This window comes from Scyliorhinus canicula, unplaced genomic scaffold (assembly GCF_902713615.1).
Source record: "Scyliorhinus canicula unplaced genomic scaffold, sScyCan1.1, whole genome shotgun sequence".
In the NCBI taxonomy this organism is placed as follows: domain Eukaryota; kingdom Metazoa; phylum Chordata; class Chondrichthyes; order Carcharhiniformes; family Scyliorhinidae; genus Scyliorhinus; species Scyliorhinus canicula.
The window spans coordinates 2,424,827-2,569,005 of NW_024055499.1; the positions used below are offsets into that span (position 1 = coordinate 2,424,827).

Here is a 144,179-nt window from a genome sequence, read left to right on the forward strand (position 1 = left end):
CGGTTAATTATCAACGGCTGGGGTGTTTTTTAAATAAATATTTTTATTCTCCTTTTTCACATTTTCTCCCAAATTTACACTCACCAACAATAAACAACAATCAGTAATGAATGCAATGTCAATCCCCATATCAATAGCAACAATCCCATCCTCCCACGAAGCCCCCAAACATTAGCCTGCATGTTAACATAAACAAATGACAAAAAGGAATCAGGAATCACCGAAAGTCACCATTATAACATAAAGGCCCCTCCTCCAACCCTCCCAGCAGCCCCCCCCCCCCCCCCAATGTTCGATGTAATCCAATTCTCAAAAGTGCTTAATAAATAATATGAATAACGCCCATGAATTACAGAACCCCTCCATCCTTCCCCTCAGTTCAAATTTGACCTTCTCAAGAGTCAAGAATTCCAGCAGGTCCCCCCCCCCCCCCCCCCCCCCCCCGCCAGGGCACAGTGTGGAGAGGTTGGTCTCCACCCTAACAGTATCTGCCTTCGGGCTCTCAACGAGGCGAAGACTACAACATCTGCCTCCGTACCCGTTTCCAACGCTGGCTGGTCCGATACCCCGAACATGGTCTCTCGAGGGCCTGGGTCCAGTTTCACGTGCACCACTTTAGAGATTACCCTAAAAACCTCCTTCCAGTAATGCTCCATTTTTGGACAGAATCAAAACATATGAACGTGATTTGCGCGCCCCCCCCCCCCCCCCCCCGCAACGTTCACACACATCTTCTACCCCCTCAAAAAGCCGGCTCCTCCTCGCCCATATGAGGTGTGCTCCACCTTCAGCTGCATCAGCCCCAACCTCGCGCACGAGGTGGAGCCGTTCACCCTCCGGAGCACCTCACACCAGAACACCTCCTCCATACCCTCTCCCAACTCTTCATCCCACTTTGCCTTGATCCCATCCAGCGGTGCCTTCTCTTCCAAAATAGCCATGTAAATTGCCGACACTACCTCCTTCTCCAGTCCCCCTGTTGTCAGCACCTCCTCCAGCAATGTGGAAGTCAGCTCTATCGGAAAGCTCTGTATCTCCTTTCTGGCAAGGTCTCAAACCTGCATATCTTTCAGTGCCTTAATTCCTTTCTCCTCCCATCTCTGAAAATTTCCATCCCTCTTCCCTGGCCCAAATCTATGGTTCCCCCGAATCGGCCTTTCCCTTGCCCCTGCCCCCAACCCGAAATGCTGGTGAAACTTCCTCCAAATTCGCAATGAAGCTATTACTACCGGACTCCCTGAGTATTTCCCTGGGGCCGTCAGGAGCGGCGCTGTTGCTAACGCCTTCAATCCCGACCCCCTACACAAACTCTCCTCCATTCTGACCCACTGGGAGTCAACCAATGGCTGGGGAGCTAACGGTTCCAGACCGTAGCTCACCCAACCTTTATGGGATTCGCAGCAGTTGCCCTGTAATTAAACCATTAAAGTGTAACTTTGTCCTGGCCTCGGGCTATGTGATGTATTTCTCTTGTTCATTTTGGAATAGAAAAAACAATATTCTTGTGACCTTGGTTGACAAAGTCCCATCTTCACACTGAGGATACCCTCCATTGTCCTGTGTGACACTATCACTGTGCTAAATGGGGTAGATTCAGAACACATCTCGATAAAACAAGGTATCCAAGAGGAGCTGGGGGCATCAGCAGCTTAATATTCAATTACAATCAAACCTCATCGGCCGGCATATCCCTCACTCTGCCATTACCATCAAGCCAAGGGACCAACTCTGGTTCAACATGGAGCGGAGGAGAACATGTCAGGAGCAGCACCAGGTATTCCTAAAGCAGATTCCAATCTGGTGACCCTATAGCATGGGACCATTAGCATGCTAAGCAGCGGAAACAGCTTGATCGAGGCAGGAGTAAACAATCCCAAAAACGGATCAGATCAAAGCTGCAGTCATTGAATCCCTACAGTATAGGAGGCTATTCAACCCATCAAGTCTGCACTGACCCTCTGAAAGAGCACCCCATCTAAGCCCAAACCCCACCCTATCCCCTAACCCCACCTAAGTGCAATTTACCTAACCTGCACATCTTTGGACTGTGGGAGGGAACCGGAGCACCCGGAGGAAACCCACACAGACATGGGGAGAATGTGCAAACTCCACACAGACAGCCACCCAAGGTCAGAATTAGATCCTGGTGCCTGGCGCTGTGAGGCAGCAGTGCTAACCACTGTGCCATTGTGCAGCCTGGCGACATCCAGTCGTAAATGGTGGCGAACAATTAAATAAATCAGAGCAGGACGTTCCACAAACAACAACATCATCAATAATTGGGGAGACAATGTGTTGGCACTCTCCCTAGCGGGCAGGGTCCAGTCGGTCAAAATGACGGTGCTCCCAAGGTTTCTGTTCCTCTTCCAGTGTCTACCTATCATGATCCCGAAGGCTTTTTTCAGGAGGGTCAGGAGGAGCATTATGGGGTTTGTGTGGGCGCAGAAGACCCCGAGGGTGAGGAGGGTATTCCTGGAGCGGGGTAGGGAAGTGGGGGGGGGGGGGGGGGGGGGGGGTTGGCGCTGCCCAACCTGTGTGGGTACTGCTGGGCTGCGAACGTGGGGATGATACGTAGGTGGGTGATGGAGGGGGAGGGGGCGGCATGGAAGAGGTTGGAGGCGGCGTCTGTGTGGGCACGAGCCTAGAGGCGCTGGTGATGGTGCCGCTGCCGCTCCCCCCGGCAAGGTATACTACGAGTCCGGTGGTGGTGGCTACCCTCAAAAGATGGGGGCAGTGGAGGCGGCATAGGGGGGAGGTGAAGGCTTCACTTTGGTCCCCGCTATGGGGGAACCACCGGTTTGTACCAGGGAGGATGGATGGAGGGTTTTCGAGCTGGCACAGGGCAGGTATCAGGCGGATGGGGGACCTCCTTCTCGGTGGGAGGTTTGCAACCTTAGAGGAGTTGGAGGGGAGGTGGGGTCTACCCCCAGGGAATATCTTCAGGTATATGCAGATTAGGGTGTTTGTTAGGCGGCAGGTGGCGGAGTTTCCACTGTTGCCGCCAAGGGGGGTTCAGGACAGGGTGCTCTCGGAGACGTGGGTTGGAGAGGGGAGGATCTCGGCAATCTACCAAGTGATGCAGGAAGGGGAGGAGGCCTCGGTGGAAGAGCTGAAAGATGTGGGAGGAGGAGCTGGGAGAGGAGATTGACGAGGGGACGTGGGCGGATGCTTTGGGGAGGTTAGATTCCTCCTCTTGCGCACGGCTTGGTCTAATCCAACTAAAGGTGCTGCATAGGGCGCATATGACTGGGACCAGGCTGAGCCGGTTCTTTGGGGGAGAGGACAGGTGTGGCAGGTGTTTGGGGAGCCCAGCAAACCACACCCACATGTTCTCGGCATGTTCTGCATTGGAGGGCTTTTGGAGGGGTGTTGCGGGGACGTTGTCAAGGGTGGTTGGCTCCAGGGTGGAGCCGGGCTGCGGGCTTGCAATTTTCGGGGTAGCATTGGAGCCGGGAACGCAGGAGGTGAAAGAGGCCGGTATTCTGGCCTTTGCGCCCCTGGTAGCCCGGCGCAGGATTCTTTTACAGTGGAAGGATGTGAAGCCCCCAAGCGCGGAATCCTGGATCAACGACATGGCCGGGTTCATCAAAATGGTTACTGTTTTTCTTTGTTTTGTTGGTTAAAATTTGAATAAAAATTACTTTTTTTTTTTTTTTTGAAGTTTTTTATTTAACACAAATTTGTAACAGTTACAAAGCGAAAAATGGCCCTGTGCAAAGAGCCTTAACATAGTGAAAACGAACAGTGGGAAAGAATAAACATGTTAATAAATGTTGAAACCAAAAATCCTTCCATACGGCACTTTCCCTGCCAGCTCTGTTTACCCATGCCACACGTGTTCCACTACACTAAGCTAACGTGGCCCTAACCCTCTTCTCCCCCCCCGCCCCCCCCCCCCCCCCCCCCCCCCCCGGCCTGGTCTCCCCTACTCCCCCAGGCCTGGCCTGCCAGGTCAGCCCTGCGCTTGGCCCTAGCTCGCCCCGCCCCCCCTCCGATCTCCCTGGTGCCCCCTGACCTACGCTAGTCACACTGACCCGTAAAAATTACTTTTAAAAACAAAAAATAATTGGGGAGACAAGCACATCAGTGCAAATTACTCTGTTTTATGTTTAGTGATCCCTCCGCCTACTCACTGTCACATCACAATAACGTCCCTGGATCCCAAGACTAAGAGAGACACTCTGGGAGGAATGCAGAGCTGGGAATAGTCCATGGAGTAACTCAAGGTGTCAGAACTGAAATAACCCGGAGTTAGAAAGGAGAAAAGTTCCCAAAATGCAGCAGTCTGTATCAGAACATCAATTAATCTCCTCTTATCCTGAAGAAATGAAGGTCTCGACTGTGTGCATGAAACAATATTAGTTCACTTGACATTTATCCAGAGGATTTTCAACCCCAACCCAGTAATAGGGATTATTATCAGAAAAGTTCCCAAAATGCAGCAGTCTGTATCAGAACATCAGTTAATCTCCTCTTATCCTGAAGAAATGAAGGTCCCGACTGTGTGTCTGAAACAATATTAGTTCACTTGACATTTATCCAGAGGATTTTTCAACCCAACCCAGTAATAGGGATTATTATCAGAAATAAACTCCCAACAATCAGAATGCTGAAGGTTCAGTCCGGGATGTGATTAACAGCAGCAATAACTGCAGAATCCAACCCCTGCGGTCTCCCCTTGCTGTGGCTGCGTTGGTGTACAAGCAGGTGGAATGAGCGAGTATATCTCTTCCCACACTCGGAGCAAGTGAACGGCCTCTCCCCAGTGTGAATCCGCTGGTGACTCAGTAAGTAGGCTGCGCAAACGAATCCCTTCCCACATTCGGAGCAAATGAAGGGTTTATCCACAGTGTGAGTGCGTTCGTGTGTCAGCAGGTGGAATGAGCGAGTGAATCTCTTCCCACACTCCGAGCAGGTGAACGGCCTCTCCCCAGTGTGAACCCGCTGGTGTGTCAGTAAATTAGATCTACAAGTGAATCCATTTCCACAGTCAGAGCAGATAAATGGTTTATCCCCAGTGTGAACTTGCTGGTGTGTCAGCAGATGGGATGACTGAGTGAATCCCTTCCCACACTTGGAGCAGGTAAATGGTTTATCCCCGGTGTGAACCCGCTGGTGTGCCAGCAGGTGGAATGAGCGAGTGAATCCCTTCCCACAGTCAGAGCAGGAGAATGGCCTCTCCCCAGTGTGAATCCGCTGGTGACTCAGTAAGTAGGCTGTACAAACGAATCCCTTCCCACATTCGGAGCAAATGAAGGGTTTATCCACAGTGTGAGTGCGCTGGTGTGTCAGCAGGTTGGATGAGACACTGAATCCCTTCCCACACTTTAAGCAGGTGAACGGTTTCTCCCCAGTGTGAACCCGCTGGTGCATCACCAGGTGGGATGAGCAAGTGAATCCCTTCCCACAGTCAGTGCAGGTGAACGGCCTCTCCCCAGTGTGAATCTGCTGGTGTCTCAGCAGAACATTTGTGAATTTAAAACTCTTCCCACATTCAGAGCATTGGAAAGGTTTCTTATCCGAGTGAACAAGTTGGTGTGATCTGAGGCTGGTTAAAGAAATGAATCCTTTTCCACATAAGGAGCAGGTGAATGGCCTCTCCCCAGTGTGAACTCGCTGGTGTTTCTGGAGGCTGGAAGACTGAGTGAACCCCTTCCCACACACAGAGCAGGTGAATGGTCTCTCCCCGGTGTGAGTGTGTTCATGTTCAATGAGTGTCTGTGATCGTTTAAACAGCTTCCCACAGTGAGAGCAGCTGAACTGCCCCTCAGTGCGAACAACCTGGTGCTTGACCAGGTCCTCTGAGCTTTTAGAGTTGTTATCACAGTCTGACTGGTTAAACAGCCCCTCATCAATGTGAACTTGCTGGTGGGTCCGCAGGTGGGATGACTGAATGAATCCCTTCCCACACGTGGAGCAGGTGAACGGCTTCTCTCCAGTGTGACTGCGTCGATGCATTTCCAGCAGGGATGGGTAATTGAATCCCTTCCCACAGTCCCCACATTTCCACGGTTTTTCCATGGTGTTCATGTCCTTGTCTCTCCAGGTTGGATGATCAGTTGAAGCTTCGTCCACACACAGAACACGTGTACGGTTTCTTTCCGCTGTGAATGGGGTGATGTTTTTTCAGGCTGTGTAACTGGTTAAAGCTCTTTCCACAGTCAGTTCACTGGATGACTCTCACTCGGGTGTGTGTGGGTCTCGGGGCTTTTCCAGTCACACTGATGTTTGAAATCTTTTCCCACGGACAGAACAGACAAACATTTCTCCTTCCACATTCAAAGACCGATGATATTCAGGTCCTGATGAATTGAGTGACTCTGTCAGATCTCAATGTGATGTTTGGTTTGAGTTTCCCATCTGCAAATCAACGTCCTCTTGTACCTTGTAAAAGACATTGACAGTGTCAGGATTACCATTAGTACAGGATAGGAATTCCAAACAGACAATTTCAGTTTCTATGGATTTTTTCTCTCTCGTTTCCTAAACTTGTGCTTCTCAACTAAACCAGAAAGTTGGGCAGCACAGTGGCGCAGTGGGTGAGCCCTGCTGCCTCACGGCACCAAGGTCCCAGGTTCGATCCCAGCTCTGGGTCACTGTCCATGTGGAGTTTGCACATTCTCTCCTTGTTTGCGTGGGTTTTGTGCCCACAACCCAAAGATGTGCAGGGTAGCTGGATTGGCCACGCTAAATTGCCCCTTAATTGGAAAAAATGAATTGGGTACACTAAATTTATTTAAAAATCTAAACCAGAATGTTGTTTCCAGTGTTTATGAGACATTCTGCACCCTAAGGTATCCACCAGTGTGGAAGGTCTCAAGTGTTCTGGCAGACACCACACGCTCCCTTTCCAGGACCATCCGGGCACAGAAAAGGGGCCGACAGCCAGAGTTACCCCTGCCACTCTGTAAATTGCTGTTTTAACCAGGCCCAAGAGCAGGTCCAGGAGCAGATCCTCTGACTTACCCAGTCCCCTCCACACTAGGCAGACAGGGATTAGGAGTGTGGGGTCGAAGTGCAAACAAAGTGGAGAAGTAGTTCCTTCAGGTGACTATACGGAGATTCTAACCTCTCACTGAATATAAATATATGGCCCAAAGACTCCTGGAGGCCCCGTACATCAGAGTTGTTTAAAAACTTGTTGCCCATTGTTAAACATGCCGGACAATAGGACCCGGTGATAACTGAAACCCTGAAGCTCCGCCTACTCACTGTGACGTCATGCGGCGCATGCGCTCTATGCTGACCTAAAATGATGACCTTTAACCGGAATCTGGTTGTGGGGAAAAAAGACTCGGAGCTGGAAACGCGGGACCTGCAGAGTCTCATTCGGGGTTTGAGGCTCTCACCAGTTCTTTAGAAACCCTCCCTATCCAGATCCGGCTCCATCGCTCCTTCAAAGTTTCCGAATCCTTCCCTGATGCAGAGACGACAAAACAACACCACCCCCCCTTGACCATTACTCACAGTGCGCGTGCTCCCATACTGGGCGCTACTGCGCATGCTCCCATACTGATGGTCCTCTGGTGTCAATAGGGGACATTCACTACTGGGGGGAGTGCTGGGTAAATACACCAACATCGAATACCCTAATTAGAGACTCGTGATTTTTTCCTGCGATGTGGATATTGGGGGAGAATCGAGAAATTAATAAAACTAGGAACCAGGTTATACAGAAATCCATGTCCACAGACCCTTCATGGGCATCACAAGTGTTCACAGTGCAGGTTCGATTCCCCGCTGGGTCACTGTCTGTGCGGAGTTTGCGCGTTCTCCCTGTATCTGCGTGGGTTTCCTCCGGGTGCTCCGTTTCCTCCCACAGTCCAAAGTCGTGCAGGTTAGGTGGATTGGCCATGATAAACTGCCCTTAGTGACCAAAAAGGTTGGGAGAGGTTATTGGGTTACAGTAATAGGGGGGAAGTGAGGGCTTAAGTGAGTCAGTGCAGACTCGATGGGCTGAATGGCCTCCTATGGTTATCCATCAGAAAGATGAAGTAGGAATTGAGGGAGAATTTCAAATTCCCAAACGTTTTCCAAGACAGCAGCTCCAGTCAAATGTAAACTCAGAGGGTGGGGTGACTGAGTTAAGTATTTGAGTTAAATATTTCAGTGAAGCATTTTGGTGCCACAGTGGTTAGCATTGTTGCCTCACAGTGGTTAGCATTGTTGCCTCAGAGTGGTTAGCATTGTTGCCTCACAGTGGTTAGCATTGTTGCCTCACAGTGGTGAGCATTGTTGTCTCACACAGGTTGGCATTGTTGCCTCACAGTGGTTAGCATTCTTGCCTCACAGTGGTTGGCATTCTTGCCTCACAGTGGTTAGTATTCTTGTCTCACAGTGATTAGCACTGTTGCCTCACAGTGCCAGAGACTCAAATTCAATTCCGGCCTTGGTTGACTGTGTGGAGATCACACTTTCTCCCCATGTCTGTGTGTTTTTCCTCTGGGTGCTCCGGTTTGCTCCCACAGTCCAAAGATGTGCAGGTTAGGTGGATTGGCAATGCTAAATTGCCCCTTAATATCCACAGATGTTGGGTGGTACAGTGCTTAGCACTGTTGCCTCACAGCAGTAGAGACTCGAGTTCAATTCTGGCCTTAGGTGACTGTGTGGAGATCGCACTTTCTCTCTGTGTCTGCGTGGGTTTCCTCTGGGTTCTCCGGTTTTCTCCCACCAATGCAGGTTCGGTGGATTCGCTATGCTAAATTGCCCCTTAGTGTCCTGCCTTCTCCCCATTATCCCTGAACCCTTATTAATCAAGAAATCCACTTTTCGGGTGATATGGTGGCCCAGTGGCTTCACGGTGCCAAGGACTCAGGTTTGATCCTGGCCCCAGGTTACTGTCCATGTGGAGTTTGCACATTCTCCCAGTGTCTGCGCGGGTTTCACCCCCACAACCCATCTTTGTGCAGGGGTGGTGGATTGGTCATGCTAAATTTCCCCTTAATTGGAGAACATTAGGAAAAAGAGATATCCTCTTATTAATCAAGAACACCAGTTTTGTGCTTGAGGTGCTGTTACCTACAGGGCTACAGTTCTTTCCGAGAACACGAGAACCAGGAGTAGGCAATTTAGCCTCTCGAGAGGGCTCTCCCATTCAATACGATCATGGCTGATCTTATCATGGCCTCATCTCCGCTGTCCTCCCTTTCACCATAACCCGTCAATCCATCTCCACTGTCCTCCCTTCCACCATAACCCGTCAATCCATCTCCACTGTCCTCCCTTCCACCATAACCCGTCAATCCATCTCCACTGTCCCTCCCTTTCACCATAGCCCGTCAATCCATCTCCACTGTCCTGCCCTTTCACCATAACCCGTCAATCCATCTCCACTGTCCTCCCTTCCACCATAACCCGTCAATCCATCTCCACTGTCCCTCCCTTTCACCATAACCCGTCAATCCATCTCCACTGTCCTGCCCTTTCTCCATAACCCGTCAATCCATCGCCACTGTCCTCCCTTTCACCATAGCCCGTCAATCCATCTCCACTGTCCTGCCCTTTCACCATAACCCGTCAATCCATCCCCACTGTCCTCCCTTTCACCATAACCCGTCAATCCATCTCCACCGTCCTGCCTGTTCACCATAACCTGTCAATCCATCTCCACTGTCCTCCCTTTCACCATAACCCTTCAATCCATCTCCACTGTCCTCCCTTTCACCATAACCTGTCCATCCATCTCCACTGTCCTGCCCTTTCACCATAACCCGTCAATCCATCTCCACTGTCTTCCCTTTCACCATAACCCGTCAATCCATCTCCACTGTCCTCCCTTTCACCATAGCCCTTCAATCCATCTCCACTGTCCTCCCTTTCACCATAACCCGTCAATCCATCTCCACTGTCCTGCCCTTTCACCATAACCCGTCCATCCATCTCCACTGTCCTCCCTTTCACCATAACCTGTCAATCCATCTCCACTGTCCTCCCTTTCACCATAACCCGTCAATCCATCTCCACTGTCCTGCCCTTTCACCATAACATGTAAATCCATCTCCACTGTCCTGCACTTTCACCATAACCCGTCTATCCATTACTAATTAAAAATTTGGAGGGCCACACGATGGCGCAGTGGTTAGCACTGCTGCTTCACTGCGCCGAGGACCTGGGTTTAGTCCCAGCCCAGGGTCACTGTCCATGTGGAGTTTGCACATTCTCCCCATCTCTGTGTGGGTCTCACCCTCACAACCCAAAACTGTGCAGGGTAGGTGGACTGGTCATGGTAAATTGCCCCTTAATTGGGAATTTAAAAAAAAATCTGTCCACCTCCTCCTTAAATTTATTGACTGTCCCAGCACCCACCACACTCTTCAGTAGCGAAGTCCACAGATTTATGACGACCCTTTGAGAAGTAGTTTCTCCTCATTTGGGCAGCACGGTAGCATTGTGGATAGCACAATTGCTTCACAGCTCCAGGGTCCCAGGTTCGATTCTGGCTTGGGTCACTGTCTGTGCGGAGTCTGAACATCCTCCCCGTGTGTACGTGGGTTTCCTCCAGGTGCTCCGGTTTCCCCCTACAGTCCAAAGACGTGCAGGTTAGGTGGATTGGACATGATAAGTTTCCCTTACAGTCCAAAATTGTCCTTAGTGTTGGGTGGGTTACTGGGTTATGGGGATAGGGTGGAGGTCCTTAGGTAGGGTGCTCTCTCCAGGAGCCGGTGCAGACTCGATGGGCCGAATGGCCTCCTTCTGCAATGTAAATTCCATCTCTATTCTATCTCTATTTGAAATTTGCTATCCCTATCTTGAGACAATGACCTCTCGTTCTACAATGCCCCACAAGAGGAAGCATCCGCTCCACGTCTAATTTATCCATACCTTTTATCAGGTACCTGCTGCTATTGTCTCTTTTGATGGTGGAGGTCATGGGTTTGGAAGGTGCTAAGGAGCCTTGGTGAATTACTATAGGGCAACTTGTAGACAGTACACATGGCTGTCATTGTTCGTCAATTGTGGAGGGATTGAATATTTGTGGATGGGGTGCCAATCAAATGGGCTTGTTTGTCCTGGATGGTGTGGCCTTGCGGAGCCAGGAGGTGAATTACTCACCGCAGGATTCCTCGCCTCTGAGCTGCTCTGGTAGCCACAGTATTTATATATTTGTATTGTTTTATTCATTTACAGGATATGGATGTCGCTAGTTGGGCCAGCATTTATTGCCCATCCCGAGTTGGCCTTCAGAAGATGGTGGTGAGTTGCCTTCTTCAACCTCTAGTCCAGTTCAGTTTCTGTTCAATGGTAACCCCAAGGATGTTGATAGTATGGGACTCAATGACGGTAATGCCTTTAAATGTTTAGGGGTGATCATAAGTTCCTCTCTTGTTGGAGATGGTCATTGCCTGGCAATTGCGTAGCATGAATGTTCCTTGCCACTTGTCAGCTCAAGCCCGGATATTGCCCAGGTTGCTGCATTTGGACATGAACTGCTTCAGTGTCTGAGGAGTCGTGAGTGGTGCCGTAACATCCCCACTTCTGACCTTATGATGGAAGGAGGTCATTCATGAAGCAGCTGAAGATGGTTAGACCTTGGACAGGACCCCGAGGAGCCCCTGCAGTGATGTCCTGAAGCTGAGATGATTGATCTCCAACAACCATCTTTCTTTGTGCCAGGTGTGACTCCAACCAGCGGACAGTTTACCCGATTCCCATTGACAGCAATTTTGCTGGGACTCCCTGATGCCACACTTGGTCAAATACTGCCGTGGTATCAATAAGTCACTCTCAGATCACATCTGGAGTTGAGCTCTTTTGTCTATGTTTGAACCAAGGACATAATGAGATCAGGAGCTGAGTGACCCTGCCAGAACGCAACCTGGCATCAATGAGCAGGTTATTGCTGAGCACGTGCCACTTGATAGCACTGTTGATGATCCCTCCATCACTTTACTGATGATTGAGAGAAGACTGATGAGGCAGTAATGGGCTGGGTTTGACCTGCTCTTTTATACAGGACATACCTGGGTAATTTCCCACACTGCTGGGTAATCAGTAATTTACTAAGATTCACGATTACTTCCTTTCATTTGTACACCATGTCTACATTAATTAACCAAGGACCCTATTAAACAGCTTCATCAACTCCCCTTGTCATAATAAATCAATTTTGTACATTTACCCCCTGGTATTATTGATGCTACACTCTGTTTAAAATTGCACCATTTATATACAGCCTCTCCTCAATCTTCCTTCCAAAATCTACCATTGACTGTGCCTTGGGGTCAATAACAGTCACTCTCAGATCTTTCTCTTTTTACAACTGATTTCAAGCTGTAGATTTTGCTCCAAAGATGACATTGGGATTGATATTCAAAGTTAACTATTTTACTGCAGAAACAGCTTCAGCTGGGAGTCTGAATGAAGAGGAAAGATCCCTGACAGCAGATTTCCCAGGTTCACTGCAGACCCGACAGCTCAATCAGCTCCACTCTCAGCTCAGGAGAGCTCAGCAGCTCCACACACTGTCCACAGGGGAAAGCTCCTGGTCCAGTGGGACCAACATTCATGTTTTAACTGACACCATCAATAATACTGTTGATTGTGATCATTCTGGTGGCTTTAGTTTGTTATCTACAGTTTATAATCAAGAAATTAGGAAAACAAGCTCACAGCTTAGAAATAACTGGGTTAGTCAGAAATCAGTTGTGAGCAGTCAATAAGGATATTCCCTTCTCCAGGTAAGACATCATTGTCCAATAGTGTTATAAAATCTTAAAAATGTATTGTGAAGAAAGATTCCTGACTTGACAAACACAGGACAGTGATGGTCTGTTATCTCTGCCAAGGACATGTCTCCAGCACAGAACCTGAATCAAGATAAACTTGACCATTTGGGGAGGATCTCAGGACCCATATGTAAAGCAGACACCTGGGTAAAGGTTAAACAGGATGTCCGAGCAAGAAATGAGCCAGAATGAAAAGCCACACCGAGCTCCTCAGAAAACGATCACAGGACACAACCGACAGAATACCCTTCGTCGTCCAGTACTTCCCTGGAGTGGAGAAACTACGACATCTCCTTCGGAGCATTCAACATGTCAACGATGACGAAGAACATCACGGCAAGGCCATCCCCACGCCCCCACTACTTGCCTTCAAACAACTGCCTAACCTCAAACAGACCATTGTTCGCAGCAAAAAGCCTTCAGGAGAACAGTGACACCACACAACCTGCCACGGCAATGTCTGCAAGACACGCCGGATCATCAACATGGATACCACCATTATGCGCGAGAACACCACCCACCAGGTACACAGTACATGCTCATGCAACTCGGCCAACGCCATCTACCTCATACGCTGCAGGAAAAGATGTCCTGAAGCGTGTTACATTGGCGAGACATGCAGACGCTGCAACAACGGATGAACAGACATCATGTGACAATCGCCAGGCAGGAATGTTCCCTTCCAGTCGGGGAATACTTCAGCAGTTAAGGACATTCAGCCTCTGATCTTTGGGTAAACGCTCTCCCAGGCGGCCTTCAAGACACACAACGCAGAATCAGGTAACCAAGTTCCGCACGCACGAGGAAGGGCTCAACCAGGACTTCGGGTTCACGTCACATTACGTGTGACCCCCCACAATACTGCCCGGATTTGCAGAATCTTATTAACTGTCCAGGCTTGAGACAATTGACACCTTGAATCATCAAATTTACAGTGCAGAAGGAGGCCATTCGGCCCAACAAGTCTGCACCGGCTCTTGGAAAGAGCATCCTACCCAAGCCCCCACCTCCACTCCAGCCCCATAACCCAGCAACCCCACCAAACCTTTTTTGGGTACTAATGGCAATTTAGCATGGCCAATCCACCTAATCTTTGGACTGTGGGAGGAAATCTGAGTGTACGGAGGAAACCCACACACACATGGGGAGAATGTGGAGACTCCACACAGTGACCCAAGCCAGGAATCGAACCCAGGACCTTGGAGCAGTGAAGCCACTATGCTAACCACTGTGCTACTGTGCTGCCCCAATTACCTGTGATTATCCCTCTTTACCCTCAATTACCTGTGATTATCCCTCTTTACCCTCGATTACCTGTGATTATCCCTCATTCCAGTCACATTGTTTGTACCTGTAAAGACTCGCAGTCCAACCATTCTTCACATTCCAATCTGTAATTACCTCGCAATTGTGACTCTGCCGATATATACTGTGGAGTTGCCGGTGTTGGACTGGGGTGAGCACAGTAAGAAGTCTGACAACACCAGGTTAAAGTCCAACAGGTTTGTTTCGAATCACTAGCTTTCGGAGCCCAACTCCTTCCTATATATCCTGTGTTTGTGAACCTGCCTCCACTGATGAAGGAGCAGTGCTCTGAAAGCTTGTGATTTCAAATAAACCTGATGTTGTGAGACTTCTTAAAGTGCCCGGAGAACCACTCTCCCGGCTATTCGTCTCGAAGAAGCTTCAGAGCCTCATGAGAATTCATGGATCATATAATCTACAGTGCAGGAAGAAATCATTCGGCCCATCGAGTCTGCACCGTCCCTTGGGAAGAGCACCCTTGGAAAGCCCACACCTCCACCCCATCCGCGTAACTCGGTAACCACACCTAACCTTTTTGGACACCAAGGACAATTTAGCATGGCCAATCCACCTAACGTACGCATCTTTGGATACGGCAGGAAACCAAAGCACCCGGAGTAAACCCACGCAGACACGGGAGGATGTGCGGACTCCGCATATACAGTCCCCCAAGCGGGAATCAAACCTGGGACTCTGGCGCTGAGAAGCAACTGTATTAACAACGGTGCTACCGTGGAACCCAGTAATGATTTGTTTCTAAAAATGCTTCACTCCAAATAAAGGAACAGCTCAACATAAAACAGGCCTGCAGTATATTAGGGCTGGTTTAGCACACTGGGCTAAATCGCTCGCTTTTAAAGCAGACCAAGGCAGGCCAGAAGCATGGTTCAATTCCCCGTACCAGCCTCCCCGAACAGGCGCCGGAATGTGGCGACTAGGGCCTTTTCACAGTAACTTCATTAAAGCCTACTCGTGATAATAAGCGATTTTCATTTCATTTTCATATTCAGATTGTAGTACACATTCCATTTTCATAATTACAGCTTCAACTTGATCTGTACCTAATTTCTGTGTACGTGTCATTGAGTGTGACAGAGACGAGAGACTTGAGATGTTCAAACGTCCGGGGAAACAGTGTGATAGTAAATAACTTTCTTTCCTTATAAAAATCACCAGAAAGCCTGCTTCTGAAATAGAACATAGAACAGTACAGCACAGTACAGGCCCTTCAGCCCACAATGTTGTGCTGACCATTTATCCTAATCAAAGATCACCCTAACCTACACCCTTTCAATTTACTGCTGTCCATGTGCCTGTCTAAGAGTTGCTTAAATGTCCCTAATGACTCTGACTCCACCACCTCTGCTGGCAGTGCATTCCACGCACCCACCACTCTTTCTGTAAATAACCTACCTCTGACATCTCCCCTATACCTTCCTCCAATCACCTTAAAATTATGTCCCCTTGTGACAGCCATTTCCTGGGGAAAGGTCACTCTATCCATGCCTCTCATCACCTTATACACCTCGATCAAGTCACCTCTCTTCCTTCTTCGCTCCAGTGAGAAAAGCCCAAGCTCCCTCAACCTTTCTTCATAATACATGTCCTCCATTCCATGCAGCATCCTGGTAAATCTCCTCTGTACCCTCTCCAAAGCATCCACATCCTTCTTATAATGAGGCGACCAGAACTGGAGACAATATTCCAAGTGTGGTCTAACTAGGGTTTTATAAAGCTGCAGCTCTAAAACTCAATCCCCCTGTTAACGAAAGCCAACATGCCATACGCCTTCTTAACAACCCTATCAAACTGTGTGGCAACTTTGAGGGATCTGATCTGTGTACGTGGACCCCAAGATCCCTCTGTTCCTCCATACTTCCAAGAATCCTGCCTTGAACCCTGTATTCAGCATTCATATTCGACCTTCCAAAATGTATCACTTCACATTAATCAAGGTTGAACTCGAGCTGCCACTTCTCAGCCCAGCTCTGCATCCTGTCAATGTCCTGTTGTAACCTACAACTACCTTCAACACTATCTTCAACACTATCTACAACTCCCCCAACCTTTGTGTCATCGGCAAACTTACTAACCCACCCTTCCACTTCCTCATCCAAGTCATTTATAAAAACCACAAGCAGCAGAGGTCCGAAAACAGATCCCTGCGGGACACCGCTGCTCACCGACCTCCAGGCGGAATACTTTCCATCCACTACCACTCACCGTCTTCTTTCGGCCAGCCAATTCTGTATCCACACATCCAAATTTCCCTGTATCCCATGCCCCCTAACTTTCTGAATGAGCCTACCATGGGGAGCCTACCATCCCGTAACAGCCTCCCCGGACAGGCGTCGGAATGTGGCGACTAGGGGCTTTTCACAGTAACTTCACTGAAGCCTACTCGTGACAATAAGTGATTTTCATTTCATTTTTCATTTCAAATGCCTTAGTGAAATCCATCCACTGCCCAACCTTCATCAATGTGTCGCGTCACATTTTCAAAGAATTCACTGAGGCTTGGGAGGCATGACCTGCCCCTCACAAAGCCATAATAACTATCTTTAATCAAACTATGTTTTTCTAAATAATCATAAATCCTATCTCTCAGAATCCTTTCCAATATTTTGCTCACCACAGATGTACGACTGATGGGCCTGTAATTCCCAGGGATATCCCTATTCCCTTTCCTGAACAGGGGAACAACATTCGCCTCCCTCCAATCATCCAATACTACTCCAGTGGAGAGTGAGGATGCAAAGATCATTGCCAACGACGCAGCAATCTCCTCCGTCACTTCCCATTGTAATCTTGGGTTGGTTTAGCTCACTCAGCTAAATCGCTGGCTTTTAAAGCAGACCAAGCAGGCCAGCAGCACGGTTCGATTCCCGTACCAGCCTCCCGGGACAGGCGCCGGAATGTGGCGACTAGGGGCTTTTCACAGTAACTTAATTGAAGCCTACTCGTGACAATAAGCGATTTTCATTTCATTTCCCATCAGGCCCAGGGAACTTATCTATCCTGATGCTTTTCAAAATTTTCAGATATCCTCCTTCTTAATATCATCCTGTTCGAGTCTATTAACCTGGTTCACACCGTTCGCATGAGCAATAAGGTCCCTCTCTCTAGTGAATACCAAAGCAAAATATTCATTTAGGGCCTCCCCCATATCCTCAGACTCTAGGCACAAGTTCCCTCCACTATCGCTGATCGGCCCTACTCTCACTCTGATCATCCTCTTATTTCTCCCATAAGTGTAGAACGCCTTAGGGTTTTCCCTAATCCTTCCCGCCAGGGCTTTTTCATGCCCCCTCTAGCTCCCCTCAGTCCATTTTTGAGTTCCTTCCTGGCTACCTTGTAACCCTCTCGAGCCGAGTCAGATCCTTGCTTCCTCAACCTTACATAAGCTTCCTTCTTTCTCTTGACTAGAAGTTCCACTTCTCTTGTCATCCAAGGCTCCTTCACCTTGCCATTCCTTCCTCGTCTTAGTGGGACAAAACTATCCAGCACTTGCAGCAAGTGCTCCTTAAACAACCCCCATATTACTGTTGTGCATTTCCCCAAGAACAATTGTTCCCACTTTATGCTCCTCAGCTCCTGTCTAATAGCAGTATAATTTCCCCTCCCCCAATTAAATACCTTCCCATACTGTCTGTTCCTATCCCTCTCCATGACTATGGTAAAGGTCAAGGAATTGTGGTCACTGTCACCAAAATGCTCTCCCACCGAGACATCTGGCTGGTTCGTTACCAAGTCCAATATGGCCACCCCCCTAGTCGGCCGATCTACATATTGAGTCAGGAATCCTTCATGGACACACCTGACAAAATCTGCTCCATCCAAACAATTTGCACTGAGGAGGTTCCAGTCAATATTAGGGAAGTTGAAGTCACCCATGACAACAACTCTGTTACTTCTGCTCTTTTCCAAGATCTGCCACCCAATCTGTTCCTCTATCTCTTTGCTGCTATTGGGGGGTCGATAGAAAACTACCAACAAAGTGACTGTTCCTTTCTTGCTTCTGACTTCCACCCAAACTGACTCAGTGGACAAACCCTCCTCAACTACCTCGTTTTCTGCAGCTGTGATGCACTCCCTAATGAACAGTGCCATTTCCACTCCTCTTTTACCTCCCTCCCTATTCTTCTGAAAACATCTAAATCCCGGAACATCTAACAACCATTCCTGCCCCTGTGAAATCCATGTCTCCGTAATGGCCACAACATCGTAGATCCATCTAAGTTCATTTCCCTTATTCCTGACACTCCTTGCATCGAAACAGACACACTTTATCCCATTCCGCTGAGTGCAACTTTGCCTTATCAACTGTTCATCCTTCCTCACAGACTGGCTACATACTATTTCTGCCTGTTCAACAGCTACCCTATCCTCTGATTCAAAGTTCTTGTTCCCACTCCCCTGCCAAACTAGTTTAAACCCTCCGAAGAGCTCTAGCAAACCTCCCACCCAGGATATTAGTGCCCCTCCAGCTTAGGTGCAATCCATCTTTCCGCAGGAAGGTTCCACCTTCCGCAGAAGATATCCCAATGATCAACATATCTGAAGCCTTCCCTCCTGCACCAGCCCTGTAGCCACGTGTTCAGCTGCACTCGCTCTCTGCTCCTTGCCTCACTTGCACGTGGCACCGGTAGCAATCCTGAGATCACTACTGTGCTTGTCCTGCTCTTTAGCTTCCAATCTAACTCCCTAAAATCACTTTTCAGATCCTCATCCCTTTTCTTAGATATGTCGTTGGTGCCTATGTGCACCACGACTTCTGGTTGCTCCCCCTCCCACTTAAGAATCCTGCTGACTCAATCCGAGACATCCCTGGCCCTGGCACCCAGAAGGCAACATACCTTCTGGGAGTCTCGTTCACGGCCACAGAATCGCCTACCCATTCCCCTAATCATTGAGTCCCTATCACTATTGCTTTTCTATTCTTCCGTCTTCCCTTCTGAGCCACAGAGGCAGGCTCAGCGCCAGAGAGCTGGCCGCTAAGGCCTCTCCCCAGTAGGTCACCCCCCCAAACAGCATCCAAAATGGTATATTTGATTTGAAGGCGAACGGCCACGAGGGATCCCTGCACTGTCTGCCCGTTCCTTTTCCTTCCCCTGACTGCTACCCAGCTACTCCTGTCCTGCACCTTGGGTGTGGCTACCTCCCTGTAACTCCTCTCTATCACCCCCTCTGCCTCCTGGACGATCCGAAGTTCATCCAGCTCCAGTTCCCTAAGGCGGTCTCTGAGGAGCTGGATTTGGGTGCACTTTCTGCAGGTGTAGTCAGCAGGAACACCGGTGGTATCCCTCACCAGCCACATTCTACAGGCGGGGCATGCAACTGCCCTAGCCTCCATCCCCTCTGATCTGAATTCCACAAGACATTTAAAGGGGCAAAAAGATTAAACACCCTTTAGGCCCTTTAAAAAGAATATATATAGAACATAGAACATAGAACAGTACAGCACAGAACAGGCCCTTCGGCCCTCAATGTTGTGCCGAGCCATGATCACCCTATCAAACCCACGCATCCACCCCATACCCGCAACCCAACAACCCCCCCCTTAACCTTACTTTTATTAGGACACTACGGGCAATTTAGCATGGCCAATCCACCTAACCCGCACATCTTTGGACTGTGGGAGGAAACCGGAGCACCTGGAGGAAACTGACGCACACAGGGGGAGGACGTGCAGACTCCACACAGACAGTGACCCAGCCGGGAATCGAACCTGGGACCCTGGAGCTGTGAAGCATTTATGCTAACCACCATGCTACCCTGCTGCCCCTATATAGTGTTGCTACTCTCCCAAGTGAAACTTCTCAGATTGGTGATTCTGCTAAATGATACAATGATAGCTTGCTGCCTCCCAAAAAACAAAACAAACACAAAAAAATAAAACATTTTTAAAATTAAAAATCCCAAAACAAACAACTCTTACCTTGCATAATGTAGCTGCCCTGTGAACCAACTGGAACTCCGTCCTCTGACTCTGCTCCCAGTCAGCTGCGCTCTCTTTAAACTCCCTGCCCCCTTCACACTCTGAGGAAATGTAGGAAATGAAATGAAAGGAGCACCTTACTCCCTCCTCACCCAACCCCCTCAGTCACCAAACTCTCACTATAGCACTCAAAACACACCCAAATTCAGCACTCCCTCAATCACCAAACTCTCACTATAGCACTCAAAACACACCCAAATTCAGCACTCCCTCAATCACCAAACTCTCACTATAGCACTCAAAACACACCCAAATTCAGCACTCCTTCAATCACCAAACTCTCACTATAGCACTCAAAACACACCCAAATTCAGCACTCCCTCAATCACCAAACTCTCACTATAGCACTCAAAACACACCCAAATTCAGCACTCCCTCAATCACCAAACTCTCACTATAGCACTCAAAACACACCCAAATTAAGCACTCCCTCAATCACCAAACTCTCACTATAGCACTCAAAACACACCCAAATTCAGCACTCCCTCAATCACCAAACTCTCACTATAGCACTCAAAACACACCCAAATTCAGCACTCCCTCAATCACCAAACTCTCACTATAGCACTCAAAACACACCCAAATTAGGCACTCCCTCAATCACCAAACTCTCACTATAGCACTCAAAACACACCCAAATTAAGCACTCTGAGATGGCTCACCTTTATATCCCGGCCCTGGGACACTGTCCGTATGGAGTTTGCACATTCTCCCCATGTCTGCGTGGGTTTCACCCCCACAACCCAAAGATGTGCAAGAAAGGCGGATTGTCAATGCTAAATTGCCACTTAATTGGAAAAAATAATTGGGTACACTAAATTTTAAAAAAAAGAGTAAATCTGACTCATTCACCCATTCATGAGGAGCCTGGGGCTGAAGTGTAACCAAAAGTTGTATAACCAGTTCAGGTAGTGAGACAGGACTGCAGCCTCTCACACTGAATGTATCAATGACTCATCAAGTCCTCCAGGCGACAAACATCAGCGCAGCCTGGGAGTGGGAGGTTTAAAAAAATTGCCGTTCTGTTATTCTTACTGTAAGAAGTCTTACAACACCAGGTTAAAGTCCAACAGGTTTGCTGCGCTCCGAAAGCTCGTGTTGGAAACAAACCTGTTGGACTTTAACCTGGTGTTGTAAGACTTCTTACTGTGCTCACCCCAGTCCAATGCCGGCATCTCCACATTATTGTTATTCTAACTGGCACTAGGACCCGGCTGGGAACAGAAACTTCGATGTTGCGCCCACGCTGTTGCGTCACCAAGATGCCAGCGCATGTGCTGTGCTCTACGCTGAACCAAGATGGCCGCAGTTAACCAGAGTCTTGTCCCCGGAGAAAAACTGGGAGCAGCAAACACGGGATCTGCAGTTTCGTATTCGAAGTTTGAAGCCTTTACCAGATATTTAGAAACTTTATGGGCGAAATTCTCCGACCCCCACGACGGGTCGGAGAATAGCGGGAGGGCCTTCCCGACATTTTTCCCGCCCTCCCGCTATTCTCTCCCACCCCCCGCCCAACTCCCGACCCGAATCGCTGCCGCCGTTTTTTACGGCCGGCAGCGATTCACAGCTGTTCGATGGGCCGAAGTCCCAGCCCTTTACGCCGTTTTTACGAACGGCAAAAACACCTGGTCTGGCCGTTCGTAAAAACGGCGTCACAAACTCGCTTTTCATAACCATGGCACCGATTGGCACGGCAGTACCACGGCCGTGCCAAGGGTGCCATGGGCCCGATGCCCGCGCACTCTTTCTCCTTCCGCCGCCCCGCAGTATCCATTCGCGGGGCGGCTGAGGGGCAACCCGGCCCGCGCATGCGCGGGTTTCGAGCAAATACGCGATGACGTCATCCGCGCATGCGCGGGTTGGAGTCTTCCAATCCGCGCATGCGCGGCTGACGTCATATGACGCGTCAGCCGGCGCTAACTCCGGCAAGCGGGCTTAACGATATTCGTTAAGCCCGTCATGCCGGAGCCTACGGCGTCGGGCTGCTAGCCCCGACCGGGGACCAGAATCGGTTGCCGGTCGGGAAGGGGCGCGCTGGCGTCAAACCCGGGCGGGTTTGACGCCAGCTTTACGATTTCTCCCGTTTTGGGAGAATCGCGCCCTATACGTCTATCCGATTCCACGTTTCCACATCCTTGCCGGCTGCTGATGAATCAAAGGACTGTAACCTGGTGTTCTCAGACTTCTTCCTGTGCCCACCCCTGTCCAACGCCGGTCCCTCCTCATTGCCATCATCCCATTGCGCATGCTTGAAAGGTCGGTTCCTCACTACGTGTGTGCGCCCCTCTCTGTGGTGTGGATAGGGGGCATTCATGACCGCGGGGAACTGTAGGTACCGTCCCCGCCATTGAAAGTCTTAGTTAGTGAAGTGATTTGTTTTTTTGCTTATGATGTGAAAATTAGGGATAGAGGGTTATTTATCCCTCCGTTAAGGGGAATGGTTCTTTCCTATCTATCTGTGCCCCTCATAGTTTTAGAGACAGCAATCAGGTCTCCCCTCAGCCTTCTCTGCTCCAAGGAAGATAACCCCAGCCTACCCCATCTCTCTTGATAGCTGGAACTTTCCAGCCCAGACAACATCCTGGTGAACCTGCTCTGCACCATCTCTAATGCGCTCATTTTCTTCGTATAGTCTGGAGACCAGAAAAGCACACACTACTCCAGCTGTGTCCTAATCAACGGTTTATACAGCTCCATTACAGCCACCATGCTCTTATATTCTATACCTCAGTTAATAAAAGCAAGTATCCCATGTGCCTTCCTAACTACCATATTTACCTGGCCTGCTGCCTTCAGAGCTTGATGGACATGCACACCAAGGTCCCTCTGATTGTCTGTACTTCCAAGGGTCCGACCATTGATTGTATATTCCCTTGCTATGTTAGTCCTCCCAAAATGCATCACCTCAGACTTTTCAAATTCTCTAACCAGCCCATCAATATCGTTTCCTCGTATTGAGGTTACATTGTTGTGCAGGTCTAGACCGGGTGGCAGGTTGCCTTCCCTGAAGGACATTACTGAATCAGTTGGGTTTTTATGGCAATCCCGCAGTTTTCATGGTCACCTTTCCTCATGCCGTTTTGATTCCATGTACAGAAGCTGATGGTGGTTCAGGCCATGATGAATCAAACGACTGTTAGGTCCTGATGTGATGTTTACAAATCACCCCTTCTAATATTCTGAAAAATGAATTCAAAGAGGAGAAAAAGAGAGTGATAAACACAAAGGCAGCTTGTGAAATGGAGTTGGATGAATCTGGTCAGCAGCAACAAACTCCAGCTGTCATTAAACTTGTCAAAACACAAGTGTTGTCCCATGGGGGAGAAACCGTGGCAATGTGGAGACTGTGGGAAGGGATTCAATTACCCGTCTGAGCTTCATATTCAGCACTGGGGAGAGACTATTCACTTGCTCTGTGTGTGGGAAAGAATTTACTAAGTCATCCCACCTTGTGAGACACCAGTGAGTTCACACTGGGGAGAGACCGTTCACCTCCTCTATGTGTCGGAAAGGCTTCACAACCTCATCCCACCTCCTGTCACACCATTGTATTCACAATGAGGAGAGAGTTCTGACTGTGAGAAAAACTATAAAAGGCAAAATGATCTGTTAAACCATAAACACACTCACACCGGGGAGAAGCCATTCACCTGCTCAGTGTGTGGGAAAGGATTCACCCGTTCATTCGATCTGCTGACACACCAACTTGTTCATACTGATCAGAGGCCGTTTAAATGTCCTGACTGTGGGAAGAGCTTTAAAAGCCGGAAGGATCTGCTGACATATGAATACACTCACACCAGGGAGAGACCTTTCATCTGCTCTTTCTGTGGGAAAGGTTTCACTTGGAAGTCCAACCTACTTAAGCACCAGCGGATTCACACTGGGGAGAGGCCGTTCATCTGCTCAGTGTGTGGAAAGGGATTCACTCAGTCATCCACTCTGCTGGCACACTAGCGTGTTCACACTAGGGAGAGGCCATTCTCCTGCTCAGTGTTTTGGAAGAGATTCACTCGGTCATCTACACTGTTGAGGCACCAGCGAGTTCACAAGTGACTGCAGGGATTGGATTTGGATTCTGCTGTTAATCACATCCGGACTGAACCATCTTCACTCTGACAGCTGGAGTTTGTTGCTGCTGATATTAATAAGCCTGAAAGCTGGGGTGTGCATTGATGTTCTGTATAAATATTGACAGAATCAGCTTTTATTCAGACAGTGTTTTGAATATTTTATTTCCTCAATGATAAGAGGAGACTGATTGATCTCCTGTTACTGATTGAGACATTATTTTGATCGTTCCTTACTCTGAATTATTTCTGTTCTCTGGTTCACCTTCTCCCAGATTAAACACTGAGCTTTCATCAATCCTATCAATCTGCTGGAGACATTGGACGGTTGGTGAGTTTCACCTGATGTTGGTGTCAGTTGCCCTCGGACGATTTCCCAGTTTTCTGAAATTCCAGTGTGGTTCTGTGTTGATGTAATGATCGGAGTTTCAGTTCCAATGCTGATGATGGAGGGCCTGTGCTGACAGAACCACAGAATCATTACAGTTCAGGAGGAGGCCATTCAGCCCATCGAGCCTGCACTGCTCACTGAAAGAACATTCTACCTAATCCCACTCCCCTGCCTTATCCCTATAACCTTGTACATTCTTTCTTTGCAGATAATAATCCAATTCCCTTTTAAATACATTGATTGAAGCTCCATCTCCATCTTAATATGTTCATTCCAGACTCCATCCACCCTCTGGGTGGAAACATTTGGCCTCGCATCACCTCTGCTCCTTTTGCTAATTATTTTGAATCTGTGCTCTCTCGTTCTTGATGTACTCCTGAGGGGAAATAGCTTTTCATTATTCACCTTGTCCACACCCCTCAGGATCTTGATTACCTCTACAAGTCTACCATCAGCCTTCTTTTCTCCAAGGAAAACAGACCCAACCTCTCCTCATAGCTCCAGTTATTTATCCCTGGAATCATTCTTGGGAATCTTCTCTGGACTGTACGCCAATGTCTTCACATCCTTCCTCAAGTTTAATAAAATTATCTCCTGGGATGTGGTGTCGCTGGCTGGGCATTTACTGCCCATCATTAATTGCCCTTGAACTGAGTGGTTTGCTCAGCCATTTCAGAGGGCATTTTCAGAGTCAACCACTTTGCTATAGGCTGGAGTCAGATGTCGGCCACACCAGGTAAGGGCAGGAGATTTCCTTCCCTAAAGGGAACAGCCTCCCCGAACAGGCGCCGGAATGTGGCGACTAGGGGCTTTTCACAGTAACTTCATTTGAAGCCTACTCGTGACAATAAGCGATTTTCATTTTCATTTTTCATTTCACATGAGGGAACCAGATGGGGTTTTAATGACAAACAACGATGGTTTCATGGTCATCATTAGACTTTTAAATCCAGATTTTAAAAAATTGAATTCACATTCCAACCATTCCAGATACTAACTAAGAAGTAAATTTCTGGACTAAAGAATTGTGAGTTCTTCGAAGATGTAACAAGCAAAGTGGATAATGGGGATCCTGGAGATGTAGTATATCTGGACTTCCGGAAGGCGTTTGATAAGTTGCCGCACAGAAGGTTAATTGACAAGGTGAGATCACATGGGATTAGGGGTAATTTATTAGGTTAGATAGAAGACTGCTGACGGACAGGAGACAGAGTGTCAGGTTAAATGGTTCTTTTTCTGGATGGCAACTAGTGGGCTGCCACAGGGTTCAGTCCTTGGGCCCCAGCTATTTACAATCTATATTAACAACTTGGATACAGGGATAGAAGGTTCTGTAGCCAAATTCGTAGATTACACAAAAATAGGTGGGATAGTAAACTGCAATGAGAAAATAAGAACCATACAAATGGATATAGATAGGTTAGGAGAGTGGTCCAAAATGTGGATAAGTGTGAGGTCATGCATTTTGGTCAGAAAAAATGGAAAGGCAGCTTCTCTGAATAAGGAGAGACATTGGGGTGCTCTTATATAGAGGGATCTGGGTGTCCTTGTGCATGATTCACAGAAAACGAGCATGCAGGTGCCACAGATAATAAGGAAAGCAAATGGAATGTTAGCAAAAGGAATTGAGGAACAAAGTGTTGTTGCAACTATACACGGCATTGGTAAGTCTGCACCTGGATTATTGTGCACAGTTTTGGTCCCCTTATTTGAGGAAAGATGTAGTGGCATTAGAGGTAGTTCAAAGGAGGTTCACGAGGTTGATTCCAGAGATGAGGGGAGATTGAATAGTTTAGGCCTATACTCTCTCTTAGAAGAATGAAGGGAGATTGAATTGAGGTAAAGAAGATGCTAAAAGGTATGGATAATGGGCGGCATGATAGCACAGTGGTTAGCATTGTTGCTTCACAGTGATCCTGGGTTTGATTCCTGGAGTCTGCACATTCTCCCTGTGTCTGCGTGGGTTTCCTCCGGGCGCTCCAGTTTCCTCCCACAAATCCTAAAAGACGTGCTGTTAGGTAATTTGGACATTCTGAATTCTCCGACTGTGTGCCTGAACAGTCGCCGGAATGTGCAACTGGAGGATTTCCAGTGTTACTTCATTGCAGTGTTAATGTAAGCTAACTTGTGACAATAATAAAGATTGTGAAGTAGACGTGGAGCTCTTGTGCCATTTAAAACAAGAGGTCATAATCTTAGAATAAGAGGTAGCAAATTTAAAACAGATTTCATAGAATTTACAGTGCAGAAGGAGGCCATTCGGCCCATCGAATCTGCACCGGCTCTTGGAAAGAGCACCCTATCCAAGCCCACACCCCCACCTTATCCCCATAACCCAGTAACCCCACACAACACTAAAGGCAATTTGGACTAAGGCAATTTAGCACAGCCAATCCACCTAACCTGCACATCTTTGGACTGTGGGAGGAAACCCACGCCCACGGGGAGAACGTGCAGACTCCGCACAGAAAGTGACCCAAGCCGCGAATCGAACCTGGGAGGTGAAGCAATTGTGCTAACTACTATGCTATCGTGCTGCCTATTTGAAGGGAAACTACTTCCCCAAAGGGCTGTGCATCTGTGGAATTCGCTACCCCAGAGTGCGATGTATGTAGGGACAGTGAGTAAATTGAAGGAGGAGTTAGACGGATTTTTAATTGGTAATGGGTTGAAGGCTTATGGAGGACGGTGGAGTTGAGCCCAGGATGGCATCAGCCATGATCACATTTAAGGTGTTTAGACTCGGTAAGCTACATTGCCTACTCGTGCTACTCGGTCAAGTGTTCTCGGGAGGAGATGCTCTGACTGATTTTGCAGTCCCGCTCTTGGTCTTTAGCATTGTGGGTAGCAGATGAGGAACATATCAGCTATGATAGAATGGCGGAGTAGACACATTGGGCCAAATGGCCTAATTCTGCTCATGTATCTTATGAACTTCTGACTGTACACAGAACAATACTTTTCACTGTACCGCAGTACATGTGACAATAAAACAAATACAATACAAACAAGTCTTGTTCACCCATCCTCTGGGCTCACTTTCCTTTTAAGAAGTACCAAAAGTTGAAATTTCCCATTCTTCTTTTCCTGTAGTTGTGATCCTCCTGATCTCTGTAATCTCCTCCACACACACCTTTCAAGATCTCTGCACTCATTTAATTTCGGCCACTATAGCATTCCTGATTTATTCGGTCCACCATTACTGACCTCTTATCATTTGACTGGGCCACAAGCTCTGGAATTTCCTTCTTAAAAATCTCCGACTCTCTAACTCACTTTCCTCCATTAAGATTATCTTTAAAATCTAATATCTCCTCTTGTGGATCAGTGTCAATTGTTATTTTGTAACATTTCTCTGAAATGTCTCAAAAAGCTTTATTCTGTCAAAATAAATTTGAATTATTGTCACAGCCCTGGAGATGTATCATTGTTCTGACTCATAAATAGGAATTTGTAACTCAGAGTGAAAGTCTGTCATGATGAAACATTTCAAAACTGTTGCCCTCAACAATGATGGCGACTGAGACTGAACTCCGCTGCTGCTGCCCCCAATAAAAATGGTGGGTGCGCATGCGCACTGCTACTAATGACAAAATAACGTTGATCAGTGCGCATGCGCAACCGCGATAGCGCGCGATCGAGATGGCAGGCCCATTATCCCGTCTGTGAGAAAGTTGCAGGCCCCGGTACCGGTAGGTTATTTTTACGGGTTTTCGGTTTATATAACATATTTACGAAGTGTATCCAACACACTTCAAGTGTGCCTGATTCATCTCTCCCTCAGTCCCGCCATTTACGGATTGTGGATCCGAGAAAGAATTTTCTCTGCGCCGCCATTAATTACACTGCGCATGCTTCACTAGCTCCAGTCCCGCCCCCTCATTCACTCCGATTGGCTGGAGGACTAGCCGCTCCTGAACGGTCCTCCGAAGCCACCCCCTGAACCCTATTGGCCAGGAGCCGCCGTCAATCATTGCCCTGGCTTTATGAGGTGTCAGGTGAGAGGCGGTGTTTACAAATCCCGAGTGGGCCCCAGAGCCGAACAATGAACGTCCTCCACTCTCACTGTCCGTCACTTCCGGCTTCTCTCCACAAACAACCTCATAGAGACCGGGGGAGAGGAGACACTGACCCAGTGACAATGTCATTGCATTAGTGGGAGAGTCTAATGTAACCTCTCCAGTTCAAAAAGGCAGAAAGTAGGAAACTAGTTAGTTTAAAAGCTGTTATTGGGAGACCTGGAATCCATTATTGAGGAAGTAGTAACTGGACATTTGGAAAGTCAAACCGCAATCCATCAGAGTCAGCGTGGTTTTGTGAAGGGTAGATCGTGTTTGACTCAATTGTTTGGAGCTCTTTGAAGTAATAAGCCAGATGGATAATGGGGGTCCTGTAGACGTATTTGGACTTCCAGAATAAATTTCATAAGATGGAATTTGACAAGCATAAGTGTGAGGCTATCCATTTTGGTCAGAGGAATAAAAAGGCAACTTATTATTAAAATGGACAGAAACTTTAGAGGACGTTGGTTTGGGTGTTGAACAAATATTTCACATCTGTCTCCAGCCAAGAGAATGAGGAGGTAGATATGGAACTCAGGGAGAGAGACTGAGAGGTTGTTGAGCGAGTTGACAGAGGGAGTGACAAGGCAGTGGAAGTGTTGTAAGGCTTAAAAGTGGACAAATCTCCAGGTCTGGATGAATTGTGTCGCAGGATGCTGTGGGAGGCAAGAGAGATTGTAGGGGCTCTGACCCAAATTTTTAATTCCTCTTTGGTGATGAGATGGTGCTAGAGGACTGGAGAACAGCTAATATGATCCCACTATTTAAGAAAGTTTGCAGAGATAAGCCAGGGAACAACAGACCAGTGAGTCTCGCGTCAGAGGTAGGGAAACTATTGGAGAAAGTTCAGAAGGAAATAATCCATCCACACTTGGAGAGGCAAGGTTTGATCAGGAATAGTCAGCATGGCTTTGTCAGAGGGATGCCTTCTCAGTAAAGTGAAGCAGAGCGACACCGCCTCAGGCCGGCCTTGGCCCGGGAGTCGGAGCGCCCGGCCAGCCCCAGCTCCTACAGCGACCGCATCTGTAGCAAGGCCGAGGCCGTGTCGTTGCCGCTGGCGTTGTGGGCCACACAGCGGTAGGTGCTGGAGTCCATGCGGCGGACCGAGGTGATCTGCAGGCTGCCGTCCGACAGAGTTGGGGCCGGAAAGGAGCGAGGGGCAGGCAGGGGTCCGGGCGCCCGGGGAGGAGGCCGTGGTCCTCGGGGTTCAGGCCCAGGTCCTCGCCTACTGGGCTCAGGCCCCCGGGGAGGCCCATCCCAGCCTCGGGGTGGCCCAGCCGCTGGCGCCGTGGGTTGAGCACCAGGATGAGGGGCGGTGGCTGGCCGTCGGCCGAGCAGAGCAGGGTGACGGTCTGGCCCTCTCGGGCCTGCAGCCGCTGAGGCCTTTGTCTCGGATGCGGGGCCGGCGGCAGCTGAAGCTGCTGGCTTCCCCCAGATACACACCCACACACTGGACACCTCCCCCCAGACACACACCCACACACTGGATGCCTCCCCCAGACGCACACCCACACACAGGATACCTACCCGCACACACCCACCCACACACCACACCTCCCCCAGACACTCACCGACACACAGCACACCTCCCCCCAGACACACTGGACACCACCTCCACTGACACACTCACCCACACACAGCACACCTCCCTCCAGACACACACTCACACACAGCACACCTACCCCCAGACACACCTACCCCCAGACACACACACACACAGGACACCACCCCCAGACACACACAAAGCCATAGGACAACTCCCTGAAAATGTCACGGACAAGTCCAGAAAATAATCAAAAAAGCTAAAGGCATTCATATCTAGAGGATTGGAGTATAACGTCACAGACGTTATGCTGCTGTTATACAAAACCCTGTGAGACCCCACTTGGAGAACTGTGAGCCATTCTCGGCACCACACCTTCGGGAGGATATTTTGGTCTTGGAGGGACTGCAATATAGATTTACTAAAACAATACACCACGATACTTGGACTACGGGCCTTACAACGGGAGATTAAACAAATTAGGCCTGTTTTTGCGAGAATTTTACGGTTAAGGTATGATCTGATTGCAGTATTTATGATATTAACAGGGAAAGACAGGGAAGACAAAGATAAACAATTTCCACTGGTTGGAGATTCTAAAACTGGGATCATTGTCTAAAAATCAGGGCTGGACCGTTCAGGAGAGATGTTAGGAAGAACTTCTTCACACACGGGGTGGGAGAGGTTTGGAACTCTCTCCCACAAACAGCAGGTGAAGCTGGAACAGTTGTTAATTTTATATCTGAAATAGATAGACTTTTGTTGAGCAAAGCTACGAAGGAATATGGAGCTAGGTCACAGATCAGCCATGATCTCACTAAATGGCAGGACAGACTCGAGGGGCTGAATGGCCTACTCCTGTCCCTATGTGTATTTCTGTGATTCTAAAATTCAGACAATACCATGACAGGGAAAGAGTCCGGATTAGAACCTGAGTTAGTCCAAGCTGCAAACCATCCCTCCGGATCCTGGCCCTTCATGGATTTAATGAAGGCCAAGGCAATAGTTGGATTATTGAAAGACTTGATGGAGTTGTTGGATACCATTTATCGGGAGCAGGATAAAGCCTGACGTAATTCACTCCCCACAGCCTTGAGCTGCTTTTGAACTTCATCGAAGCCGCGACACTTTGTTTGTGTTGCTGCCGAAAAGTTCTGAATCCTCCCTCTCTCCTGGAGCCAGGTGCCACCTCACCGTTCCCTCTCCAGGACATTCTCTCAAGTTGTGGAAGTGAATGATAACAGGCCTGGGATGAAAACTATCCCTCAGCCTCAGAGACAGGATATGAGGCACACTTTCTAATTTGAAACACTCAGGCTTCACATCCAGCTTGAGAAAACGTGGCAGTCGGTCCTTAAAGAACCTCACGGGAGGCTTACTCTCCACACTAAATGGGCAGAAAATAACATCATTTATGGACAGCGCGGCAGCACAGTGGCTAGCTCAGTTGCTTCATAGCACCAGGGTCCCAGGTTCGATTCCCAGCTTGGGTCACTGTCTGTGCGGAGTCTGCACGTTCTCCCCGTGTCTGCGTGGGTTTCTCCGGGTGCTCCGGTTTCTTCCCACAGTCCAAAGATGTGCAGGTTGGGTGGATTGGCCATGCTAAATTGCCCTTCATGTCCAAATAAAAGGTTAGGCTGGGTTACGGGGATGGGGTGGGGGTATGGGCTTGGGTGGGGTGCTGTTTCCAAGGCGCAGACTCGATGGGCTGAGTGGCCTCCTTCTGAACTCTAAATTCTATGATGACCATCGGACAGGCCGACGACTCGGATGTTCTCTCTCCGGTCCTCCGGGACCTCCGCCAGCCACTCGGCTGGTTTTCAAAGGATTGAATTCTTGCCTCCATCGAGGAGGCTTCTTGCTGAATGTTCAGGATTCTCTCCTCCGGATCATCGAGCCTCTTCATGGTGTTTTGCAGCTGGGCCTCATGAACTCACAGATATTGAGTCAGCACACTCAGCCTCTGGTCGGTAACACGGATAATGTCGGCAGTTATCATTTTCGCCGCCTCCCAGAGAGCCCCACAGAGCGCGGGGTCTAGAGACCTCCTGAGGGTCAGGCCGCCATGTTGAAAAGGCGGCTCCATTCCCGCTGAATCCACCTGCGCTATTTTGTCAGCGGATTTCTTCACTTTTTACAGCATAATCCTTCCAGAATGAACCCTGAAGTCTTCCAGGGACATGATAACAAATATTAATGCAAGGATTAAGTAGATGAGTGCCGGGCTATCAGGATAAGTGACAGGTTACAGGTGAGTGGCATCAGAACCTGCAGAAAAACAGCTACTCCCGCTCCCGTATCACAAACCCGACCCCCAACCCCACAGACAGATTTCTGAGTGAGGGTGACGAGCGTTATGGGGAACTGGTAGGAAAATAGAGAGAAAGCTGAGATGAGGAGGGATTTCTTTACTGGAGGATGTGGTGAAGCTTTGGAATTCTCTATCCCAGAGGATTTACAGTGCAGAAGGAGTCCATTAAGAACATAAGAACTAGGAGCAGGAGTAGGCCATCTGGCCCCTCGAGCCTGCTCCGCCATTCAATGAGATCATTGCTGATCTTTTGTGGACTCAGCTCCACTTTCCGGCCCGAACACCATAACCCTTAATCCCTCTATTCTTCAAAAAACTATCTATCTTTACCTTAAAAACATGTAATGAAGGAGCCTCAACTGCTTCACTGGGCAAGGAATTCCATAGATTCACAACCCTTTGGGTGAAGAAGTTCCTCCTAAACTCAGTCCTAAATCTACTTCCCCTTATTTTGAGGCTATGCCCCCTAGTTCTGCTGTCACCCGCCAGTGGAAACAACCTGCCCGCATCTATCCTATCTATTCCCTTCATAATTTTAAATGTTTCTATAAGATCCCCCCTCATCCTTCTAAATTCCAATGAGTACAGTCCCAGTCTACTCAACCTCTCCTCATAATCCAACCCCTTCAGCTCTGGGATTAACCTAGTGAATCTCCTCTGCACACCCTCCAATGCCAGTACGTCCTTTCTCAAGTAAGGAGACCAAAACTGAACACAATACTCCAGGTGTGGCCTCACTAACACCGTATACAATTGCAACATAACCTCCCTAGTCTTAAACTCCATCCCTCTAGCAATGGAGGACAAAATTCCATTTGCCTTCTTAATCACCTGTTGCACCTGTAAACCAACTTTTTGCGACTCATGCACTAGCACACCCAGGTGTCTCTGCACAGCAACATGTTTTAATATTTTATCATTTAAATAATAATCCCGTTTGCTGTTATTCCTACCAAAATGGATAACCTCACATTTGTCAACATTGTGTTCCATCTGCCAGACCCTAGCCCATTCACATAACCTATCCAAATCCCTCTGCAGATTTCCAGTATCCTCTGCACTTTTCGCTTTACCACTCATCTTAGTGTCATCTGCAAACTTGGACACATTGCCCTTGGTCCCCAACTCCAAATTATCTATGTAAATTGTGAACAATTGTGGGCCCAACACGGATCCCTGAGGGACACCACTAGCTACTGATTGCCAACCAGAGAAACACCCATTAATCCCCACTCTTTGCTTTCTATTAATTAACCAATCCTCCATCCATGCTACTACTTTACCCTTAATGCCATGCATCTTTATTCTGCCCATTGACTCTGCACCGGCTCTTGGAAAGAGCACCCGACTTAAGCCCACACCCCACCTAACCTTTTTGGACACTTAAAGGCAATTTAGCATGGCCAATCCACCTAACCTGCACATCTTTGGAGTGTGGGAGGAAACCGGAGCACCTGGAGGAAACCCACGCAAACGCAGAGAGAACGTGCGGACTCTGCACAGACAGTGACCCAAGCCGGGAATCGAACCTGGGACCCCGGAGCTGGAAAGCTACAGTGCTAACCACTATGCTGACCACTGTGATATGGGGGATAGTGTGGGAAAACAGTGATGAGGTTGGTCAGCCAATGATCCCATTGAATGGTTCAGGCTCAATGGGACGAATGGCCGACTGCAGCTCGTATTTGTTTTGATCTGCTGGACAGGAAGCTGTGCGCTGAGCTTGGATCTGTCAATCAGCCTCAATCAGCACCTTCAGGAGAATTGGGAGGGTGAATATTAGATACAGCAGAGTGAGAATGGAGGGAGAGTGTGTGGGATGGAGATTTACAGCTTTCGGGGAATGAGAGGAAAAAACGTTCCATAGAAATGAGAATTGTTGTTCCACGTTTCTGTCCTGTACTGACAGTGATGAATTTTGTAAATTGTTTTGACAGGATATTCCATGAGGAGGAATTACAGACAGAAATCTCAAACATTACGTCTCGATCTGACAGTCACTCAATTCCCTGGAACCTGAATATCATCGGCCTTTGAATCTAGAAGAAGAAATGTTTGCCCGAACTGTCAGCTAAAGATTTCAAACATCATGTGACTGAAAAAGCACCGAGACCCACACAACACACACCCGAGTGAGAGTTCCAGTGAACTGACTGTGGAAACATCAGTGTGACTGGAAAAGCACTGAGACCCACACAACGCACATCCGAGTGAGAGAGTTCATGGACTCCCAGAATTTACAGTGCAGAAGGAGGCCGTTTGGCCCATCAAGTCTGCACCATCCCTTGGAAAGATCACCCTGCAGAAGCCCACACCTCCACCCTATCACCGTAACCCAATAACCCCACCCAACCTTTTTCAACACTCAGGGCAATTTAGCCTGGCCAATCCACCTAACCCGCACATCTTTTGGACTGTGGGAGGAAACCGGAGCACCCGGAGGAAACCTACGCAGACACGGGGAGAACGTGCAGACTCCGCACAGACAGTTCCAGTGAAATGTCCGAGGAAACCAGTTACACAGCCTGAATAAACATTACATTCACAGCAGGGAGACACCATACCCGTGTTGTGTCTGTGGAAGAGGCTTCAACTGATCATCCAACCTGGAGAGACACAAGGTGACCCAAATCATGGGGAAACCGTGGAAATGTGGGGACTGTGGGAAGGGATTCCAAGCCCCATCTCAGCTGGAAATTCATCGGCGCAGTCACACTGGGGAGAGGCCATTCACCTGCGCTCAGTGTGGGAAGGGATTCATTGATTCATCCACCCTGCGGAAACACCAGCGAGTTCACACTGGGGAGAGGCCATTCACCTGCTTTCAGTGTGGGCAGGGATTCACTCACTTATCCCACCTGCACACCCATCAGCGAGTTCACACTGGGGAGAGGCCATTCATCTGCTCTCAGTGTGGGCAGAGGTTCCGTGCTTTATCCACCCTGCGGAAACACCAGCGAGTTCACACTGGGGAGAGGCCATTCACCTGCTCTCAGTGTGGGAAGGGATTCATTGATTCATCCACCCTGCGGATCCATCAGCGAATTCACACTGGGGAGAGGCCGTTCACCTGCTCTCAGTGTGGGAAAGGATTCCGTGATTCATCCAGCCTGCAGAAACATCAGCAGTTTCACACTGGCGAGAGGCCATTCACCTGCTCTCAGTGTGGGAAGGGATTCACTCAGTCATCCGGCCTGCAGTCACACCAGCGAGTTCACACTGGGGAGAGGCCATTCACCTGCTCTCAGTGTGGGAAGGGATTCACTCAGTTATCCAGTCTGCAGACACACCAGCGAGTTCACACTGAGGAGGGGCCATTCACCTACTCTCAGTGTGGGAAGGGATTCAATCAGTTATCCACGCTGCAGAAACACCAGCGAGTTCACACTGGGGAGACGCCGTCCACCTCTCCATGTGAGACGGGATTGCATGTTTCACCACACCTGCAGTGACACCAACAATTTCACAATTGATTACAGGAGTTGGATTCTGCTGTTATTGTTTCTGCTCTACAGCCAGGACTGCATTTTGTTCATTCTGACAGGTGGTCAGTGGGGATTGTCGGAGGTTTTCTTTCTGCTGGACTGGCCGGTCTCACCACTTTGCCTCCAGTGGGCTGATTCTCTCTGGCTTCAAATTGCACAAGAATCACAGAGTGAAAGGATGTTGGGAAGTGTGAAGATATTTAGTTCCTATTTCTGTTTGGAACCCCCAAAGAATGCCACGTTACCATGGAGATGGGCCCTGGTGGTTACATGGTTCTTTTGTTTAATTCATCTGTGTGTTCCTCACAGAAGAAAACAAATTATTTTGTTTAATTTATCTGGGTGTTCCTCACATAAGAATAGTTACATATTTATCAGGGGGTCGGTTAGCTCAGTTGGCCGGACGGCTGGTTGGTGATGCAGAGCAAGGCCAACAGTGAGGATTCAACTCCTGTACTGGCTGAGTTTATCCATGAAGGCCCGGCCTTCTCAACCAGGCCCCTCGCCTGAGGTGTGCTGACCCTCAGGTTAAATTACCTCCAGTCAGCTCTCTCTCTGTCAAAGGTGAGAGGAGCCTATAGTCCTCACGGATTTTTGTGACTTTTATTTTGCATATATACAACAAATATAGATTCCTTTAAAGAATAAAAATCCAACAGGAAAAGTGATGGAACCGTGGCTAACAAGAAACGTGAAAGATTCCATGAGATCCATTAGAATTCAGCAAAGGAGGACCAAGAAACTGATGAGAGCAAACTGGTGAGAAACATAAAAACCGACTGGAAAAGCTTCTACAGGAATGTGAAAAGAAAAAGATTAGCAAAGACCAATGTGGGTCTATTCCAGGCAGAGACAGGAGAGTAATGGGGAGTAAGGAAATGGCAGAGAAACTAAACAATGTGAGTCTGTCTGCACAGAGGAAGATACAGAAACTGTCCCCAAAACACCGAGAACCAAGGGACTGACAGATTAGTATTGGTGAAAAAGTAGCACTGGAGAAATTATTGGGACTGAAAGTGAATAAAACTACAAAAGCTGATGATCTACATCCCAGAGTGTTGAACGAGGTGGCTATGGAGATCTCTATTCCTCATTCTAAATTCTCCTGACTCTATCTGGAATGGACAAACCTTTGTCTGAGCCAAATGTTTCCTTTTTACGTAGCCACAGAAGCTTTAACAGTCCATTTTTATGTATTATGCAAGTTCACATTCTATTCTGTTCTCCCCTTTTTTTCCCTCAGTGTCTTGGTCGAAGAACTGAAGTAAATCCTCAGGATCATCAATTTGGACAGGTTCTCAGACAATTAAGTTTCGATTTCCAGGACAGAGTAACTATAATCGTGGAGTGTGATTTTAGGTTGTGTAAAAGGGCAAAGTTCTATTTTCCAGTTTAATGTGTCAGGTTCTGAGTTAAAGTAGCTCCTAGTTTGTTTGTTGCATTAAAAGTCATAAAACTTGAAGTCCCATCATGTGATCCTTTAATTTGTTGACTGGGAATTTGATTTGTTTCAAGAAGTTGCTGACCTTTATGGAGATCCTAATCTACAAGTTTTGTCTTCCTATTTGAGTCTGGCACCTTTCTGTCTCTATTGCTCGTGTCAGTGACAGCCAGGTGATGGAGCTGAGGGCTGAATTTAGCTGAGAATAACGGGGCCTGTGCCCAAGTTGGGGAACTGCCATGGGCGTCGCTAATAGAGACAGGAAGGTACTGGGGGACTGACTGGGAACTGCACCTCCAACCAATCAGGATTTGGGAGCTGGGAGGGTGACTGGGGCTGATGGTGATGCGACCCCCAGGGTTCAGTGCCCCCATGTCCAAAGCGGGGAGTCGTGGGAACAGGGTACAGAGGAGCCGGGGGGAAACCATTTGGACCAGAAAATTGTGAACATCCTGTCACTCTGGTTGTCTTTGATCCTCAAGTAATTTTCTGTTAGATTTTTTTAACCATGTTCTGTTTCATCAATAAACTTTTAACAGGAAAATATTTGAATTTGAGGAAGTAACAAGGGATGTTAATAAAGGGGAATAAAGGTAGATGTGCTTTATCTGGATTTCCAGAAGGATTTTCCCAAGGTGCCACATCAAAGGTTATTACACAAAATAAGAGCAGCAAATGAGCTGGGGTGAGATGGACACTGGTAACATTGTGGAGATTGAAATATCTGGTATACAGTTCCCAGGGAGAGGGATGGACTCAGTAGTTGGGGAATGGAATTTGTAGTGGTGACTGAAGACAATGGCTTTGACCTTCCCAATATTTAATTGGAGGAAAACCTTTCATACAGTACAGGATGTGGGATAAGCAGTTTGATAATTTAGTAACAGTGGAGGAATGGAGAGGGATGGGGGTGAGGTAGAGCTGGGTGTTGTCAGTGTGCATGTGAAAACTAACACGGTGCTTTTAGATGATGTCACCCAGTGGCAGCGTAGATAGGATGTAGGAGGGGCTGAGGCTAGATCCTTGGGGAACACCGAGTACATGGACTGTGGAGAGGAAAGGGAGTTTGGAGATGGAATGGTAGTTTGCAAAGCTGGGAGGGACAAGTGTTTTTTTAGGATGGATGATGACAGTGGATTTAATGCTGAGACAGTACCAGCAGAGAGAGAGAGCTGTTCACAATATCGGCTCACGTGGAGAAGTTGGGATGTCAGCAGTTTATGGGAATTATCAATGGAGCAGAAGGGGGGGGTCTCATGGACAAGGTGTGTTCTGACAGGAAGTAGGAGAAAGATGTAAGTTCAGAACTTGGACAAAAATGTACTTTGAAGACAGTTTGGTCCGGTAGCTTAGTGGAGGGAAGCAGCAGAGGCAGCTGATCGGATTGTCTCAATCTTTGTCACAAAGAAGCTGTGTGAGCTACTCACAGTTGTTGTTGAAGATGAGGATGGAGGAGACGGGGAGAAGGAGACCTTCAAAAGGAACTAACTTGTGTTAGCGATATTAAAAAGACACCACACGCTTTAACACAAACTGATTTGACTTGATTTTTATTCAGAATTTAATTCCTTGTGACTGGATTAGAGTTTATGAACATCAGCAGCAATTGACCCCAATGAACATGTTCCAGTCCAGGATGTGATGAACAGCAACCAATCACTGAAGTTACTTGTGAACTTGCTGGTGCATCAGCAGGTTGGATAACTGAGCGAATCCCCTCCCACACTCGGAGCAGGTGAACGGCTTCTCTCCAGTGTGAACTCGCTGGTGTACAGTGAGGTCAGATGATCGCCTGAATCCACTTCCACAGTGAGAGCACCTGAAAGGTCTCTCATCAGTATGAACACGTTGATGAGATATCAGTTCCCCAGAACTTTTATAACACTTCTCACATTCTGGACATTTAAATGGTCTCTCCCCAGTGTGAACTCGCTGATGTACAGAGAGGTCAGATGATCGTCTGAACCCAGTCCCACAGTGAAAGCACCTGAACGGCCTCTCCTCGGTGTGAACACGTTGATGGGACATCAGTTCCCCAGAACTTTTATAACACTTCCCACAGTCTGGACATTTAAATGGTCTCTCCCCAGTGTGAACTCGCTGGTGTCTCAGCAGATTGGAGGAATGAGCAAATCCTTTCCCACACTGCGAACAGGTGAATGGCCTCTCCCCAGCATGAATGTGTTGGTGTGTCAGCAAGTGGTATGAGTGTGTGAATCCCTTCCCGCACTCGAAGCAGGTGAACGGTCTCTCCCCAGTGTGAGTGCGCTGATGGATTTTCAACTTGGATGGATAATCGAATCCCTTCCCACAATCCTCACATTCCCATGGTTTTTCCCCGGTGTGACTGCATTTATGTTTCGAAAGGCCAGATGATCGACTGAAGCTTTGTCCACACACAGAACACATGTACGGTTTCTCCCCAGTTTGAGCGGTGCATCTTCCTTCCATCTTCAAACTCCCATGATATTTATGCTACGAACATTTTGGTGAGTGTAGATCTTGATGTGATGGTCAGTTTGAATTTCCTGACTGAAATTCCTTCACTTCTAATACTCTGCGAAATTGATTCAAAACAGAAAATAGGGAGTGAGAGAGAACCCACAAAAACACAAAGGCAGGTTGTGAAATTGAGCTGAATGAATCTGGACATTTGTGGGGCCGGCAGTGGGAAAAAGTGACCATGAAAACTGCTGGGTTGTCATAAAAAACAACTGGTTCACCTCTATGGGAGGAGAGAGGGAGTGTGCGCGAGAGGGGGAGTAGGTGAGGGTGCGGGAGAGAGAGAGGGGGTGTGTGGGACAGAGAGCATTTGGGAGAGAGGGAGTTTGTGTGTGTGTGAGTGAGTGAGAATGTGTAAACACCGCGAATGGTAATGACCTGAAATGCAAACACTTAATGTTCGAAGGACGATAATGTTCACTTCCTGATGAATCGAGTGAAGCTGTCACATTGTGATGTAAGAGTTTGCTCGAGGTTCCTGTCTGTAAATCCTCTTCTAATACCCTGAAAATGAAATTTACAAAAGGTATCAATGTCAGTCCAAAAATGGAATTCAGAAAATAAATTTGTGGTTTGTGTTTGTTATGCGTAAATTCTCCCTTTCTAACTTCCTGTAAAAGGAGTTTGCCAAATCCATCATTGTGTGGGGCGGCACATTGGCACAACGATTAACACCGCTGCCTCAGAGCACCAGGGACCTGGATTCAATTCCGGCCGTTTGGGTCACTGTCTGCGTGGGTCATTGTCTGCCTGTGTTTGTGTAAATTTCTTCGGGGTGCTCCAGTTTCCCACAGTCCAAAGGTGGATTAGCCGTGTTAAATTGCCTCTTATGTCCAAAGATATGTGTGTTCAGTGGGGTTATGGGAACAGGGTGCGGGCTTGGGTCGGGTGTTCTTTCAGAGGATCTGTGCAGACTTGATGGGCTGAATGGCCTCCTTATGCTCTGTCAGGATTCTATGATTGTCAGTCTAGGACAGAAATTCCCAACATTCCCTTCTGCTCCCTAATCCAGTGTGACCTTTCATGCTCCCCGCTGCACTGTGAAAAAAGAATCTAAGTACCCAATTATTTATTTATGTATTTATTTATTTCCAATTAAGGGGCAATTATTGATACTGCGCATGCTTTAATCACAATCTGGCCCCGCCCTTCATTCATTCCGACTGGTTGGAGGACCAGCTCTGCTTGGTCGGTCCTCCAGTCCCGCCCCTCCTCTTCCTATTGGTCCGGAGCCGATGTCAATCGCTTATTGTCACAAGTAGGCTTTAAATGAAGTTACTGTGAAAAGCCCCTAGTCGCCACATTCCGGCGCCTGTTCGGGGAGCTGGTACGAGAATTGAACCGTGCTGCTGGCCTGCTTTCAAAGCCAGCGATTTAGCCCTGTGCTAAACCAGCCCTAACCATTGTGACAGTTCCAGATGGTGAGAGCCGCAGGGTCAGGCTGATTGTCCAATATTTTTTTAAAAAATAACTAGACTACCCAATTTATTTTTTCCAATTAAGGGACAATTTAGCGTTGTCAATCCACCTACCTTGCACATGGGGGTGAAACCCACGCAGACACGGGGATAATTTGCAAACTCCACACGGACAGTCACCCAGGGCCAAGATTCGAACCCAGGTCCTCCACGCCGTAGTCCCAGTGCCAACCACTGCACTGCCCTCTCCAGTCTGCACTTTGCCCCTCGTCATCAGCAATCCCTCAATTTGAGGATGACCTCTACCCAGGGTCTTGAGTTTCTGCCATTGGTGGACAGAACCACAGATCTTTAGACCATGAGGTATTGGGATCCGGAGAGCAGGATGTTTTTCACATTCTTTCCATCAATCCACAGCCCCATCATTCAGACATTGGGACTCGAAGGGTGGTATAGTTTGATGGACAAGTTGTCTCCATTCTGAACAATGGGGAACAAGCTCCTCCCACTCATTGAATCATCGGCCCCGACAAAGATGGCGACCACGCATGCGCCCTGATGCACACTCATGCCAATAAAGATGGCGGCCGTTAATCCAGGCCTAGAGAGGCTGCAGCCCCGCTCGTTACAATCTAGGTCCCGTAAACTCTTTTCAGAGTTTAATGACTCACACAATGTGCTAACGCAGCGTTTCCAACATTCCCCGCGATCTCACGCACGCTACATATTGTTAACCGCCTCTTACTAATTATGGATGCAAAGAAGAAACAGCCACTCTCCATCGCTATTACTGATACTGCGCATGCTTCAATCACAGCCCGGCCCCGCCCTTCATTCACTCCGATTGGTTGGATGACCAGCTGCTCTCCGTCGGTCCTCCAGTCCCGCCCCTTCTCTTCCTATTGGTCCGGAGCCGCTGTCAATCATCCGGGCATTGTGAAAGTTCCAGATGGTGAGAGCTGCCACAGGCTCAGGCTGATTGCCCAATATTTAAAAAAAATAACTACCCAATTCATTTTTTCCAATGAAGGGAAGCGTTGTCAATCCACCTACCTTGCACATCTTTGGGTTGTCGGGGCAAAACCCACGCAAACGCGGAGAGAATTTCATAGAATGTACAATGCAGAAGGAGGCCATTCGGCCCATCAAGTCCACACCAGCTCCCTGAAAGAGCACCATACCCAAGCCCACACCTCCACCCAATCCCCATAACCCAGTATCCCAACCAACACTAAGGGCAATTTAGCATGGCCAATCCACTTAACCTGCACATCTTTGGACTGTGGGAGGAAACCGGAGCACCCGGAGGAAACCCATGCAGACACACGGGGAGAATCTGCAAATTCCGCACGGCAGTGTCCCAGAGCCAGGATCGAACCTGGGACCTCAGCGCTGTGAGGCTGCAGTGCTACCGTGCTGCCCTTGATTGTCCAATAATAACAGTGAGAGTCTCAGTGGGACAATCAGACAATAATAGTGGAGATGGGGCCCAGAGGATAAACAGCAAAGGATTCGCTCACTTTGAGAGTAACAAACACCATGTCTGTTCCAATAAGTCAGACTGCAGTGAGTGAGCGAACACATCATTGGATCCATTGTAATGATAATGCAGCCAGTATTGAGAGAACCACAACTAAATTTGGTTTTCAAATAGTAGTGAAGTAGTCATGGTTTGTTGAAAACATAATATAATCCACTTCTGGTGTGTGTTGATCTGTCCCATTAGACAATAACCTTAAAAATAACCTGGGGCTGAAACCTCAGTCATGGCTTTGTCACCTCCCGATTCGACAATTCCATTGCACACCTGGCTGCTCTCCCACATTCTACCTCTGTAAACTTAAAGCCATCCAAAAGTCTGCTACCCATGTCTTAATTCACAGCAAGTTCCTTTCCACCATGATCCCTGTGCTCTGAAACTTGCATTCACTCCCAGTCAATTCTCACCCTCGTTTTCAAATCCCTCCATGGCCTAATCTCTCCCCGTGTCTGTCATCTCCTCCAACTCCACAACCCCCTGAGATATCTACACAGCTCTGATCCTGGACTCTTTTACACCCCTGATTCTAATTACTCCGCCATGGTTTTAAGTTCCCTGGGCCCCAAGCACTGAATTCCATCCATAAACCTTTCCGTCTCCACCTCACTTACCTCCTTTAAGACTCTTTAAAACTCACCTCTTTGTCCAAGTTTTTGGTCACCTGTCCTCATATCTCCTTTTGTGTCTGGGTGTCCAGCATCGGCACTGCGCATGCTCCAGCTCACCATGCCCAGGAAGTGATTGACGGCATCTCTGGGCCAACAGAAAGAGAGGGGCGGGTCTGGAGGACCGAGTGGTTGCAGCGAGTCCTCCAACCAATCGTAGTGAACAAGGGGCGGGGCTGAGTCCGGTCTCCCACGTGAGCTGGAGCATGCGCAGTACCGTTAAGGTCTCACGATTCGGGTGGTCGGGCGGAAATTTTGATCCGGTCAAATTCGGTTTGGTGAGTCCTGAGGGTGGGATGGAGCCGTAGGATGCAGCGGGAGGCTTCATAAACACTCCGCAGAGGCCCCAAACCCCGAATATGAAGCTCGGATATGGCAGCTGAACCGGCGAAAGCTGCTCGGGCTTTTCCCCGAGATAGGCCCGGGTGGCCTGGCGCATGCGGAGGGAGCGAGAGCCCCGCCTCCCATTTACTCTGATTGGCTGGAGGACCAGCCGCCCTTGTTCGGGCTTCCAGCCCCGCCCCCTCTTCCTATTGGTCCGAACCCGCCGTCAATCAGTCCCGAGCAAACCCTTCACAATCATTGTCAGCTCCATGGTTTGCAGGACACTGGGAGTGGAGGAAAGAAATGGTGCAGATGGTGAGATGGGTTTGGATTTCAGCCCAGGGAGAGTCTGTGGGACGGGGATTTACAGCTTTGGGGGAACAAGAGAGGAAAAAATGTTCCAGAGAAACTAGAATTGCCTGTTCAGAATTTCGATCCTGGACTGACAGTGATGGCTTTTGTAAACTCCTTTTACGGGGGGGTTAGAATTGGAGAATTTGCACACAACAAACTGAACCCAACAGAAAGGTTTGTCTCTTTGTGAATTCTAGCCTGCATCAACAGTGATGACTTGTGTAAAATGAGAGATTAGAGCTCTCAGGAAAGATTAAATGGAGTGGGGCCTTTTTCTATCGATAACAACAAATTAAGCATTGGCCTGCTATAAATCTTTTAAATTATCAGTAGTTTGGAGAGGGGCGATGTGAGAGAGTGACCATCAATAAACAAGTCATAGGGCGGCACGGTGGCACAGTGGTTAGCATTGCTGCCTACGGCGCTGAGGACCCGGGTTCGAATCCCAGCCCTGGGTCACTGTGAGGAGTTTGCACATTCTCCCCGTGTCTGCGTGGGTTTCACCCCCACAACCCAAAGATGTGCAGGGTAGGTGGATTGGCAACGCTAAATTGCCCCTTAATTGGAAAAAATGAATTGGATATTCTAAATTTAAAAAAAAATAATAAACAAGTCATAAATGCAAGAAAGTTACGAATCAATTCAAGTGAATAATACAGACAAAATTATTTATCACAGGTTCAGAATGTGCAACTCATTACCATGGAAAGGTGTTGAGGAAAGCGCTGAGATGTTTTCAAAAAGAAACGGGACAAGCACATGAGAGAAAATGGAATCGAAAATCAGCTGAAAGGCTGAGATTTGATAGGTGTGACAGTCGGAGATATGTGCCGAGTATTGACAGCAGCAGAATCTGTGACAGAATGGGCTGGTTGGATTATATATTCACAGTAATTCAATGTAATTTCCTTTTACAGAATATTTGCAGTTGCAAACATCTTGTTGAGATCTGATAGAGTCACTTGATTCATCAGGACCGGCCTTTCAACGTGGAAGGAGAAATGTTTGTCTGTTTTGTCTTTCGGAAAAAATTTCAAAAATCCCTGTGATTGGAAAAGCACCGAGACACAGACATCTAAGTAATTTTCCACAGTTAGCTGGAACTGTGCTTTAACCAATCACACAGCATGAAATTGAATTACAGCATTTACATCAGGGAGACATCTTACTCAGGCTTCAACTGATGATCCAAGTTGGAGAGACATAAGGACATTCGCACCAAAGGAATCAAGAAGCAGCAATAGGACATTCAGCCCCGTGAGCCTGTTCTACCATTTAATAACATCACGGCTGATCTGATAGTGACCTCAAATCTGGATCCCACCTACACCTGATAACCTGTCAATAACCATGGAGAAACTGTGGAAATGTGGGGACTGTGGGATGGGATGCCAATCCCCGTCTGAATTGGAAACTCATCAACGTATTCACACTGGGGAAACACCGTTCACCTGCTCTGTGTGTGGGAAGGGATTCACTCGGTCATCATCCCTCCTCACACACCAAGTTGTTCATACTGATCAGAGACCGTTTAAGTGTGCTGACTGTGGAAAGAGCTTTAAATGCAGAAAGGATTTATTGACACATCAACGTATTCACACTGGGGAGAGGCCATTCATCTGCTACGTGTGTGGGAAGGGATTCACTCAATTATCAATCCTCCTGGGCCACCAACTTGTTCATACTGATCAGAGACCGTTTCAATGTGCTGACTGTGGAAAGAGCTTTAAAAGCAGAAATAGTTTACTGTTACATCAACGCACTCACACTGGGGAGAGGCCATTCACCTGTTTGGAATGTGGGAAGGGATTTAATGCTTCGTCAAACCTCCGGGCCCACCGCCATGTTCACTCTGACCAGAGACCGTTTAAATGTGCTGACTGTGAAAAGAGCTTTAAAAGCAGAACAGGTTTACGGATGCATCAACGCACTCACACTGGAGAAAAGCCATTGACCTGCTCCGTGTGTGGGAAGGGATTCACTCAGTCATCACACCTCCTGACACACCAACTTGTTCATTCTGATCAGAGATCTTTTAAATGTGCTGACTGTGAGAAGAGTTTTAAAACTAAAAAGGATTTACTGAGACACCAACGTACTCACACTGGGGAGAGGCCATTCACCTGCTCCGTGTGTGGGATGGGATTCACATGTTCATCCCAGCTCCTGCAACACCAGCGAATTCACACTGGGCAGAGACCGTACTCTTGCCCCGTGTGTGACAAGAAATTTATTCAGTCATCCCACCTGATGGCGCACCAACTTGTTCACATTGATCAGAAACCTTTTAAATGTTCTGACTGTGAAAAAAGATTTAAAAGTGAACAGCATCTGCGGAAACACCAGCGAGTTCACACTGAAACAGAATCATAGAATTTACAGTGCAGAAGGAGGGCATTCGGCCCATCACGTGCGGCCCTTGGAAAGAGCACCTTACTTAAGCCCATACCTCCAACCTAACCCATAACCCCACCTCAACTTTTTGGACACTCAGGGCAATTTAGCAGGGCCAATCCATCTAACCTGCACATTTTTGGACTTGTGGGCGGAAACTGGAGCACCCGGAGGAAACCCACGCAGACATGGGGAGAACGTGCAAACTCCGCACAGACTGTAAGCCAAGCCAGGCATTCTGGGACCCTGGAGCTTTGAATCAACAGTGCTAACCACTGTGCTACCGTGTAGCCCACACGTGGGAGCGGTACTGGGGAGAGGCTGTTTAACTGCTCCGTGCGTGGGAGGAGATTCACTCAGTCAAACAACCTGCACAGACATCAGCAAGTTCACAGGCAACAGCAGGGTTTGGATTCAGCTGTTGCTGCTGCTGTTAGTCACATCCAGGACTGAATGATGCCTGGACGTCTGTTTCCAGTGGGGCTCCACAGTTTCCGGTATATATCAATGATTTAGACTTAAATGTATGCACCAGGATTATACAAAAGTTGCTGATGTGTTTTAGACAATGAGGGAGAAAGCCATGGACTGGGTCAGGTGGATAGAAAAGTGGTAAATGGAAATTTAGATAATGAGAGGGTAGGAACACATTTCAGTTAACTCCCGATAAAAATAGGGTCACTTCAGGATAATGGAAAAATCTGGTGGGGAAGCTACAAATAATCCTTTAAAAAAAATAAAAAATTCAGAGTACCTAATGGTTTTTTTTCCAAATCAGGGGCAATTTAGCCTGGTCAATCCACCTAACCTGCACATCTTTGGGTTGTGGGGGTGAAACCCATGCAGACACGGGGAGAATATGCAAACTCCACACGGATAGTGACCCAGGGCCGGGATTGAAACCCGCGTCCTCAGCGCTGCAGTCCCACTGCTAACCACTGCTCCAATGCTGCCCGAGCTATAAATAATCCTAATAACTTTATTGAACAGTTCTCAAATGGAAAGGCACTTGAAAATGAAAAAATGAAAATGAAAACCACTCTAAATGAAAACCACATTGACCACATTAAAACTAAGGATCGGCAATAGACGTTTGATCTAGCAAGTCATATTTAGGGCAAAGTTATAAACAGAGGGCATTCATTTAAAGTGATTAGAAAAAGAAGCAATGCTGAGCAAGCCTAGGAGAGTGGGCGAAGAAGTGGCAGCTGGAATACAATGTGGAAAAGTGTGAGGTTATGCACTTTGGAAGGAGAAATGGAGGCATAGACTATTTTCTAAATGGGGAAATTCTGAGGAAATCACAAGCACAAAGGGACTTGGGAGACCTGGTTCAAGATTCTCTTCAGGTTAACGTGCAAGTGCACTGCAGCCTCACGGAGCCAAGGTCCCGGGTTCGATCCCGGTTCTGGGTCACTGTCCGTGTGGAGTTTGCACATTCTCCCCGTGTTTGCGTGGGTTTCGCCCCCACAACCCAAAGATGTGCAGTGTAGGTGGATTGGCCATGCTAAATTGCCCCTTAATTGGAACAAATTCATTGGGTACTCTAAAAAATGTTTTTTTAAATGTAAAAACAAAAGGTTAATGTGCAGGTTCAGTCGGCAGTTAGGAAGGCAAATGCAATGTATTCATGTTGAGAGGGCTGGAATACAAGACCAGGGATGTACATTCGAGGCTATATAGGGCTCTGATCAGTATTAAGAGCAGTTTTGGGCCCCGTATCTAAGGAAGGCTGTGTTGGCCTTGAAAAGGGTCCAGAGGAGGTTTACAAGAATGATCCCTGGAATGAAGAGCTTGTCGTATGAGGAACGGTTGAGGACTCTGGGTCTGTACTCGTTGGAGTTTAGAAGTATATGGGGAGATATGGGGGCAAACACTGCAATGAAGTTACTGTGCAAAGCGCCGAGTCGCCACATTCCAGCGCCTGTTCGGGTAAACAGGGAGATTCTGCTGTTATTGCTGCTTTTACCACGTCTTGGACTAAACCATGTTAATTTTGATTTTTGGTGTTTTCCTTCTGATGATCATAATTAAAAGTGCTGTTATTATATCTCAAATAAATCAGCTTTGTGTTAAACCCATTGTTGTAGATTTTTGTCTATCCTACCTGAGTGTTTAACTTTACCCGGCAGGAACACAGAAAGGACAAACTGGGGGAGGATCGTATGGCAGGAAGAGAATTTCTGGGCACAATCCAAGAGCATGATGGTCATCTACAACTTGTTCCTAATGGAGAATCCTGACACAGTATTTATATGGACAGCACGGTAGCACAGTTGTTAGCACTGTTGCTTCACAGCTCCAGGGTCCCAGGTTTGATTCCGGCTTGAGTCACTACCTGTGTGGAGTCTGCTCGTTCTCCCTGTGTCTGTGTAGGTTTCCTCTGGGTGCTCCGGTTTCTTCCCATATGCCCAGAAAAGACGTGCTGTTAGGTAATTTGGACATTCTGAATTCTCCCTCTTAAACCCGAACCGGTGCCAGAATGTGGCGACTAGGGGCTTTTCACAGTAACGTCTTGCAGTGTTATTGTAAGCCTACTTGTGACAATAATAAAGATTATTATTATATTCAATCTAGTTACTGGATTTTCATTTTGTACAGTTTACACAGTCTCCATGATAACACAGATATTTCCTTTCCCTCTTGGGTCACTGTCTGTGCAGAGTCTGCATGTTCTCCCTTTGTCTACGTGGGTTTCCTCCGAGTGCTCCGGTTTTCTCCCACAAAAGTCTTGTTCGATGAATTGGACATTCTGAATTCTTCCTCTGTGTATGCGAACAGATGCCGGAACGTGGCGACTGGGGGATTTTCACAGTAATTTCATTGCAGTGTTAATGTAAGCCTACTTGTGACAATAAAGACTGTTATTATAACATTACTTAATGTTCTATTGAAGAGTTAGCAATGGGTGGGGTGTTTTCCCCTGAAAATGCTGAGATGGGCAGCACCCATCTACTCCACTGTCTGCAGCAGGGAGGATACAATGGGAAGTTTTTTAACATTCCTTGGTTCCAGGCTGTGGCTTCACTGCTCAGCCAGCATTTGTTGTCTAATTGCCCTTGAGAAAGTGGTGGTGAGCTGCCTTCTTGAACTGTTGCAGTCCTAATAGTACAACTACTGTACTGTTAGGGAGGGAGTTCCAGGATTTTGACCCAGTGACAGTGAAGGAATGACAATATATTTCCAAGTCAGGATTGTGAGTGACTGGGACGGGAACCTCAATGTGATGGTGTTCCCAGGCATCAGTCATGGGCGATATGGTACCACAGTGGTTAGCACTGTTTCTTCACAGCGCCAGGGTCCCAGGTTCGATTCCTGCTTTGGTCACTGTGTGGAGTTTGCATGTTCTCCCTGTGTCAGCGTGGGTTTCCTCCAGGTGGTCCGGTTTCCTTCCAGTCCAAAGATGTGCAGGCTAGGTGGATTGACCATGCTAAATTGCCCTTAGTGTCCCAAAAAGGTTAGGTGGGATACTGGGTTATGGGGATAGGGTGGAAGTGTGGGCTTATGTAGGGTGCCCATCGCAAGGGTCGAATTGCCTCCTTCTGCACTGCAAATTTTATGAAATCTATGAAAGTGCTGTCTAGGAGCCTTGGTGAGATCCTGCAGTGTATCTTGTATCCACAGCTGCCACTCTGCATTAGTGGTGGAGGAAGTGAATGCTTGTGGAAGGGGTGCAAATCAAACGGCTGCTCTGCCCTGGATGGTGTTGAGCTTCTTGAGTGTTGTTGATGCTGCATTCATCCAGGGAACTGGTGAGTATCCCATCACGTTCATGCCTTGTGGATGGTGGACAGGCTTTGCGGGGGGTGGGGGGGGTGTCAGGAGGTGAGTTATTCATCGTAGGATTCCTTGCCTCGGGCCCGCTTTTGTAGCCACAGTGTTTATATGGCCAATCCAGTTCAGTTTGTGATCAATGGTAACCCCCAGGATGTTGATTGTGGGGATTCAGTGATAGTAATGCCATTGAATGTCATGGGGCAATTGTTTGATTCTCACTTATGGGAAATCATTGCCCAGCATTTATGTGCTGCGAATGTTACTTGCCACTTGTCAACCCAACGCTGTATATTGTCCAGGTCTTGCTTCATTTGGACATGGCCTACTTCAATGTCTGAGGAGTCACAAATGGTGCTGAACATTGTGCAGTCATCTGCAAACATCCCCACGTCTGACCTTATGAGAATGCAGGTCATTGATCAAGCAACTGAAGATGGTTGGGCCTAGGATACTACCCCGAGGAGCTCCTGCAGTGATGTCCCGAAACTGAGATGATTGACCTCCAACCATCGCAACCGTCTTCCTTTGTGCCAGGTATGACTCCAACCAGGAGAGAGTTTTCCCCTGATTCCCATTGACTCCAGTTTTGCTAAGGCTCCTTGATGCCATACTCGGTCAAATGCTGCCTTGATGTCAAGGGCAGTCACTCTCACCTCACCTCTGGAGTTCAGCTCTTTTATCCATGTTTGAACCAAGGCTGTAATGAGGTCAGGAGCTGAGTGACCCTGGCGGAATCCAAATTGATCATCAACGAGCAGGTTATTGCTAAGTAAGTCCCGCTTGAAGCGTTGTTGATGACCCCTTCCATCACTTTACTGATAAGATGAATACTAGACTGATTGGGTGGCAATTGGTCAGGTTGGATTTGTCCTGCTTTTTGTGTATAGGACACACTGGGGCAATTTGGATTGGATTGGATTGGATTTGTTTATTGTCACGTGTACCGAGGTACAGTGAAAAGTATTTTTCTGCAAGCAGCTCAACAGATCATTCAGTACATGGGGAGAAAAGGGAATTAAACAGAATTCAAGAAAATACATGAGAATACATAATAGGGCAACACAATATATACAATGTAACTACATAAGCATTGGCATCGGATGAAGCATACATGGGTGTAGTGTTAATGAGGTCAGTCCATAAGAGGGTCATTTAGGAGTCTGGTGACAGTGGGGAAGAAGCTGTTTTTGAGTCTGTTCATGCGTGTTCTCAGCCTTCTGAATCTCCTGCCCGATGGAAGAAGTTGGAAAAGTGAGTAAGCCGGGTGGGAGGGATCCTTGATTATGCTGCCTGCTTTCCCCCGGCAGCGGGAGGTGTAGATGGAATCAATGGATGGGAGCCAGGTTCGTATGATGGACTGGGCGGTATTTACGACTCTCTGAAGTTCCTTGCGGTCCTGGGCCGAGCAGTTGCCATACCAGGCTGTGATGCAGCCCGATAGGATGCTCTCTATAGTGCATCTGTAAAAGTTGGTAAGGGTTAATGTGGACATGCCGAATTTCCTTAGTTTCCTGAGGAAGTATAGGTGCTGTTGTGCTTTCTTGGTGATAGCGTCGACGTGAGTGGACCAGGATAGATTTTTGGTGATGTGCACCCCTAGGAATTTGAAACTGCTCACCATGGGGCAGCACGGTAGCATTGTGGATAGCACAATTGCTTCACAGCTCCAGGGTCCCAGGTTCGATTCCGGCTTGGGTCACTGTCTGTGCGGAGTCTGCACATCCTCCCCGTGTGTGCGTGGGTTTCCTCCGGGTGCTCCGGTTTCCTCCCACAGTCCAAAGATGTGCAGGTTAGGTGGATTGGCCATGCTAAATTGCCCTTAGTGTCCAAAATTGCCCTTAGTGTTGGGTGGGGTTACTGGGTTATGGGGATAGGGTGGAGGTGTTGACCTTGGGTAGGGTGCTCTTTCCAAGGGCCGGTGCAGACTCGATGGGCCGAATGCACTGTAAATTCTATGATAATCTCTACCTCGGCTCCGTTGATGCTGACAGGGGTGTGTACAGTACTTTGCTTCCTGAAGTCGATGACCAGCTCTTTAGTTTTGCTGGCATTGAGGGAGAGATTGTTGTCGTTACACCACTCCGCTAGGTTCTCTATCTCCACATTTTCCACATATAATAAAAATAAGTAGGTTTACATTAACACTGCAATTAAGTTACTTGAAAAGCCCCTAGTCGCCACACTCCAGTGCCTGTTCAGGTACACAGAGGGAAAATTCAGAATGTTCAAATTACCTAACATCACGTTTTTGGGACTTATGGAAGGAAACCGGAGCACCCGGAGGAAACCCACGCAGACACGGGGAGAACATGCAGACTCCGCACAGACAGTGACCTAAGCCAGGAACCGAACCTGGGACCCTGGTTCTGCAAAGCAACAGTGCTAGCCACTGTGCTTCCATCCAGTTGCTGGGTAGATGCCAGTGTTCTAGCTTTATTAGAACAGCTTTGCTAGGGGTATGGCACAATTCTTCAGGAGTAATGACAGAATAATATTTTTGCCGTATTCGCTGCCTTCAGCCATTTCTTGATATCACATGTTGTGAATCAAATTGGCTGAAGAGTGGCATCTATGATGTTGGAGATCTCCGAGGAAACCAAGCCGGATCACCCACTCAGCACTTTTGGCTGAAGATTACTGCGAATGCTTCAGCTTTGCCTTTTGCACAAATGTGCTAGTTTCCTCCATCATTGAGGATGGGGATATTTGTGGATCCTCCTCCTCCAGTGAGCTGTTTAATTGCACCACAATTCATGATGTGGCAGGACTGTAGATCTTCGATCTGATATGTTGGAAGACCTTCTCCATTCACCTTTTGCCCTGATGAAGGAGCTGCGCTCCAAAAGCTAGTGACTCCAAACAAAACTGTTGGACTTGTACCTGGTGTTGTAAGACGTCTTATTGTGTCCACTCCAGTCCAACGCCGGCAACTCCACATCTGATATGTCAAATAGATATTGTTCTGACAGTGCCACCTGGCGTGTGTAAGTAATTGGATTGAATGTCCAAAGAGCCAGCACAGGGATGAAGAGCCGCATGATTTCCTCCTATAATGGAATGAACAGTCAATGTCAGGGAATAGAGAGAAAAGAGAGGGAAAGCAATTATTCCGGGACATAACCAGAAATGAAATATAAGAGAGCACTGGGATGGAACGGTGGTGCAGCAGTTAGCACTGTTTTCGAGAACCTGTGTTCAATCCTGGCCCCGGGTCACATCCGTGTCTGCATGGGTTTTACCCCCACATCTCAAGAAAATGTGTAGGGTCGTTAAATTATACATGTTAAATTGCCCCTTAATTAGAAATATTCAAATATATATATATATAAGCGAGCACCTATTCACAAAAATGAGTCTGAATTTTTTGAAAAGCAATTAATTTCAATTGGGTAACACATTTATTTTCTCTGCATTCACTTCTGTGGCGCCGTAATTACCCAGCATTCCTTGCGGGTGTGGAAGTGCCCCATTCACTCCACAGGAGCCAAATGCGCAGGTGCAATGCTGGGCTGTATGTGGAGCATGCGCAGTGTCACTTTGCTCGGGGCCCTGTGCGTGCGGGAGATGCTTTACTGAACGGGTGAGAGTTGGTGGGCCAGGGGGAGGAATGGAGCCGGGAGTGGGGGTGGGGAGGGAGCCGAGGCTTCATAAACACCCAGTGCAGGTCTCACAACCTCAATAAGAACCTGGAGGCCCCGGGTTTGTAACACCCAGGCTTTTCCCCAGGAACAGGCCCAGGTAAACGGCCGCCACCTTGGATCAGTGGGGAGTGACGCGCATGCGCCGTTATGTGACGCAATAGTGTGGGTGGGGCCTCAGGGTCCCGGTGACCAGGGGAGAGTTTCCTTTGGGACCTTTCTGTTCTAAGAGCTGGATTCAGGTGGACGCAGAGGCGACACTGGTTCAGGGGGTGATGGACATCCTGGTGCATCCTCAGGCACCGAGAGTAATTATGCAACCTGTCGAGGATTTGAAAGAGGGAAACATGCCCCAATTCGATGCATTGTTTTATGAGGCATCGAGATGTCGCCCAATCCAAAGCAACATTTGACACTGAGCCACACAGAGAGATACCAGGGCAGGTGGACAAAAGCTTGTATACAAGGTAGGTTTTAAGGAGGGTCTTAAAATAGGAAAGTGAAAGAGTAACCAGGAGAGATTTCAGGAAGAATTTCCAGAGCTTGGCTATCAGGCAACTGAAAGAACCGCCACCTGTCATAGAGGGATTAATATTGAAATGCTCATGACCATAAGATGTAAGATGCAAAGCAGAAGTAGGCCATTTGGCCCATCGAGTATGCCCTGCTATTCCATGAAATTGTGGCTGATCTAATATCCTCAACTCCACTTTCCTGTCTTATCCCCATAACCTTGATCCCCTTCCTGATTAACAATTGTCTATCTCTGAGTCGTGAATTAGATTAAAGTAAATAACTCCATGGCTGGATGAGATGACAGAGATAGGGAGATACAACTCTGGAGGAAAAGGTGCTTCTTAAACGAGAGATTTTATAAGTCAGTGGGCACAGGGAAGGTGGGTGACCACGTCTTGGTGTGAGTAAGCAGAGTTTTGGATGAACTCAATATTACAGGGAGGTTGAATGTGGGAGGTCATCCCAGGGTGTGTTAGGATAGTCAGGTCGGGGCAGCATGGTGGCCTAGTGGTTAGCACAACCGCCTCACGGCGCTGAGGTCCCAGGTTCGATCCCGGCTCTGGGTCACTGTCAGTGTGGAGTTTGCACATTCTCCCCGTGTCTGCGTGGGTTTCGCCCCCACAACCCAAAAATGTGCAGAGTAGGTGGATTGGCCATGCTAAATTGCCCTCTTAATTGGAAAAAATAATTGGGTAATCTAAATTTTAAAAAAATAGGATAGTCGGGTCTAGAGGAAATAAAAAGAATAGATGAGAGTTTCAGAAGCAAATGAGCTGAGAAAAGGCTGGAGGCTGGCAATGTTACTGAGCTGAAAATATGCAGTCTTGATTTTTAAAAAATGAATACAAGAGATTTGGGCATTGCTGGCTGGGACATTCATTGCCCATCCCTAATTGCCTTTGAGAAGGTGGTGGTGAGCTACTTTCCTGAATCGCTACAGTCCATGTTGGGTAGGTACACCCAGAGTGCTGTTAAAGAGGGAATTTGATGCTTTTTACCTAAAGCCCTTGAAGGAACAGTGATATATTTCCAAGTTAGAATCTGTCAAAGTTCTGGTTGAGAAATACCCAATCTCTCTCCTTCACTGCCTGCCTCTCTCCCTCCCTCCCTTCTCTCTCTCTCATTCCCTCTCTCTTTTCTCTTACCGCCCCTCTCTCCTCTTCACATCGAGGCCACAGCCTTCTGTCGGCCCAGGAATGCTGATGGTAGGTTCCTTTTCCTGAAGGACATTAATGAACCAGTTGGGTATTTATGACAATCCAGCAGTTTTCAATGTAACATTTTCCCAGTGCCGGCCCCTCAAATGCCCAGATTCATTCAGCTCAATTTCACAGCCTGCCTTTGCGTTTTTGTGGGTTCTCTCTCACTCTCTTTTGTCTGTTTTAAATCAATTTCACAGAGTATTCGAGCGAATTTGCAGTTGGGAAACTCAAACTGAACATTACATCAAGATCTGATTACATCAAGATTAGTCCCCATTTAACCTGAACATCATTGGATTTTGAACATGGAAGGAAAAAGCACCGTTCACAGTGGGGAGAAACCGTCCACGTGTTGTGTGTGTGGACAAGACTTCAACCAATCATCTGACCTCTCACAACATAAATGCAGTCACAACGGGGAGACACCGTGGAAATGTGGGGACTGTGGGAAGGGATTCAATTACCAGTCGAAGCTTGAAACTCATCAACGCATTCACACTGGGGAGAGGCCATTCACCTGCTCAGTGTGTGGGAAGGGATTCACTCAGTCATCCACTCTACTGACACACCAGCGAGTTCACACTGGGGAGAGGCCATTCACCTGCTCACAGTGTGGGAAGGGTTTCATTAATTCAACCAATCTGCTGACACACCAGCGAATTCACACTAGGGAGAGGCCATTCACCTGCTCCAAATGTGGGAAGAGATTCACTCGGTCATCTGACCTACTGACACACCAGAGAGTTCACACTGGGGAGAGGCCATTCACCTGCTCCGAGTGTGGGAAGGGATTCACTCTGTCGTCTGATCTGCTGACACACCAGCGAATTCACACAGGGGAGAGACCATTCACCTGCTCCATCTGTGGAAAGGGATTCACTCGGTCATCCCATCTGCAGAGACACAAGCAAGTTCACACTGATGAGAGACCTTTTAAATGCCCGGATTGTGGGCAGTGCTTTAAATGTTCCTGGGACTTGGTGTCCCATCAACGTGCTCACACTGACGAGAGGCCGTTCACGTGCGCTGACTGTGGGACTGGGTTCAGGCGATCATCTGACCTCATTACACACCAGCGAGTTCACACTGGGGAGAGGCCGTTCACCTGCTCCAAGTGTGGGAAGACATTCACTCAGTCATCCAACCTGCTGAGACACCAGCGAGCTCACAGTGTAAAGAGACCATTCACCTTAGTGTTCGGGAAGGGATTAATTCAGACAGCCACCCTTCTAACACAAGAGCGAGGTCTCCATGAGGAGATACCGTTCACCTGCCCCGAATGAAGGGATGGATTCACTTAGTCATCGTATCTGCTGAAAGAACAGCGCGTTCCCAGTGTGAAGAGACCTTTTAAATGATGTATAATCAACGTGTTCCTAGTGATGAGAGACTGTTCAAGTCTCCCTTTAAGACTGGGTTCAGGAAATTGAAGTTAAATGGAAAATAACTCAGCTTTGTATTAACTACCAAAATATCTCTAACACAAGTCTGTTTTTTTTTAAGCACTCTCCCTGTCTCCTCCATCCTCACCTTGAACAACAAGTGTGAGTAGCTCATGGAGCTTCTTTATCACAAGATTGAGACAATCTGATCAGCTATCTCTGCCATTTGCCTCCTTCCACTGGACCAAGTTGTCTCTGAAGTTTCCCCTTTCCCGAGCCCTGAACCCACATCTTTCTCTCGTTTCACTCCCATCTCCCCTCATGCGCTATCAGGATTCACCTTATCCATTAGACCCACTCGTGTTCCATTGGCCCTATTCCCATTAAACTACTGACAATCCAAACTCCCCATGTTCACTGACTTTCTTCATAGTTCTCTCTCTTCAGATACTGAACCTCTTTCCTTCAAATCTGCCATCATCACCTCTCCTCAATGAAAACAACTTTTCACCCACTGTCCTTGCAAACAACCGCTCCATCTCTATGCACCATTTCCCCTCCAAATTCTCTTACCGCCCAAACACATCTTTCCCGAACTCCAGGTTTGAATCCCTCCAATAAGATTTCTGTTCCCATAGAGGCCAGAGTCTTGTTTAGATCCAGACCGGGTGCCAGGTTCCCTTTCCTGAAGGACATCAGTGACCAATTGGGATTTTATAAAAATCCAGCAGTTTTCATGGTCACTTTTCCCAGTGCCGGCCCCAAAAATGACCAGATTCATTCAGCTCAATTTCACAACGTGCCTTTGTGTTTTGGTGGGCTCTCTTTAAATTTCCCATGTTTGTTCAAATAGTTTTACAGGTTTTCGAAGGATTTACACTCGGGGATAGTCAAACCAAACATCTTATCAAAATCTGCCAGAGTTGCTCTGTTCATTAGGACCTGGATATCTCGACCTTTAAACATGGCAGCAAAAAACCCTGTTAATACCAGGGAAAAGCCGTGGAAATGTGGGACCATGGAAAGGGATTCAGATCCCCCGTCTGAGCAGGAAACACATTGATGCAGACACACCGGGGAGAGGCCATTCACCTGCTCTGTGTGTGGAACAGATTCAGTCACAGTCACAGACAAGAGAGAGTTTAAATGCTCCGACTGTGAGAAGAGCTTTAAAACCCACGGGACTGAGGGAGCACCAGCGTATTCACACCGGGTACGCACCGTTCAGCTGCTCAGTGTGGGAGGAGGTTCAGGACATCACCCCACCTTCTGACACACCAATGAATTCACACTGACGAGAGACCTTTTAAATGTCCAGAGTTTGGGAAGTGCTTTAAAAGTTCTGTAGATCTGCAATACCATCAACGTGTTCACACTGAGGTAAAACCGTTCAGGTGCTCTCACTGTGGGACTGGGCTCAGACGATCATCTCATCTCACTACGCACCAGCGCACTTACACTGGGGAGAGACCATTCACCTGCTCTGAGTATCGAAATGGATTTGTTCGCTTATCACACCTGGTGACACCAGCGAGTTCACAAATGATTTTGCAGGTATTGCTGCTGTTAATCAGATCCTGGACTGAATCATGTTTATTCTGACATTTGGGGTTGATTTAGAACATAGAACATAGAACAGTACAGCACAGAACAGGCCCTTCGGCCCTTAATGTTGTGCCGAGCCATGATCACCCCACTCAAACCTACGTATCCACCCTATACCCGTAACCCAACAACCCCCCCTTAACCTTACTTTTATTCGGACACTATGGGCAATTTAGCATGGCCAATCCACCTAACCCGCACATCTTTGGACTGTGGGAGGAAACCGGAGCACCCGGAGGAAACCCACGCACACAGGGGGAGGACGTGCAGACTCCACACAGACAGTGACCCAGCCGGGAATCGAACCTGGGACCCTGGAGCTGTGAAGCATTTATGCTAACCACCATGCTACCCTGCTGCCCCTAATGTCATTTGCCCAGTTTAGACTGAGCAGGGACCATATCACATCAAATCATGTGTGAATAAAGCATTATATCCGCAAACCTCTTTTGAAATTTAAATCACACAGAGACTGCGCTGAACCGAAGGTGAACAATAAACAATCCAATCCTGCAGCTCTACATTGACAGGAGGAAAGTATGTTCTGTAACTCGAGGATGGGGCTGAATATTTGTAATCACAAGTAGGCTTGAGCTATTTGATAGACGGGCTGTTCAAAGCTATTAGTTTGTCAGATATTGAAGGAATTACTCTGAAAGTAAACTCATCGATTTCTAACCTCAGACTCTGGTCCTGCTGTAATGGATATTCACCATCCATTCGTGCTGATTTACAGTGAATCACTGGATGTTACTTGTTTTGTGCAATATCTCTCCCCATTGGTGCTGAACTGGTGGATAACTGTAATTACATTCAGACATGTCTAGAAAGGGCTATGTGCCCAGGTTTAACTAATTTGTAACCAATAGACCAGAAGACATAGAAGCAGAATTAGGCCATTCGGCCCATCGAGTCTGCTCCCCCATTCAATCATGGCTGACATTTTTCTCATCCCCATTCTCCTACTTTCACCCCATAATCTCTGACCCTTTATTAATCAAGAACCTATCTATATCTGTCTTAAAGACACTCAGTGATTTGCCCTCCACAGCCTTCTGCGGCAAAGAGTTCCACAAATTCACCACCCTCTTAAGAAATACCTCATCTGTGTTTTAAAGGATTGTCCCTTTAGTCTGAGATTGTGTCCTCTGTTTCTAGTTTTCCCTACTTGTGGAAACATCCTCTCTATGTCCACTCTATCTTGGCCTCTCAGTATCCTGTAAGTCTCAATAAGATCCCCGCTCTTCCTTCTAAACTCCAGAGTACAGACCCAGAGTCCTCAAACTTGGAGGAGTGGATATCGGGATTTGTGAACTAACATGTAATATACAGATGTAATGACTTAATTCAACATACTGCACTTGATATAACCTTAGTTAAAATACGTTTTTGTTCGCATCAGGTCTTACTGTACATAGATCTTTTTTTAATAATTCTGTGTATAACACTTTGAATAACTAAGGTCTACCAAAACTAAATGCGACGATAGAAAGGTCAATTTCTTGAATGGTTTCTTATGCTAAATCCACTTCAAAAGGTAAAACATATCTGCCTACAGAAGTTCTCAAAATCAAACTCATCAATGGCATCATTAGTTGTTTTATGTACCTTTCGTTGTGTTTCATATTCTTGAGCTTCAGATATATCCTACACTGAGTTATAAAAATATGTCTATCTCTCAACAACTTCTCCTTTAACTCATCTTACTTTCTCCCAATCAAATGGGTACCTGCATGGGTCCAAGCTACGCTTGCCTTTTTATGGGGTATGTGGAACATTCCTTGTTCCAGGCCTATCCGGGCCCCCTGCCACAACTCCTTTACCGATACATTGATGACTATTTTGGTGCAGCGTCGTGCTCTCGCCCGGAATTGGAAAAATTCATCAACTTTGCTTCCAGTTTCCACCCCTCCATCACTTTCACCTGGACAATCTCAGATACTTCCCTTCCTTTCCTTGATCTTTCTGTCTCCATTTCCGGCAATAGACCGTCCACTAATATCCACTACAAGCCCACTGACTCCCACAGCTATCTGGACTACAGCTCTTCACACCCTACACCCTGTAAGGACTCCATCCCTTTCTCTCAACTCCTTCACCTCCGTCGCATTTGTTCCAACGATGCCACTTTCCAAAATGGTGCTTTGGAAATGTGTTCCTTCTTCCTCGACTGTGATTTCCCACCTACAGTTGTGGACAGGGCCCTCAACAGGGTGCTGTCCATCTCCTGCGCCACAGCCCTCGCCCCCTCCACTCCCTCCCAGAACAAGGATAGAGTCCCCCTCGTTCTCACATTTCATCCCACCAGCCTCCGTATGCAAAGCATAATCCGCCGCCATTTTCGCCAACTCCAGCGTGATGTCACCACCAAACACATCTTCTCTTCACTCCCTCTGTCAACATTCCGCAGAGACCGTTCCCTCCGAGATAATCTAGTCCACTCCTCCACCATAACCAGTACCTCTCCCATCACCCATGGCACCTTCCCATGCAATCGCAGAAGGTGTAACACCTGCCCCTTTACCTCTTCCATGCTTAACATTCTAGGCCCAAAACACTAATTCCAGGTTAAGCAGCGTTTCACTTTGCACCTCTTTCAATTTGGTCTATTGCAGGGGTGGGCAAACTACGGCCCGCATGCGTTTTTAAAAAAAAAATAAGTTTAATTGGGTTACCGGTTGGGTTACCGGTATAGGGTGGATACGTTGACTTGAGTAGGGTGATCATTGCTCGGCACAACATCGAGGGCCAAAGGGCATGTTCTGTGCTGTACTGTTCTATGTTCTACATGAGGCGCCCAGAATCATAACCGGGTGAAGCGCCATTTTTGAAAAGTAGAGAAAAAGAGGGCTAAAGGCAGGATGCCGCCGGGGGAAGCGCTGAGGTATATGCCGCACGCTAATTGGTTACAACCGGGACTATTAATTAATATACTATGCGGCCCTTTAAAATTGTGAATTTCTGAATGTGGCCCTTGCACGGAAAAGTTTGCCCACCCCTGGTCTATTGCATTCGCTGCTCCCAATGTGGTCTCCTCTATATCGGAGAGACCAAATGCAGACTGGGTGATCGCTTTGCTGAGCATCTTCGGTCTGTGCGCATTCAGGATCCTGACCTTCCTGTTGCTTCCCATTTTAACAAAAGCTCCCATGCCCACATGTCTGGTCTTGGCCTGCTGCAATGTTCCAGTGAAGTGCAACACAAACTGGAGGAACAACATCTCATCTTCCGGCTAGGCACGCTACAGCCTTCCAGCCTGAACATTGAATTCAACAACTTCAGATGATCAGCCCCACCTCGACCCATTTGTTTTCATTTCATTTTAACTTTTTTACCATTTCTTTCTTTCCTGTACCTTTCTCCTCTTTGCTTCCCCCTTCCCCTCCCCCACACCTTCTCTGATGTTAGTTTCCCTGCTGTTTGACCTTTCACATCTTTTGTCCTCTCTGGGGACTGCCATTAGCACTCTTTCACCTTGGTATCTGTGGCCATTAGCACCCGGTTTCCCTGGGTTTCTGTGGCTATGACTCATCTTTCATTCTCACCCAACAGTATAAATATTTCCCACTCTGTCTGTTAGAACATAGAACAGTACAGCACAGAACAGGCCCTTCGGCCCTCGATGTTGTGCCGAGCAATGATCACCCTACTCAAACCCACGTGTTAGCTTTGACAAAGAGTCATCGGACTCGAAACGTTAGCACTTTTCTCTCCCTACAGATGCTGCCAGACTTGCTGAGATTTTCCCTCTCGTTTCAGATTCCAGCATCCGCAGTAATTTGCTTTTATAATAATATGTTCTTGTCTCAAATCCAGAAGTGAATTGGCATTCCAATTCTAACTCATGCATTGTCCACCTATTGGTGTTAGTTGTATTTTGGTGATCCCACACGATAACTAATTCCTTTTGCAAGAATATGTGCAACAAAAAAGTGTTGTTTTCAAGCCCATAATGCAATATGAATTAATGTATGTTAAATGCAAAACGGTTATAGTATGCAAATGCTCAATTTTATGAGGCAGCAGCATTATTTAAAAGATCAATTTATTAATGGTAGACTATTGACGCCAGTTAGAAAAACCTATATGGCACTGTGACCTGGGATGTACTTCTGAGGCTGAGTAAGGCTCTGGTTGGACCCCATGTGGAGTATTGTGAGCAGTTTTGGGCCCCATATCTAAGGAAGGATGTGCTGGCCTTGAAAAGGGTCCAGAGGAGGTTCACAACAATGATCCCTGGAATGAAGAACTTGTCGTATGAGGAACGTTTGAGGACTCTTGGTCTGTACTCGTTGGAGTTCAGAAGGATGAGAGGGGATCTTATTGAAGCGAACAAGATACTGCGAGGCCTGGATAGAGTGGACGTGGAGAAGATGTTTCCACTTGTAGGAAAAACTAGAACTAGAGGACACCATCTCAGATTAAAGGGACGATCCTTTAAAACAGAGATGAGAAGGATTTTTTTCAGCCAGAGGGTGGTGAATCTGTGGAACTCTTTGCCGCAGAAGGCTGTGGAGGCCAAATCACTGAGTGTCTTTAAGACAGAGATAGATAGGTTCTTGATTAATAAGGGGATCAGGGGTTATGGGGAGAAGGGGGATGAGAAAATATCAGCCATGACTGAATGGCAGAGCAGACGCGATGGGCCAAGTGGCCTAATTCTGCTCCTATGTCTTATGGTGAACATGCAAGGATTCAAAAATTAACATAATACCTAAAGTCCACTCAGAATTAGATGCTGAACTGAAATCATAATATTAACGATGATCAAAATCTTGGTTTAAGTGCCAGGCAATGACCATCTCCAACTAGAGAGAACCTAACCATCTCCACTCAATAATGGCCAAGTCAACTCAATTTCTCCTCTTGGGACAATCCCCTCACTCCTGTAACCAGTCCAGTGAACCGATCCTCAACAACCCCTCAGTAAGTATGTCCATCCCTGGGTAAGGAGACAGAACCTGTGGACAGTACTCCAGCGGAGGCCTCAGGACTGCCCTGTTTAGCTGTAGTGGAATCTTTTACTCCAATGGCTTTGTAACAAAGCTAACACACTGGGTCTGAGCGTGTTGCAGTCTATGAGATCTTGCTGTGCACAAATTAGCTGCTGTATTTCCTATATTACAACATTGACTGCACTTCAAAGGAATTAAATTGGCTGTAAAATGCCAGGGACATCCTGAGTTCAGGAAAGGTTCCACAAAATACAAGTCTTTCTTTGACAAAGGAGAAATGGCTCAAAGTGGAACAGTCAAGAACAGCATTTCAATTAGTCTCCTTTTATCTTTTATCTTGGGAGGAAACAAATACTCGACACAGTGTGGGTTTGACACCAAACTGATTTATTTCACATTTAATATTAATATCTAGAATATTAAACTCCAGCCCCATTATAGGGGTCCACATCAACAGAAATCAGCTCCAAGAGCTGGACTTTCAATGTGGTGTCGGGGAACCTGATACTGGATGGGTTCCAGGTTTGAACCCTGCAACTGAACTGCAACATTCTCGTGACACCAGGTTAAATGTAAATTGTAAATGATTGAGCAAGAGCTGAGTTCACCTCCAACCCCAAATGCAGGCAGCAGCCATTTTGGGGACTGCTGTTTTGGCGAGGGAAGCAGGCAGCTCATGAAAGGACCAGGTGAATACAGAGCAGACTATGTGCTAGTTTAATTTTTAATAAAATTAAAATTAATAGTTTAATTTTAGTTTAATCCCTCAATTTTAAAGAAAATTACATGAAAACAAACCATGTTTTGACCCACAGTGACTCTGACAGCTGTGCAATAACATGCCCGTACCAGCCTCCCCGAACAGGCGCCGGAATGTGGCGACTAGGGGCTTTTCACAGTAACTTCATTGAAGCCTACTCGTGACAATAAGCGATTTTCATTTTCATTTCATTTCAACATTCACCACACTGTCTAACTTCATGCAAAAAACAGATTAACAATCGCATTTTGTTCCAGGCTTCATATTTCATTTTCATAACACGTTCATCGATGAGCTTAAATTGCTATTTATTGGAGTGAGCAGGTTTCTCATTCCCTCCCCTCTACCAGCCTTTTGAAAATTACAAACGGTCTCAGAGGCTGCAGATCCAGTGTCACAGACCAGGAAAGTAATTTTCACATCACACCAGCACCCGTTCCCACCCCCACTGGTAATTAAAAATCAACCCAACTATCAGAATGAACATGGTTCAGTTCTGGACGACATAAACAGCAGCAGAATCCCAGCCCTGTAATCATAAGTTTATAAAAAAAAAAAATTTAGAGTACCCAATTATTTTTTCCAATTAAGGGGCAATTTAGCGTGGCCAATTCACCTAACCTGCACATCTTTGGGTTGTGGGGGCGAAACCCACGCAGACACGGGGAGAATGTGCAAACTCCAGACGGACAGTGACCCAGGACCGGGATTCGAACCCGGCTCCTCAGCGCCGTAGGCCGCAATGCTAACCACTGTGCCACCGTGCTGCCCCCTGTAATCATAAGTGAAACTGCTGGTGTCTCTGCAGGTTGGATGAAAAAGTGAATGTCTTCCCACGCTCAGAGCAGATGAAAGGGGGGAGGGAGGGGGGGTTGTTGGGTAACGGGTATAGGGTGGATACGTGGGTTTGACTGGGGTGGTCATTGCTCGGCACAACATCGAGGGCCGAAGGGCCTGTTCTGTGCTGTACTGTTCTATGTTCTAACCTCCAAACACCCTTTCGCTCTTCGATCCTTGTGAAATGTGCAACCAGATATTCGCAAGAAGGTTCAGAGAGAATCAGTCCATTGGAGAAGAAGCTGAGAGACTGGCCAATCCAGCAGAAAGAAACCCTCTGACCATCCCCACTGACCTACAGAATGAACAAAATTCAGTCCTGGATGTAATTGAGAACAGAAACAATAACCGCAGAATCCAATCCCTGTAATCAGTTGTGAACTTGTTGGTGTCTCAAAGTGCGAGAAATTACAAAATCCCTTCGCACATTGCGAGCAGGTGAATGGCCTCTCTCCAGTATGAACTCCCTGATGTGACTGCAGGTGGCATAACCAAGTGAATTGTGCAAATAGACGTAAATGGGTGTGAGATAATCGGGATTATGGAGACATGGCTGCAGGATGACCAGGGATGGGAACTGAATATATTCAGTATTTAGGAAGGACAGACAAAAAGGAAAAGGCAGTGGAGAGGCAGCGCTGGTTAGAGGAAATTAATGCAATACTGAGGAAGGATATTAGCTCCAACAATGTGGAATCTGTATGGGTAGAACTGAGAAACACCAAGGGGCAAAAAATTAGTGAGCATCGTATATAGATCCCCAAACCGCAGTGATGATGTTGGAAATGGCATAAAACAGGAAATTAGGCTGATTGTAAAAGTTTCTATCGGTGTATGAAGAGAAAAAGATTGTGGAAGACAAATGTAGGTGCCTTTCAGTCAGAAACAGGGGAATGTATAACTGGGGACAAAGAAATGGGCGAGCAAATAAATACATACTTTGGTCCTGTCTTCACAAATCAGATACCAGAAATGTTGGGGAAGGCAGGATTTAGTGAGAGGGAGGAACTGAAGGAGATCAATATTAGGAGAGAAAGGGTGTTGGGGAAATTGATGGGATTGAAGGCTGGTAAATCCCCAGGGTCTGATAATCTGCAACCAAAGGATTTTGGCTCTAGAAATAGTGGAAGCATTGGTGGTCATCTTCCAGGATTCTATAGACTCTGGAACAGTTCCTGCAGATTGGAGGGTGGCTTATGTAACTCCACTATTTAAAATGAGAGAGAGAGAAAACTGGGAATTATAGGGCAGTATGCCTGACATCGACAGTGGGGAAAATTCTAGAATCCATTATCAAAGGTTTTAAAGCAAAGTACTGAGAAACCAGTGGCAGGATCGGACAGAGTCAGCATGGATTTATGAAGGGGAAATCATGCTTGACTAAATCGACTGGAATTCTTCGAGGGTGTAACTGGTAGAGTTAACGAGGGGGAGCCAGTGGATGTGGTATATTTGGATTTTCAGGTAGCTTTTGACAAAATCACCCAAAAGAGATTAGTGTGTAAAATTAAAGCACATGGGATTAGGGCAGTGTATTGAGATAGATAGAAAACTGGTTGGCAGACAGGAAACAAAGAGGAATTCATTTTTTTTTCCAAACTAGCAGGCAGTGCCTAGTGTGGTACCGCAGAGATCGGTGCTGGGGCCCCAGATATTCAGAAGATAGATTAGATTTTTAAAAAAATTTAAAGTACCCAATTCTTTTTTCCAATTAAGGAGAAATTTAGCGTGGCCAATTCACCTACCCTGCACATCTTATTAACAATAACAATAATAATCTTTATTGCCACAAGTAGGCTTGCATTAACACTGCAATGAAGTCACCGTGAAAAGAGTTGGATGATAAGCCATGATCATAATGAATGGCAGAGCAGGCTGAAGTTAAAAACTCACCACTATTCTTAGAACTCCCCCTCTACCAAAGAGGGTCGATATTCTGACTGGTGAACAGGGATTCTCACTCCCTGACTCGGATGCAGGCTTCGGTGGGTGCTATTCAGGTCAAACTATATTTTCAAGTTATCCCCGGGTATAACCCATACCTTCACCGAAGAATTTTACCTATTTACCACTTTAGTAGCATCCTGGGTCCTGCGTTGCTAAGTAAAGTAGGCTTTGTAATAACCACTGTGTCAGGTTAAAACTTTAAGTTATTTTATTCTTATATTTCTTCTTTTAAAAGATGCAATCACTGCCTTTACAGAAAAGTAAAAAGATCTTGCTTCTGGATTCTCCTGGTTGGGTGAAGGGACCTTCAGGCCAACCTTGACAATCACTCTTCTTTAGCTTTTGGTCTTCCTCAGATTTATTAGCTGTTCTGCTCGGTTACTGTGCTCCATCTTTCCCATGTACTGAGCTATGAGAGCTGGTTCTGAGCTGACTCCGCCTCCTCTTTAAATTCTGGTCTTCATTAGATATATTAGCTGTTTTAGCTCGGCTGCTTTGCTCTGTCCCTTTCCCATGACCGAGCTATGAGAGCTGACTCTTGTTTCTTCTCTGCTCCTTTCTCAGCGTTTATATATCTTTCTAACAGTTAAAGTTTTTATTACTTTATTGTAAAGTAACTTTTATTTCACTTGGATTGTAAAAGGTACCTATAATCTAAATGTTTCTAACACGACTAAGTATTCATTTTGAGCATGACCTCATCTCATAGATCTTTAATTACATTGTTTCCTTTGTGATGTTCAAAAATGCTTTGATTTCAATGTGGTGTGACTTTTGATGCTGCCATTTCTATAGTTTTATTAACAAATTGTGTCCCCAGCTCATAATTTTGACTTTGATTTGGGTCTAATTTATGTTTTCGTAGACACGTTGTCTCCAGCTTTCCATATTCACCTGTCAGCAAAATTTCACACCTAGAATTGTCACCTAATTCAACTGAACCTCATCCATTCTTTTCCAGCTGCTTAACTTCAATGAAGGTGTGAAACATTGCTTTTAGCTTTATACTAAAGATTCAATTGGTGGGGAGTTTAAAAGATTTGCCTCACATTTAAACACTTGTCACCTAATTCAGCAGAACCTCATCCATTCTTTTCCATCTGCTTACCCAACTTCAAAAGGAGGTGCAAAACATTGCTTTTAGCTGTACACTAAAATTCACTGATTGTGTCTTGAAAGACCTGCTTATTTTGTTTGCTCAGCCTGCTTGACCAAAGCTATCTGCATTTTACAATCCTCTCCTGGCAGCTGCTGTTAACCCTTCGTGGGATTTTTCCCTACCTTCTCTTATGTTTCTTAAATCAGGTATTACCAGACTTCCATGTTTCAAATGACATATCTTTCCATATTTTCAATTACAAGGCGCAAAGGGCCAAATGGCCTCTTCCTGCTCCTATTTTCTATGTTTCTATGTAATCCCTTCCCACACTAAGAGCAGGTGAATGACCTCTCCTCAGTGTGAATTTGCTGATGTCTCTGCAGACTGGATAACTGTGTGAATCCCTTCCCACATTGAGAGCAGGTGAATGGCCTCTCTCCAGTGTGAACTCGCCGATGTTTCTGCAGGCTGGCTAACTGTGTGAATCCCTTCCCACAGATGGAGCAGGTGAACGGCCTCTCCCCAGTGTGAACTCGCTGATGTTTCTGCAAATTGGATGAATGTGCGAATCCCTTCCCACAGAGGGAGCAGGTGAACGGCTTTTCCCCAGTGTGAATTCTCTGATGTTCCCGCAGGTTGGATGAGTCACTGAATTCCTTTCCACACAAAGAACAGGTGAACGGCCTTTCCCCAGTGTGAATTCGCTGGTGTCTCTGTAGGGCGGCTGAATCATTGAATCCCTTCCCACACTGAGAGCAGATGAATGGCCTCTCCTCAGTGTAAACTCGCTGGTGTGACTTGAGGGTGGATAACTGAGCGAATCCCTTCCCACACTGAGAGCAGGTGAACGGCCTCTCCCCAGTGTGATTGTGTCGATGAGTCTCCAGCCGAGATGGGAGTCTCAATACCTCCCCACAGTCCCCACATTTCCACAGTTTCTCCATGTTTTGGGTCTCCTCGTGTCTCTTCAGATTGGACAATCACTGGAAGCCTTGTCTACACACGGAACATGTTCACTGTCTCTCCTCACTGTGAATGGTGAGATGTTTTTTCAGGCTGTGTATCTGGTTGAAACTCTTTCCACAGTCATTTCACTGGAACTCTCTCATTCGGGTGTGTGTTGTGTGGGTCTCGGTGCTTTTCGTACTTAAAAACTTTTGAAGCCGACAGATCGGACAAATATTTCTCCTTCTCACCGATGATATTCAGAGCCCAATGATATTCAGATGAGAAGGAATCGAGTGAGTTTGTCACATCGAGACGTGATATTTGAGATTTCTGTCTATAATTCCTCCTCTTCCAATATCCTTTAAAAACAATTTGCAAAAGTCATCATTGTTAGTACACGATAGAAATTCAGAACAGACTATTCTAGTTTCAATGAAATATTATTTCCTCTCTCGCTCTCCAAAAGCTGTAAATCTCCATCCCACACAATCTCCCTCCATTCTCACTCTGCTGTATCTAATATTCACCCTCCCAATTCTCCTGAAGGGCTGATTCATGTTGATTGACAGATCCAAGCTCAGCTCCTGCTTCCTGACCACGACACAGAGATTATAATAGGATCAAGAGTCGGCCATTCTGCCCACTGAGTCATCTCAACCATTCAATGAGATCCCTGACCGATCTACCTCAGCACCATTTTCCCACTCGATCCCCATATCCCTCAATATCTTCAATATCTGGAAACCTGTCAATATTTGTCTTGAACATACCTGATGACTGAGGCTCCACATTTCGCTGGGGTAGAGAATTCCAAAGATTCACCACATCCTCGAGTGAAGAGATCCCTCCTCATCTCAGCTTTCACTCTATTTTCCTACCTGTTCCCCATAACCCTCAACTCCATTGTCAATAAAATATCTGTCAAACTTGTGCTTCAATATATTCAATGACCCCCAGATACAACTGGTCCCTGTGGAAGAGAAAGCCAGAGATTAACAACCCTCTGAGGGAAGAGATGACTGGAAATCTATAACGGAGCTGCAATCTTATATTAAAAGAAGAGAAATCATAATAAATATACTTTATTACAGAACCGTAAATAATGTATCTAATCTGTACCATTTAACAACACCAGACATATCTCTGTCCACTATTAATTTAATGTCCCCTGAAATGTCAAACATCTCCTGGGGAACCCACCCCTTTAATTGTGAACATTAGGAAAGAGACCATCCTTTTCGCCAGACAAATAAATATGTCAAGCTGAGGGAGAGACCTGGACCACAAGGGAGAACAATAAATCAGAGTTCTCTCCGATGGCAAGGAAGGAAACTCTGGCAGGTGGGCGGGGAGGATTCACAAACACCCGCTGGAGACCCCAAACCTCCAATAAGACCCATTGATTTTATTGTCAGTCTGCAAACAGGAGCTGGAGAACTGGACCCAGGCAGAAGAGAGGGAGGGAGAAAACTGGGAGTGGAGGAAAGAAATGGTGCAGAAGGGCAGCATGGTGGCACAGTAGTTAGCACTACTGCCTCATGGCACCGAGGTCCCAGGTTCGATCCCGGCTCTGGGTCACTGTCCGTGTGCAGTTTGAACATTCTCCCCGCGTTTGCGTCGGTTTCTCCCCACAACACAAAGATGTGCAGGGTAGGTGGATTGGCCACGCTAAATTGCCCCTTAATTGGAAAAAATGAAAAGGGTACGCTAAATTTTTTAAAAGAAAGAAACGGTGCAGATGGGTTTGGATTTCAGCCCAGGGAGGAGGGAGAGTATGTGGGACAGGGATTTACAGCTTTGGGGGAACAAGAGAGGGAAAATGTTCTGGAGAAACTGGAATTGTCTGTTCAGAATTTCTATCCTGCACTGACAGTGATGGCTTTTGTAAACTCTTTTTATAGGGGATTAGAAGGGAAGGATTTACAGCTGGAAACTCAAATCAAACATCACAACAAGATTTAACAGAGTCAATCCATTCATCAGGACCCGAATATCATTGGCCTGTGAATGTGGAAGAAGAAATGTTTGTCTGGTCCGTCTGTAGGGAAAGATTTTCCAAGATCAGTGTGACTGTAAGAAAACCCGATACACACTCGACTCGAGTGAGAGTGTTCCAGTGAACTGACTGTGGAAAGAGCTTTAACCAGTTACAGTCTGAAAAAACACCACTCCATTCAGAGCGGGGAGAGACCGTACACATGCTCTCTGTGGGGACAAGGGCGCCACGATAGCACAGTGGGTAACATTGTTGATTCTCAGCGCCAGGGACTCGGGTTCGATTCCCGGTTTGGGTCTCTGTCTGTGCGGAGTCTGCACCTTCTCCCCGTGTCTGTGTGAGTTTCCTCCGGGTGTTCCTGTTTCCTCCCACAAGTCCCAGAAATCGTGCATATTTGGTGATTTGGACATTCTGAATTCTCCCTCCGAGTATCCGAACAGGCGCCGGAGTGTGGCGACTAATTGATTTTCTCAGTAACTATTGCAGTGTTAATGTAAGCCTATTTGTGACACTAATAATGTTTATTATTTATTATTCAACTGATCGTCAAACGTGGATAGGGACAAGGACACCAGCAGCATGCTGAAACCGTGTAAATAGGGGCTGGTTTAGGACAGGGCTAAATAACTGGCTTTTAAGGCAAGACCAAGGCAGGCCAGCAGCACGGTTCAATTCCGGTACCAGCCTCCCTGAACAGGCGCCGGAATGTGGCGACTAGGGGCTATTCACTGTAACTTCATTTGAAGCCTCCTTGTGACAATAAGCGATTTTCATTTCATTTTTCATGTGGGGACTGTGGGGCAGGATTCAAGTCCCCATGTGAGCTGGGGACTCATCACCGCAGTCACACCAGCGACAGACCAGTCACCTGCTCCAAGTGTGGGAAGGGATTCAAAACAAAAGGGAAAATGCTGGAAAATCTCAGCAACTCTGGCAGCATCTGTAGGGAGAGAAAAGAGATAAGAGTTTCGAGTCCGATGACTCTTTGTCAAAGCTAACAGACAGAGTGGGAAATATTTATACTGTGGAGTGAGAATGAAAGATGAGTCATAGCCACAGAAACCCAGGGAAACCGGCTGCTAATGGCCACAGAACCTAAGGGGAAAGACTGCAAATGGCAGTCCCCAGACAGGACAAAAGATGTGAAAGGTCAAACAGTAGGGAAACTAACATCAGAGGATGAACTGTAGGTGTGGGGGGAGGGGAAGGGGGAAGCAAAGAGGAGAAAGGTGCAGGAAAGCGGAGGCGAAGGAGTTGAGAGAAAGGGATGGAGTCCTTACAGGGTGTAGGGTGTGAAGAGCTGTAGTCCAGATAGCTGTGGGAGTCAGTGGGCTTGTAGTGGATAGTCTATTGCCGGAAATGGAGACAGAAAGATCAAGGAAAGGAAGGAAAATGTCTGAGATTGTCCAGGTAAAAGTGATGGAGGGGTGGAAACTGGAAGCGAAATTGATGAATTTTTCCAGGTCCGGGCGAGAGCATGAAGCAGCAACAAAATAGTCATCAATGTATCGGTAAAGGAGTTGTGGCAGGGGCCCCGGATAGACCTGGAACAAGGAATAGAACATAGAACAGTACAGCACAGAACAGGCCCTTCGGCCCTCGATGTTGTGCCGAACAATGATCACCCTACTTAAACCCACGTAACCCGTATACCCCTAACCCAACAATCCCCCCATTAACCTTACACTACGGGCAATTTAGCATGGCCAATCCACCTAACCCGCACATCTTTGGACTGTTCCATATACACCATAAACAGGCAAGCATAGCTAGGACCCATGCGGGTACCCATTGCTACACCTTTGATTTGGAGAAAGTGAGATGAGTTAAAGGAGAAGTTGTTGAGAGATAGAACGAGTTTAGCCAGGCGGAGAAGTATTGGTGGATGGGAATTGTCCGGGTCTCTTTTCGAGAAAGAAGTGAAGGGCTCTCAGGCCATCCTGGTGTGGGATGGAGGTGTAGAGGGATTGAACATCAATGGTGAATAGAATGCGGTTAGGGCCCACGAACTGGAAGCTGTAAATATGACGCAGGGCATCAGAGGAATCCCGGATGTAGCTGGGGAGGGAATGGACCAGAGGAGTGAGGATGGAGTCAAGATAAGAGGCAATAAGTTCAGTGGGGCAGGAGCATGCTGACACAATGGGCCTGCCGGGACAGTCCTTTTTGTGGATTTTGGGAAGTAGGTAAAAGCGGGCTGTCCGGGGTTGAGGGACTATGAGGTTGGAAGCCATAGGGGGAAGGCGTCCGGAGGAAGTGAGGTCACTAACGGTGTTGGAGATAATGGTTTGATGTTCAGTGGTCTGGGCATGGTCCAGGGGGAGGTAAGAGGAAGTATCGGAGAGTTGGCGCTCAGCCTCTGCGAGGTAGAGGTCAGTGCGCCAGACGACAACAGAACCCCCTTTGTCAGCAGGTTTGATGACAAAGTCGGGGTTAGACCTGACAGAGTGAAGAGCAGAAAGTTCAGAATTAGAGAGGTTGGAATGGGTGAGGGGGGCAGAAAAATTAAGACGGTGGGGGGGGGGGGTCCACTTGGAGGCAGAATGTTGGAGGAACATGAAAGGATCAGCGGAACGGGGGAAGGATTCTTGCCCAAAGAAGTGGGCACGGAGGCGAAGGCGACGAAAGAAGAGTTCAACATCATGCCGAGTCCGGAATTCATTGAGATGGGGATGTAAGGGTACAAAGCTGAGTCCTTTGCTGAGAACAGCATGCTCAGCCTCAGAAAGGGGAAGGTCAGAGGGTATGGTGAACACGCGGCAAGGGCTGGGGTTGGGAGAAATGGGGTACGAGGGATTGGGACTGGTGGAGGGCCTGGGATGGGCAGTGGTGTTGATACTGGGAGGAATAGGGTACGAGGGATTGAGACTGGTGGAGGGCCTGGGATGGGCAGTGGTGTTGATACTGGGAGGAATAGGGTACGAGGGATTGAGACTGGTGGAGGGCCTGGGATGGGCAGTGGTGTTGATACTGGGAGAAATGGGGTACGAGGGATTGGGACTGGTGGAGGGTCAGGGATGGGCTGTGGTGTTGATACTGGGAGAAATGGGGTACGAGGGATTGGGACTGGTGGAGGGCCTGGGATGGGCAGTGGTGTTGATACTGGGAGAAATGGAGTACGAGGGATTGGGACTGGTGGAGGGTCAGGGATGGGCTGTGGTGTTGATACTGGGAGAAATGGGGTACGAGGGATTGGGACTGGTGGAGGGCCTGGGATGGGCAGTGGTGTTGATACTGGGAGAAATGGAGTACGAGGGTTTGGGAGTGGTGGAGGGTCAGGGATGGGCTGTAGTGTTGATGAGTTGTTGAAGCTTGCGTTCCTTACCATCTGTAAGAAAGTCGTTAAGACGTCGAATGATGCGAAGGATGAAATTAAACTGGGGACAGGGACAGCTTTGAGAGAGAGTAAGACGGTGCTGCTGGAGAGAGATAGAACATAGAACAGTACAGCACAGAACAGGCCCTTCGGCCCTCGATGTTGTGCCGAGCAATGATCACCCTACTTAAACCCACATACCCGTAACCCAACAATCCCCCCATTAACCTTACACTACGGGCAATTTAGCATGGCCAATCCACCTAACCCGCACATCTTTGGACTGTGGGAGGAAACCGGAGCACCCGGAGGAAACCCACGCACACACAGGGAGGACGTGCAGACTCCACACAGACAGTGACCCAGCCGGGAATTGAACCTGGGACCCTGGAGCTGTGAAGCATTGATGCTAACCACCATGCTACCGTGAGGCCCCGTAGATGTCGAGTGTCTTCATGTGGCGCTGCATGACACTGAGTGTGGCTTTCAGGATGCGGCGGGAGCAGCGGTTGGAAGAATGTTGTATATCCTGGAGGTACCCTGTAATTATGGGAAGGGATTCACTCAGTTATCCAAGTGAGGATTTACCAGGATGTGGGAGCTGAGCTGGTGAGGAAGTGAGCGGCCTTTAATAAGGTTCAGGCTGCTCTGTGTAAGAAAGGAGTTTGATTCGGGGTGGTATATCCGGCAAAGCTGCGGGTTACAAATGAGTCCAAAGACTTCCATTTGGAGACACTGGAGGAGGCGAATGCCTTTATTGTAAAGCATGGATTGGGGTCCAGTTATCTGTATTGGACAAGATCTACATTCCTGTGGGGTGGGATGGGTGTTGTGATATCCTGGATATAGTTTTTGACATTTTCTGATAGAATCTGTTTTTCTGTGTGGGGATGAAGAGAGATTTTCTTTACAAAGCACAACGCAGATCTGTGTGTGTGTGTGGCGGGGGGAGGAGTGGGGGAGAGAGACCCGTTGGAAATTGAATCTATTAAGGGAATGCATTCTCAAGTATGTCTTATCCTCGAAGTGGGCAATTATTGGTGTTCTTTTTTTCTTGTTCTCCTGAGAGAAGCTGTCCCGCCAGCTGTCAGCTGGTGAATGGGAGTGAGATTGGGGGGAGTGTAGCTGCAGCCGGTGAACCAGTTTTGGTTGCTTCAACAAGCTCAGCGTCAGGGCCGGAGCCCCGGGGAGGGAGGGGGGTTTGGATTCAATTTGTGTGTCTAGGTGGGGAGTTGGTGAAAAATAGGGGAGGGGGGGTTAGTTTGCTGATGATGACTATAAAACTGTTTTTGTTTTACTCTGAAGATGTGTGCGCGTGGCGGTCATCTTGGGTGGACCCTTGGCCTGTACTTTTTTTTTTTTAAATTTAGATTACCCAATTATTATTTCCAATTAAGGGGCAATTTAGCGTGGCCAATCCACCTACTCTGCACATTTTTGGGTTGTGGGGGCGAAACCCACGCAGACACGGGGAGAACGTGCAAACTCCACACGGACAGTGACCCAGAGCCGGGATCGAACCTGGGACCTCAGCGCCGTGAGGCGGTTGTGCTAACCACTAGGCCACCGTGCTGCCCGTTGGCCTGTACTTTTTGAAGATTTGCTGGATAGTCCCTCACGGTGGAAATGGCTGATTCCGTGATGGTGGCTGGTGTAGAGACCCTTGATTCAGCTGCTCACCTGGAACGCCAGGGGATTGGGTGGACCAGTGAAGGTCAAGGGTTTTCGCTCACCTAAAGAATCTAAATGCTGGTGTGGTGTTCTTGCAGGAGACTCACTTGCGGGTTAGAGATCAGACCGGACTGCGGAGCGGGGAGCCAAGTGTTTCACTCGGGCTTTGACTAAGGGTTAGAGATCAGACCGGACTGCGGAGCGGGGAGCCAAGTGTTTCACTCGGGCTTTGACTAAGGGTTAGAGATCAGACCGGACTGCGGAGCGGGGAGCCAAGTGCTTCACTCGGGCTTTGACTAAGGGTTAGAGATCAGACCGGACTGCGGAGCGGGGAGCCAAGTGTTTCACTCGGGCTTTGACTAAGGGTTAGAGATCAGACCGGACTGCGGAGCGGGGAGCCAAGTGTTTCACTCGGGCTTTGACGGAAGGGCTCGATGTGCTGCAATTCTAATCAATAAACAGATCCCTCTTTCAGTCACCAGGATCATTGCGGACACTAATGGGAGATACGTGGTGGTCAGTGGGTCATTGGCAGGTACACTGGTGGTGCTGGTGAATGGCTAAGCCCCTAACTGGGACGATGTGGCATTTGTAAAAAGAAATTGTTGGGATCCATCCCAGACCTGGATACACATCAATCAATGCTTGGCGGAGACTTCACTTGTGTACTGGATCTGGAAATGGACTGGTCCAAGCCCATTTAACCGCTATAAATACACAATAACGGAGTGGAATCTGGACGGACCAGGCACCGGAAACTACAACAACGAACCCGGGAAAAACATAAATAAATCTGTTCCCCATCAGTAAATTGTAAAAGAATTATGGGACACAGATTTAAGATTGTGAGCAAGGTCTACAGGGGAGATAGGAGGTAGTAATTTTATACAGTGAGTGATAATGATCTGGAACTCAATGCTTACACACAAAGGTCGATAATCTCCAGGTCCTGATAACCCGAATGGTGCTGTCAGAATTTGATGTGAGGATTGGTTGTGAGTTTCCTGTCTGCGAATCCCTTTCTAAGTCCCTGTGAAAGAAGTTTACAAAGGCATCACTGTCAGTCCAGAAATAAAATTCAGGAAAGATAAACATTTCTCCTGGTTTGAAATTGCTGTGTAAATCCTCCCCTACTAATCCCCTGTAAAAGGAGTTTCCAAAAGTAATCACTGTCAGTCCAGGAGAGAAATTCACCACATTCTCCCCTCCTGCTCCCTGGTCCAGGATGACCACTCATGCCCCCAGCTGAACACTGACCCTCTTGTCATCAGCAGTCCCCTGATTTGAGGGTGATGTTGACTCAGGGTTGCGAGTTTCTACCCTGGGTCTTCATGTGGCTGAACAGAGCCACAGAGCTTTGGACACATGGGACAGAATGTCCAATGAGACACTGAAATCCGGAGAGCAGGATTGGCTTCATAGAACATAGACATAGAACATAGAACAGTACAGCACAGAACAGGCCCTTCAGCCCTCGATGTTGTGCCGAGCAATGATCACCCTACTGAAACCCACGTATCCACCCTATACCCGTAACCCAACAACCCCCCCCTCTAACCTTACTTTATAGGACACTACGGGCAATTTAGCATGGCCAATCCCCCTAACCCGCACATCTTTGGACTGTGGGAGGAAACCGGAGCACCCGGAGGAAACCCACGCACACACGGGGAGGACGTGCAGACTCCACACAGACAGTGACCCAGCCGGGAATCGAACCTGGGACCCTGGAGCTGTGAAGCATTTATGCTAACCACCATGCTACCCTGCTGCCGTTTCTTTTCTTTCCATCTCTGCCACCGCTTTGCATCATCAATAAGACATTGGGACTCAAAGACTAATCCAGTTTGATGGACAAGTTGTCTCCATTCTGAACAATGGGGAACAAGCTCCTCCCACTCATTGAAACATCGCCCCGACAAAGATGAGAAACGCGCATGCGCCCTGATGCACATCCAATAAAGATGGCGGCCGTTAACCCGAGCCTAAATGAGGAGCTGCAGCTCCGCTCGGTACAAACGGGGTCCCGGAAACCTTTCCGAGGATTGTAGCTTACAACAGTTTTACACGACGTTTCCGCCGGCTCCCACGATCTCTTGCTCCCTCCATATTGTTAATCGTCTCTCACTGATTTCAGATCTGAACAACACGCTCTTTCCAATGCCATTACACACACTGCGCATGCTTCAATCACAGTCGGCCCCGCCCCTCATTCATTCCGATTGGTTGGAGGTCTAGCTGCTCCTGGTCTGTCCTCTAATCCCGCCCCTCCTCTTCCTATTGGTCGGGAGCTGCCGTCAATCACCCGGGCATTGTGACGGTTCCAGATGGAGAGAGTGGCCACAGGCTCAGGCTGACTGGCTGATTGTCCAATAATAACAGTGAGAGTCTCAGTGGGACAGTCAGACAATAATAGTGGAGATGGGGCCCAGAGGAGAAACAGCAAAGGATTCACTCACTTTGAGAGTAACAAACACAGTGTCTGTTCCAATAAGAGTCAGGCTGCAGTGTGTGTGAGTGAACACATCATTGGATCCAATGTAGAATCATAGAATCCCCTCAGTGCAGAAGGAGGCCATTTGACCCATGAAGTCTGTAGCAACCCTCTGAAAGAGCACCCTACCGTGGCGAATTCCCCACCCTATCCCCGTAACACCTCCCGGGGGCAATTTAGCACAGCCAACCCACCTAATCTGCACATTTTTGGACTGTGGGAGGATGCCAGAGCACCCGCGAAAGAAATCTACGCAGATGCAGGAAAACTCGACAGAGACAGTGACCCATGGTCAGAATTAATCATAGAATCTACAGCACTGAAGCAGACCATTCGGCCCATCAAGTCTGCACCAGCATTACCTGATCTGGCCAACCCACTGAAATGTGGGTAATTCTGAATTGTACTCTGAAATTGCCAAGCAAGCCACTCAGTTTAAGGGCAATTAGGAATTGGCAACCAAGCTGGTTTACCCATGACACTCACATCCCATAAAGAACAGAGAAAATCAAAGGGCTGTTTCCAGTGCCGGTTTCCAAGGAATCGGTACTGGGCCCTTCACTCCTGGTTTACATCATTGATTTGAAATTAAATGTAGGAACATGAAGAACATAGAACATAGAACGATACAGCGCAGTACAGGCCCTTCGGCCCTCGATGTTGCACCGACATGGAAAAAAACTAAAGGCCATCTAACCTACACTATGCCCTTATCATCCATATGCTTATCCAATAAACTTTTAAATGCCCTCAATGTTGGCGAGTTCACTACTGTTGCAGGTAGGGCATTCCACGGCCTCACCACTCTTTGCGTAAAAAACCCACCTCTGACCTCTGTCCTATATCTATTACCCCTCAATTTAAGGCTATGTCCCCTCGTGCTAGCCACCTCCATCCGCGGGAGAAGGCTCTCGCTGTCCACCCTATCTAACCCTCTGATCATTTTGTATGCCTCTATTAAGTCACCTCTTAACCTTCTTCTCTCTAACGAAAACAACCTCAAGTCCATCAGCCTTTCCTCATAAGATTTTCCCTCCATACCAGGCAACATCCTGGTAAATCTCCTCTGCACCCGTTCCAAAGCTTCCACGTCCTTCCTATAATGAGGCGACGAAGTTTACCTGTGACACAAAAATGATTGAACACTTGAGGAATAAGGAAGAAAGCTAGAGGGAAAACAAGGCAAAGGATTACATGATAAATGGCAGGACAGGACTAGCTAGGCCAGAGCTAGATTCCTGTGCACAGGAAGATTGCACCAGAGAGAGCACAGAGGGGATTTAAGAACATCAGCCAGAAATTGACAATGTTTGCTCTGAGGAAAGTTTGGATAAACTGGAGCTGTTTTCTTTGGAACAGAAAAGACTGAGGGGAGACCAAAATTAAATTTTGAAAAGCAGCCCGGCTAGTTCAGTCGGTAGAGCATGGGACTCTTAATCCCAGGGTCGTGGGTTCAAGACCCACATTGGGCGCTTCAGCTTCTTTAATCTAAGAATATTGAGTTGAGCTGAACTGTTTATGGGAGCACTGTTGCGCCAGGGTGCTGGGTTCAATTCCCACTGGGGACACTGTCTGTGCAGTCTACATGTTCTCCCAGTGTCTGTTTGGGTTTCCTCCGACAAGTGAAAAATGAAAATCACTTTATTGTCACGAGTAGGCTTCAATGAAGTTACTGTGAAAAGCCCCTAGTCGCCACATTCCGCCGCCTGTCCGAGGAAGCTGGTACGGGAATCGAACCGTGCTGCTGGCCAGCTTGGTCTGCTTTAAAAGGCAGCGATTTAGCTGAGTGAGCTAAACCAGCCCCTTGTCCTGAATTCCTGAAAGACATGCTTGTTAGGTGAATTGAAATTCTGAATTCTCCCTCTGTGTACCCGAATAGGTCCAAAGTGTGGTAACTAGGGGATTTTCACAGTAACTTCATTGCAGTGTTAATGTAAGCCTACTTGTGACAATAATTAAGATTATTCTAAATGTATAAAATTCTGGGGGATCATGGTGGCACAGTGGTTGTGTGCCTGCATGCTGGGGACCCAGGTACGATCCTGGCCCCAGATCACAGTCTGTAAGGAGTTTGCACATTCTCCCATTATCTGTGTGCCCTAACCCTAACAACCCAAATATGTGTAGGTCAGGTGGCTTGGCGAAACTAAATTGCCCCTTAATTGGAAAAAGATATAAATTTATATATTTTTTAAAATTCTGAGGGATTTATATAGATTGGATAGGAAGGTCCTATTCCCTTTGGTTGAGGGATACATATAAAAGGGGGCAGAGATTTAGGGAAGGACTAGGTGGTTTAGAGGGTGGTGAGGATCTGTGACATGCTGACAGAAACCCTCAGAACATTTGTAAAGTATTTCGATAGACATTTTAATTGATGTAACTTAAAAAGCTACAGACCACAATCTGGAAATTGGGATTAGGCTGAATACGTACTTTGCAGCCACGATGAGCTAAATGAAATGCAACAGGAACAACAAACTTCAATAAAAACCCGGATAGTAACTCTCACTACTAACAAGGTCAACAGTTTGCCCAGTTTTGCTGCCAAGTATGCTAATGCGGACATTTCCAAATTTACCTGCATACAAATGAGTACAACAGCAAATTATTTAACTTCTCCAATGTGATCGGTGTAATTAGTCTCAAATTTAACCTGGAATGGTCATTAAAAGTTTCCCAGTCACTCTGATATCTGAAATCTTTGTCCTCAGACAGAACAGACAAACCATTTTACCTCCCAATGATATTCAGCTCCTGATGAATCGAGTAACTCAGTCAGAGGATGATGTGATGTTTGGTTTGAAGTTCCCGTTGGCAAATCCTCCTCTTTCTAAATGAGTTTCCAAAGGAATTTCACTCTCTGTCCAGGAAAGAAATTCGCAAGATTCTCTCTTCCGGCTTCCGGTTCCTGGATGGCCGCGCATGCGCCCTGCTGCACATTTCCGCTGAGAAAGATGGCGGCAGCGCAGGCGCCCTGCTGCATATCGCCCCCTAAACAGATGACAGCCGTTAACAGGGGCTGATCAGAGAGAAAAACACCGATGCGGCTGGCACATGCGGTACAAACAACGAACGTAATCAAAAGTGCCGGAACCAATTTATAACCCTGAGGAACAAAATGGAATAATGGCAGCTAAGGCTACCCGGAATGCCCGGCGAGGCCGAATGCGCCCTATCTCCATCTCAGGAGTCAGAACGCGCAGGCACAAGTTGCCCCTTCTCCGGAAGTGGCCTCTCTGTGTGGAGCATGCGCGGTGCTGCTCCGGGCTGAGCGCAGCCGCAGTGAGAGTGAATGCGGCTCCCAGAAACTGAATGAGAGCCGCCGCGAGCGGGGACAATGGTGAGAACCCAAACCCCCCAATAAGACCCATTGGTTTTATTGTCAGTCTGCAGACAGGAGCTGGAGAACTGAACCCAGGCAGAGGAGAGGGAGGGAGAAAACTGGGAGTGGAGGAAAGAAATGGTGAGATGGGTTTGGATTTCAGCCCAGGGAGGAGGGAGAGTGTGTGGGACGGGGATTTACAGCTTTGAGGGAACAAGAGAGGGAAAAATATTCCAGAGAAAATAGAATTGTCTGTTCAGAATTTATATGCTTCACTGACAGTGATGGCTTTTGTAAACTCCTTTTACAGGATATTGGAAGTGGAGGATTGGCCAACAGAAAACTCAAACCAAACATCATATCGAAATCTGACAGCCACTCAATTCATTAAGAGCTCAATATCTTCAATCTTTGAATTTGGAAGGAGAAAGGTTTGTTCTGTTTCAGCAGTGTGACTGCAAAAGCGCCGAGACCCACCCCATTGAGAGTTTTCCAGTCCACTGACTGTGGAGAGAGTTTTAACCAGTTACACAGCCTCAAAAAGAGTATCACATCATTCACTGCAGGGAGAAATTAAACGCTTGTTTGTGTGTGGACAAAGCTTTAACCAGGAGAGACATAAAGACCCATCACCATGGAGAAAGTGTGGAAATGTGCAGACTGTGGGAAGGGATTCAGTTACCCATCCCAACTGGAAGTTCATCATCGCAGTCACACTGGGGAGAGACCGTTCATCTGCTCCATTTGTGGGAAGGGATTCACCCATTCATACAACCTTCTGACACACCAACGTGTTCACACTGAGGAGAGGCCATTCACCTGCCCTGTTTATGGGAAGGAATTCACTTGGTCATCCCACATTGTGACTCATCAGCTTGTTCACACTGATAAGAGACCATTTACAGGATAGAAACTCAGAACAGACAATTCTAGTTTCTATGTGACATTTTTTCCTCTCCCTTATTCCCTGAAAGCTGTAAATCTCCATCCCACACACTCTCCCTCCATTCTCATTCTGGTGTATCGCAGTTGAGTAGCACAGTGGTTAGCACTGTTGCTTCACAATTCTAGGGTCCCAGGTTTGATTCCCGGCTTGGGTCACTGTCTGTGCGGAGTCTGCACAGGTCCCCATGTCTGCGCGGGTTTCCTCCGGTTTCCTCCCACAGTCCGAGGACATGCAGGTTAGGTGGATTGGCCATGCTAAATTGCCCCTTAATTGGACAAAATGAATTGGGCACTCTAAATTTATTTTTAGAAAAGAAAAAATCAGAGATTGGTGTGAAACTGTGATGTTCCTGATTGAATGTAAAGCAGCTGCTTTACGTTTCCAGACTGCAAATGTGGTTACGTGACAGTCACAATGAAATAATTGAATAGAAACCTACTGAAAATAGATTGTTAGAGTCTGCATTAAAATAACAGCTGGAGGACTTCACGGGAGCCTGGTAACTGCCGGGACAATTAAACAACAGTTTGATTCCCAGATATAGAAGGATTGCCCAGCTAAAGAATTCCACAGATTCTCTACCCTCTGATGGAAGAAATGTCTCCTCATCTCGGTCCTAAATTTGAGACCCCTTCCTCTGAGATTATGCCCTCTGGTCCTAGACTCTCCCACAAGAGGAAACAAGATGATTTTTCAGGCTATGTAACTGGTTAAAGCTCTTTCCACTGTCAGTTCACTGGAACACTCCCACTCAGGTGTGTGTGGGTCTCGGGGCTTTTCCAGTCACACTGATGTTTGAAATCTCTTCCCTCAGTCAGAACAGACAAACACATTGACAGTTTGTGATATTTAGATCCTAATGAATTGAGTGACTGTCAGATCTCGATGTTATATTTGGTTCCAGTTGCCCAGCTGCCAATCCTCCCATTCTAATGCCTGAAAAAGAAGGTTACAAAAATGATCACTGTAAGAATAGGATAGAAATTCACAACAGATCATTCTAGTTTCTATTAAACCTTCTTTCCTCTCTTGCTTTCCCCAAGCATGTGGTCCAGTCAAAATAAAAGACCAAAATCAGCCAGAAGCCCCAACAAAAGTGTAGGGAACCTTCCTAACTGAACCAGAATATTGTTCCCAGTGTCTCTGAAACACTCTGTCCGCTGAGGTATCCACTGGTTGCGGAAGGCATCAAGCGTTCCGGTGGATACCGCAAGCTCCCTCTGCAGGGCCACTGGGAATAGACAAGACCACGGAACTGAAGTCGGCAGCCAGAGTAACAACCCCCCCACCGCTCCAAGGTCCTCATCCAGCTACAATGTATTGTTTTAATAAGACCCAAGAGTAGATTCAGGATGTCACGTTCAGCACAAGGATACTAGATGTGATAGACTAAGATCCACAAACTCTGTCAAGATGGCTGCAACTTAACAGGTTATTATGGACAATAAACTGTGGGTAATATTCGATTCTGTGACCAATATTTATTTAAATATGGACCTGCATAAGGAAACGTTGCAGCCACCTGTGAAGTTTAAATGTTTCCTTGTGTCCGGATGAACCAGCATTTGAGGAATATGAAATCTCAGGACTGTTGATCTCCAAGTGCCGTATTGAACACATGAGAATGAGCTCGAATTGGGACAGAGATACGCAGGAGTGAGCATCGTAAACTGCTATTGTATTGGGGTGTTCTGGGTCTCAGAGTTTTAACCCTGCAGTTAATTGTCAGGGATGCAGTATAATAAACCCTGAACAAAGCAAATGTGTGTGTGAGAAGCATCTGAAGCACCAGGAACCAGCTTAACCATCAGAGCTGAATGTCTCCCAGTGCAGCCACAGGACTGACCTTATTCCAGCTTCCAAGCCCACCTGAGAACCAACCTCCTGGCTATTCATCTACAAGAAGCTTCAGAGCCTCATGAGAATTATTTGTTTCTAAAAAAGCTTCACTCCAACTAAAGGATCAGCTAAACAAGAAGACAACAGGCCTGCAGCGATGTAAAGATTGCAGTCTACATTCATTTTCATCATTATAGCTTCAACTTGACCTTTACCTAATTCCTGTGTATGTGTCAGTGAGTGTGAAAGGGACGAGAGACTGAGATGTTCAAATATCCAGGGAAAGGGTGTGATAATAAATAACCTTCCATCCGTTAAAAATCACCATTAAGCTTGCGGCTGAAATGTATTTTAAATAAAGAAAAAACACTGAGGGTAAGAAAATATCACGCAAACATCCTGATAATGAACTGAAAATGACCACGAAATGTAATCAACCTTTGAAAACCCCCCTTCAGGTAGCTATATAGAAGCTGCAGCCTCTCTCACTGAATGTCTACGTAATCCAGAGGCACCTCCAGCCTGCAAACATCAGCTTCAGCCTGGGGGTGGGTGAAACATTTAAACAACCTGTTACAATTTTATCGTTCGTGGGGCACTAGGACCCGGCTGGGAACAGAAACCTTCAGGTCCCGCCCACCAGGTGTTGCGTCACCAAGACGTCAGCGCATGCGCTTTGCTTCCCCAAGCAGGCGGCTGTGACGCAGGGCCTGGTCCCCGGAGAGAGAGCTGACCGGCGGCGATGTGACCTGAGGATCACCACACCTCAGGCAAGGGGCCAGGTTGGGAAGGCGGTGCCTTCAGGAATAACTGGGAAGGTGATGTTTGGTCAGTTGCTGCAGTCTGTGTAGTGAAGGTGCTGTCACAGTGGTGTGAGGTAAGGAAGTACAGGATTATCACCCAGCAATGATGAATTAAGGGGAATGTAAATCCAGCTCAGGCTGCCTTCAGATTGGAAAGGGAGCGAAGGTGAGTCCTTAGAGCTGGTGAATGTTCTGGTTTTGGCAGTTTCTCTATAAAGTCATTCCCTCCCTCCCTATACCACCTCTATCTTTAGAGTCGTAGAATTTTACAGCACGGAAAGAGGGCCTTTGGCCCATTCATTATAATCTTTATTAGTCTCACAAGGAGGCTTACATTAACACTGCAATGAAGTTACTGTGAAAATCCCCTAGTCGCCACATTCCGGCGCCTGTTTAGGTAGACAGAGGGAGAATTCAGAATGTCCAATTCACCTAACAAACACGTCTTTGTTTGGGACTTGTTGGAGGAAACCGGAACACCCGGAGGAAATCCACATAGACACAGGGAGAACATACAGACTCTGCACAGACAGTGACCCAAGCTGGGAATTGAACCGGGGTCCCTGATGCTGTGAAGCAACAGTGCTAGCCATTGTGCTACCATGGCGCCCAGCATGGCAGCCGGTCCTCAAAGACCCTAATGGGAGCCTTACCTCCACACCTTCTGACAGGCCAATGACTCAGATGTTCTTTCTCTGACCCTCGGTTCTCCAAATCCTCCAGTACCTCCACCAGCCACTCGGCTGGTTTTCAAAGGATTGAATTTCGACGGAGGCATCTTGCTGAATGTTCAGGATTCTCTCCTCTGGTTCATCGAGACTTTTTTTTCTTTTCTAAAAATAAATTTAGAGTGCCCAATTCATTTTGTCCAATTAAGGGGCAATTTAGCATGGCCAATCCACCTAACCTGCATGTCCTCGGACTGTGGGAGGAAACCGGAGGAAACGCGCGCAGACATGGGGACCTGTGCAGACTCCGCACAGACAGTGACCCAAGCCGGGAATCAAACCTGGGACCCTAGAATTGTGAAGCAACAGTGCTAACCACTGTGCTACTCAACGGCGATACACCAGAATGAGAATGGAGGGAGTGTGTGGGATGGAGATTTACAGCTTTCAGGGAATAAGGGAGAGGAAAAAATGTCACATAGAAACTAGAATTGTCTGTTCTGAGTTTCTATCCTGTACTGACAGTGATGAATTTTGTAAATTGTTTTTACAGGATATTAGATGAGGAAGAATTACAGACAGAAATCTCAATCGTCACGTCTCAATCTGACAGTTACTCGATTCCTTGGAACCTGAATATCTCCAACCTTTGAATCTAGAAGGTGAAACCTTTTTCCGAACTGTCAGCTAAAGATTTCAACCATCAGTGTGACTGGAAAAGCACCAAGACCCACACAACAGACACCCGAGTGAAAGTGTTCCTGTGAACTGACTGTGGAAAGAGCTTTATCCAGTGACACAGCCTGAAAACCATAACAACATTCACAGCTGGGAGAGACCATACTCGTGTTGTATCTGCGGACAAGGCTTCAACTGATTGTACAACCTGGAGACACACAACATGGAGAAACCATGGAAATGTGAGGACTGTGGGAAGGGATTTAGATTCCCATCTAAGCTGGAGATTCATCGACGCAGTCACACTGGGGACAGGCCGTTCACCTGCTCCAAGTGCGGGAAGGGATTCACTCAGTTATTCAATCTGCAGACACACCAGCGAGTTCACACAGGGGAGAGGCCATTCACCTGCTCTCAGTGTGAGAAGCGATTCAGTGATTCAACCACCTTACAGATACATCAGCGAGTTCACACTGGGGAGAAACCATTCACCTGCTCTCAGTGTTTGAAGGGATTCACTCGGCTATCCACCCTGCAGTCACACCAGCGAGTTCACACTGGGGAGAGGCCATTCACCTGCTCTCAGTGTGGGAAAGGATTTGCACACTTATCCACCCTGCGGGGACACAAACGTGTTCACACTGGGGAAAGGCCATTCACCTGCTTTCAGTGTGGGAAGGGATTTATTGATTCATCCACCCTGCGGAAACATCAGCGAATTCACACTGGGGAGAGGCCACTCACCTGCTCTCAGTGTGGGAAGGGATTCACTCGGTTATCTCATCTGCGGATTCACCAGCGAATTCACACTGGGGAGAGGCCATTCACCTGCTCTCAGTGTGAGAAGGGTTTCAGTGATTCATCCACCCTGCAGAAACATCAGCGAGTTCACACTGGGGAGAGGCCATTCACCTGCTCTCAGTGTGGGAAGGGATTCACTCGGTTATCCACCCTGCGTACACACCAGCGAGTTCACACTGGGGAGAGGCCATTCACCTGCTCTCAGTGTGGGAAGGGATTCACTCGGTTATCTCACCTGCGGATTCGCCAGCGAGTTCACACTGGGGAGAGGCCACTCACCTGCTCTCAGTGTGGCAGAGGATTTACTCAGTTATCCAACCTGCAGACACACCAGCGAGTTCACACTGGGGAGAGGCCGTTCACCTGCTCTCCGTGTGGGAAGGGATTCACTCAGTTATCTCACCTGCAGACACACCAACGAGTTCATACTGGGGAGACGCCATTCACTTGCTCTCGGTGTGGGAAAGTATTTACTCAGTTATCCAACCTGCAGTCACACCAGCGAGTTCACACTGGGGAGACGCTGTCCACCCCACAATGTGAGACGGGATTACATGTTTCATTGGACCTTCTGTGACACCAACAATTTCACAAATGATTACAGGGGTTGGATTCTGCTGTTATTGTTTCCGCTCTACACCCAGGACTGCATTTTGTTCATTCTGACAGGTGGTCAGTGGGGATGGTCGGAGGGTTTCTTTCTGCTGGACTGGCCGGTCTCACCACTTTGCCTCCAGTGGGCTGATGCTCTTTGAGCCTTGTTGCTGATACCTGGCTTCAAATTGCACAAGGATCACAAGGGTGGAAGGGTGGTTGCAAGTGTGAAGATATGTTCTTTCCATTTCTGTTTCAAACCCCCCAAAGCGTGCCACGTTGCCATGGAGATGGGCCCTGGTGGTTGCATGGTTCTTTTGTTTATCTGGGTGTTCCTCACAGAAGGAAACTATCAGGTTATGAGGGGCAAGTTGTCTGAGGTGGACTGGGAAACTGATTGGTACAGGGAATACCTAATTTATCAGGGGTTGGTTAGCTCAGTTGGCTGGACAACTGGTTGGTGATGCGGAGCAAGGCCAACAGTGAGGATTCAACTCTCGTACTGGCTGGGTTTATTCATGAAGGCCCGGCCTTCTCAACCAGGCCCCTCGCCTGAGGTGTGCTGACCCTCGGGTTAAATCACCTCCAGTCAGCTCTCTCTCTGTCAAAGGGGAGAGCAGCCTATGGTCCTCTGGGATTTTTGCAATTTGTAATTTAAGTTGTGAGGTTGTATTTCCCCTCTCCAGTAGTGAATCGGTCAGTTCATCCTCCTGATTTGAGTGTGCCTTTCCTCTGTCCAGTTGTGAATGGCCTTTTTAAAAAAGTGGGCAGCACGGTAGCATGGTGGTTAGCATAAATGCTTCACAGCTCCAGGGTCCCATGTTCGATTCCCGGCTGGGTCACTGTCTGTGCGGAGTCTGCACGTCCTCCCCGTGTGTGCGTGGGTTTCCTCCGGGTGCTCCGGTTTCCTCCCACAGTCCAAAGATGTGTGGGTTAGGTGGATTGGCCATGCTAAATTGCCCGTAGTGTCCTAAAATAAGTAAGGTATGGGGGGGGGGGTTGTTGGGTAACGGGTATAGGGTGGATACATGGGTTTGAGTAGGGTGATCATTGCTCGGCACAACATCGAGGGCCGAAGGGTCTGTTCTGTGCTGTACTGTTCTATGTTCTATGTTCTATGTATTTCACATATATACAACAAATATAGATTCCTTTAAGGATCAAACACCCAACAGGAAAAGTAATGTAACCGTGGCGAACAAGAAAAGTTAAAGATTCCATGAGAGCCATTAGAATTCAGCAAAGGAGGACCAAGAAACTGATGAGAGCAAACTGGTGAGAAACATAAAAACCGACTGGAAAAGCTTCTACATGAATGTGAAAAGGAAAAGATTAGCAAAGACCAATGTGGGTCCATTCCAGGCGGATACAGGACAGTTTATAATGGGGAGTAAGGAAATGGCAGAGAAAATAAACAATGTGTGTCTGTCTTCACAGAGGAAGATACAAAAATTGTCCCCAAAACACCAGAGAACCAAGGGACTGACAGAGATTAGTATTGGTGAAAAAGTAGCACTGGAGAAATTAATGGGGTTGGAAGTGAATAAATCCCCAAAAGCTGATGATCTACATCCCAGAGTGTTGAATGAGGTGGCTGTAGAGATCTCTATTCCTCATTCTAAATTCTCCTGACTCTATCTGGAATGGGCAAACCTTTGAGCCAAACATAAGAACATAAGAACTAGGAGCAGGAGTAGGCCATCTGGCCCCTCGAGCCTGGTCCGCCATTCAATTAGATCATGGCTGATCTTTTGTGGACTGAGCTAAACTTTCCGGCCCGAACACCATAACCCTTAATCCCTTTATTCTTCAAAAAACTATCTATCTTTACCTTAAAAACATGTAATGGAGGAGCCTCTACTGCTTCACTGGGCAAGGAATTCTATAGATTCACAACCCTTTGGGTGAAGAGGTTCCTCCTAAACTCAGTCCTAAATCTACTTCCCCTTATTTTGAGGCTATGTCCCCTAGTTCTTCTTTCACCCGCCAGTGGAAACAACCTGCCCACATCTATCCTATCTATTCCCTTCATAATTTTAAATGTTTCTATAAGATCCCCCCTCATCCTTCTAAATTCCAACGAGTACAGTCCCAGTCTACTCAACCTCTCCTCATAATCCAACCCCTTCAGCTCTGGGATTAACGTGATGGATCTCCTCTGCACACCCTCCAGCGCCAGTATGTCCTTTTTACGTAGCCACAGAAACTTTTACTGTCCATTTTTATGTATTTTGCTAGTTCACATTCTATTCTATTCTCCCTTTTTTTTCCTCGGTGTCTTGGTTGAAGAACTGAAGTAAATGAACCTTGGGAATGAATCATCACTTTGGACAGGTTCTGAGACAATTAAGTTTCGATTTATAAGGCAGAGTAACTATAATCGTGGAGTGTATTTCTAGATTGTGAAAAAGGGCAAGGTTCTAGTTTATAGTTTAATGTGTAGGATTCTGACTGAAAGTAGCTTCTAGTTTGTTTGTTTGTTGTATTAAAACTCATAAAACCTGAAGTCCCGTTGTGTGATCCTTTAATTTGTTGACTGGGAGTTTGATTTTTTCTAAGAAGTTGCTGACCTTTATGGGAGAGGGTGACCGGGACTGATAGTGACGTGACCCCAGGGTTCAGTGCCCCCGTGTCCAAAGCGGGGAGTCACGGGGACAGGGTACAGAGGAGCTGAAGGGAACTATTTGGGTCCAGAACATTGTGAACATCCTGTTACTCTGATTGTCTTTGATCCTCAAGTAATTTTCCGTCAGTTTTTTTAACCATGTTCTATTTCATCAATAAACTTTTAAACAGAAAATATTTGAATTTGGTGGACTTTTCCTGATTAAAATTGTTCACTTTCGGGAAAGTGGGTGAGAGGGGTTGACAGGCTCTTTAACAGAAAGTGAGTCCGTCTAAGGTAATTGGCAAAGGAGCCAGAGGGGTAGAGGAGATTTGAATTTTCTTTTGACACAGTGTTTGAAAATGGGTTCAGGGAATCAATCGTGATTGACTAATTTAGCAAGATGTTTGAGGAAGTAACAAGGGGAACCTGTAGATGTGCTTTATCTGGATTTCCAGAAGGTATGCTGTACCTGTCCTGGGGCTGTTTGATGGGGACAGTGCAGAGGACCATTTACATTGTACCCAACCTTGTGCTATACCGATCATGGGAGTGTTTGATGGGGACATCATCGAGGGAGATTTACTCTGTATCTAACACCATTTTGTATCAGCCTTGGGAGTGTTTCATGGGGCAACGTAGAGGGAGCTGTGCTGTAACTGATTGGAGAATGGTTCAAGCTGGCACTTGGTACTCAGATTCTCCAGTACAGACACCCTTCACTTTAAAAATAAAATTTAATTCAGAGATAAGAGAAACCATCACCGGTCCCCCCACTGTCCCGTCCCCCCCCCCCCCCCCCCCCACTTGCAGGCCCAGAGGGGCAGTGAGAATCCTGAACATTGTTGTAGTCTGCTTGATATTTCATGTGTCTTTTTCTGTTCCATAGAATCTCTACAATGCAGAAGGAGGCCATTCAGCCCATCGGGTCTGCACTGACCCTCCAATACGGCACCCCACTCAGGACCACTCCTCCACCCCATCCCCGTAACCCCACCTAACCTTTGGACACTCGGAGGAAGTCTCTTATTATGGCCAATCCACCTAACCTGTGCATCTTTGGACTGAGGGAGGAAACTGGAGCACCCGGAAGGAACCCACGCAGACACGGGGAGGAAGTGCAAACCCTACAGAGTCACCCGAGGCCGGAATCAAACCCCCCTTCCTCTGATCTCCAGTCAGCCTCTGTTTGAATGAACAGAGCCCCAGTTTCTCTAATCTGTCCTGGTAACTAAATCCTCTCTTCCCTGGGATCATCTCAGTGAATCTCTTCTACACCCTCTCCATGGCCTTAACATCCTTCCTGGTGTAATATCCCCAAAACCTGATCTAATATTCCAACTGCAGCCTAACCAATGATTTGTACAGGTTTACATGACCTCTGTCCTTTTGTACTCCACACCCAGAATTATAAAACCTTGGATCCCATGTGTATTTGAAACACTTTATCAACTTGTCCTCCCACATTTAAACATTTGTGTATCTGAACTCTTTTTAGGGTTTTGGAGATATTAACAAAACATGGCTGAAATACATTGACATCCAATGTCTGATATCATGTGTGTTATGGGAGAGAGAAGTTTAGTCTGAGTTAGAAACTCAAACAGGCGCTTCATTGCAGACAGGTCACCATGGAAACGCTGATAAGACATTCCTTCACTGCAGACAAGTCACCATGGAAACGTTGATAAGACATTCCATTCCACAGAATCCACTCATGGGAAACTAATCGGATTGGGGAGAGGACAGAGTTTGTCTGTTATTAACCTCAACATAAACTTAAACCAGAGTGAATAATGGAACAGATTAAATTCTAATGTGTGATGTTTATAGCTACAGTAATGGAATTATCAGAAATAATAGAATTAACAGGCAGGGTAGTTTAGGGAAAATGAAGAAATTACTGAAGAAACGTAACTGCTGGGAACCAAGAATGTGCCCTTGTAAATCACAGATTAGAGAAATTCCTGCTGTCTTTTCTTCCATGAACTGTGTTCTGTACTGGCCACCAAACCTCAGGAAAGATACATTGCACTTGGTAACGGTCCAGTACAGATTGACCATGATGAAGTGAGGCTGGTGAACTGAGTGAATCTCTTCCCACACACGGAGAACATTAATGGTCGCTCCTCAGTGTGAACAGGTCGATGAATCTCCAGCTCTGATTAAATCTATTCCACAGTGCCCAGATTTCCAAGGTTTCTTCCAGTGTGACTACATATTGTTCGAAAGGTCAGACCATCGGCTAAAACGTCATCCACATTTTGAACACGGGAACTGTTTCTCCCACATTGAACAGGGTCTTTGAACAAAGAACAATACAACACAGGAACAGGCCCTTTGGCCCTCCAACCCTGTACCGGTCATGATACCAATCGTTGGCAAAACGTTCAGCACTTCCTTGTGCCGTATCCCTAACTCCACCCTATCCATGTGTTTGTCAAGATGCCTTTTGAACGCCGTTAATATATCTGCTTCTACAACCTCGCCTGGGAATGCGTTCCAGGCACTCACCACCCTCTGCGTTAACAAACCTGCCTCGCACATCTCCTCTAAACTTTGCCCCAGAGACCTTAAACCTATGCCCCCTGGTGACTGATCCCTCCACCCTGTGAAAGAGTGCCTGCCCATCCACTCTATCCATGCCCCTCATAATCTTGTCGACCTATTTCAGGTCATCCCTCAACCTCCGTCTTTCTAACGAAAACAGTCCGAGTCTAATCAGCCTCTCCACATAGCTAACCCCCACCAGACGAGGCAACATCCTGGTAAACCTCCTCTGCACCTCTCCAAAGCCTCCACATTCTTCTGGTACTCTGGCAACCAGAATTGTGGACAATACTCCAAGTGTGGCCTTAACAAGGTTCTATGCAACTGCAGCATGACTTGCCAGTTTTTATACTTGATGCCCTGTCCAATGAAGGCAAGCAATCCGTCTGCTTTCTTGAGTAACTTGTCTATTTGTGCTGCCAACTTCAAAGATCTGTGCACATGCACACACAGCTCTCTCTGACTTTCTATATTCCTCGGAGTTTTGACATTTACAGTATATTTCCCTTCATAATATTATAATCTCTTTAACCAGTAATGCTACTCCCCCACCCCTTTAACATCCCTCTCTATCTTTCCTGAAGCATCTATATCCTCCAACATTCAGCTGCCAATCCGGCCCTTCATTTAAACATGTCTCTGTGATAGCCACAACATCGTAATTCCAAGTACTAATAAGTGCTCAAAGTTCATCTGCCTCCCCGCTATACTTCTGGCGTTGAAACAAATACTCTTCAAACCACTGTGTTTGAGCAGACAGGGTGATGTGGTTCTCTTATTTTTGTTCTCTAATTCCCCTTCAGTTATTACACCTTCTGCGCTCTGGTTCCCACCCCCCTGCCATACTAGTTTAAATCCTCCCGAATGACTCGAGCAAACCTCCCAGCCAGGATATTGGTGCCACTCCAGTTTAGATGCAACACGTCCTTCTTGTACAGCTTATACCTGTCCCGGAAGATATCCCTGTGGCTGTTCACCCTCCCCCTTCAGGATGTCCTGTGTTCGTTCAGAGACATCCTGGACCCTGGCACCAGGGAGGCAACGTACCATCCTGGAGTCTCTTTCCTGTCCACAGAAGCACCTATTTGTGCCCCTTCCTATCGTGTCCCCTATAACTATCGCTCTCCTGCACTTTGCCCTCCCCTGCTAAGCAACAGAGCCAGTTGTGGTGCCACTGTTCAGGCTGCTGTTGTTGCTTTCCCCACTGGGCTATCCCTCCAAACAGTATCCGAAACGGTAATCCTGTTAGAGAGGGGGACAGCCATAGGGGATTCCTGCACTGCCTGCCTGCCCTTCCTAGCAGTCACCCATCTGTATGATAATAACTGGAACCAGTTACGCAGCCTGACATCACACCATTCACAGCAGAGAGACACCATGCACGTGTCCTGTGTGGACGAGGCTTCAACTGATCATCCAACCTGGAGAGACACAGGACACAGGCATCATGGAGAACGTGTGGAAATATGAGGACTGTGCGAAACAGTTCAAATGTTCATCTCAGGCACCAATATCCTGAGAGTAGGGCTGATCAGGGATAGTGGACGGAACTCATGCCACGAGTGTGAGAAGATGGGCGAGGCCCTAAATGAATATGTTGCTTCAGTATTCACGAGAGAGAGGGACCTTGTTGCTCATGAGAGCAGTGCGAACCAGGTTGATAGACTCGAACAAGGTTGACATTAAGGAGGATGTGCTGGAAATTTTGAAAAGCATCAAGATAGACAAGTCCCCTGGGCCTGACGGGATATACCCAAGTTACTACAGGAAGTGAGGGAGGAGATTGCTGTGCCGTTGGCGATGATCGTTGTGTCCTCGCTATCCACTGGAGTAGTACCAGATGTTTGGAGGTAGGCAAATATTGTTTCCTTGTTCAAGAAAGGGAATAGGGAAATCCCTGGGAATTACAGACCCATCATTCTTACGTCTGTGGTGAGCAAATTATTGAAAAGGATTGTGATAGATAGGATTTATGATTACTTAGAAAACCATAGTTTGATTAAAGATAGTCAGTCATGCCTCACAAGCTTCATTGAATTCTTTGAGGATGTGACGAGACACATTGATGAAGGTTGGGCAGTGGATATGGTGTATATGGATTTCAGTAAGACATTTGATAAGGTTCCCCATGGTAGGCTCATTCAGAAAGTTAGGGGGCATGGGATACAGGGAAATCTGGCTGTCTGGATACAGAATTGGCTGGCCAATAGAATACAGCGGGTAGTGGATGGAAAGTATTCTGCCTGGTGGTCGATGACCAGTGGTGTCTTGCAGGGATAGTTCTTGGACCTCTGCCCTTTGTTGTTTTTAATAAATGACTTGGATGAGGAAGTGGAAGGCGGGTTAGTATGTTTGCCGATGACACAAAGGTTGGGGGAGTTGTAGATAGTGTAGGGGGCTGATGCAGGTTACAACAGGACATTGACAGGATGCAGAGCTGGGCTGAGAAGTGGCAGATGGAGTTCAACCTAGATAAATGTGAAATGATTCATTTTGGAAGGTCGAATTTGAATGCTGAATACAGGGTTAAAAGGCATGATTCTTGGAAGTGTGGAGGAACAGAGGGATCTTGGGGTCCACATACACAGATCCCTCAAAGTTGCCACCCAGGTTGATAGGGTTGTTAAGAAGGCATATAGTGTGTTGGCTTTCATTAACAGGGGGATTGAGTTTATGTTTTGCTGCAGCTTTATTAAACCCTTGTTAGACACACTTGGAATATTGTGTCCAGTTCTGGTCGCCTCATTATAGGAAGGATGTGGATGCTTTGAAGAGGGTAGAGAGGAGATTTACCAAGATGCTGCCTGAACGGGAGGGCATGTCTTATGAAGAAAGTTTGAGGGAGCGAGGGCTTTTCTCACTGGAGTGAAGAAGGAAGAGAGGTGACTTGAGAGAGGTGTACAAGGTGATGGGAGGCATGGATAGAGTGGATAGCCAGAGACCTTTCCCCAGGGCGGAAATGGCTATCACGCGGTGACATAATTTTAAGGTGATTGGAGGAAGGTATGGGGGTGATGTCAGAGGTAGGTTCTTTACACCGAGAGTTGTGGTTGCGTGGAATGCACTGCCAGCAGAGGTGGTGGAGTCAGAGTCATTTGGGACTTTGGGCATATGGACATCAGTAAATTAAAGGGGTGTAGGTTAGGTTGAACTTAGATTAGGAGAAATGGTCGGCACAATGTCGTGGACGACGGGCCTGTCCTGTGCCGTACTGTTCTATGTTCTAAACTCTTCCCAGTCATTATGGTCAGTGCGTATTATATAAGTGGGGAGTGAACAGGAGTGGAGTAAATTCAGAGACAGGCAAAGCAGAACTCACTTATTAGCCTTGACCAGAACACCAGGGGTGGTATTCTCCCCTACCCGGCAGGGCAGAGGGTCCCGGCATACCGGAGTGGCGCCAACCACTCTGGCGTCGGGCCTCCCCAAAAGGTGCGTAATTCTCCACATCTTTAGGGGCTCAGCCCGCACCGGAGTGGCTCCTGCTCCGCCGGCAGGCACGAGCGGCCTTTGGCTCCCCGCCGGCTGCCGCGAACGGCCTTTCCGCCCTGACAGCCGGAGCGAACGGCTGGCCAAAAGGCCTTCGCCGGCCGACATCAGGCCACGCGTGCGCCGGAGCATCAGCGACTGCTGATGTCATCCTGGCGCATGTGCAGTAGGGGGGTCTCTTCCGCCTCCACCATGGTGGAGGCTGTGGCGGCAGCGGAAGAAAAAGAGTTCCCCCACAGCACTGGCCCGCCCGCCGATCGGTGGGCCCCGATCGCGGGCGAGGCCACCATGGGGACACCCCCTGGGGTTCGACCGCCCCGCGTCCCCCCCCCCAGGACCCCGGGCCCGCTTGCGCCGCCTGCTCCCGCCAGCATCAGAGGTGGTTCAAACCACGTCAGCGGGAGAAGCCTGTCAGCGGCGGGACTTTGGCTCATCGCTGGCTGGAGAATCGCCGTGGGGAGCCCGCCGACTGGTGCGGTGTGATTCCCGCCTCCCCCGATTCCCGGGTGGCGGAGAATTCCGCCCCAGCTTTTTCAGCATTGTTTCTCCAGAGTTATTAAAGCTCTCGAAGGAAGGAAGCACAGGTTCAGGTGCTGATAGAGATCCGGTGCATCCTCAGTCACCAATAGTAATTATATATAAAATCGATGTCTTGAAATATGTGAAGGTATGATCGATAAGTTTGCAGATGGAAAATTGTTGGTATGGTAACTAGCGAGGAGAAAAGCCTTAAATTACATGATGATACAGATGGGTGGGTCATATGGGCAGAACAGTGGCAAATGGAATTTAACCAGGAAATGTGGCAGCTCTTGTACAGGGTCAGTATAGACATGGTGTTCCGAGTGACATCTGTGCTGGATCATTCTAGAAAACATTGAACATTCAGTATCACGAGCAAGAGGGAAGAAGATGGAGGAATTACTGATACTGGGATTGAACGTGGCTAAGGGATTGGTGTGGGAAAGAGGGATTCCACTTCATGGGACATTGGCATCAGTTTTGGAACCGGGGGGATCTGTACCGTTGGGACAGTCTCCACCTGAACCGATCTGGAACCAGTGTTCTAGCGAAGAGGATAAATAGGGTGGTTAGCAGGACTTTAAACTTCTGAGTTTTGGGGAAGGGAAAGTGAAGGCGACAGGGAGCATGGAGTTAAATGGCAAGATACGCAGGAGGATAACATGTAGGCAGGTGGATTTAAGCTTGAGGCAGACTAGGAATGCAACAAAAAGGAAGGATAACTTTGGACATCTTAGGACTTCCAATATCTGTAATGATAAGAAAGTTAGCATTAAGGCACTTTACCTGAATGCTCGTAGCATTTGTAACAAAGTAGACAAACTAATGGCACAGATCATCGTGAATGATTATGATGTGGAAGGCATCACAGAGACATGGCTGCAGGGGGTTCAGGACTGGCAGTTAAACATCCAAGGATATACAACCTATCGAAAAGACAGGGAGGTGGGCCGAGGGGGTGGGGTTGCCTTGTTAGTTAAGGACAAAATTAAATCTATGGCACTAAACGACATAGGGTCGGATGATGTGGAGTCTGTGTGGGTAGAATTGAGGAACCACAAAGGCAAAAAAACCATAATGGGAGTTATGTACAGACCTCCTAACAGTGGTCAGGACCAGGGGCGCAACATGTACCGGGAAATAGAAAAGGCATGTCAGAAAGGCAAGGTCACGGTGATCATGGGGGACTTCAATATGCAGGTGGATTGGGTAAATAACATAGCCAGTGGATCCAAAGAAAAGGAATTCATGGAATGCTTACAAGATGGCTTTTTGGAACAGCTTGTCATGGAGCCCACAAGGGAGCAAGCTATTCTGGACCTAGTGCTATGTAATGAACCAGACTTTATAAAAGATCTTAAAGTAAGGGAACACTTAGGAAGCAGCGATCATAATATGGTTGAGTTCAGTCTGCAGTTTGAAAGAGAGAAGGCAAAATCGGATGTAATGGTGTTACAGTTAAACAAAGGTAATTACGAGGGCATGAGAGAGGAACTGGCGAAAATCGACTGGAAGCAGACCCTAGTGGGGAAGACAGTAGAGCAAAAATGGCAGGAGTTTGTATGCATAATTGAGGACACTGTACAGAGGTTCATCCCCAAGAAAAGAAAGATTATCCGGGGAGGGATTAGACAGCCATGGCTGACACAGGAGGTCAGGAAATGTATCAAAGAAAAAGAGAGATCCTATAAAGTGGCCAAAAGCACTGGGAAATCAGAAAATTGGGAAGGCTACAAAAACAAACAGAGGTTAACAAAGAGACAAATAAGGAAGGAGAGGATCAAGTATGAAGGCAGGCTAGCCAGTAATATAAGAAATGATAGTAAAAGTTTCTTTCAATACATAAGAAACAAATGACAGGCCAAAGTAGACATTGGGCCAATTCAAACTGATTCTGGAAGGCTAGTGATGGGAGACGAGGAAATGGCTGGAGAACTTAATAAGTACTTTGCGTCTGTCTTCACAGTGGAAGACATGAGTAATATCCCAAAAATTATAAAGGGTCAGGGAGCTGAGTTGAGTATGGTTGCCATTACAAAAGAGATGGTGCTAAAAAAGCTAAAAGGTCTTAAAATTGACAAATCTCCTGGCCCCGATGGGCTACATCCTTGAGTTCTGAGGGAGGTGGCTGAAGAAATAGCGGAAGCGTTGGTTGAGATCTTTCAAATATCACTGGAGTCAGGGAAAGTCCCGGATGATTGGAAGATCGCTGTTGTTACCCCCTTGTTCAAGAAAGGATCAAGACAAAAGATGGAAAATTATAGGCCAATTAGCCTAACCTCGGTTGTTGGTAAAATTCTAGAATCGATCGTTAAGGATGAGATTTCTAAATTCTTGGAAGAGCAGGGTCGGATTAGAACAAGTCAACATGGATTTAGTAAGGGGAGGTCGTGCCTGACGAACCTGTTAGAATTCTTTGAGGAGGTGACTAGTAGGTTAGACCAGGGAAACCCAGTGGATGTGGTCTATCTGGATTTCCAAAAGGCCTTTGATAAGGTGCCACACAGGAGGCTGCTGAGTAAGGTGAGGGCCCATGGTGTTCGAGGTGAGCTACTGGCATGGGTTGAGGATTGGCTGTCTGACAGAAGGCAGAGAGTTGGGATGAAAGGTTCTTTTTCGGAATGGCAGCCGGTGACCAGCGGTGTCCCACAGGGTTCAGTGTTGGGGCCGCAGCTGTTCACCATATATATTAATGATCTGGATGAAGGGACTGGGGACATTCTAGCGAAGTTTGCCGATGATACGAAGTTAGGTGGTCAGGCAGGTAGTGCTGAGGAAGTGGGGAGGCTGCAGAAGGATCTAAACAGTTTGGGAGAGTGGTGCAGGAAATGGCTGATGCAATTCAACGTGAGAAAATGTGAGGTCTTACACTTTGGAAAAAATAATCCAAGCATAGACTACTTTCTAAACGGTGAGAAAATTCATAATGCCAAAGTACAAAGGGATCTGGGAGTGCTAGTCGAGGATTCCCTAAAGGTAAACATGCAGGTTGAATCCGTGATTAAGAAAGCGAATGCAATGTTGTCATTTATCTCAAGAGGGTTGGAATATAAAAGCAGCGATGTGCTACTGAGCCTTTATGAGGCTCTGGTGAGGCCCCATTTGGAGTACTGTGTCCAGTTTTGGGCCACACATCTTAGGAAGGACATACTGGCACTGGAGCGTGTCCAGCGGAGATTCACACGGATGATCCCTGGAATGGCGGGTCTAACATATGAGGAATGGCTGAGGATCCTGGGATTGTATTCATTGGAGTTTAGAAGGTTAAGGGGAGATCTAATAGAAACTTACAAGATAATACATGGCTTAGAAAGGGTGGACGCAAAGATACTGTTTCCGTTAGGCGAGGAGACGAGGACCCGTGGGCACAGCCTTAGAATTAGAGGGGGTAAATTCAGAACAGAAATGCGGAGACATTTCTTCAGCCAGAGAGTGGTGGGCCTGTGGAATTCATTGCCGCGGAATGCAGTGGAGGCCGGGACACTAAATGGCTTCAAGGCAGAGATAGATAAATTCTTGATGTCGCGAGGAATTAAGGGCTACGGGGAGAATGCTGGTAGGTGGAGTTGAAATGCCCATCAGCCATGATTGAATGGCGGAGTGGACTCGATGGGCCGAATGGCCTTACTTCCACTCCTATGTCTTATGGTCTTATGGAACCCAGTAAGTGTTTGCATCTTCTGAGGAGGAGAGGGAGGACCCATTGGGGAAAAAACATTAGGTTCTGCATTGTTCCACAGGAGAGCAGCATTTAATCATTTTGAGAAATACTGAATAGCAGATTACCATTGACAATAATGTGTTTGATTATTTTTATCAATTGATAACCAAGTTATTTTGTATTTAAAGTTTGGGGTGTCAATGGTGCGGCTATTACCCAACAATCACTGCGGCTGTGGTTGTGCTCCACAGGAGCCCAGTGCGCAGACGCAATGCTGGGCTGTCTCTGGAGCATGCGCAGTGTCATTTTGCTTGGAGGTATGCGAGTGCGGGAGCGGCTGTTTGGGGCGGTGAGAGTCGGTGAGGCGGAGGGAGGAATGGAGCCGGGAGTCGGGGTGGGGAGGGAGTGAAGGCTTCATAAACACCCCCTGCTGCTCACAAAGCCGGAATAAGTCCCTGCAAGTCATGTGTTTGCAGCTGCGGAGCTTTTATCGAATGTCAGGCCCAGTTCCACGGCCGCCATCTTTGATTAGCGGAGCTCAGGAGCCCCCCTGATGATGTAACCAATGCGGTGCTTCAGGATCCTGGTGAGACTTATTATTGGCCAGTCAGCCTGAGCCTGTGGCCGTTCTCACCATCTGGAACCGTCACAATGACCGGATGATTGACGGCAGCTCTGGACCAATGGGAAGAGGAGGGGCGGGACTGGAGGATTGACCTGGAGCTGCTGGTCCTCCAACCAATCGGAGTGAATGAGGGGCGGTGCAGAGTCACTGGGCCGAATGGCCTCCTTCAGCACTGTAGGGATTCTATGATTCTACATTGGATCCAATGATGTGTTCACTCACACACTGCAGTCTGACTCTTATTAGATCAGACACGGTGTTTGTTACTCTCAAAGTGAGTGAATCCTTTGCTGTGTCCCCTCTGGGCCCCATCTCCACTATTATTGTCTGATTGTCCCACTGAGACTCTCACTGTTATTATTGGACAATCAGCCAGTCAGCCTGAGCCTGCGGCTGCTCTCACCATCTGTAACCGTCACAATGCCTGGGTGATTGACGGCAGCTCTCGACCAATAGGAAGAGATGGGACAGGTCAGGAGGACCGAGTGAGGACGGCTGGTCCTCCAATCAGTCGGAGTGAATGATGAGCGGGACCCGTTGTGATTGAAGCATGCGCAGTCTGGGTAATGGCGATGTTGAAGGGCGTCTTCATAGAATCATAGAATTTACAGTGCTGAAGGAGGCCATTCAGCCCATCGAGTCTGCACCAGCCCTTAGAAAGAGAACCCGACTCAAGGCCACGCCTCCACCCTAACCCCGTAACCCAGTAGCCTGGACACTAAGGGCAATTGATCATGACCAATTCACCTAAACTGCACATCTTTGGACTGTGGGAGGGAACCGGAGCACCCGGATGAAATCCACGGAGACCCGGGGAGGACGTACAGACACCGCACAGACAGTGACCCAAGCCGGGAATCGAACCTGGAGCTGTGAAGCAACTGTGCTGTGGTGCTGCCCTAACTTTTAATACTAAGAATCAAAGAAAAATTAACTATATTATATTGGAGAAAGAAGGTTGGAAAGATCTCAATACAAACACAAAAATACAATTCAAATTCTTACTTTTCTTTTATCCCAGCAATATCCTGACAGAAACATAGGCCGGAATTCTCCGTTCACACCTCTACAGTGAATGAAGTTTTGGCTGAGTGTGAAATTCTCTGTTCTGCATCAATTCCAAAATCGGTGAGAGGCGTTTAACAATATGCAGGGAGCGAGAGATCGCGGGGGTGGGCGGAAACGTTGTGTAAAACTGTTATAAGCTGCAAACCTCGGAAAAGAGTTTCTGGGACCCAGTTTGTACTGAGCAGAGCTGCAGTTCTTGTTCGGCTCGGGTTAACGCCCGCCATCTTTATTGGATGTGCATCAGGGCGCATGCACGTTTGTCATCTTTGTCGGGGCGATGTTTCAATGAGTGGGAGGAGCTTGTTCCCCATTGTTCAGAATGGAGACAACTTGTCTATCAAACTGGATTAGTCTTTGAGTCCCAATGTCTTATTGACGATGCAAAGCGATGGCAGAGATGGAAAGAATAGGAAGCCAATCCTGCTCTCCGGATTTCACTGTCTCATTGGACATCCTGTCCCATGTGTCCAAAGCTCTGCGGCTCTGTTCAGCCACATGAAGACCCAGGGTAGAAATTCACAACCCCGAGTAGATGTCACCGTCAAATCAAGGGACTGCTGATGGCAAGAGGGTCAGTGTGCACCGGGGAGGGGCATGAGCGGGCATCCTGGACCCGGGAGCAGGCGGAGAGAATGTTGTGAATTTCTATCCTGGACTGACAGTGATTAATTTTGGAAACTCCTTTTACAGGGGATTAGTAGGGGAGGATTTACACACAACAAATTCAAACCGGGAGAAATGTTTATCTTTCATTTCTGGACTGACAGTGATGCCTTTGTAAACTTCTTTCACAGGAGCTCAGAAAGGGATTCGCAGACAGGAAACTCACAACCAATCCTCACATCAAATTCGGGTTATCAGGATCTGGAGATTATCGACCTTTGTGTGTAAGCATTGCATTCCATATCGTTATCACTCACTGAATAAAATGTCTACCTCCTATCTCCCCTGTAGATCTTGTTCACAATCTTAAATCTGTGTCCCTTTTACAATCTACTGATGGGAACAGTTTTTAAAAATCTTTTGCTGGGTTTGCCGTTGTCGTTTCTGGTGCCTGGGTCGATGCTGGGTGGCCCGTCTGGTTTCATTCCTTTTTCATGTTTTTGTTGTGGTTGAATCAGCTTGGACCAGTCCATTTAGGGTCCAGAACACAATTGAAGTCTCCTCCAAGAATCAATTGATCTGTATCCAGGTCTGGGATGGATTCCAACAATTTTTTTACAAATGTTTCTATGAGATCCCCTCATTTAAAAAAAAGAGAAGCAGAATTAGGCCATTCAGCCCATCAAGTTTTCGAGTTTGCCCTGCCATTCGATTATGGCTGATATGTTTCTCATCCCCATTCATCTTGTAGCTCTCTTGAAATGAGTGCGAACATTGCATTTGCCTTTCTAACTGCTAACATTCCTTTATGTGTTTTGGGATGTGGCTGTCGTTGGCTGAGCCAGCCTTTGTTGCCCATCCCTAATTGCCCTGGAACTGAGTGGTTTGCTGGGCCATTTCAGAGGGGGACAGTTTGGGAGGATGCAAGGCTGAAGTGATTAAATGACACAGGGGATAATGGTGCAAGACATAACTGGGTGACAATGAGATAAGTAAATAAACTAATAGGACAAGAGAATAAAAGACAGGTCCAGGTGAGGTATAAATGGCAACAGCAGAACCATTACCAGCACCAACTGTCTAAAAATATCGGAGTGATGATTATAATCTGAAATCACTGAAATGAATGTTGTGTCTGGAAGGTCAGAAATTGACTGATCCAGGATGAGGTTTGTTTGTTCCTCGAGTTTCCTTTGAGCTTTATTGGAGCAGTGCAGGAGGCTGTGGGCAGAGTGGGAATGGGGCAGGGAATTAAAATGATCAGAAACTCAGGATTATGTTTGCAGACTGAATGGTGATGTTCCACAGTCACCCAATCCAGATTTAATCTCCTCAGTGTCAGGGAGACCAAATCGTGAGCAGTGAATACACATCACTGGATAGCAAGAAGTACAAGTAAATCATTGTCACCTGGAAAGTGTGTTTGGAATCCTGGAATATGGGAAGGATGGCGATGAACTGGTGGTTGTTGCATCTGTTGTGTCTGCATGGAAAGATTTACAGTGATGTTCACAAGAACACAAGTAATGGAAGCGGGTGGAGACCATATGGCTCATCGAGCCTCTGCATTTCTTGCTGGCTGTAACCTGCTCGTTCAGGCATCATTCTGGAATACTTTCCCATTCCTTCCAGATCCATTTTATGACATGGAGACATTAGCTCCACAACCCTGTGAACGAAAATTTAGTCTGGCCGAGTGTCATCGAGCTGAAATCCACTCTTTCTCTGACACATTATTCTTAATACCATAGCTGACATAGCTAAAATACCATTTTAAGGGTCAACAAGCTGACTGTGGATCTGGAGTCACATGTAGGCCAGACCAGGTAAGGATAGAAGATTTCCTTCACTGAAGGACAGGAGTAAACCAGATGGGTCTTTGCAACAATCGACAATGGTTTCATGGTCATCAGTAAACTTTCAATGGATTCAAATTTTACCTTCTGCCTTGGTGAGATTCATACCTGGGTGTCTAGAAAATCATTGGGACAGTAAAACATATTTTTGAACATTTCTCTTCAGCGCATATAAAAATATTGAAAATGGGATAAAGGTTGTTTGCCTGACAGTCAATCACTGTCCTTTTTATAATAAATTTAGAGTGCCCAATTCATTTTTTCCAATTAATGGGCAATTTAGCGTGTCCAATCCACCTAATCTGCACATCTTTGGATTTGTGGGGGTGAGACCCACGCAAACACAGAGAGAATGTGAAAACTCCAGACAGACAGTGACCCGCGGCCGGGATCGAACCCGGGTCCTCGGTGACATAAGGCAGCAGTGCCAACCACTGCGCCACCCACTTTTTATAGGTTTCTATGAGACCCCCCTCATTCTTCTGAACATAGAACATTACAGCGCAGTACAGGCCCTTCGGCCCTCGATGTTGCGCCGACCTGTGAAACCATCTGAAGCCTATCTGACCTACACTATTCCATTTTCATCCATATGTCTATCCAGCGGCCACTTAAATGCCCTTAAAGTTGGCGAGTCTACTACTGTTGCAGGCAGGGCGTTCCACACCCCTACTACTCTCTGAGTAAAGAAACTGCCTCTGACATCTGTCCTATATCTACCACCCCTCAATTTAAAGCTATGTCCCCTCGTGTTGGTCATCACCATCCGAGGAAAAAGACTCTCACTGTCCACCCTATCTAACCCTCTGACTATCTTATATGTCTCTATTAAGTCACCGCTCAGCCTTCTCCTCTCTAACGAAAACAACCTCAAGTCCCTGAGCCTTTCCTCATAAGACCTTCCCTCCATACCAGGCAACATCCTAGTAAATCTCCTCTGAACCCTTTCCAAAGCTTCCACATCCTTCCTATAATGTGGTGACCAGAACTGCACGCAGTACTCCAGGAGCGGCCGCACCAGAGTTATGTACAGCTGCAGCATGACCTTGTGGCTCCGAAACTCAATCCCCCTACTGATAAAGGCTAGCACACCATATGCCTTCTTAACAACCCTATTAACCTGGGTGGCAACTTTCAGGGATTTATGTACCTGGATGCCGAGATCTCTCTGTTCATCTACACTACCAAGAATCTTGCCATTAGCCCAGTACTCTGCATTCCTGTTACTCCTTCCAAAGTGAACCACCTCACACTTTTCCGCATTAAACTCCATCTGCCGCCTCTCAGCCCAACTCTGCAGCTTATCTATGTCCCTCTGTATCCTATAACATCCTTCAGCACTATCCACAACTCCACCGACCTTCGTGTCATCTGCAAATCTACTAACCCATCCTTCTACACCCTCTTCCAGGTCATTTATAAAAATGACAAACAGCAGTGGCCCCAAAACAGATCCTTGCGGTACACCACTAGTAACTGAACTCCAGGATGAACATTTGCCATCAACCACCACCCTCTGTCTTCTTTCAGCTGGCCAATTACTGATCCAAACCGCTAAATCACCTTCAATCCCATACTTCCTTATTTTCTGCAATAACCTACCGTGGGGAACCTTATCAAACGCCTTACTGAAATCCATATACACCACATCAACCGCTTTACCCTCATCCACCTGTTTGGTCACCTTCTCAAAAAACTCAATAAGGTTTGTGAGGCATGACCTACCCTTCACAAAACCGTGTTGACTATCGCTAATCAACTTGTTCTTTTCAAGATGATTATAAACCCTATCTCTTATAACCTTTTCCAACATTTTACCCACAACCGAAGTAAGGCTCACAGGTCTATAATTACCAGGGTTGTCTCTACTCCCCTTCATGAACAAGGGGACAACATTTGCTGTCCTCCAGTCTTCCGGCACTATTCCTGTCAACAAAGATAACATAAAGATCAAGGACAAAGGCTCTGCAATCTCCTCCCTGGCTTCCCAGAGCATCCTAGGATAAATCCCATCTGGCCCAGGGGACAGGGGCCCAATTTTCCAAAATTGATAACACCTCCTCCTTTTGAACCTCAATTCCATCTAGCCTGGTCGACTGAACCTGAGTATTCTCCTCGACAACATTGTCTTTCTCCAGTATAAACACTGATGAAAAATATTCATTTAACGCTTCCCCTATCTCCTCTGATTCCACACACAACTTTCCACTACTATCCTTGATTGGCCCTAATTTTACTCTAGTCATTCTTTTGTTCCTGATATACCTATAGAAAGCCTTAGGGTTTTCCTTGATCCTATCCGCCAACGACTTTTCGTGTCCTCTCCTCGCTCTTCTTAACTCTCCCTTTAGGTCCTTCCTGGCTAACTTGTAACTCTCAAGTGCCCTAACTGAGCCTTCATGTCTCATCCTAACATAAGCCTTCTTCTTCCTCTTGACAAGTGCTTCAACTTCCTTAGTAAACCACGGTTCCCTTGCTCGACAACTTCCTCCCTGCCTGACAGGTACATACTTATCAAGGACACGCAGTAGCTGTTGCTCGAAAATGCTCCACATTTCGATTGTACCCATCCCCTGCAGTTTCCTTCCCCATCCTATACATCCTATACATACATGAGGGGCAGCAGGGTAGCATGGTGGTTAGCATAAATGCTTCACAGCTCTAGGGTCCCAGGTTCGATTCCCGGCTGGGTCACTGTCTGTGTGGAGTCTGCACGTCCTCCCCCTGTGTGCGTGGGTTTCCTCCGGGTGCTCCGGTTTCCTCCCACAGTCCAAAGATGTGCGGGTTAGGTGGATTGGCCATGCTAAATTGCCCGTAGTGTCCTAATAAAAGTAAGGTTAAGGGGGGGGGTTGTTGGGTTACGGGTGTAGGGTGGATACGTGGGTTTGAGTAGGGTGATCATGGCTCGGCACAACATTGAGGGCTGAAGGGCCTGTTCTGTGCTGTACTGTTCTATGTTCTATGTTCTATCCTAAATCTTGCCGAATAGCATCATAATTGCCTTTCCCCCAGCTATAATTCTTGCCTTGCTCCAGCGAATACAAACCCTAACCAATTCAACCTCACCTTCACATCTTTGAACTGTGGGAATAAACCGGAGCACCCGGAGGAAACCCACACAGACACGGGAAGAAAGTGCAAACTCCACACAGTCAGGGTGGGAATTGAACCCGGGTCCCTGGTGCTGTGAGGCAGCAGTGCTAAGCACTGTGCCACCCCCTGTCTTGCAACCCTCAAGAGAAAAAACAAATCCTTATCCCCATCTGAAATGGGTGACCACTCACTTTGCAACAGATTCTCCTACAAGAGGAAACATCCTCTCCACATCCACCCTGTCAAGATCCCTCAGGATCTTGTATCGTTCAATCCAGATTTTACCCAAAAATTTAAATCTGTGACCCGACTGCTTGTACGATCAGTGAATGGAAACAGAGTTTCTTTGTCCACCCAATGGAAATCTGGCATAACCTTGTGCACCTGAATCAAATCTCCCCTCAACCTCCTTTGCTGGATCCATTCTGGTAAATCTCCTCTGCACCTTCTCCAAGAACCTTCACATCCTTCCTGAAGAGTGGTGACCAGAGCTTTATAACGATTCATTGAATAGAATTAGAACCATAGAATTCCTACAGTGCAGAAGGAGGCCCTTTGGCCCATCGAGTCTGCACCGACTCTCTGAAAGGGCACCCTGCCTAGGCCCACACCCCTACCCTGTCCCTGTAACCCCATAGCCCCACCTAACCTGCTCATCCCTGGACACTAAGGGGCAATTTATCAAGGCCAATCCACCTAACTTTCCCTTCTTTGGAGTATTGGACGAAACCTGAGCACTGGGTGGAAACCCACGCAGACACGGGGAGAAAGTGCAAACTCCACACAGACAGTCACCAAGGCCGCAATTGAACCCGGGGTCCCTGGCGCTGTGAGGCAGCAGTGCTAATCATTGCCACCGGAAGCATAGTTTCAGTATCAATATTACTGTTGATGAAGCTTTGCCAACTACTCTCTCGCTATGTCTTGTAGATATAGAAAATCCCTCTTCGCCTCTTTCTCTCTCCTCCCAAAGAGGCCAGTTGGGTTTTATGACAATACAGCAGTTTTCATGGTCACTTTTTCCCAGAGCCGGCCCCACAAATGACCAGATTCATTCAGCTCAATTTCACAACCTGCCTTTGTGATTTTGTGGGTTCTCTCTCACTCCCTATTTTCTGTTTTAAATCGGTTTCACAGGGTGTTCGAAGGGGAGGCTTCAAAGTCCGGAAACTCAAACCAAGCATCACATCAGGATCTGACAGAGTCCTCAATTTATCATAACCTGAATATCATCGGACTTTGAACATGGAAGGAAAAAGCATCGTTCACAGTGGGGAGAAACCGTACATGTGTTGTGTGTGTGGACGAGGATTCGCTCGATCATCAGGCCTCATGAAACACAAATGCAGTCACGCTGAGGAGAAACCGTGGAAATGTGCGGACTGTGGGAAAGGATTCATTTCCCCATCCCAGCTGGAAACGCATCGACGCAGTCACACTGGGGAGAGACCATTCACCTGCTCCAAGTGTGGGAAAGGATTCACTGAGCCATCAGCCCTGCTGTCACACCAGCGAGTTCACACTGAGGAGAGACCATTCACCTGCTCAGAATGTGGGAAGGGATTTACTCTTTCAGCCCACTTGCTGAATCACCAGCGAGTTCACACTGACGAGAGACCGTTCCAATGTCCAGCCTGCGGGAAATGCTATAAAGGTTCTGAGGATCTGAAGTGCCATCAACGTGTTCACACTGATGAGAGACCGTTCAGATGCTCTCACTGCGGGACTGGGTTCAGACGATCATCTGACCTCACTGTACATCAGCGAATTCACACTGGGGAGAGACCATTCGCCTGCTCCAAGTGTGGGAAGAGATTCATTCACTCATCCGCCCTGCTGAGTCACCAGCCAGTTCACACTGGAGAGACACCATTCACATGCTCCAAATGTGGAAAAGGATTCACTCAGTCATCTGCCCTACAAACACACCAGCGAGTTCACACTGATGAGAGACCGTTTCAATGTTCAGAATGCGGGAAATGCTATAAAAGTTCTGGGGAACTGATGCGCCATCAACGTGTTCACACTGACGAGAGACCGTTTAGGTGCTCTCACTGTGAGACTGGGTTCAGACACTCATCTCAACTCGCTATACATCAGCGAATTCACACTGGGGTGAGACCATTCACCTGCGCACAGTGTGGGAAGGGATTCACGCAGTCATCTGACCTGCAGACACACGAGCGAATTCACACTGGGGAGAGACCATTCGCCTGCTCTGAGTGTGGGAAGGGATTCACGACTTCATCCCACCTGCTGAGGCATAAACATGTTCACACTGATGAGAGACCTTTTCAATGTCAAGATTGCAGGAAGTGCTATAAAGGTTCTGGAGATCTGATGCGCCATCAACGTGTTCATACTGACGAGAGACCGTTCGCCTGCTCCAAGTGTGGGAAGGGATTCACCACTTCATCCCACCTCCTGAGACATCAACGTGGCCACAAGTAACCACAGTGATTGGATTTTGCTGTTCTTCACATTCAGGACTGAACCATGTTCATTTGGGTCTCTTTCTGCTGATAACAAACTCCAGCCCATTTACTAATATTCTGGCTAAAAGTCAAATAAATTAGATTTGCGTGAAATACGCAGTGTGTTGAAACTTTTTAATATCTCTGACACAAGTTAGTTCCTTTTGAAGTACTCTCGCTCTCCCCTGTCTCTTCCATCCTCACCTCCAAGAAGACGTGTGAGGAGCTTGTGGAGCTTCTTTGTGACTGAGATTGAGTCAATCCGATCAGCTGCCTCTGCTGCTTCCCTCCCTTCCACGAGCCCACCGGACCAAACTGTCTCTAAATCTCATCCTTACCCGAGCCCTGAACCCACATCTTTCTCTAGTTTCTCTCCCATCTCCCCTCTTGCCCTCTCAGAGCTCATCTTGTCCATGAGACCCAGCTCCTGCTCCATCGACCCTATTCCCACTGAGCTACTGATCAGCCAACTACCCTGTGTCCATGGATATTGTCAACATTTCTCTCTCTTCAGGTACTGTCCGTCTGTCCTTCAAATCTCCCATCATCACCCCCTCCTCAATAAAACAAACCCTTGACCCTGCTATCCTTACAAATTACTGCCCCATCTTCAACCTCCCTCTCCTCTCTAAACACTTTGAACATGTTGCCACCTCCCAAATCCTTGCCCATCTTTCCCAGAACTCCCATGTTTGAATCCCTTCAATCAGGTCTCTGCCCTGTCACAGTGAAATACAAGAGACAAACAGAATCTTACCCGGAGAGAAAGACAGACAATCTGGGAGCTTGGATCCAACACGGATATGTTCATAAGATCAGAAGTAAGGGTAGCAGCACAGTCATTACCGAGAGACAACAATACCTGCTGGAGACAGACAGAGAACCAAACAACATGAATCACAACACCAAGCTACCTAGACCCATATAACCGAGACAAGAAGAATTGGAGATGAAGAACTCAAAGACACATTACCCGGACAAATGGAATATCTAAGAGGACAACAGGTAGAACCAAGGAAGCTCTACCTGCTCCCCAATATACCCAAACACGTAATAATATTATTTTTTATTATTGTCACAGGTAGGCTTATATTAACACTGCAATGACGGTACTGTGAAAATCCCCCAGTTGCCACACTCGAGTTCCTGTTCGGGTACACTGAGGGAGAGTTCAGAAAGTTCAATTCACCGAACAAGCAGGTCTTTCGGGACTTGTGGGAGGAAACTGCAGCAACCGGAGGAAACCCACGCCGACACGGGTCGAACGTGCAGACTCTGCACAGACAGTGACCCAAGTGGGAATTGAACTCGGGACCTTGGCACTGTGAAGCAACAGTGCTAAACACTGCTACATCAGGGAAATACTACCAGACATCCCTATCGGATCAGACTGTGAGAGAGAAAATGCTACAGAATCATAGAATCTATAATGCAGAAGGAGGCCATTCGGCCCATCGAGTCTGCACTGGCCCTTTGAAAGAGCACCCTGCTAGACCATGCTTCCACCCTATCTCAGTAACCCCACCTAACCTTTGTTTGGACACTAAGGGGCAAGTTAGCATGGTCAATCCACCTAACTTGCACATCTTTGGACGGTGGGAGAAAACTGGATGGGAACCCACACAGATACGGGGAGATTGTGCAAACTCCACACAGTCACCCAAGGCCAGAATAGCTTAAACATCAACACACTGCTCCTGCTAGTTGATGGTATAGTGGGTCAATAAATATAACTAGTGAATTAAAAAGGTGTGTTATATAGTTTAAAAACAGAAAATGCTAGATTAACTCAACAGGTCTGGCAGCATCATAGAATCCCAACAGTGCAGAAGGAGGCCATTCAGTCCATCGAGTTTACACCAACCCTACAAAAGAGCACCCTACCCAGGGGCACTTCCCCCGTCCTCTCCCAGTAACCCCACTTCACCTTTTGGACACGAAGGGGCAATTTAGCATAGCCAATCCACCAAAGCTGCACATCTTTGGACGATGGAGGGGCGGCATGTGGCACAGTGGTTAGCACTGGGACTACGCCGCTGAGGACCCAGGTTCGAATCCCGACCCTGGGTCTCTGTCCATGTGGAGTTTACACATTCTTCCCGTGTCTGCGTGGGTTTCACCCCCCCCCCCCCCCCCCCCCGCCCCCGCCCCACAACCTAAAATGTGCAGGGTAAGTGGATTGGCGACGCTAAATTGCTCCTTAATTGGAAAAAAAAATAATTGGCTACTCTAACCTTTTTTTAAAAATCATTGGATGGTTGGAGAAAGCTGGAGCACCCAAAGGGAACGTACACAGACACGGGGAGAATGTGCAAACTCCACACAGCCACCCAAGGCTGGAATTGAACCCAGGTCGCTTGAACTGTGAGGCAGCAGTTCTAACCACCGTGCCACATCTGTGGCAAGAGAAACAGAGTTAACGTTTGTTCTTCCTTGTTGTAAAAGTTCTGTTGAAGGATCAATGGACTCTTTTCAAAAAAAGTCCACAGAAGTGGAAAGAAAATGTTTTCATCAGAGGTTTGATACAGGAAGAAGTTTCAGTCTGTGTGAAGCTCAATCTTCAATTACACAAAGCCCGCAGTCTGATTGGCTGGAGGATCAGAGTCCATCCGGTCCTCCAAATCCTCCCATTGGTCAACACTTCTCAGGCAAGAAATGAGGTTTGGAACCTGCGCCATCTGACCAATGGGAAGAACTCAAAATGATGCAGAGTCTCAGCTAATGGGGGAGATCTGGGATCAGCCCGCCCCTGATTTACTCCAATTGGTTGGAGGACCAGCTACTCCTGCACGGTCCTCCAGTCACACCCCCTCTTCCTATTGGTATGGACCTGCCGTCAATCACTCCCCGGGCATTGTGATGTGGGGCATGCGCAGTGCGGCACATGTCCCGGGACAGACGCTTGTTTGTCTCATCTTCAGGCGGGAAGGAGGCGGATAAGCGGAGGCAGCGTTAGGGGCAGTGGGTGGGAGTGGAGGCCTCAAAGCTAAAACAAGAAATTACCGATCCCGAGTTTGCACCGAGCGGGAAGGTTTTCCTGCAGAGCCTTTCCCCAGTTAACCACCATCATCCTCATGGGGGCCAGTGTGCAGCAGGGAGCATGCGCGGTGAGCCCTGTCCACTCAGCAGGACTGACAGTGATGGATTCTGGAAACTCCTTTTACAGGGGGTTACAAGGGGAGGATTTAAACACAGCAAAGTGAAATCAAACAAGGCATTAAGATCTGAACTTCTGTTTTGAACCAGATATATTGACAATTTTTATATGATGCAGAGCAAGGCCAGCAGTGTAGGCAGCACCTTAGCACAGTGGTTAGCACTGTTGCCTCACAGCGCAGGTTAAATTCCTGGCTTGGGTCACTGTCTGTGCAGAGTCTTCACTTTCTCCCTGTGTCTGCGTGGGTTTCCTCCGGGTGCTCCGGTTTCCTCCACAAGCCCCGAAAGACATGCCGTTAGGTAATTTGGACATTCTGAATTATCGCTCAGTGTACCTGAACAGACACCTGAATGTGGCAACGAGGATCTTTTCCAGTAACTTCATTACAGTGTTAATGTAAGCCAACCTGTGACAATAAAGATTATTATTATAAATAAATCAAATCAAAACCTGGGTGAGGGTCACATTCAGGAGAAGTTATTAAAATTGAACCAGATACAGATAAACTATATCAGGATTCACTGATATTTCCATTTGAATCACTGCTCCTGGTACCTGACGCCTCTTAACTTGATCCATCACACCAACACTTAGACTAACTGACTGGGCTGAGGTCGGTATTGGATAAAAACCCGAGGATCACTTGTCATCACAGAATCCTAGAAATTTACAGCACAGAGGAGGCCATTCAGCCCATTGTGTCTGTGTTGGCTGAAAATGGTTTATCCAGCCCACTTTCTACCTCTTGGTCTGTAGCCCTGCAGGTCACAGAAACTCCACATCGGGGTGTCTTTAAATGTGATGAGGGTTTCTGTCTCTACCTTTCAGTGAGTTCCAGATCCCCACCACCCCACTGGGTGAAGAAAATCCTCAATTCCCCTTTAATCCTTCCAATAGATACTTAAATCTCTGTCCCCCAGGTTACTGACCAGCCTGTTAATGAAATAGGTCCTTCTGCCGTCTGATCCACTATATCTGGGACACTCATGATTTTATACGCCTCAATTAAATGTCCACTCAGCCTCCTCTGTTCCACAGAAAACAATCCCAGTCAATCCAATCTTTCCTCTTGTTAAAATTCCCCAATCCTGGAAACATCCAGATAAATCTCTTCCGTACTCTCTCCAGTACAATCACATTCTTCCTGTAATGTGGTGACCAGAACTGTACTCCGTACTCTAGCTGTGATCTAACTCGTGTTTTTTAGTTCTGGAATAACCATTCTCTAACCTTCCATTAACTTCCATGTGATGGAAACTGACAGCTGCAACTTGTCAGCATTTGAAAGATATTTACAAATGATTTGAGAGTTTCTTACAGTTGGGATCTTTCTCTGTCCTGTCCATTTGAGGTGTTTGATAACAGCCTTTCTCCTGTGAATATCTAGCTGGAGTATTGGGCCCTGATATGTTTCCTTATTCACCTTGTTGACTAAATATTGAATCTTGTGGTTTTCAGATACCAGATAATCAAACTGCCAACAACAAATCGTCTTTTACTAATTTTATTTACAGCGCTGCAATAATACAGACAGTCAAATCCTTACATGGTTCTGGTCCTCAGTGAAATACTGAAATGATGAACTTTAGATGTACTTCATATATTCCACAGGAAACGAAGTACATTTGGTTTGTCCACATTGAGTCCTTTTTTTAAATTTAGAGTACCCAATTGTTTTTTTTCCACTTAAGGGGCAATTTACTGTGGCCAATCCACCTACCCTGCACATCTTTGTGTTGTGGGGGTGAAACCCACGCAGACACAGGGAGAATGTGCAAACTCCACACGGACAGTGACCCAAGGCCGGGATCGAATCTGGGTACTCACCGTCATGAGGCAGCAGTGTTAACCACTGCGCCACCCCATCCACATTGACTCTTATAAATTTTTACAGATGCACCACAGAATTGAAATGAAAAAATGAAAATCGCTTATTGTCACGAGTAGGCTTCAATGAAGTTACTGTGAAAAGCACCTAGTCGCCACATTCCGGCGCCTGTCCGGGGAGGCTGGTACGGGAATTGAACCGTGCTGCTGGCCTGCTTGGTAAGCCAGCGATTTAGCTGAGTGAGCTAAACCAGCCCCTGGTTTAAGCAACCTATCTTACTGCATCACACCTTGTCTGGTAACTGATCAGCCCAAGACCGGATTAACCATGCTAAATTACCCCTTAGTGCTCAGAAAACATGCTTAAGGTTAGGTTAGGGTCGTTGGTATAGGGAATGGGAGTGGACTTTTATAATCTTTATTATTATTGTCACAAGTAGGCTTACATTACCACTGCAATGAAGTTACTGTGAAAGGCCCTAGTTGCCACATTCCGGCACCGGTTGGGGTACACTGTGGGAGAATCCAGAATGTCCAATCCACCTAGCAGCACGTCTTTTGGGACTTGTGGGACGAAACTGAAGCACCCGGAGGAAACCCACGCAAACACGGGGAGAACATGCAGATTTCAATGTGGGTTTTGAGGAGAGATTTAGCCTGCTGCTGCTGAGTAGACTGAACACTGGTTCTGAAATACTGTCACACTGATCCAAATCCTCCCAGTCAATCCAGAGTTCAGATTTAAGTAGAATTATTTAAGTTAAAAAACTGGTACCATTTAATTTATTTAAACTTGGGTCAGCAAACCCCGTCACACAAACTACAAGAGATAGTCTTTGAGATTAATTATTCCTTTAATGTCTGTGCTGTTCTGAATGTTGACAGTATTAACCTTCTCCCTAACATGCGCTTACCCTTCTTTAGGTTAATTCTAAAAATGTTTAACTATGTGGGTCATACAGACCCATATCTCTGCTGAATGCAGACGCCAAAATACTGGCCAAAATCCTAGCCAAAAGGCTAGAAGACTGTGTACCTGAGGTGGTCACAGAGGACCAGACGGGCTTTGTCAAAGGTAGACAGCTGACCGCGAACATCAGGCGCCTGCTGAACGTGATAATGACCCCCTCCGGGGAGAGAACACAAGAGGTGATCGTCTCCCTGGACGCAGAAAAGGCCTTCGACAGAGTCGAATGGATATACCTCATAGAGGTACTGGAGCGGTTCGGGCTTGGAACAGGGTTCACAGCTTGGGTAAAGCTCCTGTACAACGCTCCCATGGCGAGTGTACAGACCAACAATACCAACTCCCAATACTTCCAGCTGCACAGGGGCACCAGACAAGGATGCCCACTGTCCCCGCTGCTGTTCGCACTAGCAATCGAACCGCTAGCAATCGCGCTCAGGGCAGCAAAAAATTGGAGGGGGATCCGAAGGGGAGGTAGAGAGCACAGAGTCTCACTCTATGCGGATGATCTGCTCCTCTATATCTCGGACCCACAAAGCAGCATGGACGGAATCATCGCGCTCCTGAAAGAGTTTGGAGCCTTCTCGGGCTACAAACTCAACATGAGCAAAAGTGAGATCTTCCCATTACACCCGCAAGGGGGGGGGGGGGGGGGGAGCACTAAAGGGGCTGCCGTTCAAACAAGCCCGACATAAATTCCGCTACCTGGGGATCCAAATAGCCCATGACTGGAAAGGGATCCACAAATGGAACCTCACCAGCCTGACGGAGGAAGTTAAAAAGGACCTGCAAAGATGGAACACACTCCCGCTCTCCCTCGCGGGGAGAGTTCAGACGATCAAAATGAACGTACTGCCCAGGTTCCTCTTCCTGTTTAGATCCATTCCGATCTACATCCCCAAGGCCTTTTTCAAAGCGCTGGACAAACTCATCATGGCGTTCGTATGGGGGGGTAAAAATGCTAGGATCCCAAAGAAGGTCTTACAAAAAACAAAAACCAGGGGAGGGTTAGCCCTCCCGAATCTACAATTCTACCACTGGGCAGCAACAGCCGAGCGAGTAAGGGGATGGATCCAGGAGCCAGAAGCTGAGTGGGTGCGTGCGGAGGAGGCCTCCTGCATGGGAACCTCCCTCCGGGCCCTCGCCACGGCAGCACTCCCATCCCCACCCAAAAAACACTCCAGCAGCCCAGTGGTGACAGCCACCCTCCAATCCTGGAACCAACTGCGGCAGCAACTTGGCCTGACCAAAATGTCGAACAGGGCTCCCATCTGCAACAACCATAGGTTCAAACCAGCACTGACCGACGCCACCTTCAAAAGGTGGAGGCAGGACGGGGGGACACTGACAGTCAGGGACCTATACACGGACGACAGGATCGCAACACTGGACGAACTGACAGAGAAATTTCAGCTAGCTGGGGGGAACGAGCTACGGTACCTGCAGCTCAAAAACTTCCTACGAAAGGAGACAAGGACGTACCCACAACCGCCACGACAGACACTACTGGAAGACCTACTGGACGCAAGTATCCTAGAGAAAGGGAACTGTAGTGACATGTATGACCGACTGGTAGATAGGGACGACACCGTACTGGACGCAACAAGGAGGAAATGGGAGGACGACCTGGGGATGGAGATCGGGTGGGGACTCGGGAGCGAAGCACTGCATAGGGTCAACTCCACCTCCACGTGCGCAAGGCTCAGCCTGACGCAACTAAAAGTGGTACACAGAGCCCACTTAACAAGAACCCGTATGAGTAGGTTCTTCCCGGAGGTGGAAGACAGATGTGAACGGTGCCAAAGAGGCCCGGCCAACCACGCCCACATGTTCTGGTCCTGCCCCAGACTCGTGGAGTACTGGACAGCCTTCTTCGAGGTAATGTCCAAAGTGGTGGGAGTGAGGGTGGAGCCATGCCCGATAGTGGCGGTCTTCGGGGTTTCAGAACAGCCAGATCTATTCCTGGGGAGGAGGGCGGATGCCCTTGCCTTTGCCTCCCTGATCGCCCGCCGTAGAATCCTGTTTGGCTGGCGGTCAGCAGCACCGCCCAGAGCTGCGGACTGGCTGTCCGACCTCTCGGAATCTCTCCAAATGGAGAAAATCAAATTTGCCATCCGAGGGTCGGACGACGGCTTCCACAGAACGTGGGAGCCATTCATGCAACTGTTCCGGGACCTATTTGTGGCCAATGTACAAGAGGAAGAATAGTCGGGGGAAGGTAGCGGGAGGGGGGGGGGGGGCTACAGGTTCGTTACGGGGGTTTGATGGCTAGCTAAGGCCCAAAACCAAGCTAAATAAACATGTTGAGGGGGGGGGGGGGGGGGGGGGGGGGGGGGGGGCGCAGTTACTACTACGAAGATGCTTACCTGTAAATATGTATGTTAATTTTTGCGTGTTTGTTTTTGTTTGTTTTTTTTTTTCTCTCTCCTAACAATTTGTAATTTGTTCAATATAAAATACGAAAACTGAATAAAAACATTTATAAAAAAAAATAAAAAAAAAAAATGTTTAACTAACTTGCTGGAGTTTTTGAGGAGCTAACAAAAAGCGTTGATGAGGGTAATGCGGCAGATGTGGTGTACATGGACTTTCAAAAGACATTTGATACAATGCCACACAACAGACTTGTGAGCAAAGCTATAGCTCATGGAATAAAAGAAACAGGAGCAACATGGATACAATATTGGCCGAGTAATAGGAAACAGAGAGGACTGGTCAATGGATATTTTTGGGGGCTGGAGGAAGAGTTTCGTCGCGTTCCCCAGAGGGTGGTATTGGGACACCTGCTTTTCTTGATATATATCGATGATCTAGACGTTGGTGTACAGGGAACAATTTCAAAGTTTGCAGATGATACAAAACAAAAGTACTCAGTATCCTGGGATTTATTATTCTGCGGCACAGTGGTTAGCACCGCTGCCTCACAGCACCTGGGACCTGGGTTCAACACTAGCCTTGGGTGACTGCCTGTGTGGAGTTTGCATGTTCTCCCGTGTCTGCATGAGTTTTCTCTGGGTGCTCCTGTTCCCCCCCCCCCCCCCCCCCGACAGTTCAAAGGTGTGTTGGGTAGGTGGAGTTACTGGGATAGGGATGGGAAGTGGGCTTAGGTAGGGTGCTCTTTCGGTGAGTCGGTGCGGACTTGATGGGCCGAATGGCCTCCTTCTGCACTGTATGGATTCTAAAATTAATAGGGAAATAGAGTAGACGAGCAAAGAGATTATGCTGAACTTATACTTGGGGCAGCACGGTAGCATGGTGGTTAGCATAAATGCTTCACAGCTCCAGGGTCCCAGGTTCAGTTCCCGGCTGGGTCACTGTCTGTGCGGATTCTGCATGTCCTCCCCGTGTGTGCGTGGGTTTCCTCCGGATGCTCCGGTTTCCTCCCACAGTCCAAAGATGTGCGGGTTAGGTGGATTGGCCATGTTAAATTGCACGTAGTGTCCTGTACCAGCCAGGTAGTGTTCCCATACCAGCCTCCCCGGACAGGCGCCGAAATGTGGCGACTAGGGGCTTTTCACAGTAACTTAATTGAAGCCTACTCGTGACAATAAGCAATTTTCATTTTTCATTTTCATAAAAGGTAAGGTTAGGCGGGGGGGGGGGGGGGGTTGTTGGGTTACGGGTATAGCGTGGATACGTGGGTTTGAGTAGGGTGATCATTGCTCGGCACAACATCGAGGGCCGAAGGGCCTGTTCTGTGCTGTACTGTTCTATGTTCTATACAAGAAACTTGTTAGAACCATTCTTGGAAACTTCTTCTGCACTCTCTCCAATGTGTTCACATCCTTTCTGTGGAGTGGCGCCCAGAACTGTGCACAATATTCCAGTTGAGGTCTCAAAGGGCATGAACGGAGGTGAGGGAAACGAGAGAAAGAGGAGTTCATGGCTCGGACAAAGGGGAATATTAGAGGAGACTTGGCCCAGTGGGTGAGGGGAATTATCAACAGCAGAGAAAGCTGATTGAATGGACTGAATCTTAGTGACAAAGAAAAGCATGCGTTCCTCCTCCATGAGCACTTGTGGGGAGGTGAGGATGGAGGAGGCAGGGGAGAGGGAGAGACCTTCAAAAAGAATTGTTTACGTTGACAATATTAAGATTTATCACACAAATCTTTTATTTTTACTTTTTCCAATTTAGTGGAGATTTTGCGTGGCCAATCCATCTACCCTGCACATCTTTGGGTTGTAGGAATGAAACCCACGCAGACACAGGTAGAATAAGCAAACTCCACACCGACAATGACCAGGGCCGCGATGAAAGCCGGGTTCTCGGCACCGTGACTCAGCAGTGCTAACCACTGCGCCACCTTTCCGTGGGTCACACACAAATCATTAAACACAAAGCTCATTTATTTGGCTTTTATCGAGAATATTAACCCCAATAACTGGTCTGGATTTCATCAACATCAGCAGAAACTGACCCACTAAACATATTTGAATCTGGATGTGATTAATAGCAGAATCCAATCAATGTGGTTACTTATGAAATCTTTGATGTTTCAGCAGGTTGGATGACTGAGTGAATCCCTTCCCACAATCGGAGCAGGTGAACGGCCTCTCCCCAGTGTGAACTCGCTGGTGTACAGTGAGGTGAGATGAGTGTCTGAACCCAGTCCTGCAGTGAGAGCACCTGAATGGTCTCTCCTGGTGGTGAACATGTTAATGGCGCATCAGCATACCGGAACTTTTATAGCACTTCCCACAGTCTGGGCATTTAAACGGTCTCTCCCCAGTATGAATCTGCTGATCTGTCAGCAGGGAGAATGAAGCAGTGAATGCCTTCCAATACTCGGAGCAGGTTACTGGTCTCTCTCCAGTGTGAACTAGCTGGTGTCGCCGCTGTGGATGACTGAGTGAATCCATTCCCACATTTAGAGCAGGTGAATGGCCTCTGCCCCGTGTGAACTCGCCGATGTTTCAGCTAGTGGGATGACCTAACAAATCCTTTTCCACATGTGGAGCAGGTGAATGGTCTCTCCCCAGTGTGGCTACACCGATGAATGTCCAGCTCAGACGGGTAACTGAATCCCTTACCACAGTCCCCACATTTCCATGGTTTCTCCATGGAGTGACTGTACTTATGTTTTGACAGGCCAGATGATTGGCTGAAACCTCTGCCACACATAAAAACTGATGTTTCCACAGTCAGTTCACTGGAACTCTCTCATTCGGGTGTGTGTTGTGTGGGTCTTGGTGCTTTTCCAGTCACAATGATGTTTGAAATCTTTTCTCACAAACAACAGAGAAACATTTCTCCTTTCACATTCAAAGGCCGATGTTATTCAGATTCTGATGTAGCGAGTGAGACTATTTCATCTCTGCGATGTTTTGTTTGAGTTTCCACTCGCAAAATTTCCTCTCCGAATACCCTGTAAAAGAAGTTTACAAACATCATCACTGTATAGTAATAGAAATTCAGAATAGACAATTCCAGTTTCTGTGGACTAATCTTTTATCGCTTGTTACCCCAAATAAGTGGCCCAAACAAACTGAAAGAAGACAAAATTAGCAACAAAATACCAACAAAAGCAAAGGGAAGCTTCCTAACTAAACCAGAATGTTGCTTCTAGTGTTTTGGAGTTGCTTTGTACCCCGAGGTTCCCACCAGTTGTGGAAGGTAGCAAGCGTACCATTGGCCGCCACTGCTCCCTTTCAATGAATATTTGTAAGGCAGTCTGACAGCCACCCAACCTCCATAGGAACTGCTCATTGAGGTTCAACAAATGTCTTTGTTCATCAGCCCCAAGAAAAGATCCAAGAGAAGAACTTCAGATTCACCCAGCATCCTCCACAATGAGCAGCCAAAAATTAGGAGCCTGGGGCTGAAGTGTAACCGAAGGTGAGGAGCAGCCCCTTCAGGAAACTATACAGAGGCTGCAACCTCTACACTGAACAATGGTCCCTCCTCCAGACTGCAGTTGGGGCTGGGTGAAGTTGTTTAATAGTCGTCTTTTTCGGGCACTAGGACCTGGCGGGGTACACACTACGAAGCCACGCCTATTATAATGTGGAGATGCCGGCGTTGGACTGGGGTGAGCACAGTAAGAAGTCTTACAACACCAGGTTAAAGTCCAACAGGTTTGTTTCAAACACGAGCTTTCGGAGCACGGCTCCTTCTTCAGGTGAATGGAAAGGCTTGTTCCAGAAATGTTTATATAGACACAGTCAGAGATGCCCCGGAATGCGAGCACCTGCAGGCAATCAAATCATCAAAGATGCAGAGAGAGAGGTAACTCCAGGTTAAAGAGGTGTGAATTGTCCCAAGCCAGTTCAGTCGGTATGCCTCTGCAAGTCCAGGCTTGTTGGTGGGGGCCGAATGTAATGCGACATGAATCCCAGATCCCGGTTGAGTCCGCATTCATGCGTGCGGAACTTAGCTATAAGTTTTTGCTCAGCAATTTTGCGTTGTCTCGTCTCCTGAAGGCCTCCTTGTAGAATGCTGACCCGGAGATCAGAGGCTGAATGTCCTTGACTGCTGAAGTGTTCCCCAACTGGAAGGGAACAGTCCTGCCTGTTGATAGTCGCACGATGCCCGTTTATTCGTTGTCGCAGTGTCTGCATGGTCTCGCCAATGTACCACGCTTCGGGACATCCTTTCCTGCAGCGTATGAGGTAGACTACATTGGTCGAGTCGCACGAGTATGCGCCGCGTACCTGGTGGGTGGTGTTTCCACGTGGAAACACCACCCACCAGGTACGCGGCGCATACTCGTGCGACTCGACCAATGTAGTCTACCTCATACGCTGCAGGAAAGGATGTCCCGAAGCGTGGTACATTGGCGAGACCATGCAGACACTGCGACAACGAATAAACGGGCATCGTGCGACTATCAACAGGCAGGACTGTTCCCTTCCAGTTGGGGAACACTTCAGCAGTCAAGGACATTCAGCCTCTGATCTCCGGGTCAGCATTCTACAAGGAGGCCTTCAGGAGACGCGACAACGCAAAATTGCTGAGCAAAAACTTATAGCTAAGTTCCGCACGCATGAATGCGGACTCAACCGGGATCTGGGATTCATGTCGCATTACATTCGGCCCCCACCAACAAGCCTGGACTTGCAGAGGCCTACCGACTGAACTGGCTTGGGACAATTCACACCTCTTTAACCTGGAGTTACCTCTCTCTCTGCATCTTTGATGATTTGATTGCCTGCAGGTGCTCGCATTCCGGGGCATCTCTGACTGTGTCTATATAAACATTTCTGGAACAAGCCTTTCCATTCACCTGAAGAAGGAGCCGTGCTCCGAAAGCTCGTGTTTGAAACAAACCTGTTGGACTTTAACCTGGTGTTGTAAGACTTCTTACTACGCCTATTATAGACGTCATCGCATCCACGCATGCGCACCGCTTCATTTCAATCAAGACGGCGGGCGTTATGCCGGGACTGATATCGGGAAAAAGATCCGAAGCTGCAACCGCAGGACCTACAGGTACATATTCCTGGTTTGGGGCCTTCACGCAGTGTTTAGAAACTCTCTCGCCAGAGCCGGCTCCATCGCTTCCTCCGGATTTCCACATCCTTACCCGCTGCCCATGAGACAGAAAAGTGTCTCTTTCCCAGGCGCCATCACACACTGCGCATGCTCCAACTACTCCCAGGCATTGCGCCTGCGCATTGCTGCCCTGTGGTGTCGATAGAGAACATTCACCACCGCGGGGGATGCCGGGTAATCAATGCGCCATTTGCTTGGCGCCATGGTTGGGTGCTACCAGGTAAGCTGGGCGGGCTAGCTCACGGAAGCGAAGTGGGAGGCGAGCAGGTGAGGGGGGAGGGGGAACTGTTCTGCTGACCCCCCCCATCAGCAGACCTGGTCCCCCACCCCCCTCCACCAACAATCCCTACCCACCCCCTCCCCCATATGAAACTAGTCACCTGCTCGACTTCCAGGCGCTTCCGTGAGCTAGCTAGGGATTGGTGCTTGGAAACAAATTGGAAGTCGAGGACAGTGGGTGCCTGAGGGCGGGCCTGAGGAGGCGCAGGATGCGGGCTGGAGGCTGCCCTAAGGAGGGTGATGGGCGCAGAGAGGATGTTGCATGCATGTGTGTGTTCCCCAGACCAGGCTGATCATATGGAATGTGAGAGGGCTGTATGGGCCGGTCAAGAGGGCTTGTGTATTTGCGCATTTGAGGTGGTTGAAGGCGGAAGTGGCAATGTTAGAAGAAACACACCTGAGTACCTGAGGGCAGAGGATCAGACTAGGCTGAGGAAGGGGTGGGTCAGGCAGGTATTTCATTCGGGGCTAGACTCTAAGACTAGGAGGGTTGCGATCTTGATTAATAAGCGGGTGTCATTCGAGGTAGGGAATATAGTGGCGGACTCGGTGGGGGGGGGGGGGGGGGGGGGGGGTAGGTACATCATGGTGAGCGGGAAGCTGGAGGGGATATCGGTGGTTTTAGGAAATATTTATGATGCTACAAGTTGGGACGACGCGGAATTTATGAGGCGGGTGTTAGGGAAGATTCCGGACCTGGACTTGCATAAGCTGATCATGGGAGGGGACTTTGATACGGACATTGATCCGAGGTTGGATCGGTCGAGTTCAAGGACAGGGAGAGTGCCGGCCGTGGTGAAGGAGCTAAAGGGGTTTATGGAACAGATGGGGTGGGGTGGTCCGTGGGGGTTCGGATGGCCAAGAACGAAGGAGTTTTCTTTTTTTCACAAAGTGTACTCCTGGATTGATTTTTTCATTTGAGCAGGGCTTTGCTGGTGGGGGTGATGGATGCCGAGTATTTGGGAATTGTTGTGTTGTCCATGCCCCACACTGGGTGGATTTATGGGTGAGCAAGGACGGGGGTCGGCGCCCACAATGGAGATTGGATGTAGGACTGTTAGCAGATGAGGGTGTGTGTGGGTGGGTGAGGGAGGCCATGCAGAATTATTTGGAGATAAAAGACATGGGGGAAATTTCGGCAGCAACAGTGTGGGAAGCACTGAAGGCAGTAGTTAGTGGGGAGCTAATTTTGAATCGGGCTCAAAGGGAGAAGGTGGAGCGGGTAGGGATGGATAGGCTGGTTAGGGAAATACTCCAGGTGGGCAGAAGGTATTCTGAAGCCCCGGAGGCAGAGTTGTTGAAGGAGCTGCAGAAGCTGCAGATGGAGTTTGGTCTGATATCTACAGGCAGTTCTTGGAAGGGTTGGAGTTTCCAACGGTGGAGGAAGAGTTGGTGGAGGGGTTGGGAGCCCCGATTGGAATTGTAGAAGTAGGAGAGAGATTGGAGGCCATGCAGTCGGTTAAGGCCCCAGGACCGGACGGCAATGGCTACACTGTGGAATTTTACAAGATATTTTCTGGGAGGCTGGGCCCACTGCAGAAACCAGGTGGGGTGTGATAAAGGTAGGCAGCTAATGGCCTAGAAGGCTCCTATGATCATGATGCCCTCCAAGGGGCTGGAGGCGGAGGTAGCGGTCGCTATGGACACGGAGAAGACGTTCGACCGGGTTGAATGGAATTATTTGTGGGAGTCCTGGGATGGTTTGGGCAGGGCTTTATTGACTGGGTTCGGTTGCTGTACCAGGCACCACTGGCGAGTGTGCGGACGAACCGGGTGAGCTCGGACTACTTTAGCCTGCACCGGGGGGATAAGGTAGGGAATGTCCCCTCTCCCCACTGTTGTTTGACTTGGCTATAGAGCCATTGGCGATGGCGCTGAGAGCGTCAAAGGATTGGAAGGAGCTGGTCCGTGGGTGGGGGGGGGGTGGGGTGGGGGGGGGGGGGGGGGGGGGGAGTGGAACACAGGGTTTCGTTATATGCAGATGACCTACTCCTATACAATTCTTTTTTTTAAAATAATTTTTATTCAAAATTTTAATAAAATATCAACAACAAAAAGTAATATTTTTTTTTTACAAAGAACAGAAAAAAGAAGAAACAGCCCCCCCCCCCCCCCCCCCCCCCGCGCATACACAAAGGAAGAGGTAAATTAACACCTGCCATTCGCACACAACACACGCCCATCCCTTCGACACCACAGTGTGTACATAGAGAAATAAATAAATCAACGTTCCCCATTGGCACAGAACAACTATGCCCGTCCCTTCGGTCCAAAACAACGAAACACCCCTCCTCCCTCCCCCCGGTTGCTGCTGCTGCTGGCCTTTTCCTATCGTTCTGCCAGGAAGTCCAGAAATGGCTGCCACCTCCCGAAAAACCCCTGCACTGATCTCCTTAGGGCAAATTTCGCCTTCTCTAAGTTAATAAACCTCGCCATATCGTTGACCCAGGCCTCTGCACTTGGGGGCCTCGCATCCTTCCACTGAAGAAGAATCCTCCGCCGGGCTACTAGAGACGCAAAGGCCAGAACACCGGCCTCTTTCGCCTCCTGCACTCCCGGCTCCACTGCAACCCCAAATACTGCGAGCCCCCAGCCTGGCTCGACCCTGGATCCCACCACCCTCGACAGCGTCCTTGCTACCCCCTTCCAAAATTCCCCCAGCGCTGGGCATTCCCAGAACATATGGGCATGATTTGCTGGGCTCCCTGAGCACCTAATACACCTGTCCTCACTCCCAAAGAACCGGCTCATCCTTGTCCCGGTCATGTGAGCCCTGTGTAGCACCTTAAATTGTATGAGGCCAAGCCTCGCACAAGAAGAGGAGTTCACCCTTCCTAGGGCGTCCGCCCACATCCCCATCTCAATCTCCTCACCCAGCTCCTCCTCCCATTTACCCTTCTACTCCTCAACCGAGGCCTCGTCTACCTCCTGCATCACCTGGTACGCTTCCGAGATCCTCCCGTCACCAACCCACACCCCCGAGAGCACCCTGTCCTGGACCCCACGTGGCGGCAGTAGAGGGAACCCCGCCACCTGCCGCCTGCAAATGCCCTTACCTGCATGTACCTAAAGGCGCTCCCCGGGGGGAGCCCGAACTTCCCCTCCAGCACACCCAGGCTCGCAAACTTCCCGTCTACAAATAGGTCCCTCAACCTCCTGATACCTGCCCTGTGCCAACTCAGGAACCCGCCATCAATTCTCCCTGCAACAAACCGGTGGTTGCCCCATATCGGGGCCCCCATCAAGGCCCCCACCTCCCCCCTGTGCCGTCTCCTATACAATTCTGACCCATTAGCGGGCATGGGAGAGTTTATGCGGATCTTTGGGGAATTTGGCCGGTTCTCAGGATACAAATTGAACATGGGTTTTTGCGATCTGGTCGAGAGGGCAGGAGCTGGGGGAGCTGCCGTTTAAAGTGGTGGGAGGGAGTTTCCATTACTTGGGAATTAGGCTGGCACGGGGATGGGAGCAGGTACATAAATTAAATTTGACCCGGTTAGTTGAACAAATGAAGGAGGACGTTCGGAGGTGGGACATGCTCCCATGGTGGGGAGGGAACAGTAAAAATTAGATTTTTGTTTATTTTCCATTTTCCAGTGCCTCCCTATTTTTATACCAAAGACGTTTTTTAAGCGGGTGAACAAGGTGATCTCTGGTTTTGTGTGGACGGGTTAAACCCCGCGAGTAAAGAGAAGTGTTGCTGAGCAGAGGGGGGTGGGCTGGTGCTGCCAAACTTGAGTAACTACTACTGGATGGCAAATATAGCCATGATTAGGAAATGGGTAGTGGGGGAGGGGTCGGCGTGGGAGCAGGTAGAGACAGCATCATGTAAGGGCACAAGTTTGGGGGCTTCGATATCGGCTCCTCTGCCATTCTCGCTGGCCCGGTACTCCACATGCCCAGTGGTACTGGCGGCCCTGAGAGTTTGGGGGCAGTGGCGGAAGCATATGGGAGTGGAGGGAGTGTCGGTGTGGGCATCAATTTGTGGCAACCACCAGTTAGTCCCGGGGAGCCTGGATGGAGAGATTCGGAGGTGGCAGAGAGCAGGCATTGAGAGGCTGCGAGATCTATTTATTGATGGGAGCTTTCCATGTTTCAAGGATTTGGAGGCGAAGTTTGAATTGCCGGGAGAGAATGGGTTTCGATATCTGCAGATAAGGGATTTTGCGCTAAGGCAGGTTCCAACTTTTCCGCTTCTACGGCTACAGGGGATACAGGACCGGGTAGTTTTTAGAACGTAGGTGGGGGAGAGGAAGGTTTTGAAAATGTATAACAAACTTATGGAGTGAGAGGAAACCCAGATAGGTGAGCTAAAACGTAAATGGGAAGATGAGCTGGGAGGGGAGATAGAGGTGGGTCTGTGGGAGGATGCGCTGAGCAGAGTCAACACGTCCTCATCATGTGCCAGGCTCAGCCTGATACAATTCAAGGCGGTTCACCGGGCACACATGACAGTGCTTCATTTTTCATTTCAGTGGCCCGGATGAGCATGTTTTTTAGGGTGGAGGACAGGTGTGTGAGGTGCACGGAAGGGCCCGCATTCCATGTTCACGCCAACTCCGGTTAGGGGATACTGGCAGGGATTAGCAGATGTCATGTCCAGGGTGCTAAAGACGAGGGTGGCGCTGGGTCCAGAGGTGGCAATTTACGGAGTGTCGGAAGACCCGGGAGTCCAGGGGGCGAGAGAGGCTGACGTTTTGGCTTTTGCCTCCTTGGTAAACCGGAGACAGATATTGTTAGCATGGAGGGATTCGAAGACCCCAAAATCAAAGGTATGGGTTAGCGACAAAGCTGGGTTTCTCAGTCTTGAGAAAATGATGTTCGCCCCAAGAGGGTCAATGTTCGGGTTTGTTCGGAGGTGGCAGCCATTTATTGACTTCTTCGGAGAAACCTAAACTGTCAGTGGGTTCGATAAGGTGAGGGGGATAGGAGGGGAGTCAGGCTATTTTGTGTCTAGAGGAGGCAGGAGCTGTGGGAGAAGGAGGGATGTGTTACTCACTGAATTGTGTTTACATTTGTGTTGGTGTCGTTTGTTATAAAATCATAAATGCCTTCATAAAATGTTTTTTTTTTAAAAAGAGTATTGATAGGCAGAGGGATCTGGGTGTACAGGTACACAGGTCACTGAACGTGGGAGTACAGGTGGAGAAGGTCCTCAAGAAGACATACGACATGCATGCCTTCATCGGCCAGGGTATTGAGTTAAAAAATTGCCATGTTGCAACTTTATAGAAACTTAGTTTAGCCGCAATTGGAATATAGTGGTCAATTCTGGTCGCCAGGCTACCAGAGGGATGTGGAGACTTTGGAGAAGATACAGAAAAGATTTACCAGATGTTGCCTGGTCTGGAGGGTATTAGCTATGAGAAGAGATTGGAGAAATCAGGTTTGTTCTCACTGGAACAACGGAGCTTGAGGAACGGCCTTATTGAAATCTACAAGATTATGAGGGGTATAGACAGAGTGGATAGTCAGAAACTTTTTCCCAGGGTGGAAGAGACAATTTCTAGGGGGCATAGGTTTAAGGTGCGAGGGGCAAGTTTTAAAGGAGATGTATGAGGCACGTTATTCTACACAGAGGGTGGTGAAAGCCTGGAACTCGCTGTCGGGGGAGGTAGTGGAAGCAGGGACGATAGTGAGTTTTATGGGGCGTCTTGACAATAATATGAATAAGACGGGAATAGAGGAATGTGGTCACCAGAAGGGGAGGGGTTTTTAGTTCAGATGGGTGGCATGTTTGGAGGGCCTGTTCCTGTGCTGTACTTTTCTTTGTTCTTTATGACCATCAAACTGCATTACCCTTTGACCTGGGTAATTTGACACACATGACCCTGGTTTGTAGAGACCCAGGTCCCTGATTGATGAAGCAGAACAATGGCAGATAAGGAAAGATAATGAAGCAAATTCTGCTCTCTGGATCCCACTGCCTCATGGGATGTCCTGCCCCATGTGTCCAAACATCTGCAGCTCTGTTCAGTCACATGAAGACCCGGGGCAGAAAAACATGACCCTGAGTAGACGCCATCCTCGAATCGAGCAACTGCTGATGACAAAAGGGTCAATGTGCAGAAGGAGGGGTCATCCTGGACCAGGCAGCAGGAGGGGTCATCCTGGAGCAGGGAGCAGGAGGGGTCATCCTAGACTAGGGAGCAGGAGCGGTCATCCTGGACCAGGCAGCAGGAGGGTTCATCCTGGAGCAGGGAGCAGGAGGGGTCATCCTGGACCAGGCAGCAGGAGGGGTCATCCTGGACCAGGGGGCAGGAGGGGTCATCCTGGACTAGGGAGCAGGAGGGGTCATCCTGGAGCAGTAGGGGTCATCCTGGAGCAGGGAGCAGGAGCGGTCATCCTGGACCAGGCAGCAGGAGGGGTCATCCTGGAGCAGGGAGCAGGAGGGGTCATCCTGGAGCAGGAGCAGGAGGGGTCATCCTGGAGTAGGGAGCAGGAGCGGTCATCCTGGACCAGGGAGCAGGAAGGGTCATCCTGGAGCAGGGAGCAGGAGGGGTCATCCTGGACCAGGGAGCAGGAGTGGCTATCCTGGACCAGGGAGCAGGAGGGGTCATCCTGGAGCAGGGAGTAGGAGCGGTCATCCTGGACCAGGGAGCAGGAGCGGTCATCCTGGAGCAGGCATCAGGAGGGGTCATCCTGGAGCAGGGAGCAGGAGGGGTCATCCTGGACCAGGGAGCAGGAGTGGTTATCCTGGACCAGGGAGCAGGAGGGGTCATCCTGGAGCAGGGAGCAGGAGGTGTCTTCCTGGAGCAGGGAGCAGGAGGGGTCATCCTGGACCAGGGAGCAGGAGTGGTTATCCTGGACCAGGGAGCAGGAGGGGTCATCCTGGACCAGGCATCAGGAGGGGTCATCCTGGAGCAGGGAGCAGGAGCGGTCATCCTGGAGCAGGGAGCAGGAGCGGCCATCCTGGAGCAGGGAGCAGGAGGGGTCATCCTGGAGTAGGGAGCAGGAGGGGTCATCCTGGAGCAGGGAGCAGGAGCGGCCATCCTGGACCAATTGAGCAGGAGGGGTCATCCTGGAGTAGGGAGCAGGAGGGGTCATCCTGGAGCAGGGAGCAGGAGGGGTCATCCTGGAGCAGGAGCAGGAGGGGTCATCCTGGAGTAGGGAGCAGGAGCGGTCATCCTGGACCAGGGATCAGGAGGGGTCATTCTGGAGCAGGGAGCAGGAGGGGTCATCCTGGACCAGGGAGCAGGAGTGGCTATCCTGGACCAGGGAGCAGGAGGGGTCATCCTGGAGCAGGGAGTAGGAGCGGTCATCCTGGACCAGGGAGCAGGAGCGGTCATCCTGGAGCAGGGAGCAGGAGGGGTCATCCTGGAGCAGGGAGCAGGAGGGGTCATCCTGGACCAGGGAGCAGGAGTGGTTATCCTGGACCAGGGAGCAGGAGGGGTCATCCTGGAGCAGGGAGCAGGGGGTGTCTTCCTGGAGCAGGGAGCAGGAGGGGTCATCCTGGACCAAGGAGCAGGAGTGGTTATCCTGGACCAGGGAGCAGGAGGGGTCATCCTGGACCAGGGAGCAGGAGGGGTCATCCTGGACCAGGCATCAGGAGGGGTCATCCTGGAGCAGGGAGCAGGAGGGGTCATCCTGGACCAGGGAGCAGGAGTGGTTATCCTGGACCAGGGAGCAGGAGGGGTCATCCTGGAGCAGGGAGCAGGGGGTGTCTTCCTGGAGCAGGGAGCAGGAGGGGTCATCCTGGACCAAGGAGCAGGAGTGGTTATCCTGGACCAGAGAGCAGGAGGGGTCATCCTGGACCAGGGAGCAGGAGGGGTCATCCTGGACCAGGCATCAGGAGGGGTCATCCTGGAGCAGGGAGCAGGAGCGGTCATCCTGGAGCAGGGAGCAGGAGCGGCCATCCTGGAGCAGGGAGCAGGAGGGGTCATCGTGGAGCAGGCAGAGAGAATGCTGTAGGTTTCTACCCTGGACTGTGTGAAGGGGAAATAAATAGTACATGTTAAGGTTATGATATGATTTAAGAATGAGGTTTCAGTCTGAATAAAACACCAGAAAAGGGGTTACAGATTGTTACATAAATTCAAATTGACCTTTGTAAAACTTTAAGCACAAGTCAGCAGAATTTGCAGCTATGTTCTCACAAGGACAGCAAACTTCAATAACAAGGAACAGGAGGTAACGGCTGTCTCAGTAACAGATAGGGACAGTGGACAATAACAAGGAACAGGAGGTAACGGCTGTCTCAGTAACAGATAGGGACAGTGGACAATAACAAGATAAGCAGTGCCTGCAAAGAGTAGGTGAAAGTGTGTGTTTATATATACCAGATTGAAACTTTAAACAATGACTGTGCATGTGTTCAATAAGTTAGAACTATGTGCCACTTTGTGCGAACAATAAAATTAGTTCAGTGAGATGCTTGTTGAGCTTTCTCTCGTACATCTGCTCGGATATTCCTGTGAATCATTTGTTCGGAGAAGTTAACGGTGCCAGCTTGAGAACGATGACAACTGACAGTGAGGTTTCTGTTCATTTACAGGATACTGGAAGAAGAGGTTTAACAGACTGGAAACTCAAACCAGACATCACATCGCGTTCTAACAGAGTCACTCGATTCATCAGAACCTGAATTTCAGCAGCATCTGGGTGTGGAAGGTAAAAGGTTTGTCTGTTCTGTCTGTGAGGGAAGATTTCAGGTCTCAGTGTGACTGGAAAAGCCCCGAGATTCACAAACCCTGGTTAGACCAAACCTGGAGAATTGTGTTCAGTTCTGGGCAACAAACCTGAGGAAGGATAGAATGGCCTCAGAGGGAGTGTAGCACAGATTTACCTGAGTGAGATCTGACCCCCGCCCCCCGGGTTAAATTACAAGGTGCAACAAAGGAAAGACTGTGTGGACTGTGCACATTCTCCCCAGTCTGCGTGGGTTTCCTCCGGGTGCTCCATTTGCTTCCCACAAACATGTGCAGGTTAGGTGGATTGGCCATGCTAAATTGTCCCTTTGTGTACAAAGGTAGTGTTATGGGAATAGGGTGGGAGAGTAAGCCTCGGTAGGGTGTTCTTTCAGAGGGACAGTACAGACTCGATGGACCGAATGGGCTCTTTCTGCACTGTAAGGATTTAAGGATTTCTTGGAAAGAGCCATAGAGTCACAATGGCACAGAGGAGGCCATTCCACCCATTGAGTCCGTGCCAGCTCTCCACAGCAATCCAGTCAGTCCCGTTCTCCTGCTCTATCCCGTGTCCTTGCAGGTTTATTTCCCTCATGTCTCTCCAATGTCCTTCAAAATCATTCATCGTGTCTATTTCCACCCCCTCGTGGGCAGCAGGTTTTGGGTCATTATCACTCACTGTGTAAAAATATTCTCCCTCACATCCCCGTCTATCTCTTATCCAAAAATGTAAATCTCTGTCCCAGATTTTTTTTGTCTACCTGATCCAAACCCGTCAGAATCTTGAGAACCTGAATCAAATCTCCCCTCGGCTTCTTTTGCTCCAACTATTCTGGTAAATCTGTAACTTCTCAAGAATCTTCACATCTTTCCTAAAGTCTGGTGACCAAATCTGTACATGATACTGGAGATGTGACCTAACCAGAGCTTTATAAAGATTCAGCATAACTTCCCGGTTTTTGTATCAGTATTCCTACTTATGAAGCTCAACACCCCATTGGCTTTACTAACTAATCTCTCAATATGTCTTGCAGATATACAAAATCCTTTTCCTTTACTTGCCACCTCTATCTCTCTCCTTTCTGAGAGGCCAGAGTCCTGTGTAGGTCCAGACCAAGTGGAAGGTTCCCTCCCTGGTGGATATTAGCGAATCGGTTGAGTTTTCACAATAATCCAGTAACTTTCATCATCACTTCTTCCTGGTCTCCGGTAGCACGGTGGTTAGCACTGTTGCTTGACAGCTCCGGGGTCCCAGGTTCAATTCCCGGCTTGGGTCACTGTCTGTGCGGAGTCTGCACTTTCTCCCTGTGTCTGTGTGGGTTTCCTCCGGGTGCTCCAGTTTCCTCCCACAGCCCAAAGATGTGCAGCTCAGGTGGATTGGCCATGATAAATTGCCCTGAGTGTCCAAAAAGGTTAGGTGGGGTTACTGGGATAGAGTGGAGGTGTGAAGCAACAGAAAAGTATATTTAGCCTTCAGAGAGCAAGTCTGCAACAATTTGAAATGAATTCCAGGATCTCTGATCAATCCGATATCCATTATCAGGAAATGTGTTTGCAGACAGGAAGCAGGTGAATATCCTCTCTCCACTTTGTAATTGACAAGTTTACAATTGTGATGATGATCAAATCCTTTAACACGCACACACACATACACACCCTCTGTGCAGTGTGAACTCACTGACGAGTCAGAAGTTTAAACGACTGAGTGAATCGCTTCCCACACACGGAGCAGGTGAACAGTCTCAGCCCAGTGGGAACTTGCTGGTGTATCCACAGATTGGATGATTAATGAATCCAATCTCACGTCATATCACTGCCCAGCCTTTCCCCAGTATGAACAATTTGATGATTGATCAGGTCAGTTGAAACATTTCCACACATGGAGAGAGTGAATGACTGTCCAACAGGCGACTGTGTGATTGAGTGAATCCCTCCACACACAGAGCAGGTATTCAGCCTTTCCTCAGTATGAACTCACTGGTGTCTCAGAAGGGTGTATGTCTGATATACTCTCTACTCACACAGGGCATCAGACAGCCCCTCCCCGTTGTGAGTGCGCTGGTGTGTCAGCAGGTTGGATGACTGTGAATCGCTTCCCACACTGAGAGCAGCTGAACGGCCTCTCCCCAGTGTGAAGTCGCTGGTGTGTCAGCAGGTAGGATGAGGTAGTGAATCCTTTACCACACACAGGGCAGGTGAATGGTCTCTCCCCAGTGTAAATACGCTGATGTACAGTGAGATCAGATGATCGCCTGAACCCAGTCCTACAATCAGAGCACCTAAACGGTCTCTCGTCAGTGTGAACATGTTGATGGGACATCAGTTCCTCAGAATTTATATAGCACTTCCCAGAGTCTGGACATTTAAAAGGTCTGTCCTCACTGTGAACTCGCTGGTGTCTCAGCAGGTTGGATGATCGAGCAAATCCCTTCCCACATTTGGGGCAGGTGAACACCCTCTCCCCAGTGTGAATTCGGTGGTGGGATGAACAAGTGAATCTCTTCCCACACCCGGAGCAGCTGAATGGTCTCTCCCCAGTGTAAGTGCGCTGGTGGGTCAGCAGTTGTGATGAGGCACTGAATCCCTTCCCACACTCACTGCAGGGGAACAGCCTCTCCCCAGTGTGAGTTTGCTGGTGTTCCAGAAGACTATATCTCTGAGTGAATCTCTTCCCACAGTCAGAGCAAGTGAACGGCCTCTCCTCAGTGTGAATGTACTGGTGTCTCTGGAGGTTGTGTGAGTGACTAAATTGCTTCCCACACTTGGAGCAGGTGAATGGTCTCTCCCCAGTGTGAATGTACTGGTGTGTCAGCAGGTAGGATAAGGTAATGAATCCTTTCCCACAGTCTGAGCAGGTGAACGGCCTCTCTCTGGTGTGACTGCAATGATGTGCAGTCAGATCAGATGATCGCCTGAACCCAGTCCCACAGTCAGAGCACCTGAACGGTGTCATGTCAGTGTGAACACGTTGATGGGACATCAGTTCCTCAGAACCTCGACAGTGTTTCCCGCAGTCTGGGTATTTAAAAGGTATCTCGTGGGTGTGAACTTGCTGGTGTCTCAGCGGGTTGGCTGAGTGAGCTAATCCCTTCCCACACTCGGAGCAGCTGAACGGTCTCTTCCCAGTGTGGACTCATTGGGGTCAATAGGTGGGATGAGGTAGTGAATGTCTTCCCACACTCAGAGCAAGTGAGCGATCTCTCCCCTGTGTGAGTGTCACTGTGAATTTCCACTTCAATGGGTAATTGTATCCCTTCCCACAGTCCACACGTTTCTACGTTCTCTCTCTCTCTGCTGTAACTGCGTTTGTCTCAACAGGACAGCTGATCGGCTGAAATCTCAGCCACACAGAACCTGAGCACAGTTTCCACTGTGAACGGTATTGTTTCCCGTCCATGTTCAAAATCCGTCAGCATTTGGATGATGATGAAATTTTCACCCATTCCTTTGTTCTCTGTAGATTTAACAGTTCTAATGCAGTCCCAGCTGGTCCCCCACATTAAACCTCCCTATGAACCCAAGATCTTTATTGCTTAATCACACCAAGTTTCAGCCATGCTCACAGACCTACAAAGGCTCCCAGGTAAGAAGCAGATACATTAATAAATAACCCATGCTCTTGTTCCCCCCTCACCCCCTTCCACTCTCTATAATCTCCTCCATGCCATTCTCTATCTCTTTATAATCTCCCCCATGCTCTGGTCTCTCTCTCTCTGTAATCTCCTCCGCGCTCTTATCTCCCAGTCTCTGCAATCTGCTCCAGCCTCAGAACCTCCAAAGTCTCTGCACTCCTCTCATTCCAGCTTCCTGACCATTCCTAGTTTTATTCACTCCATGTTTGGTATCCATGCCTCGAGCTGAGGCCATAAACTCTGGAATTTCCGCCCCAAGCCTCTTGACTTCTCTATCTTCCTGTCCTCCTTTAAGATACTCGTTAAATCCAACTCTGACCATCTGCCCTGCTCTCTTATCTCCTTACATGACTCTGTGTCAAATATTGCTTTTTATCCCACCCATGGAGCACCTCAAAACGGTCCATTACACAAAGCGCGCTATATAAATACACAGTGTTATTGATTTGGACATGTATCACTGTTCATTCACCATCACTGGGTGAATAACCTTTAACTCCAGCATTGTGGGAGTCCCTTCACCACACAGACAGCAGCGATTCAAGAAGGTCAAACATCATCTTCTCCACAGGTAACTGGGGATGGGGAATATTTGCTGCTGGTCTTGTTGGTGAAAGGACAAGGGAGTGGGAGGAGCTGATTTGCTCTGGCACAGAGAGCCAGCACAGACAGGACGGGCTGAATGGCCTCAGTCTGTATTGTGACCATTCAATGATTCATTGATACAGACGCGACGCTGGAGACCAGGGAACAACCTCTGGAACCAATGGCCAACCTAATACAAAGCGGCTCTTCATTGATCTGGGGGCTGCGGCCCCGCTCGGTGTAAACGGGGGGAGGGAGGGATCCACTCAGTTTATTCCCGGGGTTTCCGGAGCCTCTCTGTCCACCCGCCGGACCCTCCGCCCCGCCATCCCCCCCTTTACCCATTGTGGACCCATCTGCCCATCACCCGCACTGCGCAGGCTTCACTCACAGTCCAGTCCCGCCCTCATTCACTCCCATTGCCTGGAGGACCAGCCGCTCGTGTCCGGTCTTCCAGACCCACCCCCTCTGTTCCTATTGTTCCAGAGCCGTCGCCAATCACTCCCCAGGCATTGTGATGGTTCAGGCTGTGATTGGCGCATGCGCGGTTCTGTTGTCGCTGACGGTGCGAGGAGCGGGAAAGAAACAATGGAGCGACTTTCAGGATTGGAGCCGGTGGGTGGCCGGGGAGCAATAGAAGCTGCGGAGTGAGCCGGGAGGCTTCATAAATACCCCGTGGAGGCTTCAACTCCCGAGGAAAATGTTAACGGTCCCGTCTTAAACAGCACCGAACAGAGTGAGAGCTGAGCGGTGACAGGCCCGGGTTACCGGCCGCCATCTTTACAGAGGACAAGGTGCTGCAGGGCGAATGCGCTGCGAGCCTGGACCGGATACCAACTCTCCCGGATTGACTGGCTGGAGTCTCCAGGATTTTATTTTAATCATTTGTGGGAGTCACTGGCTGGGCCAACATTTATTGCCCATCCCTAATTTCCCTCAAACCGAGTGGCTGGCTCGGCCATCTCGGAGGGCATTTAAAGAGTCAACCACATTGCTGTGGTTTGGAATCGTGTCGGCCAGACCAGGTAAGGATGGCAGATTTTCTTTTCTATTCATTCCCGGGATGTGGGTGTCGCTGGCTGGTCCAGCATTCACTGCCCAGCCCTAATTGCCCTTGAACTGAGTGTATCTCAGAGAGCATTTTAAGAGTCAACAAGCTGACTCTGGATTGGAGTCACATGTCGGCCAGACCAGGTAAGGATAGAAGATTTCCTTCACTGAAGGACAGGAGTGAACCAGGTGGATATTTACAACAACCAACAATGGTTTCATGGTCATCAGTAAACTTTCAATGAATTCAAATTTTACCTTCTGCCATGTTGAGATTCATACCTGGGTGTCTAGAAAATCATTGGGACAGTAAAAAGTATTTGTGTGACTCTGGAACATGATTCGGGCAGTAAAAATATTAATTCTGGGTCTCTGGAAAATCATTAGGATAGTAAAAAGGATTCTGTTTTGTAAGCTGGATGTTTTGAGATGACCTGAGGTTATGAGAGTGTTGAAATCCTTCATTTAAAATGGGTAAAACTGGGGCTTAATATTTATCCTAAATAGCTATCTTTTACCTATTAGGTGTGTTAGGAAATAGTTGACTTCTACACCCGAGCTTTATAAAGATTCACAGGATAGAATTGGAACCATAGAATTCCCACAGTGCAGAAGGAGGCCATTCGGCCCATCAAGTCTGCACTGATTCTCTGAAAGGGCACACTGCCTAAGCCCACACCCCTACCCTGTCCCTGTAACCTCATAGCCCCACCTAACCTGCACATCCCTGGACACTAAGGGGCAATTTATCAAGGCCAATCCACCTAACTTTCCCTTCTTTGGACTGTTGGAGGAAACCTGAGCACTGGGTGGAAACCCACGCAGACACGGGGAGAAAGTGCAAACTCCACACAGACAGTCACCAAGGCCAGAATTGAACCCGGGTCCCTGGCACTGTGAGGCAGCAGTGCTAAGCACCGTGCCACCAGGTGCATAGTTTCAGTATCAATATTACTCTTGTTGAAGCTCAGATCGAATTTGCTTTGCCAACTACTCTTAATATGTCTTGTAGATATACAAAATCCCTCTTCACCTCTTTCTTTCTCCTCCCAAAGAGGCCAGTTGGGTGTTTATGACAATCCAGCAGTTTTCATGGTCACTTTGTCCGAGAGCCGGCCCCACAAATGACCAGATTCATTCAGCTCAATTTGACAACCTGCCTTTGTGTTTTTGTGGGTTCTCTCTCACTCCCTATTTTCTCTTTTTAATCAGTTTCACAGGGCGTTCGAAGGGGAGGCTTCAAAGTCTGGAAACTCAAACCAAGCATCACATTAGGATCTGACAGATTCCTCAATTTATCATATCCTGAATATCAGCAGATTTTGAACATGGAAGGAAGAAGCATTGTTCACAGTGGGGAGAACCCGTACACGTCATCGGGCCCCATGAGACAGAAATGCAGCCGCACGGACCAGAAACCGTGGAAATGTGCGGACTGTGGGAAAGAATTCACTCACCCATCCAAGCTGGAAACTCATCGACGCAGTCACACTGGGGAAAGACCATTCACCTGCTCCAAGTGTGGGAAGGGATTTACTCAGTTAACGGTCCTGCAGAATCACCAGCGAATTCACAGTGGGGAGAGACCATTCACCTGCTCCAAGTGTGGGAAGGGATTTACTAAGTCATCCAACCTGCTGAGTCACCAGCGAGTTCACACTGATGAGAGACCGTTTCAATGTCCAGACTGCGGGAAGTGCTACAAAAGTTCTGGGAATCTAATGTGCCATCAACGTGTTCACACCGACGAGAGACCGTTTAGGTGCTCTTACTGCGGGACTGGGTTCAGACACAAATCTCACCTCACTGAACATCAGCGAATTCACACTGGGGAGAGGCCATTCACCTGCTCCAAGTGTGGGAAGGGATTCACACAGTCATCCGTCCTGCAGACACATCAGCGAGTTCACACTGGGGAGAGGCCACTCACCTGCTCTCAGTGTGGGAAGAGATTCACTCAGTTATCCAGTCTGCAGAGACACCAGCGAGTTCACACTGGAGAGAGGCCATTCACCTGCTCTCAGTGTGGGAAGGGATTCAAACAGTTATCCAGTCTGCAGAGACACCAGCGAGTTCACACTGGAGAGAGGCCATTCACCTGCTCCGTGTGTGGGAAGGGATTCACTCAGTTACCCTCCCTGCGGAGACACCAACGAAGCCACAAGTAACCATAATGATTGGGTTTTGCTGTTCCTCACATTCAGGACTGAACCATGTTCATTTAGGTCTCTTTCTGCTGATAACAAACTCCAGCCCATTTACAGGGGCTAATATTCTGGCTAAAAGTCAAATAAATTCGATTTGTGTTAAATGCGCAGTGTGTTGAAACATTTTTTTTAATCAAACAATTTTAATGAGGCATTTTCCGGCATTGTAAACAGTAGAATTACAGAACATGAAAACAAAAGGACTGTACAGTAAACAAAGTACATAGTGCAATTGCTGTAACCCACCCCAGATCTGTCTAAATGACCCCCTATACTACATTACCCTAACCCCCCCCGCCCTGCTGACGATTAATTATCTGCAAATAAGTCAATAAATGGTTGCCATCTCTGGGCGAACCCTAACAACGACCCTCTTTCTCCCCCTGGACTTCCGGGGCCCCTGAAAACCCAAAAATCGCCACCTCTGGACTCATTGCCACCCTCGTGTTCAATACTCTGGACATGACGTCCTCGAACCCCTGCCAGTATCTCCTCAGTTTTGGACGCGCCCAAAACATATGGACATGGTCTGCCGGTCCTTTCAGACACTTTATACATCTGTCCTCCACGCTGAAGAATCTGCTCATCCGGGACACTGTCATGTGGGGCCCGGTGGACGACCTTAAATTGAATATGGCCAGGCCTGGAACATGTTGCAGTCCTATTAACCCTGCTCAGCCTGTCCACCCACAGGCCATCCCCCTCCCAACTCCTCCCATTTATGCCTCAGCTCCTCGGTCTGCATCCCCTCCGCCCCCATGAGCGCCTTGTAAATATCTGAGACACTTCCCTCCACCACCCATCCTCCAGACACTACCCGATCTTGGATTCCCTTTAGAGGCAAGAGTGGAAAAGATGGCACCTGCCTGCGCAAGAAGTCACGCATCTGAATATACCGGAATTCATTCCCCCTCGTCAACCCAAACTTGGCCTCCAGCGCCCTCAAGCTAGGGAAGCTCCCTTCCAAAACAAATCTCCCATCCGCTCAATCCCAGCCCTCCGCCATACCCAGAACCCCCCGTCCAACCTCCCTGGGGCAAACCGATGGTTGTCACATATCGAGGACCAGACCAATGCTCCCATTGCTCCCACGTCCCCCCTCCACTGTTCCCAGATCCGAAGGGTTGCCACCACTACAGGACTGGTGGAGAAGCGTGCCGGCGGGAACGGCAGAGGCACCGTCACCAACGCACCCAGACTGGTATCCCTACACGAGGCTGCCTCCACCCACTCCCAAACCGACCCCCCCCCCACCACCCACTTCCTTATCATCGCTACGTGAGCCGCCGAATAATAGTTGCTGAAATTCGGCAGTGCAAGCCCCCCTTCCCCCTGGTTCCGCTCGAGCATCACCCTCTTCACTCGCGGGGACTTGCCCGTCTATACAAAGCCCAAAATGATCTTGCTTACCCTCTTAAAAAAGGAACGTGGAATGAAAATGGGGAGACACTGGAACACGAATAAGAACCTCTGGAGGACCGTCGTTTTCACTGTCTGAACTCTCCCAGCTAACGACAGCGGGAGCGCATCCCACCTCCGAACCAGCCCCTTCCAACCCTCTGAAGCCCTCAGAGCAATTGCCAGCAGCTCTATAGCGGAAACAGCAGTGGGGAGAGGGGGCACCCCTGTCTCGTCCCGCGGTGCAATCTAATATAGTCGGAAGTCGTCCTGTTTGTCCTCGTACTCGCCTCCGGGGCCTGATATTGCAGCCTGACCCAGTCGATTAAACCCACCCCAAATCCAAACCATCCCTGCAGCTCCCATAAATAGTCCCACTCTAATCGGTCAAATGCCTTCTCCGCGTCCATTGCCACCACTACCTCCTCCTCCTTTCCCGCTGGGGGCATCACGATCACATTGAGCAATCTTCTTATATTCGCCACCAGTTGCCTACCTTTAATGAACCCTGTTTGGTCCTCCCTAATATCACTCGGCACACAATCCTCAATCCTAGTGGCTAAAAGCTTTGCCAGCAGTTTAGTGTCCCCGTTAAGAAGGGAGATCGGCCTATAAGACCCACACGACTCCGAGTTCTTGTCCCGTTTCAAAATCAAGGAGATGGTGGCCTGCGACATTGTCTGGGACAGCACCCGCTGTCCCTTGCCTCATTAAAAACCTTGACCAGCAGCGGCCCCAATATGCCGGAGAACTTAATTATAAAATTCAACCAGGTACCCATCCGGCCCCGATTCCTTACCTGACTGCATGGCCTTTAAGCCCTCAAGTATCTCCTCAGCTCGACCCAATGTGGGGCATGGTCGGAAATGGTGTTTGCAGAATACTGCGCATCCACCACCCCTGTCAATAGATCCCTACTCAGTATTAAAAAATCGATCCGGGAGTAGACCCAATGGACGTGCGAGAACAGGAGAACTCCTTCCCTGTCGGCCTTCCAAACCTCCACGGTCGACCCCCCTGCCACCCGCCCCCCGCATCTGCTCCATGAACTCCCTCAGCTCTTTTCCCATTGCTGACACTCGATTTTGAGCACGACCGGCCCAGGCCTGGATCCATAACTGTATTGAAGTTCCCTCCCATAACCAGCTTGTGGGAACCCAGGTCGGGGATCTTCCCCAGCACCCTCTTTATGAAATCCGCATCATCCCAGTTTGGCATGTATATGTTGACCAGGACCACCTTCCTCCCTTCCAGCTGACCGCTAACCATAACATAGCGACCTCCCCCATCCAAAACAATACTCCCCACCTCAACCTGCACCCGCTTGTTCACCAGAATCGCGACCCACCTGGTCTTAGTATCCAGCCCTGAGTGGAATACCTGCCTAACCCAGCTCTTCCTCAACCTAATCTGTTCCTCTACCTTCAGGTGCATCTCCTGCAACATTATCACATCCGCCTTTAAAGCCCTAAGATGCGCAAACACTTTTGCCCTCTGCACCGGACCATTTAGCTCTCTAACGTTCCATGTGACCAGCCTATTTGGGGGCACCTTGCCGGTCAGCCATCCCCTTTCCTGGGCCTGCCCCCAGCCCCTGTCCTGCGCCTCTGTAGCCCCACCTCCTTGCAGCGCCCATCCCCAACCTCTTCTCCGCTTCTAAAATCAAATCCCTCCCTTGTCAGTCGAACAACACCCCCCCCCCCCCCCCCCGTGACTGAGATTGAGTCAATCCGATCAGCTGCCTCTGCTGCTTCCCTCCCTTCCACGAGCCCACCGAACCAAACTGTCTCTAAATTTCATCCTTTCCCGGGTCTGGGCTATGGGGATAGGGTGGAGCTCTGCCCTTGAGTTGGGTGCATTTTCCAAGGGCTGGTGCAGACTCGATGGGCCGCATGGCCTGTTTTGCACTGTAAATTCTATGATTCAATGATTTTGGAAGTTGGATGTTCAACGGTTTAGTGAGAATCAGGTCAAAGGAGCAATGGGTAAATCAAACAGACAAGATGAGCGCTGAGAGAGCATGATGGGAAACAGCAGGAAAATGAAATGAAATGAAATGAAAATCGCTTATTGTCACAAGTAGGC

At 48.1% G+C, this 144,179-nt stretch overlaps 2 protein-coding genes, 1 long non-coding RNA gene, 1 other non-coding gene and 1 pseudogene across 6 annotated transcripts; 3 read left to right on the plus strand and 2 right to left on the minus strand.

Moving 5' to 3' along the window:
* Nucleotides 1–4,053: 4,053 nt before the first annotated feature.
* LOC119960407 (zinc finger protein 2-like) lies at nt 4,054–81,570 on the minus strand. Its single transcript, XM_038788118.1, has 4 exons — nt 81,408–81,570; nt 68,590–69,552; nt 24,336–24,558; nt 4,054–6,104 (listed from the first exon to the last, which is right to left on the minus strand). The coding sequence occupies exons 2-4, from the start codon at nt 69,187–69,189 to the stop codon at nt 4,618–4,620; spliced, it is 2,310 nt and encodes a 769-aa protein (XP_038644046.1). The 5' UTR covers nt 69,190–69,552; nt 81,408–81,570; the 3' UTR covers nt 4,054–4,617.
* LOC119960404 (zinc finger protein 239-like) lies at nt 38,853–42,041 on the minus strand. 3 transcript variants are annotated; one of them, XM_038788114.1, is made up of 3 exons: nt 41,996–42,041; nt 40,211–40,336; nt 38,853–39,887 (listed from the first exon to the last, which is right to left on the minus strand). In XM_038788114.1, the coding sequence occupies exon 3, from the start codon at nt 39,779–39,781 to the stop codon at nt 38,996–38,998; it is 786 nt and encodes a 261-aa protein (XP_038644042.1). In that variant the 5' UTR covers nt 39,782–39,887; nt 40,211–40,336; nt 41,996–42,041; the 3' UTR covers nt 38,853–38,995. The 3 variants fall into 3 exon arrangements, with proteins under 3 accessions (XP_038644042.1, XP_038644043.1, XP_038644044.1); XM_038788115.1 differs by lacking the exon at nt 41,996–42,041 and adding an exon at nt 41,365–41,983; XM_038788116.1 differs by lacking the exon at nt 41,996–42,041 and adding an exon at nt 41,365–41,983 and having other exon boundaries at nt 38,853–40,336.
* On the plus strand, nt 80,070–80,142 carry trnak-cuu. The gene has a single exon. It is a non-coding gene; the product is annotated as a tRNA-Lys (tRNA).
* Nucleotides 81,571–85,478: 3,908 nt separating the features above from the next.
* On the plus strand, nt 85,479–110,697 carry LOC119960408 (annotated as a pseudogene).
* Nucleotides 101,404–103,895, plus strand: LOC119960415. Its single transcript, XR_005459408.1, has 3 exons — nt 101,404–101,737; nt 102,798–102,904; nt 103,639–103,895. It is a non-coding gene; the product is annotated as an uncharacterized LOC119960415 (long non-coding RNA).
* Nucleotides 110,698–144,179: the final 33,482 nt, after the last annotated feature.

Excerpts from the sequence above, each read along its gene's own strand:
- LOC119960404 (XM_038788114.1), bottom strand. The coding sequence starts at position 39,781 with ATGGAAGGAAGATGCACCGCTCAAACTGGGGAGAAACCGTACATGTGT.
- LOC119960407 (XM_038788118.1), bottom strand. The coding sequence starts at position 69,189 with ATGGAGAAACTGTGGAAATGTGGGGACTGTGGGGAGGTATTGAGACTC. Across the intron at positions 24,559-68,589 it reads TTCACACTGAGGAGAGGTCA|CACAGGCCCTCCATCATCAG; the intron begins TTCACCTGCTCT and ends TGGTTCTGTCAG. Across the intron at positions 6,105-24,335 it reads GAGAACAGAAATAATTCAGA|CGGAAAGAAACCGTACACGT; the intron begins GTAAGGAACGAT and ends CCCCATTCACAG.